Source organism: Carassius gibelio, chromosome A15 (assembly GCF_023724105.1).
Source record: "Carassius gibelio isolate Cgi1373 ecotype wild population from Czech Republic chromosome A15, carGib1.2-hapl.c, whole genome shotgun sequence".
In the NCBI taxonomy this organism is placed as follows: domain Eukaryota; kingdom Metazoa; phylum Chordata; class Actinopteri; order Cypriniformes; family Cyprinidae; genus Carassius; species Carassius gibelio.
In genome coordinates this window covers 20,391,080-20,535,258 of record NC_068385.1, presented here as the reverse complement: position 1 = coordinate 20,535,258, position 144,179 = coordinate 20,391,080, and the positions used below count along the sequence as shown (strand labels likewise).

Here is a 144,179-nt window from a genome sequence, read left to right as displayed (position 1 = left end):
TACCAAGTCTTGTATATTAACTTCTTTACTCAATGCATTTTACACTGAACTCAACACATGGTACATAATGCATGTTAAATAAATCCAGTGTTAATTATACCTTAATACGTTAGCAGTCTTGTGGCATGAAGTCACATTTATTTAACATTTTTCTTTGTTTTTAAAGGAACTATTACGTGAAAATTACTATATTGCATATTTTAACATCAACCTAATGCACTGGGCAAAGTTACATCCAGTGGATGTCTTTTTATGTCTTTGCAGACGTTGAAAAGACATCCACTGAGGAAACAGAATGTTTTTATGACGTCTTTTTAAAAATGTTTTTTATGTCTTCTGTATGTCCGATATAGACGTTCACAGATCCTCCTTACAAGGTTCTGTGACTCTATTTCTGTCAGACATCTAGAGAAGCTCTTATTGAGAATTAACAGACGTTTAAATGTTGATACTTGATTCATTTGAAGTCATCATTGTGGTGGAAAGTGTTTAGGTATAATTAACACTGGTTTTATTTAACATGCATTATGTACCATGTGTTGCGTTCAGTGTAAAATGACCGGCAATAACATGACTTAGGTGCCCTTGAGCAAGGCACCGAACCCCCAACTGATCCCCGGGCACCGCAGCATAAATGATGAACACTGCTCTGTGTGTGTGTGTGTGCACTTTGGATGGGCTAAATGTAGAGTATGAATTCTGAGTATAAATCACTATACTTGGCTGAATGTCACTTCACTTTTGTTCACTTTAAAATTGTGTATGCTTATAGATAATAGGCCTTGTGTTCAGTAAACAAAAAATATTTTGTTCTGATATTTTTTAGGTTAACATGACTATTTATGTTGTGACAACTTGTGATATTAAGTTATTTATTATTTTAAGTTGGATGGACTTTAGTCCCATTTGTTAAGTTTACTCAAAAAAGTGCTTGCAATAAGTTGCCTTATTTTTTTAAGTTGACGCAACTTTTTTTTTTTTTTTTTTACCTAAACAATATCTTTTCACTTTAAAATTGTTTATGCTTATAGATATTTTTTATATCTATAAGCATAAACAATTTTAAAGTGAAAAGTGATGTGACATTCAGCCAGAATTCAAGCCAGAATTCATGCTCTACATTTAACCCATCCAAAGTGTGCACAAACACACACACCTAGAGCAGTGTTCATCTCCTCAGTGCACGTCTTTTCAGTGTCTGCAAAGACATAGAAAGACGTCCACTGGACGTAACTTTGCCCAGTGGGTTAGGTTGATGTTAAAATATGCAATATAGTAATTTTCACTTAATAGTTCCTTTAAAAACAAACAAAAATGTAAAATACATGTGACTTCATGCCACAAGACTGCTAACATATTAAGGTATAATTAACACTGGATTTATTTAACATGCATTATGTGCCATGTGTTGAGTTCAGTCTAAAATCCATTGATTAAAGAAGTTGATATACAAGACTTGGTATGTTCTTGTGCTTTGGATACAAACTTTCAATAATAAAAAAAGTTATTTGACAGTGTTATGGTCTTTTATTTATTTAGACTATTTGAATAATATAAAGTTGTGGCCTAGTGGTTAGAGAGTTTGACTCTTGGAGTTTGAGTTTGGTGTTACAGTGTAAACATAACATTGTTGTAAGATTAATATATTTTACGCAAATTTACATTTTTATGGTACGTAAATTAATGATTATGACTGTCATTGTCAACAAATTAATACATTTCATAGCATGAGCTGTCACCCACCTCATAATAAAGAGCCAGTTTTTCTGGTACTAGATTCCTCGTATCCAACAACCCACAGCCTTTGGAATTTAAAACCATGTCTTCCTCATGGAGGTTCTCATAACGTTCTAGCCCAGTCTTCTGATGGATCTCAGATTCATCAAGTTTCTTTTGCAATACCTTGTCCTGGGTGAAAACCAGATGCTCCATAGCAATAAACTCCTCGATTCTTTTCTCCACTTTAGCCTCTTGTTTTGACTGAATCTCATCAATCTTTTTCTGAGGAGTACAACATAATACATAAAAGATAATAATAATAATAATAATAATAATAATAATAATAATAATAATAATAATAACAATAATAATAATAATAATGTAAAAGTTTTACTTACAAAGACATTGTGCTGCAGTAACGGGTACTGAACAAAACATAAATTGCATACTTCCCTGAATTTATTTTTAACAATCTCTGAAAATGGGAAGAGAGAAAAAGGACAAGATATATTTATCTGATCATTTACACTTAGAAGATGACAAATGGTTGTTTTTAGAATTAGGTAAAAAATATGTCATTGTTTTATGTGGGCTATATATTGTTTTGAAATGTAAAACAATATGCACCATACAAAAGAGTGGGCCTAAAGTACTTCTGAGTTACTCTGAAGTGTTTAAAAAATCTTTATCGCCAAAAAAGTTTAATTATACATTAAGAAAAATACAGACTTTACCTCGTACATCTTTCAGTGTTTTCATAGCTGGCTTTTGAAGGGCTGCCACATGGTCTTTGATGACATGTTCAAAGTTTATGTACTCACTAAATGTCAGCAATTCTCTCCCACGATGCATCTCATTATACTTTTCTATAATTTCTTTAATTTTTTCATTGACTAAATTTGTGATAAAGATAACAGAAAATCAGGTTTAGGGATTTGGGTCCAGTCATAAAAAGTAACCAGTGGTTCCCTTTCAAGGGAACTTTGAACTGCGTCCTCTAGGGGGCGCTATGGGGGAAACCTCGTCATGACCCGTGTCTGAAGCATACATTGAAAAAACACCCAACAAGTTGGTAATAAGTACAAGTTGGTGTTTTTTCAAGGTATGCTTCACACACAGATCACGACAAGGTGTTCCCCATAGCGCACCCTAGAGAACGCAGAGTCTCTTTCCCTACTCATGGGAAACATGGTTACATTCCTAACCTGTGACATTTTAACATATCTTGACTTACATAATTCTTCAGTTTCTCTCAAGTGGATGTCCCATTTCTTGAACACAGGATGTAGAAGTGCATAAATATTTCTGTCTTTTGAATGTCCTGTTCTACTCAGTTCATCAATTTGATCGTTGAACCTTATTATTATCTATATCAAGAAAACAATCTCAATGAATCAGTCAACCAATTAACCAATAAATAAAAAATTATAAATAAAATGCCATAACAGTAAAGATAGATAGTTGTAATTTGCTTTATTCTCAGGGCTCTTACCTCACTGAAAAAAGGTCCCATCTTTTCTTCTTCCGGAGGTGGACCCTGATCATACTTTTTAAGCTCTTCTCGCACACCAAGTATTCTAGTATTTATCTGCTCAGTTAAGTGTGGTAGTGATTTCTGTGTCAATAAGAAAATATATTTGGATAAATCTGCTGGCTATTTGCACCATATTATATATCTATATCTATATTTTTTTTTGTAGAATTTATAACTTTGTTAATTTCAACATAAGGTTTAAAAGAATCATAAAAGATTATTTTAAACGAGTCATAAAAGAGTCATAATTTAGTGCTTGCCTTGATATGATCAACCAGTTCTTTGGTCAATTTATTTGTTAGGCACAGAGTAGATGCTTTATTATCATCCAGTAGAGAACTGTCAAGAAAGAAAAATGCTAAAAATATTTTTTTTTTACTTAATTGAAACAAACCATTCATCAATATGAAAAGCAATTTAAGTCAATAATTGTTTACCTGAAATATCGGTGGTTTCTAAAGAATTCCATTTCTATGTCCATGGCTTCATCAAGAGGAATTTTGTTATTGATGTCACTCTGACCACGACATCGCACAATAATGTAACCCTTACTGAGAGGAACAACTCTGCCCTGGACAATGTTCAAAACATCAATCTCAGCTCCTTTGTCAATGAGATCTGGTTTTGTGAGAATTGCTAACCCACACATAAAAAAATAAAAATGATAATAATTGGTTAGAATAGCGAGATTCATAAAGATAAAGTGAGAAGTTTTTTTATAGAAATGCAACAGGTTATCAAACCAAGTGTTCTGTATCCCTCAGGGTCTGCATGTTGTGCCATTCTTAGTGCTTCTGTTGTTGCTATGTCAACATTGCAGGCCACCACAACTAAAATGATGGTTTCACTTTTGGAAATGTATTTCTGTATCAAGATTTTGATCTAAAAAAAAAAAAAACATGGTATATTCACTGATTAGGGAGGAGAGAATCGTGAGGTCAGTATGAAATAACATTGAACCCATTATACTTCCATAATATCCATGATAAAATTGATAATCAGGAAAAATATTAGGGAAAAGTGGGTATTACATCAGTATGGGGCCAGATAACCCAGAATTAAGACACTGAATAAATATACCCAATTCTGAGTTCATGTTGACTTTAAATTACACCAGTCAGCTACAAATAGATAACATAAAACATTACAATCAAATGTTAATTTCAGGTCTCCATTGATTTGAAATGGAGTGTGATGTGTCAAAAAGGAAATAAATAAAAAATATGTTTTTTTGTTTGTTTTAAAGTTTTAAGTTTAAAGGCACAATATGTATTTTCTCACCACAAGAGGGCGCGTATTCAAAACAAAAGCTTAGATGACACCATGTGTCTAGTGTGGAATCATGGGAGTTGTTGTCTTTATCCCCACAGCTGACGCAATCCGAAAGGACTAATGCAGAAATCATGTTCATGTATGAGCTAATGATTTATTGACCTTGTAGAATGAAGCAGGGTGAGGCTGAAAGACGCCAAAGCGAAATGAGGGCGCTGAACGATCGCGACACATAGTTTGAAAGCAGCAGACTTTTTACTATGCCACAGTCGACTGCTTCTGCTCCTTCCAGTCATGTGTATGTGAGAAAAACTTTGTTTAATCATACTAGATACATTTGAAAGTTCTGTTGCAATGCAACCATGTACAGTTGTCACCTCTCTAATAAAGTGCATTACATATTAAAGTGCCTTTGGTTTTTCCATGTTTTCTACAAAACAAAACGATTTTGACTGGTAGTGAGCGAAATTGAGGGGTCATGACATCATTTGCAGGTCACACAATAAAACTATGAAACTGTTTTTATGCCTAGATGTTCTTGTGGACAGATATCTAAAGCATCTGCCTGAGGGGAGAAGTGCAAAGAGCTTGTGGCCGGGGAGAGAAGGGTCTGTGATATTACCTGCCTGTTTCTTCACTCTGGAGTTGTACAAATCCTGAAGATTAGGAAGGTACACACCAATTATCCCTTCAGCTCTCCCTGACAGTCTGTTTCAGTCTTCTTATCTCTGATTTGCTGGCTGACCCAAACCAGAGACTTATAGAAGAGCACAGAATCGACTCAATAACAGCTGAGTAAAACTGTATCATTTGGGCTTGTGGAAGATTCAACTTTTTCAGCTGGTGAAGGCATTACAACCTCTGCTGGGCCTTTTTACAATGGAGTCAATGTGAGTGTCCCACTTCAAATCCTGAGATATGGTCTTGCCCAGGAACCTAAATGACTCTACTGCAGCCACAGTGCTATTCGTGGTGGTGAGTTGGGGGATGCAGTGGGGTTTCTCCTGCAGCCCACTATCACCCCCACATTTTTGAGCATGTTCAGCTCCAGGTTCACTGTAAAACCCGACAAGTTAACTTAACTCAAACCGTTTGAGTAAACCGATTGCCTTGACTGTAAAACCCGACAAGTACACTTAACTCAAACCGTTTGAGTAAACAGATATCCTTAAAAACCTGACAAGTTATGTTAACTCAAACCATTTGAGGAAACAGATTGCCTTAAACTGTTTAAGTTGAAAAAACTAACAGTTATGAGTATTTTTTTTTTAAATGTGTGGGTTTTCATTTCAAATAAAAATAAACTGGCTATTCTACTTGTTGCTCTTTACATATCTATAGTTCCACATTGTGATGTCCTGTTTGAGCACTGGTTATCCAGATTTGGTGATCCTGAAAAGTTCCTATCCGGATCAGATTGATCCAATCCGATGCTGCTTTAAAAAACTGGCTCCAAAAGTAAGATGGATTACGTGATCATGGATCGCAAAAAAAGGATTACTAAATCCGGATCAATTTTATCCGGATTAAACCTTTTGAAAAACTGGGCCCTGATGGGATCAGTTTAATCCAGATTTTTTGGATCAAAGTGATCCAAATCCTACAAAAAAATTCTAAAAAAACCCAAACTAAAGGTTTGATCCGGATCAAAACCAAGATTGGATTATGTGATCTAATCCGATTATGTAATCCGTTTTTTCTTTTGAAAAACACATTTTCAAGATTTGATCCAATCCGTTATCCAAAATCCTACTGGATTACTTTTGAAAAACCGGGCCCAGGGGCATGTTCAAGTTCAAAACGGAGCGCAACGTTTTGCTACGGTTTCCGTGTTGAACGTCATGTTTCCTGGACACGGCGTGCCCCGGGGTTTGAGATGCGTTTTCTCTTGTTTGGTGGGTGTGTCAGAACTACAGTCCAATCAGCAGCAACATGTATATAAAGCACGCGCTATTAAAGTGAACTCACACAATGGCTTCAAGGAAAATAATGTACAAATGTGTTCGTTGCAGCTCGGTATACGCAACAACTGAGGATATTAGAAGACATGTTTGTCGGAACGTTGAACACACTGTTCTGATGACGCAAGAGTTGCAACTATGGCAGCTGAGAAGGCCATTCTTTGTGAAGAATTTTCGGAGCCATCTATTTAACCTCACATACTGACTTTATTCGTAGTTCATACGGGTTAAATACCCTGTATTTTCTTTCTCATTTTTAGGATAAGCACTTAATTATCATTGTTTATTTCTATACCAAATGTCATACACTTGCAATGAAGTTAAAAATATAAACAACTACATCATGTTGATAACCTATATTTTTACAATAAAACTTACGACAAACATGTCTTCTAATATCCTCAGTTGTTGCGTATACGGAGCTGCAACGAACACATTTGTACATTATTTTCCTTGAAGCCATTGTGCGAGTTCAGTTTAATACCGCGTGCTTTATATACATGTTACTGCTGATTGGACTGCAGTTCTGACACACCCACCAAACAAGAGAAAACGCATCTCAAACCCTGTTGCACACCGGTGCACACCGTTTCCAGGAAACATGACGTTCCACCCGGAAACCATAGCAAAACGTTGTGCACCGTTTTGAACTTGAACATGCCCCAGGTCTCGTCAATAATGGTCAATCATCCCTCAATTAATCAGTTAATTATCTCATTAACTTTAACTCTGCTTCAGTGTTAATTTAACACTCCTATTTTAACACTTTCACACTCTTGAGTGTGGTCTCACGGGTACTCCCAGCATAGTTAATTTCACTCAGATTTTTTTTTGCTGTTTTTTTACGAAACTGACCTGCACTTGAAGTTCTGTACAGGTCAGTGATGTTGCTACATTTCCCTGCTTCTTTTCGCATTGGTTCTGTTTGGAATCATTTAACTGAAGTGCGGAACACACATGAGCTGATTCGTATAGTGCAGCACTGCCTGTCAAGATTTATGATTTATTATCGATTTATTTTTGAATTAACAACAACAAAAAAGATTACTTTGGTGCATTAAAAAGGCATAAATATAAAATATTAATAATAATAATAACAAAATAAAAAGAAATAAATAACAGGGCAGTGTTATCATGGTGCTCCCGATGGCCAGAACACAGCAAAATCCCCAGTGTTAATTTAACACTCTGAGTGTGGACTCATATAAACACTGAAGAAGTGTTAAAAGTAACACTGAAGCAGAGTTGAAGTTAATGAGATAATTAAGACGTTAATTGAGTTATGATTGACCATTATTGAAGGCACCTGATGTTAACAAGCAGAATCACCAACTGAGAAATATCACAATTTGTGTGTCACCATAATAGTGGTCAGTGTTTGCTTTAGTTGGGATCTTGGCTTGTAACTTTTTACTTTTAAAGTTTGTTTGTCAAACTAAGAGCATGTTTTAATGTAATCGTTGTTTGACATGAATCACTGAACTCATTTACAGTCTTTTCTCAAAGTAAAACTTCCATTATTGATTGTCACAGCTTTGATTCCACAATGAAAAAATCTGTATTTTCTATACATTTTGTAGGTACCTCTTGCAAGTGATTCAGATTTTTTTTTTTTTTTTTTTTTTTAAGAATTCTAATTTTAGGCACACACAGATAACAATAATCAACGTATGAATCTCAACAACGGTGACAAACAACATATTCAGATAAACAGACCAACTCTGAACATCACAAAACTAGATACAAAAAATGAACATAAAAACAGCAAAAATAAAATATAGTTAGAATAAAAAAGTTAAAAAGACAGTTCAGCTCATAATTTATTCATGCCGCAATGCATGATGGGAGCCATGGATGAGTTTTTATTGGCTACAACATGCTTTTTTGATGGTCACCGTTGTTGTGATGCTCACGCTGATGTCCTGATGTTTTACGTAGAATTAACTATTAAAAACATTTCATACTATGTCAGAAATGCTGGGTTGCTTACTTTTCTTTTTCACTTATGTATGCAGTAAAGAAACTTAAACTCAGGCATTCAGGTCACTCTATAACAAATAGCTCAAATCACAATCAATGGCACACATGATTGCCTTTGCTGTGGTCTGTCTGTATGATATAATTCAGTCACCACAGCCACATAAAATCTAAAGATAATAACTGAAGGGTCAAGATCCCAACTAAAGCAAACACTGACCACTATAATGGTGATACACAAATTGTGATTTTCTCGTTTGGTGATTCTGCTTGTTAACATCAGGTGTCTTCAATAATGGTCAATCATAACTCAATTAACTTCTTAGTTATCTCATTAACTTCAACTCTGCTTCAGTGTTACTTTTAACACTGCTTTAGTGTTTATATGAGTCCACACTCAAGAGTGTTAAATTAACACTGGGGATTTTGCTGTGTATATTGTGGCACCCTTAATAAACATAAGGATTTTTCATTATTTAGTTATATATCAAATTTTGCATATCACTAGGTGGGACATAAGGAGATAGCTACTGATAATGCAGAGAAGACGCTGTGTACACTATCTTTGCTTTGAGGAAACACCACATACACTCACCTGTTCTCCAATATCTTCAGGCTGATCTTGCACAGGTACACGGGTTATACCAGGTAGATCAATCAGAGTGAGGTCACAAACATCAGGAGATGAAATTTCCAAAGAAACAAGTTCATCACTGATTCCAACCGTATTTCCAGCAAGATCATTTTGAGCTGTTGAATACACATGCAAGCTTTTCAACAAACATACATGGGAGTATAGTTTTGGGATTGGTGAGTTCGAACCTTAAAAAATCCACCTCTGGGCTCAAGGGCTGTGTGCATTCACAGCTGAATAGAGAATATAATTTTAAAATTCAATTGTTGAAATTCTTTTCATTTAAATTCCATATATCCAATCCATTTCATATTCATTAATAAAAAGGGAATCAAGCCTTCAAATTTGTAATTTTGCTAAATCCTGTTGGACACAAGAGGAATATTTGCTTCCTCATTGACATTTTATGATGTTGTTGTTTAATTTGCCACCTTATAATATAATCAACATTTCTTCTTTTCTTATAAGGGTTTTTGTTTTTACTGACCTTTTCTAACTAGGTTATCCACCATTAATGGGTCATAAAAGGTCTCTTTGTGACCACAGTAAGAAATAGTCCCGGACCATGGTCCTTTTTTGACCTTCCGCAATTTCAGCTCAAGGGGACAGCGAGTGACGATACCTAGAAAAACATGAAAGCATGTGGTTTTTGCTCTGTTCAAATGTGCCGTATAACACACAACTTACACATTTAAAACTTACAAATTTAATAATTTAGCAGACTATTTTATCCAAAGCGACTTACAAATGAGAACAATAGAATCAATCACACCAACAAGAGAACAACAACAGTATTCAAGTCCCATGACAAGGCTCAGTTAGACTAGTGCAGTACACATAGCTTTTTTTAATTATTTTTAAAAAAAATTTAAGAATAGAAAAGAAAAAGTAACTTCTAGTATGAGTTGTTCAAGTGCTGGTGAAAAATATGTGTCTTTAGATGTTTTTTTTTTTGTTTTTTTTTTAATTACTAAACACTCCGCAGTTTGAATTGAGATTGGAAGGTCATTCCACCAGCTGGGCACAGTCGAGGAAAAGGTCTGTGAGAGTGATTTTGAACCTCTTTGGGATGGCACCACAAGATGACATTCACTTGCAGAACACAAGCTTCTGGAGGGCGCATAAGTTTGAACTAGTGGGTTTAGTTATATTGTTACAGTGCCAGTGGTCATCTTGTAGGCAAGCATCAATACCTTGAATCTGATGCGAGCGGCTATTGGTAGCCAGTGTAACCTGATGAGGAGAGGAGTAATGTGAGCTCACTGAAGACAACTTTCGCTGCTTCATTCTGGTTCAGTTGCAGTGGCTTGATAGAACATTCAGGGAGACCCGCCAAGAGAGCATTACAATAGTCTATCTGGAGAGAACAACAACAGACTAACAGCTCGTCGAATTAACACCATGACTCCCTATGTCATTAATATAAATCCTGGGGGCCCAAAGACAATGAAGCCTATCCCACTGCATAGGGGAGGGGAAAAGATGAATAAATGGATGACTGAGGATGGAACCTTTGAAACATAACCTGGCCAAGGGTATAGAATCACCTCTACATGTCTGGGATCTGAAAGGAGGACCTAATTGCAGTCGATTCAACGTTAGGTAACGCAACCAATTGCGTCGATTTTCTGTTAGTTTTGAATGGTGCGCCTGACGTCGGATTAACGTTAACCCGATGAGCAAAACGATGTTGGATCGATGTCGGAGATCAAGGTCGTTTCGACGCCACGAGAAACATCGATTCTACGTTGATTCTATGTCAGTTTGCTATCTGGGCGGATATCACAAACTGCTTTGATTTGAACTATCTCTCACAACAGACACGGAAGAGAAGACAATGCTGAATAAAGTCATCGTTTTTGCTATTTTTGGACCAAAATGTATTTTCGATGCTTCAAAAAATTCTAACTGACCCTCTGATGTCACATGGACTACGTTGATGATGTTTTTCTTACCTTTCTGGACATGGACAGTAGACAGTACACACAGCTTCAATGGAGGGACTGAGAGCTCTCGGACTAAATCTAAAATATCTTAAACTGTGTTCCGAAGATAAAAGGAGGTATTAAATGTTTGGAACAGCATAAGGGTGAGTTATTAACGACATAATTTTCATTTTTGGGTGAACTAACCCTTTAACGTTAGATAAAATTGCATAATTTTGAGCAAAAAAAACCATGAGAAAACAAAAAAAAGTTTTTTATCAAAAACTAGATCTGGATAATATTTAGTACAATTGAAAAGGCATAAATCCAGTAAATCGATACCTCCAAAGCTTGCACAGATATATAACACTTCCTGGATCAACATTTTACTCTGTAACATTATGCAGTTTTCATTTATATGCTGTCTTTTGCTGATGATCACATTATTTTTCATTTGCATCTGTTTACATAAGAGATCACTCGTTTCTCCATACTGTTCACGTGTGTTTTTGTTTGGGAGGTTTGTACTTGTTCAGTAGATGTGTAATAGTGCCCCCAATTATATAACAGTGAAAACACAAAAAGCTGTGAAAAGTCCTCTTTGGCAGAGAAGTGTTATCTTTTAAATTATGAGATAACTCGTCAATGGTGCGGAAAGAGTTAATAGATGATCAAATAACAGTGGTGGGCTCACTGTATATAAGTTATTTCACACTTGTTTCCATGTGAAATCAAATTTAATTCAGCATGGAGACAGCCATAAGGTTAGGGTAATGCAGAAGGTAATCGGAGCCATGGTGATGTAAAGCGATATCACACGTGTATGAGTTACTTTCTGTAAATCGAATTTGCAGTATTATACTGTGGTATATGCAGTAAGTAACTGTAGACATTAGAAATGTCTAACAGTGTACTGTGACACAAAACAGCATTATTTATAAAATTACAGAGGATTTGGTCATCCGCCATTACACTCACTGTAATGTTATGGATTGGCGGATACAAAAATATTAGGTGAATATCTCATGGGTGAGAAGACCTCTCAACCAATCATATTCAAGGAAAAGAAAGAAATGTTGTGCATATATAATTATCTCGATCTCTTTAGAACTGGGGGACCAAAAATGGTGCACCACTGCAATAAATAGCTTTTGTAATTCTCATTTTTTCACAAGATGCTAAAATAAGATAACATTTTCAAAGGCTTACCACTTCCTCGAGGTAAAGCCACCCCAGAGAGTGCCTCCAAAACAGAGCTCTTTCCAGAACTTTGATCTCCTACCACTGCAATTGATGGTAGATCCATATCCTTTTCAATGCCAATCAACCTCAGAGAGTCAATCAACTCAATCAAAGGCTGAACAGACTCAGTCAAATCATTGTGGAATGCTCCATGAGTCTGTGACTCTGAAAATGATCTTATAATTGAATAATCAAAAGAGAGAAACAAACAGGCATTATTAGATTTAGACGATTGATTACTGTAGATTTAAATACAGGTGCAACAGTGAATGTACAATAAACACAAGATAACTGTCATTTATTCTGAGCTATCATGTTACGAAACAACATATTTGACCACCACAGTACTGTATGGAAGAAATAACATGCAAAAAAATGTTCAAAAATGTATCTTGCTAATTTTAAGGCAGATATTTTATTTATCCCAGCTACAGACACTTGATATTTTAATGCTCAAATTGCCAAAACACACACACATGCACAAAACATAACTAAATACTATACCTCTCTTCATCCTGACTATTCATTGTTTGCCTGAAAATGATTTAAGAAATGCTCAACTGAGTTTACTTGGAATTTACTTTGTTAAATTAGTTAATTTGGAGGAAATGTTGCAATAAGCTGTGTTAAAGCAACATGTTCGATGCAGCACTTTCACTTACCTTAATTGGTAATATTTATGAAAAGAAAGAAACTGCTGTGTCCTTACTTTATGCCTGTGTTTTGTGAAGAACACTTCAACATTTTGAAGTGTATATATAGTGTGGGGTGTGTTTCATAATATGTTAATGGGTGTGCTCCAATAAAACCTAAGTAAATTTTTTGTAAGGAACATAAGATGACTCATCGTGATAGACTCGACATGGAGACTAGGACAAATTAGGCGGAGACATAGTCGATAAGGCAGGCAGGGTAAACAGAGATAAGTAATCAGCCCAACCAGGCCACCAGAGCAAAAACAGTAATCCAAAAGGCAGAAATCCAATAAGGAAAACACAATGATCATAACAATAAAACAATAAACAGGCGATGAAAAAAAAAGTTCTTCGCAAAGTAGCAATAGAAATTTATGGCTATAAATATTGATGCAATGCAGGAAGTAACACACAAAGCAACAGTCCATGTCAGCATTCGGCAAGGGCTTTCTCTGGCGGCTCAATAGCCTCATTCGTCACACTCATATAAATTGACGGAATTATAATTTATCTGGAGACATAATCAGAACTGATTCATAGATAAATTCTTTCACCTGACATGACTCTTATCAAGGCAGTTATGACTGTCAGTAAACCAATAAAGATAATTTTTATTTTGTTTTGCTTTCATTTTAATTCCTTGCAATTAATAATAATAATAATAATTTTGTACATACAATTATGACATTTTAGCCTTATTTTTCCCCTTTTGTCTAACATCTCTGTAATATTACATGGGCATCATAATCATATAATAATGAGCCATGATGTAACCCTTTGAAATATTTTAGCTGGGGTTATAGCTCAAAAAGGAAATAAATTAAAATAGCAGTGATGTAGCATCAATTCAATGTAAGTAGCTTTGGATAAAAGCGTCTGCTAAATGCATTTTTTTATTTTTTTATTTTTTTTATTCACTGTTAGCTTATAATTGTTCAGTGTGCAAAATTTTCTCATTAATATATACAGTATTGTTCAAAATAATAGCAGTACAATGTGACTAACCAGAATAATCAAGGTTTTTAGTATATTTTTTTATTGCTACGTGGCAAACAAGTTACCAGTAGGTTCAGTAGATTGTCAGAAAACAAACAAGACCCAGCATTCATGATATGCACGCTCTTAAGGCTGTGCAATTGGGCAATTAGTTGAAAGGGGTGTGTTCAAAAAAATAGCAGTGTCTACCTTTGACTGTACAAACTCAAAACTATTTTGTACAAACATTTTTTTTTTTCTGGGATTTAGCAATCCTGTGAATCACTAAACTAATATTTAGTTGTATGACCACAGTTTTTTAAAACTGCTTGACATCTGTGTGGCATGGAGTCAACCAACTTGTGGCACCTCTCAGCTGTTATTCCACTCCATGATTCTTTAACAACATTCCACAATGCATTCACATTTCTTGGTTTTGCTTCAGAAACAGCATTTTTGATATCACCCCACAAGTTCTCAATTGGATTAAGGTCTGGAGATTGGGCTGGCCACTCCATAACATTAATTTTGTTGGTTTGGAACCAAGACTTTGCCCGTTTACTAGTGTGTTTTGGGTCATTGTCTTGTTGAAACAACCATTTCAAGGGCATGTCCTCTTCAGCATAGGGCAACATGACCTCTTCAAGTATTTTAACATATGCAAACTGATCCATGATCCCTGGTATGCGATAAATAGGCCCAACACCATAGTAGGAGAAACATGCCCATATCATGATGCTTGCACCTCCATGCTTCACTGTCTTCACTGTGTACTGTGGCTTGAATTCAGAGTTTGGGGGTCGTCTCACAAACTGCCTGTTGCCCTTGGACCCAAAAAGAACAATTTTACTCTCATCAGTCCACAAAATGTTCCTCCATTTCTCTTTAGGCCAGTTGATGTGTTCTTTGGCAAATTGTAACCTCTTCTGCACATGCCTTTTTTTTAACAGAGGGACTTTGCGGGGGATTCTTGAAAATAGATTAGCTTCACACAGACGTCTTCTAACTGTCACAGTACTTACAGGTAACTCCAGACTGTCTTTGATCATCCTGGAGGTGATCATTGGCTGAGCCTTTGCCATTCTGGTTATTCTTCTATCCATTTTGATGGTTGTCTTCCGTTTTCTTCCACGTCTCTCTGGTTTTGCTCTCCATTTTAAGGCATTGGAGATCATTTTAGCTGAACAGCCTATCATTTTTTGCACCTCTTTATAGGTTTTCCCCTCTCTAATCAACTTTTTAATCAAAGTACGCTGTTCTTCTGAACAATGTCTTGAACGACCCATTTTCCTCAGCTTTCAAATGCATGTTCAACAAGTGTTGGCTTCATCCTTAAATAGGGGCCACCTGATTCACACCTGTTTCTTCACAAAATTGATGACCTCAGTGATTGAATGCCACACTGCTATTTTTTTGAACACACCCCTTTCAACTAATTCAACTAATTGCCCAATTGCACAGCCTTAAGAGCGTGCATATCATGAATGCTGGGTCTCATTTGTTTTCTGAGAATCTACTGAACCTACTGGTAACTTGTTTGCCACGTAGCAATAAAAAAATATACGAAAAACCTTGATTATTCTGGTTAGTCACATTGTACTGCTATTATTTTGAACAATACTGTGTATATATATATATATATATATATATATATATATATATTTCCTAAATTCTGATTTAGATCATCAAAAGCTGTTCAAACAAGCATTAATGATTACAAAATAAGTGAAAACTTAGTACAACATTCCACAGTTTCTTAAAGGCTCCCTCTTACATACTCAGTTAATTCCATTTGTTTGTAAACACCCCAAAAATAGATACAGTGGAGATAATTGGCAGTTTATATTTTATATAATGAATGTCTCATCTACCCCCAAATGCCTTTGTAGTCTTTGTTTTGTTGTTTTTTTACTCTTATTGTAGCTCAAACAGTAGAACAGATGAACTGTTGAAAATTTTTAAAGCAGTGTTGTTTTGGATAAGAGCATCTGTCAAATGCATAGATGTTCCTATTCCAAGTATATCACAAAATCAGTGTTAAAAATTGCAGTGGTATTAACTGAAACAAGGCTATTGTGGGGTTGGATGCATCATTTGTAAGTGCATTTTAACAAATTGTATTGTTCTAAATGTAATGAAATGTGCTGAAAAACGCTTTTCCAGACCATCCAGTTTGATCAAAGAAAGACTATGGTTTCGTACTGTGTAGTCTTATATTTTTACTGTGCTGTAAAAGTACTTTTGAAGTATCCATAATTTTTGTGTTTTCCTTAGAAAACTTTAATTCATAGCATAATATTGTGCTTTTTTACTGCACAATTAGTTATTAATTGTACACAAATTGTGTTAACCCTACAGAATACAAACATGGTTTATTGGTATTTAAAGTTTATTTCAACTGTAGTAAAGTAGAGGGACACCACTTGCCGCCACAATTGAAGAATGACCCGATTGTTAACAGCAGATGTTCATCACTAATATGTAATTATCATTTAATTAGTCACTTAATTGTCTCATTAACTTTAACTCTTTGAGGACTTGGGATTTAACTTGATACTTGGTTCTCTGTTGAATAAAAAGCTGTTTGAATTCATGGGTGGAATAAACATATGGCAGGACTTTTACTTTCTGATCCCTGGACTTTATACCTCTGCCAACTGCTGGGTCAAAACAACTCAACCGTTGTGCTTGTCCCTTTACAAGAAAGATTATGTTAAGTAAGTTATGTTATGTTAAGTAAGTTAAGTACAAAAAAAATTATGTTAAGTATTAAAGGTTAAAAAAAACCTACTTAAGTTTCTTAAGAGTAGTGTATTAAAAAGTATGACATTATGCTTTGGAATGTAGTGAAGTAAAGTTTTCCAAAGAAAAAATACTGATAAACTACAGATACTTTTTACATTTACTTGAGTAAAGTAAAAATACTTCACTAACGTCTACCTCTGCTGAGGACTCTAACGAAATAAAGCAGAAAATGTAGACTGACAGTACTATATGTACATGGGAAGACTTTTAAAATGGTAAAACTCACAAGCAATCATGTATACAACATATTTGACCATGTTTAATTTCCCTTGTAAAAGCAATACATTTAGGAGCTAGTCTTCCCAAGTCAACCTGAAGTGTTTAAATCTATGTAACTTTGAATAGAAAAATAATTATTTACGAAGTGTATTTTCAATTTTCTGATTAGTTTTATTTTTAAATAAATTAACAATATTGTTTTTCAATAATTTAATTATGGAATAAAGCACAAGGAACAACCAAACAAGGAATTAACAAAAGGGTAATGGGAAACAAAGAAGCAGGAAAATGGAGCACAATATAAGCTTATTGTTTCTTCAAGATAAAGACCTGTGTCATCTTATCAACCTTATCTGGCCTGTATGTCAGCTGAACTGACGAAACCCATGTTAAGAAATTCAATGAAATTCCCCTTTCTAATCTAATCAGTCTAGACATTATTATATGTCCTTTATTATTAACAGACATCTGCTTATGGTGCACACAAAGTTTGGATTAGTTAATTAAATCTGTGCTGTAAGTTCATTGTGCATTGAAAAGCACTTTATTTTCAAGTTCACATAATATCAATTACAGAAAATAACAGCATTTCAATAGGTTTGTAGTGAGACAAGTTTGGAAAAGTTTGTGCAAAAAAAAAAAACACTTTTCGTCAAAATACATAAAAGCGTTATATTGTGTAAATGAAGAATGTGCTTTGACGGATTATTTGGTACAGAGCTACAAACACAAATAAAACATATAAAATACAAACATGATGGATGTGCATGACCAACGTTTAAGTAGAGAGGTTTAAATAAAGTGAAAGTGAAAGTCACGTGACATACAGCCAAGTATGGTGACCCATATTCAGAATTTGTGCTCTGCATTTAACCCATCCAGTGCCCACACACACAGCAGTGAACACACACACACACTGTGAACACAGTAATACCAGAACTAATAATCAACATTTAACCTTGTAAGAATGTTTATTTAATGTTATCTATCTTACAATATTTAATCTAATATTTAACAACAACAATGTGAACTTTTATAAACATCCATTGGCCATTAACTTTTAAATGCATCATTATGCAAAAAATAATAATAAATAAATAAATAAAATTAGCAGAGTTCTCTGCATAAAGATCCACGCTGACAGATCAATTTGCTACTTAATTTCTTAGTTAAATGTAATGAAATGTGGAGGATGTTAACTGTGACAAGATTATTCATAGGCCAGTTTAAAGTGACAGGATCAGTGTTTGGAATAACGCTGTTTAAAAGAATTATTTTTTCAGTAATGGGGTAATCTAATGAACTACTTTTCCCGTTGTTACAACGCCGTTAACATTACTGGACATTAAATACGATGCGTTACTATGCATTGATTGAATAAACCGTCTTGTCGCGGGATTTCACTATACAATTGCCAGTAGCCACTGAGTTTACCACTGGTAGCCCGGCGGTGCATGCAGAAAGTGAGTCTCCGGCTGCGGAAAGTGAGTCGGCGGCTGCGTGAGAAAACTGATACGCTGGCGAAGGAGGAGAGTCAGTGGTCCGCTGCATAAGGAAAGTGAGTCGTTCGCTGCGTGAGGTTAGTGTGTATACTGATGCACCTCCGGCCTATCAGTGGTAAACTCAGTGGCTACTGGCAATTGTGTAGTGAATTACTGAAACAAGTCGGTAGCCTTATTTTTTAACCGGAAGGCATGCCATACATCTGGCGCGGCTATCTGTCAGAGGCAGAAAACTCCAAAGGTATTGTGCTACTAAATGGCAGAGTTGGTACTTAGTGCTCGCTATGATTCTGACCTGCACTCCCCTCAGCATGGTGGCGTGGGTATACTGTTCCCCGTAGCGCCCCCTAGAAGACGCAGTTCGAAGTTCCCTTGAAAGGGAACGTCCCAGGTTACCAATGTAACCATGGTTCCCTAAGTAGGTAATGAGACACTGTGTCCTCTAGCTCCCTGCCATGCTTCGGACGCAAGCTTCAGATGAAGAAGTGAATGACGTGTTCTCCTGGTGCCTGTTTATAGTCATGCTGGTATTGACGTCAGCGGCTGTAGCCGGCCAAAAAGTTGGTGTTTTTTCAATGTATGCTTCATACACGGGTCACAACGAGGACACAGTGTCTCGTTCCCTACTCAGGGAACCATGAGACATTTTTGTTTGGCAGCCATAGCTGACAGTCATTTACTGTGCTTGTTGTTGTTGTTGTTTTTTTTTGGCACTTTTTTTCTAGGGGAGTTGGAAAATTATCCTATTATCAAAAATAGTGGATTGTTTCTATAGCGAGTGAGTCATTTAGTCAGTAATTCATCTGTCTTTATGATTGGATCATTGAATCATTCACTCGATTTGTTTAAAAACACTGAATACATGCACAACTGTTCTTGTCACGGTGCAGGGTGCCGTCTCAGCTTCCAGGGACGCAGATGGGATTTTTTAACTGGGGGGGACCAAGCTGTCCAGCAGTCTAATTTTTTCAGTCCAGAAAAAATCATCAGCTCAGTCATAGACGAGGTCTTTATTTTTTGTAATAATTCAAAAAAGCAAACTTTCTTATATTTTAGATTAATTGCACACAATCTGAAATATTTCAAAAATAGTTTGTTTTAATATCTCATGGTTATGACTTACATCTTAAGAAAATAAAAAAAAAATCAGTATCTCAAAAATTGTAATATTCTAGTTTGAGGTTGATTATTTTGGTAGATTTTGAGTATAAATACAGTGTACCTCCTGGGCTAGTTTAGAACATGCAACCACGATTATGGGAAAGACTACTGACTTGACAGTTCTCCAGAAGACGTTCATCAACACCCTCCACAAGGAGGGTCAGCCTCAGAAGGTAATTGCTGAAAGGGCTGCTGTTCACAGAGTGCTGTATCAAAATATATTCATAGAAAGTTGACTGAAAGTAAAAGGTGTGGTAGGAAACGGTGCACAAGCAACAGGCATGACCACAGCCTTGGGAAGATTATCATGAAAAGCTATACTTGGGAGTGTCACAAGGGGTGCACTGAAGCTGGAGTCAGTGGATCAAGAGTCACCATACTCAGACATCTTCAGGAAAAGAGCTACAGTTGTCACATTCCTAGAACCAAGCCACTCCTGAACCAGAGAATAACTTCTGAAGCATCTCACCTGGGGTAAGGAGAAAAAGAACTGGACTGTTGCTCAATGGTCCACGGTCCTCTTTTCAGATGAAAGTAAATTTAGCATTTCATTTGTAAATCAAGGTCTAGAATCTGGAGGAAGACTGGAGAGGCACAGAATCCAAAGTCCAGTGTGAGGTTTCTGAAGTCAGAGATGATTTGGGTGTTGTGATGTCTGCTGGTGTTGCTCCATTATGTTTTATCAAGTCCAGAGTCAATGCAGCCATCTACCAGGAGATTGTGGGAGCACTTCCAACTTCCATCTGCTGACAAGCTTTATGGAGATGCTGATTTCCTCTTCTAATAGGACGTTAGCACCCACCCATAGTGAAAAAACACTTCCAAGTGGTTTGCTGACCATGATATTACTGTGCTTGATTGGCAGCCAACTCACCTGACCTGAACCTCACAGAGAATCTATGGGGTATTGTGAAGAGGAAGAGAAGTAACATCTGACAAACAATACAGAGGACCTGAAGGCCTCTATCAAAGCAACCTGGTCTTCAGTAACGCCTCAGCAGTGCCACAGACTGATCACCTTCATGCCACGCCACACTGAAGCCCCAACCAAGTACTGAGTGCATAATTAAACATACTTTGGATTTTAATTTTTTTTTTTCTTTAAAAAGTTTCCTACTTTTCATTTTCTAAGCTGTAAGTCATCATCAGAATTAAAACAAAAAAACTATTGAAATATTTCAGTAAGAATTCTGTGAATCTAGAATATAAGAAAGTTTGCTTATTTGAATTGAATGTAAAAAAATAAAGAACTTTTCCATGACATTCAAATTTTTTGAGATGCACCTGTATATGATCACTATGGTTACCACTACAGGCACAATTGAGGCAGCTACCAGCTCCTTGTAGGACCCCGGGGTCAGGAGTCATAGCAATACACACAGAATGTAAACGTCAGTGGAAGCACCATCATCATGTGTGTTTATTGACAACAGAACAGTGTGTAGTGAGAATGTGGGTAAAGTAATGGTTAGACTATTATTGTGCTTCAGCCTGCATCTGCTCTGACCCAATTCTTTAGCACCAAAACAAACACACCCATACCCCAACAGGACCTGCTACGGTGGCCGAGAGAAATAAACATGCTGCAAATGACAAAAATACCTGTAAATTATGAAAACATCAAAAACAGTTTGACAACACGTGGTTTTATTGGTAGGGACTAAATCAACTTTGGCTAAATCACTGGTTGTCAACTAAGGACATTAACTTCAGACTGCCCTCACGTAAACCGGGAATCAAATTTGTTGGACCGTTTAACATTGTCAAAGTGCTTAGTCCGGTGTCAGTACGGCTCAAATTGCCCCCTCATGTTTGGATGGAGCCACCCGGTTTTCCACGTTTTCGAAGATAAAACCCACCTTTTGCTCCCCCCTTCAGCCCCTGACCTCTGCCCCTCTGCCTCCTAGGCTCATCGAGGGGTCGCCTGCCTATACTGTACGGCGGCTCATTGATGTGAGGCATAGGGGTAAAGGTCATCAATATCTGGTAGACTGGGAGGGTTATGGTCCGGAGGAGAGATGTTGGATTCCGGCCTGCGATATTCTGGATCGCGCTCTCATTGATCAATTTCATCAGTGTCATGGTGAGTCCTCCAGGGACGCGAGGAGGTGTCCATGAGGTGGGGGGTACTGTCACGGTGCAGGGTGCCGTCTCAGCTTCCCCTGCGGTCTGTGTTGTCCTGTCTGTTCGGTAGCTCGTGGTCTGGGAAATCAGTGCTGATCGTGGCGGGGCTATGCAGATCACAAGCTGATTCTTCCCCACCTGTCACTCGCTCCCCCACTCCCTTATATGTCTCTGCTTTTCTGTTTGTCATCGTGAGTAGATTGTTTTGTCTTTTCCCATGTTTTGTATGGTTTCAAGTCTCAGTCTCACATCTCCAGGACACTTCGCTCCATGTGACTAGTAAGTCAATTCTCAAATAACCATTATGATGAGTTTTGTTCCACCCGCTTAAATGATAAAAGTACTTGCACTGTAAAAACTATTAAGACTGTGTCTGTTCCCCGAATAGTTAGGTCAAAATATAAATATAATGTAGGATCTAGAAAAAATCTTATCGCAATTAAACCAGAAAAATGTAAAGTAAATGAACAAAAACTATTTTTAAAGTTCGGGCTCACCAAAAGCAGTTATTGTAAATGAAATTATCACAGATAATAGTTTTGATGTACTCTGCTTGACTGAAACCTGGCTAAAACCAAATGATTATTTTGGTCTAAATGAGTCGACTCCACCAAACTACTGTTATAAGCATGAGCCCCGTCAGACTGGTCGTGGCGAAGGTGTTGCAACAATATATAGTGATATTCTCAATGTGACCCAGAAAACAGGATACAGGTTTAACTCTTTTGAAATACTTTTGCTAAAAGTTACACTGTCAGACATGCAAAAGAAATCTAATGTATCTCTTGCTCTGGCTACTGTGTATAGACCACCAGGGCCGTATACAGAATTCCTAAAAGAATTTGCAGATTTCCTCTCAGACCTTCTAGTTACAGTTGATAAGGCGCTAATCATGGGAGATTTTAATATTCACGTTGATAATGCAAAGGATGCATTAGGACTTGCGTTTACTGACCTAATAAACTCCTTTGGAGTCGAGCAAAATGTCACCGGGCCCACTCATCGTTTTAATCATACACTAGATTTAATTATATCGCATGGAATCGATCTTACTGCTATAGATATTGTACCTCAAAGTGATGATATTACAGACCATTTCCTTGTATCGTGCATGCTGCGTATAACTGATATTAACTATATGTCTCAGCGATACCGTCTGGGCAGAACTATTGTTCCAGCCACCAAAGAAAGATTCGCAAATAACCTGCCTGATCTATCTCAACTGCTATTTGTACCCAAAAATACATATGAATTAGACGAAATTACTGACAACATGGGCACTATTTTCTCTAATACATTAGAAGCTGTTCCCCCCATCAAATTGAAAAAGGTTAGAGAAAAACATACTGTTCTATGGTATAACAGTAATACTCACTCTCTCAAGAAAGTAAATCGTAGTCTTGAACGCAAATGGAGAAAAACTAACTTAGAAGTTTTTAGAATTGCATGGAAAAACAGTATGTCCAGCTATAGACAGGCTCTAAAAACTGCTAGGGCAGAGCATATACACAAACTCATTGAAAATAACCAAAACAATCCAAGGTTTTTATTTAGCACAGTGGCTAAGTTAACAAATTACCAGACACCACCTGATTCAAATATTCCACCAACATTAAATAGTAATGACTTTATGAATTTCTTCACTGATAAAATAGATAACATAAGAAATACAATAGCGAATGTAGATTCTACAGCGTCTAACACTTCAGTTTCATCCATCAAAGATAAACTGCAGTGCTTTACAAATATAGGACAGGAAGAGCTAAATAAACTTATCACTGTATCTAATCTAACAACATGTTTATTAGATCCTGTACCCACTAAATTACTGAAAGAGCTGTTACCTGTAGCCGAAGAACCGCTTCTCAGTATCATTAACTCGTCGTTATCTTTAGGTCACGTCCCAAAACCATTCAAGCTGGCAGTTATCAAGCCTCTTATTAAGAAACCAAAACTATATCCTAGTGTACTGGAAAATTATAGGCCTATTTCAAATCTTCCATTTATGTCTAAAATTTTAGAAAAAGTTGTGTCTGCTCAATTAAGCACCTTCCTGCATAAAAATGATCTGTATGAAGAATTTCAGTCAGGTTTTAGGCCCCACCATAGCACAGAAACTGCACTTGTTAAAATTACAAATGACCTGCTCCTTGCGTCAGATCAAGGCTGCATTTCATTTCTAGTCTTACTTGATTTTAGTGCTGCGTTCGACACCATAGATCATGACATACTCATAGATCGAATACAAAACTATACAGGTATTCAAGGGCAGGCTCTAAGATGGTTTAGATCCCACCTGTCCGATCGCTACCATTTTGTTTACTTAAATGGGGTGTCATCTCATTTACCATCAGTAAAATATGGACTACCACAAGGATCCGTCCTAGGTCCACTTCTATTTTCAATATACATGTTGCCCCTTGGTAATATTATTAGAAAATACGGAATTAGCTTCCACTGTTATGCTGATGATACTCAGCTATATATCTCAACAAGACCAGATGAAACTTCCCAATTATCTAAGCTAACAGAGTGTGTTAAAAATGTAAAAGATTGGATGACAAATAATTTTCTCCAATTAAATTCGGATAAGACAGAGATATTAATTGGACCAAAAAACACTACACAGAATCTTGTAGATTACAATCTGCAACTAGACGGATGTACTGTTACTTCCTCTACAGTCAGAAATCTGGGTGTTATATTAGACAGCAATTTGTCTTTTGAAAATCATATTTCCCATGTTACAAAAACTGCATTCTTCCATCTTAGAAACATTGCCAAGCTATGAAACATGTTATCTGTTTCTGATGCAGAAAAGCTAGTTCATGCATGCATTGACCTCTAGACTGGACTATTGTAATGCACTTCTAGGTGGTTGTCCTGCTTCGTCAATAAACAAGCTACAGGTAGTCCAAAATGCAGCAGTTAGAGTCCTTACGAGGTCAAGAAAATATGATCAAATTACCCCAATTGTACAGTCTCTGCACTGGCTACCTATTAAGTTCCGTATCAGTTTCAAATTATCATTACTTACCTATAAGGCCCTAAATGGTTTAGCTCCTGCGTACCTAACTAGCCTTCTATCACGCTACAACCCATCACGCACCCTAAGGTCACAAAACGCTGGACTTGGTAGTTCCTAGGATAGCAAAGTCCACTAAAGGAGGTAGAGCTTTCTCACATTTGGCTCCCAAACTCTGGAATAGCCTTCCTGATAATGTTCGGGGTTCAGACACACTCTCTCTGTTTAAATCTAGATTAAAAACACATCTCTGTGTTTTTTCATCATCATCATTTTTTCTTCTGTTTACTTTTTTTTCTTTTTTTCCCACTATAACAGGTTCCAAAAATCCATTGTTACAGCATGTAAAATAAAACATAGTTGTTTTAAAGTCACGTTTAAGGGCCCAACTAAAGTAAACACTGTTTTCCATCATGGTAGTGAAAAAAAAAACACCTAAACCTATTTAACTCTCAATAAGATCTTCTGTAGACATCTGACAGAAATAAAGTCAGTCTGGTTAGTAATGTGAATCTGGTGAAGCTGTTTTATGAGTTGTTTAATCAGATCTTGAGAGATTTTATGAATTATTTTATTTCAGTTGATTTCATCTAAGACAGTGGCTCAAGTCAGTTGTATTCCTTGTGTTTCTCTTTCCTTTAGTAATTTTGTTTGTTAATAGCAGGTGTTCATCACTCATGCTCAATCATCAATTAATCACATAATTATCTCATTAACTTCACTAATTCAGTGTTACTCAAACACTCTGTAGTGTGCATACATTATAAGTCTTCATTTAAAACTGAGGATTTTGTTGTGGGGTTTAAAGGGTTAGAAATTTAATATGAAGAAAAAACAGCATGAAACATAATTTAACAGTAATAAACTGTAATTAATTTACAGGAAACAAACTGTAGAAAAACAGTTTTTTACTGGCACCCCTGCTGCCAGTAAATAACTGTTTTTCTACAGTTTGTTGCCGTAAATTAATGGTTGCCAGCAAAAAAAGTGTTTTTCTACAGTTTGTTGCCGTTAAGTCAAGGAAAAACAGTAATATACTGTTAAATGTAAATGTCAGATTTACCAATTGAAAAAAAAAAAAAAATAACTAAAATGTTTGTGAACATCCATAGAAAAAAATGTATGCAAAGTCATACACTGATAATGAGAGTAAATACTGAACTCAACTGTATTAATGTGTTTTCACAAGAGAGATCTGTTAGTTTAATGTAGTTTTGTTGTTCACCATTGTTCTGGAGAGTAGAGCCTGTGCTTCAGTCAATGATGAGCCACAATTTCTGATTTTCTGCTGCTTTATATAAAGATGCTGATACAGTGGTGACCTCTGTGTTAAGTACTTCAGCACATACATGTGTGCTATAGCTGACAATTAACTGCGGTGATTTAAGTTAAAGTAATGCATTTAGTTTCTTTACTACTACACATTAAGTGTTTGCATTTTTATATTAAGAATTATTCCTTCTCAGTGGACTCAAATGGAATAAGTTCATAGTACTAACATCATAGGAATGCTAGCTTTTAAACTTGAACTGTTTGAAGCAGTGGGAGTGGAGTTAATTTCCATGGTATAATTTACGGTAAAATATTGTAAAAAAAAAATTAATGGTTGAAACTGTAAATTAACAGTACTTTACTGGCGCCCCTGCTGCCAGAAATTACTGTTATTTAACGGCACAATTTTTTACAGTGATAGTATAAAACGCATGGCTCCCAGCATGCATTGCTGCATGAAGCATGTCACCATTGTTGAGATTCATACGCTGATTGTTGATGTCTGTGCGTGTCAGCATAGGTTAAGTTTTTTAAAAAACTCATTTGTTAAAAGATTTTAACTGATTGTCATAATACCGATACCAAAAACACAGGGTTTGTAATATGAATGTACTAATGGAATAACATAATTGTTCGCTTGTTATGCTGTTATGGAAATTAAACACATTAGAGTTAAACCTCTGTTAATTTTCAATAAGAGCTTTTGTAGACGTCTGACAGAAATAAAGTCAGTCTGGTTAGTAATACGTGAAGCTGGTAATGCTTTTTGTGGAGTTGTTTAATCCTCCTCTGCTGAAATCTTGAGATATTTAATGTGCTGCCATGCATTTCACCCTTTGTTGCAGTGTGGTGCTTATTCCAACCAAAATTCAACGTCTGTCTGATGTCAGAGTTTGACGTCAAACAAATTTGGGTTTAGACGTCGACCCGACTTTAATTTTCAACCAAAATATGACGTCTGACTGACGTTGGATTAGTTGGAGTCCAACGTCTTCCTGATGTCACATTGATGTACTGTGCCTGGGTTTGTAATATGCATTTTTCTTCACTTGTGTATTTTTGAAAATTTTGTACAGAAGATGCATACTAGCACCCTCTACCATAAAACAATGAAAACACAGATTCTAGGAGTATAGCTCAAATATATTTAGACTTGTAAGTATAAGTCAAGTATAGTTAAACATAATTTTAAGTATATTTCTGAGAAGTACACAAAGAGCATTTCTGAGAAGTACATAAAAAGTAAACTAAAAGTATACTTTCCTATTTTAAGTTTAAAAGATGTATACTAATAGCACACTTGAATAAACTTCTTTTTCGTAAGGGTAAGCCCATGTTGGATACGTTTTAGCATTGATACGAGCAAAATTACAATCTGTACATGTAGTATTAAGCACTTGATCGTGTTTGAGCAACAGCAGATCACTGATTAAACCCAGTGTGTTGGAGTAGTCAGATAAGTTTGATGAAAGCATCCCCAATAGATGAGCCTGAAGCAGCAGCAGTTAATATCGACAGCCTTGACCACAGATTAACGAGGCTGTGGTGGTATATTTAGCATTGTAAAATATATAACATTGTATTGTGTTACAGGTGTGGTAATATGATAGCATGCCTCGCAACGTAACTGAACAATAGCTTTTACAATAAGCAATGTCTGAAACATGTTCGCCAAATAGCACTAGGCAGTAAAAATGAAATAATTTTGCTTAGCTTTGTGAAGACGTCCAGAGATTAATTAAACTGAAATGCCAGTTGTTCGTGGATGCTTTGATTTTGTTGAATATATAGCTTCTTCCAGCGGGGAGCAGATCTCGTGTAAAGTTGTGAGTCAGTCGTATTAGTACACTCTGACGATGAATCGCATGCGAAGTATCTATATCATGAGCTGGCTCATATCAATTCAGTCTGTTGCTTGACAAACAACACCTTGAATTCACTTAAGTTCACGACTGAAATCTGATGAGATACTCTGTGGGAATCCTGCCAAAACCTGATTTAACGCTTCCTATGGAGATAGATTTGCTGTCTGAAATTTCTCAGCGAGCAAGGCTCTCATGAGCAGTTAGAGCCTTGCGAGCCATTGAGCATACTTACCGAGCAGTAGTGATGTGTCGTTCGTGAACGAATCGTTCTTTTTGAACTAATCTTTTAGGTGAACAAATCGTTCTCATTCACGCAATCCACTGACTCATATTTCTCGTTCACTGAAATTCCTCACTCCACAGCAGCTCGGCGCTATTAGCAGCGCATGTGCAGCTCAGTGATCCGGGTAATGAAATGACTAAACTGGCACACATGTCGTTCGTGAATGAGTTGAATGAGCTGATAAATCTCGTTCGTGAATGATATGAACTGGTACATAACTTACCTCATTCGTGAACGAAATGAATGAGAGTAAACTGGGTTAGTCTGCCATGTAGCATGTCAGTCTCGCAAAATGCAAAGTGCAGTTACAGGAACTGTGCACATACGTTTGTTTTGATATTTAGCATACAGAACTCCACATTTAATCCCCGGTTTATGAATGTGAATATAATACAAACTGTCTGACCAAACAATTAAAATGCTAAATATGCAACAACACCTTGTGCTTTGTTCATCTGAACAACTTAATCATAATTTCCAACACTACCGAGCAGTAGTGATGTGTCGTTCTTGAACGATTCGTTCATTTTGTACAAATCTTTAATGTGACTCGGGAAGAATGAGTCGTCTCGGGGAGTGATTCGTTCAGTCGCGCATGCGCATTATTCCATAGGTTCTGTTCTAGTCGTAGTAATTCACCTGTCAGTCAATGCAGTCTTGAGCCGGAAAGAGAATTGATTAGTTCATAGTTCGGGTCTATCGGGTTTTTGACTCGTTCCTCAATCACGTGACAGCCCCATACGCTTACCCAATGCAGTCTGAGCCGGAAAGAGAATTGATTAGTTCATAGTTCGGGTCTATCGGGTTTTTGACTCGTTCCTCAATCACGTGACAGCCCAATACGCTAAACCCAATGCAGCATGAGCCGGAAAGAGAATTTATTAGTTCATAGTTCGGGTCTATCGGGTTTTTGACTCGTTCCTTAATCACGTGACAGCCCAATACGCTAAACCCAATGCAATATGAGCCGGAAAGAGAATTGATTAGTTAATCTCACGAGTCTTCGGGTCGAGTCATTCCTTAATCACGTGACAGACCCATACGCTTAAACCATAGACAGTAAAAGAATGCAGAGACTTGAATAGTTCATCTTTCGGTTTTTCGGGTTTTTCGTTCTTTTGTCCTGTGATGTGACAACATTGGCTAGAGTAATTAGTTAATTTACAACTTTCCTTACAAAATGGGTGTAGTACTTAGTTATTATTAGTATTATTTACTCTTACGGTAACGTGGTGCATTTCTGTTTTCAAATTGTTGCTTTTAATTTCTGTCATGGTGGTACTTTTCCATAACACTGAATGTGGAAATAAAGAGTTGGTTATGCTTAAAATGTTGATCTTTTTCTGTCTGTTTGTTTGTTTGTTTTTGTTTAGTTGTGCAGTTATTAAATCAGATTGTCTGTGTAAACCATACTTTTGTGACATATGACACTTTATAAACATTAAAAAACACTGTGTACATACTTTTGAATTGTTGTTTATTGTTTATTTTTGTGTCAGAAAAGCTTTGTAACAAAGAGGACAACTATTCCAAAATAAATTAAAATAATAAAAATGTAAATAATTAAAAATTAAATAAAAATTAAAAGATAACAAAGCCACAGGGTCTAATAACCTTAACAAATGAACTTTAAAAGTACAATATAAAAAAAAGAAAAACTAAATATTGCACAACAAGCTTTGCTTTTTTTACATAATAATTTTAAATGAATGCGTTTTAAAATAAATAACACTTTTGTGCCAAAATAAAAACTTTATATCAAAGAGGATAACTATTCCCAAAATAATTTTAAACCATTTGAATAAAAAATAAATGAAAATTAAGAGATACTAAAGCTACGGAGCCTTATAACAATAACAAATTACCTTGAACCTGTTAATTGTCACGCACGTTTTTGAAGATAGACTTGAATGTGCATGATACAAACCTACATTTTTATATTTCATGACTGAAAACATTTTGTAACATGATTTTGATGTGCCATTTACATGGTAATGCAATGTCTGATTTTAAAATGGGTTTTAAAGGATGAATTTTGAGATTTTATGTTTTCAAGTGATATATAACTTCTGATGATTTCTAAAATGTGATAGAGAAAAAGGCAACGAGGAAATCTTTTTTTTAAACAAAGGTCAAAGCTCCTTTTGTAATGTAGATTTCTGAGGGTGCACTCTTGTCATAAATTGATCTATTGCTTTTCCTACATAATTTTTAACAAAAAATATTGGTATAATATATATTTGGGAGTCTTAGACCTTTCCAACGATATATAGTTTGTCAAGATTAGATTAAATTTGATTGTAATATAGTATAGTCAACGTAGGCGTCCCGTATACGGGACGGGGTGACATTTAACAGGTTAAAATCACAAAAACAAAAATATTGCACAACAAGCTAGTCTTTTTCTAAATAAATAAAAATAAATAAGCTTTAAAATAAAAAACACACTGTGGTTATATTTTTAGGACTTGCTTTTTATTCATGTTTGTATTTTAATAAAAAAACAAGCTCCCTGAACTTGGATGGGCTGAGTCTGTGAGTTCTTCTACACAGCAAAATCCCCAGTGTTAATTTAACACTCTTGAGTGTGGACTCATATAAACACTAAAGCAGTGTTAAAAGTAACACTGAAGCAGAGTTGAAGTTAATGAGATAATTAAGAAGTTAATTGAGTTATGATTGACCATTATTGAAGACACCTGATGTTAACAAACAGAATCACCAAACGAGAAAATCACAATTTGTGTATCACCATTATAGTGATCAGTGTTTGCTTTAGTTGGGATCTTGACCCTTCAGTTATTATCTTTAGATTTTATGTGGCTGTGGTGACTGAATTATATCATACAGACAGACCACAGCAAAGGCAATCATGTGTGCCATTGATTGTGATTTGAGCTATTTGTTATAGAGAGACCTGAATGCCTGAGTTTAAGTTTCTTTACTACATACATAAATTAAGTGAAAAAGAAAAGTAAGCAACCCAGAATTTCTGACATAGTATGACATGTTTTTAATAGTTAGTTCTAAGTAAAAAAGTAATCTTTTGTTTAGACATAGACATCAGGAATCAGCGTGAGCATCACAATGGTGACTATCAAAAAAGCATGTTGTAGCCAATAAAAACTCATCCATGGCTCCCATCATGCATTGCGGCATGAATAAATTATGAGCTGAACTGTCTTTTTAACTTTTTATTCTAACTATATTTTATTTTTGCTGTTTTTATGTTCATTTTGTATCTAGTTTTGTGATGTTCAGAGTTGGTCTCTTTATTATGTTGGCTTGGCAACAAGCCAACATACTGTTATGCTATTTAAACTTCTTCTTTTTTTTCTTATTATTATTTTTCTGACAGAAATTCTGTACGCTACTCCTCCTAGGGCTTTAAAGCCACAAGCCCCAAACTCGGCAGACACCTGCGGGATAGAGCGGTGGTGTGTGCTATATCTTTTCAGAGTGATCAGACTTAAAGTTTTTTTTTTTTTTTTTTTTTTTTTTAAATGTCAAAATTCATTACCCATAGACTTACATTGTCTGAGAAAAATTGCGCCCCTACAGTTGCAATGAGATTTAGGGGAGGAGTCGGGTTTCGTTTCACTTTTAAACCGGTTAAAAATACAAGTAAATAATACAATCTCCTTCAAACTGACAAGCTAAACCAACATATCTGATTAGATCAGGGGTTAGGGCTCATTAATAATTGATTTCTGGGCAGAGAGCAGTCAGAAAGACGAGAGAAGAATCACGGCTGCTCATCTCAGGCTGTCTCCACGGAGCTCACAACGAGCGAATTCATTCTTATTTAAGACCTTTTAAAACGGCGATTGCACGCAATCCACACGTTAGAACACACCAAGAGCTAAATTCAGATGTTTCTGAACTGTTTAAAGTAATAACATGATATATTCGCGGCAGCCAAATGTCCGCGAGCTCGCGATGTATTTCTCTGAACACTTGAAGTCCACATGACAGCCGCGTTTCGGGGCGAGATCGGACAAATAAATAGGCTACACATTTCATTCACACTGACAAGCTAAACCAACATATGTTATTATTACCGGGTCAGATCTCATTTATAAATTATGTCTCTGGCCAAAGAACAGCGAGAAAGACGAGAGAGAAATGAGCCCTTCATCAGCATTTTTTAAGCGCTTCCAAAAATAATATCACAGCGAATTGCACTAATCCACCCATTAGAACACAACAAGAGCAGAATTCAGGTGTTTTTGAACTGTTTATGTGTGCAAAATGAAATATAATTTGACAGCGTGATACAGCTTATGAATAGGCTACTTGATGTCTGGGCAGAAAGCAGTCAGAAAGACGAGAGAAGAATCACGGCTGCTCAGCTCATGCTGTCTCCACGGAGCTCACAACGAGCGAATTTATTCTTATTTAAGACCTTTTATAATTAAATTATATCGGCGATTGCACGCAATCCACACGTTAGAACACACCAATAGCTGAATTCAGATGTTTCTGAACTGTTTAAAGTAATAACATGATATATTCGCGGCAGCCAAATGTCCGCGAGCTCGCGATGTATTTCTCTGAACAAGTCTAAATAGAGAATTCACAGCCTTTCACATTAAAACCCTGCAGCGAAACGGCACAAAACAATTAGAAGAATATATTATACACATGAAAATGAGTGTTTATATGTGCTTGTGAGATTTTATCTGTCAGGCTGAAGTTCTGAACGTCACATCAATTGCTATCCATCGTCACAACATGGTAAAGTCATTTATATATATTTTTAAGAGCTTCTTAAAATATTAATGCACACAATCCACTCATTAGAACAAAACAAGAGCAAAATCCAGGTGTTTGTTGAGCCGTGCAAAACGAAATATCATTTGACATCGAGGGGAAAAAAGTAACTGTAACTCCATGAATACTCAACGAAGAGACAGATATATATCTATAGAAAGCTTGACATGTCTACTTTTAAACCAAACAAGTGCTGCCGAACAAATATTCTGTGATAAAGTAATCCATATCAAAACAACGCAATGTCCTTTTTTCACGTCTAATGTGTGGAAGGCCAAGAGGGTCAAATACACGTGAATTTTAACGTGTCTCTGTAAAGGGTCTACTTTTTTTGGATACAAACATAATAACAACAAAACTTTGGGCACTTATAAAATAAAGATAACAAACAAGGTGTGCTGTCTGCAGCCTTGGTCTGCGCTGATCTTCATTTACAAACACGTCATTAAAATGAACTGTAACTCCATGAATACTCAATGAAGAGACATGAGAGATATATCTATAGAAAGCTTGACATGTCTACTTTTAAACCAAACAAGTGCTCCCGAACAAATATTCTGTGATAAAGTAATCCATATCAAAACAAAGCGATGTCCTTTTTTCACGTCTCCTTTCATTATATCTAATGTGTATGGAAGGCCAAGAGGGTCAAATACACGTGAATTTTAACGCATCAACAACACGTTAAATACGTGTATTTCATGCGTAGACAACACGTATTTAATATTATTTATTTATCGGCGCTGCACAACATGGTAAAGTCATTTATATATTTTTTTAAGAGCTTCTTAAAATACTATATTACTCCAATGTTATATCCAATACTATTTAACGTGTTAAATACATGTTGTTTACAAGTGAAAAATCAGCGGGTATTTAACATGTATTTCACGTGAAATACACTGAAGTACACCTTAAAAATCAGTTTGAAGAGGTCAATGTCATTGGCTGCTGAGGACTTGGGTCAAACCACTTCTGTGAGCTTAGTGGTTGGGGTGTACCATTCATAGACAGGCAACCACCATTTAACATGCTATAGATCAGCTTATTCAGCCTTATTATTTAGTCTTTTTTCTTTTCTGTTTTGTATAGCCTATAGAAATAATATATTTAAAAAGTTTCATATAGAAATAATATATTTAAAAAGTTTCAGTTTTATGAAATATTTATTTTATAATAAATAGTAATTACAATTTTGTGGTGATAGTATAAAGTTTATAAAAGTTACAGTATTTTGTAATGAAACAGGACTTTTTGTTTAGCTGTTGACTCGCCGAAGTATACTATATATAGTGTCCCTTCTTTAATTTTTCAGTAATGTGTGATAACTTAAAATATGTTGTCAGTACTATTAAAATAAGATTAAATTGAATGGTATTTAGGAGATTATGGTTTTTGCATGACTTATTTCGCATTCAACTAGACAACCCTGTTGTAGCTGTTATCATAGCCTAGGCTTTTTATTTAAAAAGAAAAAAGCAAGGGACCATGGAAAAAGAATGTTGCAGGTGTATTTTTTTATGGTATTATTATTTTATTTTTTTTGCAGCGGGGCAACTCAAGAATGTTGGGCACACAAGTACTGTGGCTCTTTTGCCCCATGGCCAAGATGGCCAAGCCAACATCAAAGTTAGTTCACTAACTTTAAATTCTAGTCTGAATATGTTGTCTGTCACCGTTGTTGAGATTCATACGTTGATTATTGTTATCTGTGTGTGCTTAAAATTAGAATTCTTTAATAAAAAAAATCAGAATCACTTGCAAGAGATATCTACAAAATGTATAGAAAATACAGATTTTTTCATTGTGGAATCAAAGCTGTGACAATCAATAATGGAAGTTTTACTTTGAGAAAAGACCGCAAATGAGTTCAGTGATTCATGTCAAACAATGATTACATTAAAACATAACCATCAACACGCGATGATTTTTGCTCTTGGTTTGACAAACAAACTTTAAAAGTAAAAAGTTACAAGCCAAGATCCCAGCTAAAGCAAACACTGACCACTATAATGGTGATACACAAATTGTGATTTTTCTTGTTTGTGATTCTGCTTGTTAACATCAGGTGTCTTCAATAATGCTTAATCACAACTCAATTAACTTCTTAATTATCTCATTAACTTCAACTCTGCTTCAGTGTTACTTTTAACACTGCTTCAGTGTTTATATGAGTCCACACTCAGAGTGTTAAATTAACACTGGGGATTTTGCTGTGTGTCTGAGATAATCTGCCCAGTTTTAGAAAAGAAAATTTCAGATGGCACGGATGTGGCCACAATGCAAAGTCTTGTCTTTGTGACTTCAGAAAGGCTTTTGTATACCGGTGAACATCTCCTCCACCAAGCAGAGTGGCTCTGCAAGGTTGGCCCGCATCTCCATCATAGCATCTGAGGTCTTAGAAGAGGTAGCAGAAGGCCTCAGACTTGCTACCCTTTCGTCAAAGTCTTCCCAAAACATGGCCCCTGCATTGGCAGCGCACCAGGATCTGAAACTCCTCACTCTGAGCTGGGTTAAAACTGTTAAAGCTGAAGTTTTCATAACCTTAATGTCTTAAACTAACATTAATAATTCAAATTCAAAATGTTATTTGCTTTTAATGTATGTCATTATGTCCTTTTTTGAGAAATCTTCTTATACATATATTACACCAATCTGTCAAGTCTGCCTAGGAAAAGCAATTATTATACCAGCAAACTCAAAATTGGAGTAAAAATGAACAAACTAGTCTATAAATACTTTTTATTGTAAACTAGGATTATTATATTATTATATAGCCTAATGTTTATTTACCGATAGACAGTCAAGAAGACAAATTAATCAATATGTTATTTGTAACAGGGTTTTATTTATTTATAAAATAATAACAAACCATAGATCCTCAACAAACAGTAACAAAAACACAGTGACAGAAATGTCAGAAATAGCGCATGGGTCTGTCACGTGATTAAGGAACGAGTCAAACTCGACCCGAAAGACTCATGAGATGAACTAATCAATTCTCTTTCCGACTCAAGACCGCGTTAGTTTGGCGTATGGGTCTGTCATGTGATTAAGGAACAAGTCAAACTCGACCCGAGACTCATGAGATTAACTAATCAATTCTCATTCCGGCTCAAGACCGCGTTGGTTTTGCGTATGGGTCTGTCATGTTATTAAGGAATGACTTAAACCCGAAGACTTCTTGTCAGATAAGAGGTGAGATGAGCTAATCACAGACTGAAGACCCAGGTAAAGAATGAATATTTTTTTCTGTAACTTATAGCATTTTATTTTTGTATTGTTTGTTGTGTGATCAACGTTTGCATAAGTACTAGATGTGTTGGGGAGGTAGCACTTAATATTTTAATAACATTTTGCTAAAATGAACGAAATGACTCGAAAAAAGATTCGTTCATTTTGCTGAACGAGACTCAAAAGTCAGAGTCGGTAAAATGATCCGAACTTCCCATCACTACCGAGCAGTAGTGCCACGTATATATATGTCCCTTGTCTAATAGGAGAGAGGTGGTGTTTGGAGCGATTTGACGCCTGTCCGCATCAGCTGTTCACAGCCTTGCCGCCATGGTCTGACTGAACTAACGCTGCGCTGGATTTATTCTATTAGAATTTCTAACAGGGTGGAAAATTTTGAGCTAAGTTAACCATAGCTCATCGAGTAATCAACATTTAGCTAGCTAACCTTATACAGATTAACAGAACTTTTATAACTAGTCAGATTTGTTTAAAATAAAATTTTGATAGGACAAAACATTATCCATAATATAGCCTAACAGGGTGGAAATTTAAGGGCTGGACAAGCAGGATAACATTTCAAAAACAAAGACACACACACACATACAAACACACACCTTCAGCCGTGACTTATTCTGAATACAGCATGACTTCTCATTCCTAATTGCTTGCTTAATGCAAGCCTGCCAACCAATCAGTATAGAAAATTCATAAACTTTGTCCATGTGCTTGAAATCCAGTTAATTGTAGAGCATTCAGATCCATAAAACAAAGCAGAACAAGTGCAAACAGATTGAAACCAATACATTTTAATTATTATATCTAATATGAATTTGTTTAACAGAATTAATTCAGAAATAACTTTTAAAACAGGGCTATTGAATGTCTACAGCAACCACTTTCATTTTGATTTTATATATATATCGGTACATTCTAAGAAAAAATACCAACAGAACAGAGGTAATATTTCAATCGAAGATGCTTCAAAATACAGATTGCATAATTTCCACATCAAAGTCCACAGCAAAGGTTTGGTATGCTTATAATTGTCATAACACTTGAGTTAAAGCTCAGCATTCACATTGTGCCTGCAATGTTTAGTGAATAAAGCTCTTGGAACCTACGTCTCAGAGGTCACTAAACATATGCAATATAGACATTGATACAAATAACACAGATAATAAATAACATTATTCTTCATTTTTGTCACATTTTCCCTTTTATATTGATTTTGCAATTACTTTTTTTTTATTGTACTATAACCAGAAAGCTTAAAATCTGTACCTAGATGTCAACAAAGAATAAAGCATAAATCAATGACCCTTAAATGTGAATAAAACCTGTTTGATTGATAAATGCCACACAGAGAAGTTTGAGATCCTCTTTGATTACTTAAATGACCTTCAAATCTATAAATATATCTGTAAATGTGAACTTTAAACCAAAAACAAATGTCAGAATGTTGGAAGAAAATTCTATGATTTGTTAACTTTATGTTTCTTTAAAGTGATGAAATCCAATAATCGACATTTTAATGAACAAATAAAAGCCATGCATTTGCAACTCAATTTGTATTTGCATATGAGGATGGTTTAGAAGATTTGCTGTGCGTAATGTGGCTCCGTAAACACCGGCAAAAGTCATTAAACTCTATTGACCAACTTTCCAGACATACTGTATACAGTATGTGCTTTTTAATGCTAAAATACATTTATTTCCCAGATAAACCAATTTAGTAAACACAGCTGAAGTAATCACCCGAACTGTCAGCTTTGTCAGTTAAACGTCACCACATGACATTATCCGGTAAGCTCAGTCGGGCTTTATACTTGTATGCCTTTACAACATCTGTGACTGGGGCCAGGACTATCTTTTTGCTTAACCAAAGGGGGAAGGGGTTCATGAAACCTTTTTGAAAACTGATATTATTTTTGCAGTCATGTATGGTTACACTAGTGGCACAGAAATTATACACTATTAGGATTTGATATATTTTCCCTTTTCCATTCTAATGACATCCAGTCATCTTGGTATTTTTAGCTCTCCTTCTTTCTGAGTGTTATATTAATGATCATAGTTTGTGCATACTACAGTATTATTGGTTCCTCTGATTGGCATGTGACCCAGTTACACCATACACACCATACCCACAAAGCAACATTGTTTCGGCCCAGATCCGGACCACATCTGGCACCCGTGGAAAGATGATCTGGCCCACATGCAGCGTGGAGTGATGGCACTTGTGCGGACCGCTCCTGTTTGCCAGATTTGAGCCACAAGCAGGCCATATCAATGCCACATGTCAGCCAAGAGTAAAAAAAAATAACCAGAACTGGACCTTATCTGAGCCACAAAATCTGTGTATATTAAATATGAAGTAATTTCAGCTTTAATAAACCTGTTAACAAGCAGAATCAATGAAGGAAAGACGAAACCAGAAAAAGAGAAGAGCAGAAACACAAGAACTACAACTGACTTCAGCCACAATCTTAGATGAAATCAATTGAATATAAAAGAATCTCTGGATATCTCACCAGAGGAGGATTAAACAACTCCACAAACAGCTTTACCAGCTTCACCTATTACTAACCAGACTTACTTTATTTATTTTACACATCTACAAAAGTTTTTATTTAAAATTAACAGAGGTTTAACTCTAATGTGTGTCACCATAACAGTGATTAGTGTTTTCGTTAGTTGGGCTCTTAACTCTTATTATATATTTTGTCTTTTTTGGCGGCTGTGACTTTGTGTTTGTTAAACACATTTGCAGCTTCAAAGAAAGCTAGACTGACATGATATCAAGTGACGGCTGTTTTCTGTTGATGGTTTTATAATCATCATGAAGTTCACTGATGTTTTTTTTTTCTTCTAACAATTATGTTGTTCCAATGATACATTCATATTACAAACCCTGTGTTTCTTCTGCATGAAATCCAGCAGTACTATAACAATCAGTTAAAATCTTATCAAACATGAGCTAAAAAAAAGCTTAAACTACGCTGCCGCACACATATATAAAAAATCAGCACATGAATCTCGATAATGGTGACAATCAAAAATATTAAGATAAACTGATCAATTCAGAACTTCACTGAAAAGCTACAGTCACAACAAAACAACAGCAAAAAATATAAGAAAATATTAAGAATTAAATGAAATAATAGGACAATTCAGCTGCATAATTTATTCATGTTGAAATGCATGCTGGGAGTTTTGTACTATGCTAGTACCAAGCATGCATTGCAGCAAGGTACATTTGATTGTCACCATTGTTGAGATTCATGTGCTGACTGTTGATGTCTGTGTGTCACCATTGTTGAGATTCATGTGCTGACTGTTGATGTCTGTGTGTGTCATCATAGATATAGTTTTTTTATGCTTGTTAAAATCTTCTAACTGATTGTTGTAATATTGCTGGTTCTCATGCTGCAGAAACACATGGTTTGTGATGTGAATATATTAATGAAACAACTGTTAGATAAAAAAGCAAATCAGCCTGTTTCACGATGATTATAAAACCATCAACAGATAACCGCCATCACCTAAATTCATTTTAGCTTTTTTTGATGCCGCAAATGTGTTTAACAAACACACTGTCACAGCAGCCAAAAAAAGACAAAAGATAAAATAAGAGTTAAGAGCGCAACTAATGGAAACACTAATCACTGTTATGGTGACACATATTAGAGTTAAACCTCTGTTAATTCTCAATAAAACTTTTGTAGATGTCTAACAGAAATAAAATCAGTCTGTTAGTAATAAGTGAAGTTGGTAAAGCTGTTTGTGGAGTTGTTTAATCCTCCTCTGGTGAGATATCCAGATATTTAATCTATTCCTTTATCTTCAATTGATTTCATCTAAGGTTGTGGCTGAAATCAGTTGTAGTTCTTGTGTTTCTGCATATCTCTCTTTATGTTCTCTTCTTTTCTTCATTGATTCTGCTTGTTAACAGGCTTATTAAGGCTGAAATTCATATTTAATATACACAGATTTTGTGGCTCAGATAAGGTCCAGCTCTGGTAATTTTTTTTACTCTTGGCTGACATGTGTTATTGCTATGGCCTGCTTGTGGCTCAAATTAGAGCCCTGCACGGGCCTCAAATCTAGGCCCGAGCCCGGCCCTGGCCCGAGACGCTCAGGCCCTAGCCCGACCCGTGTCCGACAGCTCATCAGAATTATCAGCCCGAGTCCGGCCCGAGCCCGTGTTTTTATTTATTTATTTATTTATTTTATTACACAGCGGAAGCCTGACCTATTTGCAGCAATTAAAAAAGGGGTCAGTTTTGTGTTATGTTTCTTTTCATTTCTTTATCAAGTTAGTTTAGAAAAATGTTTGAAGCATTTTTTAAAAAAAATGACGATTAACGTTAAACAGCTGAGCCGACAGCCTAAAACATATTTAATCAATTAAGTCTCTCAAATGAACGCTAATGCTTTACTTGGCTAAAATAAAATCCATAGATATTAAACACTTCAAGCATATCACACATACAGTTAGTTTAATAAATGTTTATTTATTAAACCACAGTGAGTAAAATAAAATAAAAAATAAATAAATACTGAGGCAGGCTCGCAACAGCGCTCGCAAACAAAATGAGAAAAAAGCCTACAATCTAAACAAATTCAATTAATTAAAAACAAACTTGCAGGTTATCTTAACTCAAAAATGCACCACAGAACATGTCCATTCTTTTTTCCATTAGTTTCCAACAGGTAAACGAAAATAAAGTCCAGTCAAATGAAAAGTTAGAACAGTCTCTTACAGAGCATCGTGGAGAAAAAGAATAGGCTCCAGAGTGGAAGGTTTTAACCCCGTCCTCCTCTCTTCCCGCTGCACTGAAGACATGTTCGCTGCTGCTGCTGGCGGGACACTAAACACAGAGCGAGCCAGCCTTGACATCTCATCTATCACCTTCCATGTTGTGATTGAGGCGCATATATTGCTGTACATCATCGTCGTCATCCTCGTCCTGCTCCACAATGTTTTCAAACTCGGCCAGCGCTCTCTTCTTTGCTGCGTGGCCCGCAGCAACAGGTGCAGACGCAGAAATGCATGCTCGCCGCTACATGACTCATCATTTTATAATTATTAGTTGGCCAACTAGGCTATTATTAATACATTAATTTAGAGGCATGTAATAGCTACTACTACAATAAGTGGATATGAGTGAAGTATAATCGTGGGTCGCGCTGATGGAAAAGCGAGCGCGTGCGTGAGACTGTCATGTCAGTATGTCAGTTTAATTATAACGGGTTGAATTATCAGATTATGAAAGTTATGAGGTTCCCTTTCAGTCGGTCACTCTCGACGCCACGTCGGATGACCGACGAATATGGGATATCGCTTCAATAGACCAATCTACTTAGAGTGTAAACTAAACGAGCCAATGCACATTGGCATGCAATTATTGCATCCAGCTGCCGCTGATCACTGCGTGAGTATAAGAGGGCAGCAGGTGCAATGCATACCAGCTTTTCGCTTCGGAGCCGAGCGTTAGTATCGCTCTGCTCAACTGTGTCTGCTGTGAACTACGGGTTCAGCACGCTCTCGGAAGCTTCGTGTGTTGGCGAGACGGCGCTTCAGCGGCGGTCGTTCCTGTGTCGAGTGGATTTGCACACTTCAGGTTGCACTACCCCTGTCGTGTTGCAAGCGGCCATCCCCCCTGTGCGCCTCAGCACTGAAAGAGCATTTCCTAAAAGAGCAAATTCTCTCTAAAAGAGCTTCACGGGTGCGTCTTTGTAAAGACGACGGATCGTCCTTATAAGGATGCCGTTTCACCCGTGCGTTTCTGGGTGCGGTCGTTACCTGGCACCGGGTGATGGTCACGATCGCTGCCTCACGTGTCTGGGCGTCGAGCACGCTGAGGTGGCTTTCGTGGATGAGTCATGTTCTCACTGCGGGAATATGACCATCTCGGAGCTGCAAACCAGGCTCCGCTACCTTCAGGGGGGCGGAGTCCCGTTGCCGCGGCCGCGATCTGGGGCTCGTTCTGGCGGCCGACAGACGAGAACCACTTCCGGCAGTAGCGCGAGTGGTTTGAGGATCACAGTGGTGGCAAACCCCGCAGGGAACCAACCCTCTGGGGACCATCACTCCTCTAGCACCTCCGATCCAGTGGAGCAACCCACGGCACTGAAAGACCTGCACGAGGGTGGTCACGATCCAGCGCTTCTGGAAGAGCTCCGAACCGCCACTGACCTTGCGCTTCGAGCGACGAAGGTCACCGCGAGTTCGCTGGGTCGTGCGATGTCCACATTAGTGGTCCAGGAGCGCCATCTGTGGCTGGGTCTGGCAGACATAAGGGACACCGACAAGGTCCGGTTTCTCAATGCCCCTGTGTCCCAGACCGGCCTCTTCGGCGACGCAGTCGAGATTTTGGCCCAGCAATTCTCGGCTGCCCAGAAGCAGACTGAGGCGATCCGACACATCCTGCCCCGGCGGGCAGCTGCTGCTATCTCCACCCACCCGCCGGCTGCAGTGCCCCAGCCTGCTCGTCGCCGAGGGCAGCCCCCTGCATCCGCCCCTGCTCACGCGTCGCATCTGCAGCAGCCTCCAAGTGGTGCCGTTGAGCTGGGCACAGGCAGGCTGCCCCTCCCGTCCTGGCCCCCGTCAAACCTGACGGTAAGCAGAAGAGCAAGAGGCCCTGGGACGGGTGACCCAGAGAGAGGTAGCTGCTTTCTGGGGGATGGTGTAGGCACCTCTCCCTCCCCTGGAGGAGGGCCAGGCGGAGAATTTGGAAATCTCGACAGGAGAGTAGTTTCCTCCCTCTCTGGGTCCCAGGAGGGCACGGAGAGTTGCGGACGGCCAAGCACCGGACCTCACTCATCCTCCTCCTTCGCCAGATGGCAGCTGCGGGCGGTTCGAGAGCGTCAACAAAGGCCCTACTCACGCACCCTCTGCCAACCCGTGGAACCAGGTGAGCCCTGCACCCCACACTCGCACCACACTCCGGCCTGCTCACAAGCCGCCCGAGTTGGGCCCCTGTGTTCCACCTCGCTGCCCCACTGCGGGTACGGCTGTGGTTCTGCTGGTCCCGCTTGTACGGTTCTTAGGCGCCTGGTCAGCGCTACCCAGCCCGTCTCGCTGGCTTCTGCGAACCATCAGCCTCGGCTATGCGATTCAGATCGCCCGGCTTCCCCCCAAGCTCTGCGGTGTCCGCTTCACTACAGTGGAAGCGTCCGATGCCCCTGTCTTGCGGAAAGAGATCGCAGTCCTACTGGCGAAGGCCGTGATAGAGCCGGTCCCTCCAGCCGATATGAGGAAGGGGCTTTACAGCCCGTACCTCATTGTACCCAAGAAAAGCGGTGGGTTACGACCGGTCTTGGATCTGCGAGTTTTGAATCGAGCCCTCTATCGGCTACAGTTCAAAATGTTGACACAGAAACGCATTTTCAGGTGCGTCCGTCCCCAAGATTGGTTTGCAGCGATCGACCTGAAGGACGTGTACTTTCATGTGTCCATACTTCCGTGTCACAGACCTTTTCTGCGGCTTGCGTTCGAAGGACTAGCATATCAGTACAAGGTCCTGCCCTTCCGGCTGTCCCAGTCTCCCTGTGTCTTCACGGAAGTCACGGAGGCAGCTCTCGTTCCTCTCAGAGAGCAGAGTGTTCGCATTCTCAATTGGCTGATACTAGCACAGTCTCGAGATCAGTTGTGCGAGCACAGGGATGTGGTGCTCCGGCACCTGAGCCTGTTGGGCCTTCAGGTCAGCTGGGAAAAGAGCAAACTCTCACCATTGCAGAGGATCTCTTTTCTCGGTATGGAGTTGGATTCGGTCGAACAGACAGCACGCCTCACAGAGGAACGTGCGCGGTCGGTGCTAGCCTGCTTGAATACGTCCAAGAGCAGGACGGCGGTCCCACTGAAACTCTTTCAGAGGCTCCTGGGGCATATGGTGGCCACAGCGGCACTTACACCGCTCGGCCTATCACATATGAGACCGCTCCGGCACTGGCTTTATGGCCGAGTCCCGAGGTGGGCTATGGGCAGGGGTGCCCCTAGAGCAGATCTCCAGGTATGCTGTGGTTTACACGCATGCCTCCACCACCGCCGGGGGGGCCACGTACAATGGGCATGCAGTCTCAGGGGTTTGGACGGGCCCGCAGCTGCAGTGGCACATCAATTGCCTAGAGTTGTTAGCAACGCACCTTGCCTTGAACCGTCTCAAAGGTCTCTTACGAGGCAAGCCTGTGCTGGTCCGATTGGACAACACTGCGACTGTTGCGTACATCAACCACCAAGGTGGTCTGCGCTCTCGTCGCATCTTGCAACTCGCCCGCCACCTCCTCCTTTGGAGTCAGAAGGTTCTGAGGTCACTTCGTGCTGTTCACATTCCAGGCCTGCTCAGTCGTACAGCCGACGAGCTGTCTTGAGCAATGCTCCCGGGAGAATGGCGACTCCATCCCCTGACGGTCCAGCTGATTTGGAGGCGGTTCAGAGCCGCTCAGGTAGACCTGTTTGCTGCTCCAGAGACCTCTCACTGCCAGGCTTTCTACTCCCTGACCGAGGGAACTCTCGGCACGGACGCACTGGCACACAGCTGGCCGCGGGACCTACGCAAGTATGCGTTTCCCCCAGTGAGCCTTCTCGCACAGACGTTGTGCAAAGTCCAGGAGGACGAGGAGCAAGTCTTACTAGTAGCGCCATATTGGCCTACTCGGACCTGGTTCCCCGAACTAGTGCTCCTCTCGACAGCCCCTCCTTGGCTGGTTCCTCTGAGGAGGGTTTTACTGACTCAGAGACGGGGCACCATTTGGCACCCACGTCCAGACCTTTGGAAACTCCATGTTTGGTCCCTGGACGGGACGTGGAGGTTCTAGGTGACCTACCCCAAGAGGTAGTTAACACCATCACTTCGGCAAGAGCACCGTCTACGAGACACGCCTATGCCTTGAAGTGGAACCTGTTCGTTGAGTGGTGGTGTTCTCGCCGAGAAGACCCCCGAAGATGCCCGATTCCGGCCGTGCTATCCTTTTTGCAGCAAGGGTTGGAGCGAAGGCTGTCTCCCTCCACCCTCAAAGTCCAGGTTGCCGCTATTGCTGCGTACCATGACCCTGTGAATGGGAAGTCTTTGGGTAAGCATGACCTCATCATCAGGTTCCTTAGAGGGGCCAGGAGGTTAAATCCATCCCGGCCCCCCTGTATACCCTCTTGGGACCTGTCTCTAGTGCTTAAATCACTACAGCAGGGCCCATTCGAGCCTTTGCATTCAGTTGAGCTAAAGTTTCTTTCATTGAAAACTGTGCTCCTGCTTGCACTGGCCTCCATCAAGAGGGTAGGGGACCTGCATGCATTTTCGGTCAACGATTCGTGCCTAGAGTTCGGGCCGGCTGACTCCCAGGTAATCCTGAGGCCCCGGCCTGGCTACGTGCCCAAGGTTCCCACTACACCCTTCAAAGACCAAGTGGTGAACCTGCAAGCGCTGCCCCTGGAGGAGGCAGACCCAGCCCTGGCTTTGCTTTGTCCTGTTTGAGCATTAAGGTGCTACGTGGACCGGACGCAAAGCTTCAGGACCTCAGACCAGCTCTTTGTCTGTTACGGAGGCCGGCAGAAGGGGAATGCCGTCTCTAAGCAGAGGATGGCCCACTGGATTGTGGATGCCATAACCCTGGCTTATCAGGCTCAGGATGTGCCCTGCCCGTTCAGGCTTCGAGCTCACTCAACTAGAAGTGTTGCATCCTCCTGGGCGCTGGCTCGTGGCGCCTCGCTGACAGATATTTGTAGAGCTGCGGGCTGGGCGACCCCTAACACGTTCGCTAGGTTCTATAGCCTTCGTGTAGAGCCGGTATCCTCCTGTGTTCTCACCTCAAACGGGTAGTGGCACTGAGAGGCCCCGGTTAGTGTCGGCTTGCTAAAACTGCTCCAGAGTGTCCGAACTGTAGACCCTGTTGAGTTCCTCCATCACCCTAGGCAGCTGGACGCGGCGGAACGTCCGGCGCCAGGCCTTCATGATGAATCCGTGAGAACCATGGAAGGCTGGGCTCCATATGGAGACCTAAGCGGTACTCGTATGTGTATAGTCCACGGTATAGCCTTAGAGCCCGTGTTTCCCCGGCAGACTTCTACCTTCCCAAGAGGGTTTTAATCACCTCAAATTTCTCCGTATACTCCTAAACGGATGCTATATGTGTATTTGCCTCCGAGACCTCCTTCGGGAAGGATGGGGCTTCCGCAGCGTCCCGGCTCCAAGCGGACCGAGTACGTTTTCCCAGTGTTATCCAATCTCACCCAGTGAGGTAGTGCTTTGACAATGGTGAGTGGAGCTACTTGTTCTGAGCCCCGGCCTACACCTAATAGGGGCGCAGGCGGCTTGCACAGGGCACTGGAAGGGGCAGCACCCATGGCGCTTTGATAGGGATCCCATATTCGTCAGTCATCCGACGTGGCGTCGAGAGTGACCGACTGAAAGGGAACGTCTCGGTTACGTATGGTAACCCTCGTTCCCTGAAGGAGGGAACGGAGACGCCACGTCCCGTCGCCATGGTTGCTGTACCGCCGCTGAGCTGCCGGGTTCCCGGCTCGGCTCCTCAGCGAAAAACTGGTATGCATTGCACCTGCTGCCCTCTTATACTCACGCAGTGATCAGCGGCAGCTGGATGCAATAATTGCATGCCAATGTGCATTGGCTCGTTTAGTTTACACTCGAAGTAGATTGGTCTATTGAAGCGATATCCCATATTCGTCGGTCATCCGACGTGGCGTCTCCGTTCCCTCCTTCAGGGAACGAGGGTTACCATACGTAACCGAGACGTTATGAAATGTCTTTCTATATTTGTTTTTCTATTGTTGACGTCAACTTCTATTTTTTTATTTTTATTAATGTCTAAAAATATAAATAGAAGGATAACCCAAAAAGGCCCGAGGCCCGGCCCGCATGTCAGCTATAACGTGAAAATTGTCCCGAAGCCCGGCCCGAGGGGCATAAATAAGTCAGGGCCCGTCGGGCTCGGGCTGAAATGCAGGGCTTTAGCTCAAATCTGGCAAACAGGAGCGGTCCGCCCAAGTGCCATCATTCCACGCTGCATGTGGGCCAGATCATCTTTCCACGGGTGCCAGATGTGGGCCAGATCTGGGCCGACAAAATGTTGCTATGTGGGAACAAACAAGTTTTTCAAGTTATCATTCCACTACAAGAGCAGCAGCCATTTCCAACAGAATGGGAGCTTTCCAGTTTTGTAGAAGGAATGACAGGTAGACCAGCAAATAATTGTCATTTACATCAGATCAATAGGATAGGAACAATCTACATCTATGCGCTCAACCTGGACACCCTTGTAAAAAAGAAGCACGATTTAGCTTACTTTTAAAAATAGAACTTGAGGAAATAATGCTCATCATAGCTCGCCTAGGGATATACTGCTAAAACAATTCCATGTTTTTTTTTTTTTTTTACTTAATCTCATATTAACTGCAGTTAAACTAAAAAGGTATTTGTGTACAATTCTATTAAATGTAATTAGCCAAGATTTAGAGTGCTTTAACTGAAGTACATTATATGACATTAACATAACATTATATGTAATTAATTTTGTTGTCAATGAAATATGATTAAAGTGTAATCCTGAATGTACTGTCAAGCATTTATGGAAAAACTAAATACGTTTTAATGTGGATTTGATTCAAACTTTCATGTCACGCATATTTAGTTTTACCATAAAAGCTATATATATATATATATATATATATATATATATATATATATATATATATATATATATACATATATACATATATATATACATATATATATATATATATATACATATACATATATATATACATATATACATATATATATATATATACATATATATATATATATATACATATGTATATATATATATATACATATATATATATATACATATATATATATATATATACATATATATACATATATATATATATATATATATATATATATATATACATATATATACATATATATATACATATATATATATATATACATATATATACATATATATATATATACATATATATATACATATATATATATATGTATATATATATATACATATATATATATATATATATATATATATATACGTATATATATATATATATACATATATACGTATATATATATATATATGTATATATATATATATATATATATATATATATACATATATACATATATATACATATATACATATATATACATATATACATATATATATATATATATATATATATATATATATATATATTCTTTATTTTCATGACTATGAAAATTGTAGAGTCACACTGAAGGCATCAAGGGCTATTTGACCAAGAAGGAGAGTGATGGGGTGCTGCGCCAGATGCCCTGGCCTCCACAGTCACCGGACCTGAACCCAATCGAGATGGTTTAGGGGTGAGCTGGACCGCAGACAGAAAGCAAAAGGGCCAACAGTGCTAAGCATCTCTCGGGGGAACTCCTTCAAGACTGTTGGAAGACCATTTCAGGTGACTACCTCTTGAAGCTCATCAAGAGAATGCCAAGAGTGTGCAAAGCAGTAATCAAAGCAAAAGGTGGCTCCTTTGAAGAACCTACAATATGACATATTTTCAGTTGTTTCACACTTTTTTGTGATGTATATAATTCCATATATATTTCCACATGTATTCATTCATAGTTTTGATGCCTTCAGTGTGAATCTACAATTTTCATAGTCATGAAAATAAAGAAAACTCTTTGAATGAGAAGGTGTGTCCAAACTTTTGGTCTGTACTATATATATATATATATATATATATATATATATATATATATATATATTAGCGGTGGGCATAGATTAATTTTTTTTTTCATCTAGATTAATCTATTAATTTGAATTAATTTGAACTCAATTGCTCATTTGAATTCTGACAAAGGCATTCAGAATATGTGTGCTACCCAAATAAAATAATTACTAAAAGTAACGTTAAGTCTTTGAGAACGGGTTTCTGAAAACAGGTGGTGCATTAGACCAGGGGCTCATCTCCTGGTTCCAAAATGCATCACAAACTGCTTGAGAAAGCTGTAAACTAATTCCACATTGCACAAGGTGCAAACAACCTTACGCCTGTTCCACACATAATCCGTCTGCAGTGCGTATGCGTTTCATATTTTTTTACACCCATGTTAACGGATTCCAGTGTTCACGTGGTTGCAGTCCCTCAGTGCATTCCAGGAGCGGTGCGTCTGCAGCAGTGCTGCGATCGTTTACGTACCGAGTAGCGGACTGCAAATGCATCCTGTTTGAAAGCACAGGATAAGAGTCTCACGATAACGCAGCACGTTAACACCGATAATGGGCCACCACTAATATTATATATATATATATATATTAAATGTAATATCAAGTGAGAAACTACACTTTCAATTATAATCAATATCTTTTAAAAGTGTACTTAAATATATTAAGAAAAAATCATGAAATAATATATTATCTGCATCTACAATTTTTATGTACTTTTTTAGATTTGAAGTGCAGTAAAAGTGCACATTTAGTACAATTAAACACACTTCTCTTTCATTCGGGCCAGATTCCAGTTCTCCAGTATGATCACGCAATACAGAATGACTTTTTCAGTCAAAATCAGAACTGCTCCTGTGAAAGACTTTCATCAGCTTCTACAAATGTTCTTCAGTGCACCCATGTTTCTCTGTCTATTTGTACAGACATTTGGTTGAGCCTCAAAACTGTTGTGTTCTAAGCTCTTTGCTTTCTTATAAAAGCACACAAAAGCTGAGCATCTACATACTGTGTCGTCAAGTTGAACTCAGGTTTCTGTCTAGTGTGGGAAAACTGGCGATGGTCCGTTTGGAGGGAACAAACCCTCTCTGCTTTGGCTTCCTCAGCCTAGCTCTCCTTTGCAGGAAAGTCTTGACAGTACTCTCTCCAGCACTTCTTCAACAGGTTTACCTCTCAGCACTGATCTTGTATCGCAGGACGAAGTAAGCAATCAGACGAAGTGATACAAAGAAGATGCCCAACACAATAAAGTCCATGTAGAGTTTTGCATCTTCAACACCCAGCTCCTTCAAAATGGCTTCTGATTTCTGGAAGTGGCACGTCTCATCTTTGTCACAGTGCAGGTCCTCACGGTCAAGACCATAGATGGACAGAATGACTCCTTCAAAACCATATCTGAAAGTCAGAGCACAACTGATTTAAAAGATTACCACTTAAGAAACACTGGCATACTTGTATTATACAAGTTTCTGCAATACTTGATTATGATTGGTAAAATGCAGCTAATGTGATTGGACAAATGTGCGGTCACATATTTTATATTTTAACCACTACATTGTTCCTACAATGTTAATTTCTTTCATATCACCCCAGAACCTCTTTCTGATGGCATAATCAAACTATTTAAATTCAGATCAATATAGCATTATCATTTATTTATTTATTTGTCAATTAATTATTATTATAAACCTTTTCATGGCAACTGTACATTGTACCTTACATATTTAAAGACAACAATAACCCCATTTATACAGGGCCACTGTTGGCCAAATGGGTGCTCTAAGCAAGACTGTATTGTTGTGCCTCCCTTCCTCAAATATGATGATGGAAAAAGAAAAAAACACCTACTATAGGGGTGAAAATAGAACTTTAATCAAATAAAAAAGTAAATGAATAAATTTTATTATTTACCAATTACAACTGTAGCTCTTGACATTTACCTATGGCTATAACTTTATTATGACTAATTTATTTCATAGTCTCAAGCATTAAGAAATCTTGAAAAAATCTTGGTTTATTTTCATAAGAGTTGTTTTTTGTTGAAGAAATTATAAAGGATGTGTCATTTATAGCAAAAAGGTGGCCAAAAATAAAAGATTAAGTGAATATTTGAATTAAATGTTTGGTCAGTAGCCTAAACAAGGATTGTATTGTCCTGTAAGTGTAACAGCAGCAATTACATGGCATTTGGCTCCCATTGCAGGCATTTGTATTAACATGTTATGTAAATACATTTTTATTTTGCATTTGCCTACATTATGTATTTTAACAGTGTTTTTATTAACCAATCATTATTGCATCGTTTTTTATATAATGCATTTTAAGTAATTTTAAAGACTATCGTTAAAACCATGGCTAATTTGAAAAACCTGAGGGAAAAAAGAAATAAACGGGCCTCGTTTTTACCTAAATCTTTATTTTATTTTTTAATTTTATATATATATATATATATATATATATATATATATATATATATATATATATATATTAAAAATTTATAAGGTGTGCATTGTAGTTGACACCTAAATTAACACATTACAGTTATTTTTATGACTGTAAGTTTTTCTCCTCAAATACTATTGAGCTTCAAAGTAGTATAATTTATATATTATTTACAGTTTATTTTAATAAATATCAAAAATATAAAATTGTGCATTATAGCAGACACCTAGATGAACAATTACAGCTGTTTTTATGACTAAGTCATTCTCCTCAAATGCTATTGACGTTAGAAAAGTGTATACCAATATCGCATGTAACTTTAGAGACGGTCCCTAAATTTGCAAATATCGAACGTCTAACGTCAAGTCAACTTTATGCATTTTTTTAAACAATTTTTACTTTCTTTCTTTTTGTTATGTCTGCGTTGGATTGCTGATGTCTTTTAACCGGGCATAGATGTCCACTATCAATTATGAATGTTCAGCCGCAAACATTAGGGGCCCTATTTTAACGATCTGAAACGCAAGTGTCAAAGCGCGAAGCGCAAGTAAGTTTGTGGGCGGGTCTCGGCGCTGTTGCTATTTTCCCGGCGGGATAAATGGCTCTTGCGCCCGGCGCAAATCAAAAATGGGTTGGTCTGAAGTAGCTTCATTATTCATAGGTGTGGTTTGGGCGTAACGTGAAATAAACCAATCAGAGCGTCATCCAACATTCCCTTTAAAAGCAGGTGCGCAAGTTCCATTATGGATTGCTATTATTATGGCGTATTTACCAGGCGCACGCCAGGAGCGGTTCACAGCCGAGGAGACTGATGTTCTTGTAAGAGCAGTGAAAGACAGAGAAGTTGTGTTGTATGGGGATGGGAGAAACCCACCCAAAATAGCGTCGGTTAAACAGGCGTGGGAGGAAATAGCCACAATTGTTTCATCGATTTTTTTCCTGGTTCTTGACGGACAAACATATTTGTCAGATGTCCTTACATAGCCTATATGTCTTGCCACTATTGGGCAAACAGGTCTGATCCTTAATTACTACAATTAGCCTGAATAATTTGTAAGCTAGATTTATGCCTATTTTTTCACATCTTCGTGGCACACCACAATGATTTCCGTCATCTCATGTGTTAATATATTTTTTAAGTGTAACAATTTATGATTTGCAAAAATAACTGTTGCATCTGTGTAGATTACATGAGCAAAGTGTATGCACGTTGTGCACGCTATACATTATGGTCAAGCATGCGCCCTTAAAATAGCACAATGAACAACGCGCAACGCGCCACTGACTTTAGACTAGGTTTTTTCTGGTCAGTGGCGCAATTGTTTAATGGAACAGCAAAATAGCACCAGGGATTGTTTGCGCCGGAACACGCCTCCTTTTTTGCGCTGAACCGCCCAGGGAGCGCAAGTTCATTCACTAGTTTAGCGACGTGCTTCTGTGGAGGGAAAAGCGCGCTTCGCGCGGGTGCAAAATAGGAATGACACATGCGTCGGTGTACAAAGTCAATTGCGCTGGGTGCAAGATAGGGCCCTAGGTGTGAGCGTTTATGAATATGGATGGAGGAATGGTGCATTATTGAAATTAAAAGCTACTGTACTTACATTAAGTCAATTCATGACTGTTTCTTAACACACTTAAGCACACATTTAAAAAGTCTGCTTGTAATAATGCCAATTTAAAAGTTTTACTTAAATACATTTTAAATAACTGTTTTAATAATATTTGGTCAAGTTTCAAAGATGTGCATTTGTTTTGTATTTCTAAGTATTTGATTAGAATTTCAACTGCAGTGTGTTTTGATATTACATTTAAAGTCATTATAAATGTTTTATTATAAATAGATTTAAATAGAAGACATGCACATTTTAATAGAGATTTCAATTTTAGTTTCCACAAATGGTTGACAGTACTTTCGGCTATACACTTTAAGCATAATTAAAAGATGATAGAAGAAATTATGAAATTAAATATAAAGTTGTACTGAAGTCTTAAGTGGGTCAAAAAAAAGCAATCTTAAACTATATAATACATTAATTCTTGTAAATAGCATGCAATAAAGTATCTAAAATCATTACATTCAGTTTACACTTTAAGTATATTTTTTAAAGTATATTATTCCCATAAAAAGTACTATTTTCTATGCAATATATATATATATATATATATATATATATATATATATATATATATATATATATATATATATAATATATATTTTTTTTTTCATAAGGGCACCTTAGATGCTGTGATATGATGCTGATCAGTAATTTTAATTTCCTTCAGGTAAAAATAACTGAAGTAAAAAAGTAAAAAATAATTTCAGATGACACATATTAAAGGTAACTGCTGTTCCTAATTTCAAATCCAGAATTTGGCCCATACAATATCTATCACAGCCTAAGTTTAAGCTACAATAAACATTTTCCTGTATTTGCTTTACCTGACATAGGAAATGTATGATATCCATTGGAGGTATTTAGGAATAGTGTCAAAACTGACAAAGAAGCCTGAAAACAGCAGCACAGGGATTGCCGTCACAGGACCAACAAAAGTTGCTACCTGTCGAAGAAACACAATACTGCATTATCATATCATTAGGCAAAAAGTGTTTTCTGTAAATGGCATTGAAGATTGATTGACAGAGGCAAATTCTTATATGTATGACAGAACAATACAGGACGAGACAAATGTTTTGAGGAATTTACTTGTAAGGATGTGGATGCCGCTCCTATTAGCAGTCCCAATGACTGTGCAACCAGTGACGTGAGGGTCCCTAAAGCCAGGAAAAGTATGAAACGAACTGCATCTGAAGGTTGAGATGTCATCCAGTACACTATACTGCAGTAGGCCACTGGGAACACGATCTGTGAGGAGGAAAAGACTGCTCAGATTTATCCATTTCTGAAAGTATTTTGAATATCTTTTAGAGAGTATACTGACAATCGTACTCTTTGTCCTTAACAGTCAGTGTTGCAGTCAGTTTGCTTATTTGATTAATGACATTGGAATTGGAAGTTCTCTTCAATCAATCAAATTTTTTTTTTTACCTAACTGGAGAATAATTCTTGAAGAGACACTAGAGGATATTACCGATTATGACCAAAGGCTTATGTAATGTTGCAGCAGGATTTTTCTAAATTGGGCGAACAGTAATTTGACCTGAAAAGCAAATCCACTTCGAGCTCCAATAACATGTTTATGTCATAACCATCTTAGTGTTCCCCATTTTCTGCTTTTTGTTCCATTTTTACCCTGTCATGTGTTTGTACTCTGAGGAAACCCCACTGTAAATCTGATTTTTATACACTTTGTGAATCAATCTTGTTGAGCACAACAACCAAGCAAGCTGCCTTTCAGGAGGAAACCACATTTCCTTTTGTTCCATGTTACCTGAAATGGGACATCCGCCATTGTTTTGGCCAAGTAGTATGCCTTTAGGCTGTACCAGTAATTTAGATGTTCTCTCAAAAAGACGCCCATCTCAAGAGGAACTGTATAATGACAATCAGAAAGAGCAGATGAGCAAGGATAGCATGTTATCATCAAGTTAGTGGAAGTGTGAGACTTACAGGTGAGGACGGTGGGCATCAAAGCGGCGAACATGAGGAACAACATTGAAAAGAACAGAAACCCGGAATTGCTAAGGACTTTCTTGGCATCGTTGCCAATGCCCAGGTATAAAAGACCGATCAGAATTCCAATCCCAAGATGAGACATGATGCGCAAGTGAGTCAGCACCTAAAAGAAGAAAAATCATTTTCAAATCAAACTTATGTTCCTTCTGTTTTTACCCTCTTTCATGTGACCATCAGTACTAAACTGAGAATGGCTTCTGAACTGCAGCTTAGTTACTGAATTTGAAAATAATAAGAATTTAAGGAGCAAACAGGATGCATTTCTTCTCATTCTAATTAGTATTTAAATTAAATTTAAAATATAATATTCTGCTGAAAAAAAAAAAAGCTATTTGTATTTTCTAATATATCATTTCAGTTAAAGTTTCAACATATCATGATCATTTAATATATATGACAAAATATTAAAGTTTTTTAATATTCATTCACATTGAGGAATTAAAAAAAAATAAAAAATCCTTCAATTTATGCATAATTCATTATATTTAATAATCATTTAACAATTTTACTGATCATGTTCGAAAACACTATACATTAAAAGAAAGAGAAAAATAAATATTAAATATCGTTGATAAACAATTCTGTAATTTTCAGTCAATTTAAATCCATGACCTCCCTACTAATATTAAAACGTAATTATCATTATATTACTATAGGATAAGGTAAACTCACAGGTTTTAATTTACAATTTTTTTTTTTTTTTTTTTTGCATAATGCCTGATGCTCCTTATGGCAATTGTGGCTCTGCTGTGTGTGTTACTAAACCTCCCCACCAGGTGACAGTGCTGCTTACCGAATCTCTCATGATGCTAAGAAAAGTTCTTTTGAAAAGGATGAAAAACTGTGTCAGGCAGCTGGCAGAAAAACTATGGCAACCCTCTGATGACGAAGAGTCCTAAAGAAAATAGGTTGATTTTAGTATAAATTTTATTATTCAATGTCAGAAAAAAAAGTGCAAAAGTGCAACCTTTTGGGGTACAACAATTTGTCACTGGGGCAGTACCTTCACAGGTATAGTTACAAGCTGTTGTACCCCTAAAGGTAGAATTAAATTATTTAATTATTTTTTCTAAAAGAGTGTTGTACAGAGATACTACAGCTCTCATACAAAACCCAATGCATCATGTTACATAAAGGCTTTATATTATTCTATATACTGTACATACTGTACCTCGTCGGATGGTCTGTGCCACAGGAAGGGATTATGGACCCCGTTACCATTCATTTCACTTTTGTAGTCTTTCTCACATTTGCACTCCTGAACAGCCTTCACCAGCCAAGCTGTCTGGTCACCGTATTCACCGGAGGCCACCTCCATTACTGGAGGAAAGAATAAAAACACTCTCAGACTGCCGAGTAGCCCAAAAAAAAAACAAATGCATTGAGACTTTGGAAATGAAATACCAGTAGTGTACTGAGAATTTAGATGTGTATTATTTTTACTCTCTCTATAATTCTCTGTAGATTATTTATCCATGTATAGATAGCATTCAAAAAGGCGAATTAATGTGAATTAATAATACACTAACAGGCATGAAATATATATTAGTGCCTGTAAACATTATGCAGCACAACTGTTTTCAACATTGATAATAATCGGAATATTAGAGTTATTTCTGAAGGATCATGTGACACTTAAGACTGGAGTAACTATGCTGAAAATTTGGCTTCAATCACAGGAATAAATTACATGTTAAAATATATTCATATAGAAAACAATTTTAAATTGTAGTATTTCACAATACGTCTGAATTTACTGTTACCTTTGGTCAAATAAATGCTGCCTTGGTGAACAAGAGACATTTTTAAAAAACATTAACAAATCTTACGACTCAAAACTTTTATGAAGTCTTTAATGATTTAATTGACTGCAAATATGCATTGAAGCAAGAGTAAACAATTAAATCATTTATTGAAATGATTCCTGATTTGTAATGAATGTAATCAAGGGTCCTGTTTTTTCCTAAAAGGTATTTTAAATTAGCATGTTTTGCTTTTGACATCAAATCAGATTAGATAGATTCAAAGACAATAAAGTAATCTAATTTGGTGCTTCGTGATTTGTTACATTTGGACCTCTGTGTACTGAGAGCGGTATTGTCTTACTGAAGTCTGCGGGGTTGTGATAGGTGGGACAGTTGAGTCCCAGTTCTCTGAGATACGGGATTAAGCTTGAAACTTTTCCTCTGTAAATACACTGGCCTTGACTGAGGACATACAGCTGGAAAAAAAAAAAAAACACCAAGAATGAGGTGTGAGAGGCAGCATCTCGCATAAAAGCATGTATTTAGAAATATTCAAGCATGAATATGAAACAGTGCTCACCTTATCAAAGAGTTCAAACACTTTAGCGCTGGGCTGGTGAATTGTGCAAATGACTGTTCGACCACCCTGAGCAAGAGCCTTCATCAGAGAGACCACCTGGAAGCAGGAAGAGCTGTCCAGTCCACTTCAGAGAGAAAAAACACAGCTTTTTTAACATGAATAAGCTGCTGTGCTCCAATGCAGACAAGGTTTAAGTATGACCTGCATTACATATTGATTCCTCTACCCAAAAAATCCTGTCTATCAGTGATTTCCATTATTATATTATATATTATGATATCAGTATGGTGGTCTTTGCAATAAATTATAATATAATCAAGATGCAATATTACTATGATGCTGCTCAAGTGTGCGTACCAGTGGGCCAGATGAGATGAGATTAGTTTATAATCTTGACCTCACTCTATCAGGGCCATATTAATATCACAGATGACAAAGACACCGCTGGATAAAGTGGAAGTGTCTTATCTTAAAGGACAGTTTTAGTTTTCAGTACAGCAGCACATTCAAAACACCATGACATCACTGCACGTGCTACACACATGTTTCTGATAGGATGCTCAATTTCTTTGAGCCTTGAATGTGCCCTGTTTAACCAAACACAACTCTGGGACATCATATTAATGCAACCTAGTATTAGAAGCGAGCTGAAGCCATGAAGGAGAATCTGTCTATCCTTGGATAAGCATGTTAAATGTATAAATCCGTTTTACGAAAATATCATTTTATGCCAGAAAGAATTTAGTTTGCCGCACTCCAGAGAATCAGAGAGTCGTTTTTGTTCTTAGCGGGTAACCCCGAGAGGAATGAAGAGCTTAATAGAGCCCACAGAGACCAGAAAGCAACTATAGTCACAAGTTCTGTTGACCATAGATAGCTAACAATTCTTTTGGGAAAGCAACCCCAACAGTATCTCATCTGGGCAAAATCTGTAAGTAAATATGCAATGAAACTGCATTTACACAGTATAAGGACTTAACAGAGAAACCCAATGGGTAACAGCTTTTCACAAGAGATATATTTGAATCAGGAATGTCGACCAAGTTGATGATACATGGGGGAACTTTTTTGAGCAGGGCACTTTTTGAAGATCTGGATACTTTAGATCTGTAGTGGGACATATGCCTCACCTGGTTGCCCAGCATCATTGCTCAAAAAGTTGCCCAGTGAATCATCATCTTTACAGCTATGCATTTCATAACGTTCACATGCACTGTAAAAAAAAAAAAAAACATAAATAAATGACTTGTAAATAAAACAAAGTTTACTGGAATATGTTTTATAAGAAACTACAATTTCAGTCTTTCTGCTTAAAAAAATTAATGTGAAATTCAATGTGTTATACGTTCCATTTCTGTGTAATCATTTGCGATAGTCACTAGCAGTTTCTGAGTGAAAATTGTTTCAAAGTAAATTCTATACCATTGTTGTTAAGTACGGAGGAGGCTCACCTTGTGGGTTCATCAAAAAACATGACTGGTGGGTTGTTGACAAGCTCCAAGGCGATGGCCAAACGCTTCCTCTGGCCCCCTGACAGGTTGCATGTGCGTGTTTTGGCACATTCTAACAAACCGAGAGCGGTCAGGATTTCCCGAACCTACAACAACAGCATGTGTGCATCATTAAGCAGTGGAATAAGGAAAGTACATGCCATATCTACAATACAGTTCAAACATTTGTGGTTGGAACAATTTTTTTGTATTTTGATTAAAAAAATAAAAAAAGAATAATGCATTTCAATGCATTTTAAATTATGTAATTTATTCCTGTAATGCAAAGCTGAATTTTACTCCAGTCCTCAGTGTCACATGATCCTTCAGAAATCATTCTAAAATGCTGATTTGCATGTGTGGAAAACAACTGTGCTGCTTAATATTTTTGTGATAACTTTGTATTAACTTACTGACTCCAAGTGTTTAAAATGCTTTGAAAAATTTACTGTGATTTCACTTATTAGGACATGTAGGATTAAGGACACTTAATTTCCAGTGATATCGTCGACTTTTTTGCACGGATACTATTTAAACTGAACTGAGCTTGATGATGACATCAATGAATTCAGTGATGAACTGCCTTTTTGCATTATTAACACTATTTTCCTATTTAATGCTGTTCAGTTGCTTTGTCATAATCTGTATTGTTAAAAGCACTATATAAAAAAGCTGACTTGACTAGACTTAAAGGTACAAATTGTAAGATTTTTGCAGTAAAATATCCAAAAACCACTAGGCTTGTGTTATTTATGTTGTTCAGCTGATTACTAACAATATCTCTAATGTTTTCAACTGCTTGTAAATCATGAGAGCATTCCCATTCTAAACAGTGACATGGGGCAGTGTAGTCGCATGTCAATGACTTTAGTTCCCCTTTGTTACCGCCTTTACTGATGTAGAAGCCACATGACAACAGTGTCACGGACAAATGCGGAAGTAGCTTCGCGACAAACTTCAACTAGAAAGAGATGCCGATCTCGCTTGTGTTTTACTCGACAGGTGAGTTGTTTTGATTGATCTTTACCAAAGGTCTCAAAGATTAGGCCATACATACATTACCTGTTGGGAAACTTACCATTTCACGTCTGCCTTCATCCTTTTCCTGGAGTTTGAGATTAGCTGATACCTGAGCAGGGAAGAGTGAGCAATTTAGATCATGAAGAGCATAAGCGTGAACAACTAAAGCTAACTGAGGGATTTGCATGAACTCACTAACAAAGCAACTGAAATTAGACTGCTTGAGACGTATCTAGTAAAACTAGCAGTCAGAGATGATTATATGTTTTCTGTTACCATGATGAAGTAGTGTGCTTGCTATCAGTAATTTGTTTTTATTGGTTAAATATCAAGTATATACGGAGGCTATATGCAACAAGGTCTGTAAATTAATAATTTTAACCACTTAGGGTAATTTCGAGGGTTGAGAAGAGCGTAGGTGACATTTTTGGTGAAATTGAGATATCTATAACAAACGAAAGCTCTTAATGAGCTTTTTCTACTGGCAAAAGTACTGTCATCCATTAGTGTAAAAAAGTTTCTTATAAACAGCTGAAATCAGTACACAAAGTCAGATCAAACTAGGATACATTTTTGTTTTGGCTATCCTGTAAAGTTGGTGAAAAGTCACTTATATACTTACATTATATCATATATTATATATATATATATATATATATATATATATATATATATATATATATATATATATATATATATATATAATTTTTTGTGATTTCCATGGTCCCTAAATTAATAACGTTGTAGTTGATTATTCAGTCTGTGTATTTAAGCACTTGGTTCTCTTTGTTCAGTGTCTGATCTCATCAGCGTTATATGTGGTTGTGGTTGCCTACTCTTGAGTTCTTTTCCTCTGTTCCTGTTGGCTTTATCTATTACAAGACTGTTTCCTGGATACTCTATTGTCGGGTGCTTCATTATAACAACACTAATGCAGCCCAATAATAACATTTCAGCAGGCACGTACCATCATGGCTTCCTGTATGGTGAGGTGTGGCAGTAACATGTCATCCTGCATGATGTAGCAGGACACTTTCCTGAAAGATCGCAGATCTCTGGACTGCCCGTTTATCAGGATCTCCCCCTTCATGCCTGTTTCCCTGCATAGCACATCTTCAGATATAATTTCTTTTTTTTTTTTTCTCACATTTATTACACTTAAATTAAATTAAAACAATTTAATTCAATTTATGCATTTAGCAGATGCTTTTATCCACAGCGACTTACTGTACAGTGCATTCAGGCTATCAATTTTTACCTATCATGTGTTCCCGGGGAATCGAACCCCCAACCTTGCGTTTCATTGCACAATGCTCCCTGATAAATTATTCCCTGATAAATGATCACAACATTTCATTGTTATGTTCATTCAAAGCTTAAAGCTACTGTACAGTGGATAAGTGAAGTAAAATACAGCCAAGTATGTTGACCCATACTCAAAATTTGTGCTCTGCATTTAACCCATCCAAAGTGCATACAGCAATGAACACACACTCAGAGCAGTGGGCAGCCATTTATGTTTAGGTTCAATGCCTTGCCTTAAGGGACCTCAGTTGTGGTATTGACGGCCCAAGACTCAAACCCACAACCTTAGGCTGTGTTCACACCAAACGCGAATAGAGCTTCAAATTTGCGTCTACCTCTTCTAGTTTGCCGCTTGACCATTTTGAGATCATTTGCTTCATTCGCGTGTGAAATTCGCTTCATTCACGCGTGAAATTAACTTCAAAACAGACGCGAATTCACGTCATGGGGGGCTTCTGCCAGCTGAGTTCACGCAGCATTTTCAACCGCCATCTTATTCGGATCATTTTCAAAATATTACTGTTATCGTGTCATGAAATGTAGTTTTAAAAGTATTTCGGGCGAGAATGTAGTTGCTTTAAACTCAAATATGCGGTTTATTTATAAAGACAGCTTCTATTTAAAAAAATGTGTTTCGCCGATTTCAGAGATGAGCTCCATGCGATCAGCGGGAGCTCAGTCCTCATGTATCCGCCGAGAGCAGCCTCACCTCGGCTAGACCTTCTGATATTTGCCGCTGGCTCTGATGTCTCTTTAGTGGTTCAAGATCAAATATAATCTGTTTGGGGTAAAACTAAATGTTTGTTATCTTTGGACTTTATTCAATTAATCTATATGTTTTATATATATATATATATATATAGGTCCTTTTTATTTCTGTCTCTATAGAAAAATGAACTTTTGTCATATAGCTCCGGTTGACTGCGGACAACATCAGTTGTTCCTCCATGTTGAATGAGTGACTCCTAGCAGGCTCCTGGTTGGTTAACGCAGTGCGAATTGACGTCAAAGTTCAAATTTGGTGTCTTCACATCAAACGCTTACATGCACAAAAGCGAGATATTCGCGTCTTCCGCGCTGTGCTAAACTCAGGTCCAACCATTCTTGTCTGTGACTCACATAATGGAGGTCTATGGTCACCACCTCAAAGAGCAGGCACAGAGGAGTCCAAATTAAACAATTAAAAACTGATCTGAGTGCGCGAGGGCTTCCTGATGTGACGTGCGTGCGCGCACGCTCTGGCTTAGTCTGCGAAAGCGCCGGAAGGGATCTCTCGCGTGTGAACGTCACTCATTGTTTACTGTTTACCACACGATACACCATCAATCTGCACTGTCTGAAATATAAAGCAGTAATTGTAATTAATTAATTTGTTTATAATGCACCCTATAATCGTTGGGATTATAATAAAAATACAACACATTACTCACTCTATTGACAGCGTGCCATTGGGTCCCTCTGGCATTGGACGTCTCCTCCAGTTTATATGTGGCATACTAAACACAACGTGCAAAACGCTGCGTCTCAACAGCGGAGAAAACTCAGGAACTTCAGTCAGGCAGGTGTGTGATGCGATACTGTCAATGTCCTCATCGTTGTCTTGTAGTTGTTCCATTCATGACAACATATGCTCTCAAATTCTGTTGGCATCTCACAACACTTGCTACTAAAACACCACCAATTATGAAGATATCTCTGTCTCTCTGGGGCTTGAAGACGTGTTGCTGCAGCGGATTGCTCCTGAGTACTTGGTCTGTGTATTCTGGTTCAAACTAATATGGTTGTGAAAAAAATTCAACGTTGTCTATGGATATATTGAAATCGTCTTCCATTGCAATTTCCTGTACGTCTAAATATGTTTAGATCTTCACAGTGAAAGGTGACACTTCCGAAATCTCTGTGTAAACCATAGACAGTAAGTGTAAATAATGAGTGATGTACACGTGCGAGAGATTACTTCCGACACGTTAGTAATTTAAAAACGATATAAATACTGTTCATTTTCTTACACAAACCGATCGTTTCGTGTCTTAGTTCATCAGTGTGCACTTATGATGGGGAATTGTTTTTAATTTGGACTCCTCTGTGCCTGATCTTTGAGGTGGTGACCATAGACCTCCATTATGTGAGTCACAGACAAAAACGGTTGGACCTAAAAATATAAAAATGGGAAATACTACGGAAACAAAGAAACCTACATCTTGGATGTCCTTGAGGTAAGCTAAAACATAACAAAATTTAATCTGAGAGTGAACTATCCCTTTAAGACTCAAACTCTCTAACCATTAGGCCACAACTTGACCATTGTGTTGTTCTGACAGATTGCTTCAGTCATTCTTCTTCTGTAAAATGTTTGCATATAAGTGTCCAAAAAAAAAAATGAACACAGACAAAAAGAAGCAAAATGTTTGATGGCTATGTCGTCAAACTACCATGATAATTTGTTACTAAACTACCTTTTGATGATCGGTGGCAAATTGGGTGCCCCACTGACAGTTCAGAGGTCATTTTTTACAAATGACCCACCAATTCACATAAAAATGTAAAATAATTGGCTGTGGCATGCTTCATGTTTGATGTAGTATTTTATGATCCTATTTTTATGGTCACACTAACCTGTAACCTGCTAGAATGTTCATTAAGGTAGACTTCCCAGCACCTGAGGGTCCCATGATGGCCACCAAAGCACCGCTGTTGAAGTTCCCAGAGATCCCTTTCAGAAGAGTCTTGTAACCTGACACAGGGTGGAACAGAAAAGAGGAGCCCCTGTGAGAAACCTTCCACAGTCTGGACAATAAACACAATGAACAACCTGAGCCGTCCAGAACAATTACATAATGTACCTGCCAAAGTCCCATTCAAATTCTCCTGCTTACATAATGGTCTGTCTGTGATTATAGATGAAAAGGAGTATTTATTTCTTCACCGTTGGGTTTCTGAAATTTTCCAGGTGAATGAATCTATTTGCTTGTGTGCGTATCTTTGGATAAACCCTGTTCTTACCTGTATCTGAGCTTTTTGTTTCTAACTTTCAGAGAATAAAGAGGTGATGTTATAACGCTTTCTCCAATATCCATCAATTATCTTTTGTCAAGATGTACAATGCATTCTTCACCATCTTATGACAGCTTTGTGTGCAGATTTGTGTGCAGCTTTTTTAGGTACATGGCTAAGGGGCAGCTGTGGCCTAATGGTAAGAGTATTGGACTAGTTACCCGAAGGTCATCGGTTCGAGTCTTGGTTCTAGCTGGAGTTGCAGTTAGGGGGGAGATAATGATAATGAACAGTGCTCTCTTCTACCCTCAATACTCGAGCACTAAACCCCCAGTTGTTCCCCGGGTGCTGGAAGTAGCTGCCAACTGCTCTGTGTGTGTTCACTGCTGTGTGTGTGCACTTGGATGGGTTAAATGCAGAGCACCAATTCCAAGTATGGAACAACTTTTTTTTTTTCACTTTCATGTACAGTAGCCTCAAAAGGCATTTACATATTCTATTTAAAATGTATGAACTTCATTTGGCCATTGGTTCAACAAATTGTTTTGTTGCATTAGACAACAAGATGGATTTATGCAACTAAGTTTGATGCCAAAAAAGTTTCCAAATGCATTTTTATACTGAATATCAGGTTATGTTGTCACATTACATGAATTGGGAATACAATGGGGATAAGGTAATGACCTTCTAAAGAAAATCAATCATGAAACTTATGTGTGCAAATTTATTCCAAACAAAATATATGAAATCCGAGATTCACATAAAATAAGTCAAGCAAGTACATTTTGTATTAAAATGGGGGGGGGGGGGGCTACTTGCAAAGCTCACATTTTATAATCTATTTTTTGCAATAAAATCTAATGGGTGTTGTGTCATAAACTTTTTTTGTATTTTGGTCCAGTCAATGCTCACGTACAGTGAACAGAAAATACATTTCCACAGCTGTTTCTATGGTATCTGAAACTTTTAACAGAAGATGCAGTACATTGAGAGCAAAAAAAATAAAAACTGACGTGAAGACAGTTGTAAAGGCATTGACTTTACCAACTGGTGACTGGCTGTTTAATTTGGAAGTGGAAAGCTACCTACTACAACTACTGGGTGCTCCATAACGGTAACACTATTAACTAAAATTTCCCCCCTTCAATAATCTTATTGATAGTAAACTAGTTGTTGTTTTAGTTGTTGTATTTTATTTTACAATATGGTCATGAAAGTAATGTGCATGTTAATAAGCAACTTAATAGTGAATAGTATTCCCTAATCTAAAGTGTTACCCTGATAACTTGTTCTTTTATGCAGCGAAAAGAGAACATCCACAGGATGACCAGTTATAACCTGTTATTTATTCAGTAGCTGAGGCTGAGATGCTAATCCAGTTGATTGCAGTGGCTGCCAGCTTAATTGGATTGTGTTTACAATCCGTCAGAGCAATACACAAATACATGTGTCCTTCTCCATCCTCTTTCAAATGGAAGATACCAGGGCTTCTCCCTGTGAGTGTGCACTATAGTAACCCCAAAACAACAAAAGGTTGGATCAAACTATTTCTGCTGTGGTACGGTTTCTAGGTGAAGCCAATTGGTTGAAGCCGATTTTGCTTAGTGCACCTGATGTGCTGCATGTGACAGAGGAGAGAGTTATTCCAGGCCATGAGGGACTCCAGGCTGACTTTGAGTCAATACAAAAATCAAAACAGAAATACTAAAAAACCACATCCCGTGGTACTAAATCATAGTTTCATTATTTATTTATATATATATATATATACAACAAAAACTCTAATACTCTTATACTGTATTCATTGTGCACTGGGTTTAATCAGATGAGGGATATGTATGTATAAATGCTCACAACAGTCACATTGCTTTGCAAACACAAATTCCTGTGACATGGGGTTAGATGTAGGTTTGACCACTAGTCAAATGAAGTGCCCAAACACATTCACATCCTACACAACAAATTAATTTAGAGCAATGTACTTAACATTGATGTTTATTTTACATATATCCTTCCACCAGTTTATGATTATGACTGCAAAGGTACCACAATGAACATAGCAGAGCTTCATTATGATTTAAGAGGACAAACTGAATTGTAGTGCAAATAGTTTTACCGTTTACTGCAATTATTTGAAAGCTGGAACCGGGCGCACAACATTATTTAACAGCAAATTATAAAATATATAAAAACACGTATACAACAGAACCATATCATAATGGCTACACAAACAAATAAGTACCACTGTATTTCTAGATTTGGCTATGGTTTACTTTAGACATATAAGTGTATACATTTTCCATAAAAAAAAATCCTATTGCAGTACTATGCTACGGTCATGCTATCAGATTTTAATTCTATAATGTTAAAAAAAATAATAATAAAATTCACATAGAGTAAATGGGATCATGATACTACCATTGTATTTTAACAAGTACCATGTAAAAAAAAAAAAAAAAAGAAAAAAGAATGCAATGATATTTTTTTGTGTTTACACAATTACCATTAAAAAAAATGTGCATCATGTTAACACCATAGCTAAATACAAGGTGCAGGAATATATTAATCATTCAGTACCATGGTATATATAGTACTACTGTATATATTAAAACTGTATATATATTTGAAGATTTTTTACGATTTTGACCACAATTTTGTCAGCTGACACAAATTTCTGGGATGTAAAGGATTTCTATTGTCATACAATTATGAGTCTATGATCGCCTAGTGTGATATGTTCACCAACAGCAAATGAATAGTCTTCGCAATAAATCTTAGCCTCAGATGAAGTTCTGACTGTGTCAAATTTGGTTTGACTTTTTTTTTTTCTGTGCCACTGACCTCCACTCACATTGTTTTCCACTAAATCACAACCATACCAATCATGTTAGCCCTTAAAGGTTGTTTCTGTACATCAAGTCTTCTAAAAGATTGAGAATTGCCAATTTTGCAGTAATACATTTATCTTTTTTTCCACTTGAAAATATGAGAACAGAATGATGTGTATGGTGTGTGGGCTGCTTCTCATGCAACCAGTTAGTCTGAATTATGCCTAGATGTCTTGGCTCCTATTTATCATATAATCATTTACAGTTACTCCTTATCTACTTGTTACAGCTCAGTGTAGAAAACCTTGGTAGGGGTGGGGTGGGAAAGAGCTTGGGTACCTCATTCACTGCTTCATTTCAAGACCGATCAAATGTGCAATTCAAAACAACATTGATTCCATGCCAATGTCATCAACAGGCAGATTTTTTGGTCTTTTTGACCTATAAAGGAAATCTCATTGGGTAATGGAGCCATCACGCTATTAATCCACTTTGCTTTGTCCCATGCAGCTCTTACAGCATGGCATATAGGGGATACTACTACAACACGATGTATCAGCCGGGGTAAAAATACCAGAAGAGGAGGAGGAGAAGGACCACAGAGTTCACTTTGGTCTTTTACATGCTTCAGAAGGCTGGGCATAGACTTTATTTTCTGTGACATTTTCACTCATACAGGGGGGTTTACTCAAGGATGAGTGAGGTTCTTCAAGGCCTTCGAAATAAAAAGCTTGACCCATACAAACATTATGAAAAATTTAGTTTTTAGGCATGGTAAAGTACAAAGCATAACATTTTAAACTTCAGCATATACTTTAAAAGAAAATGCTTAATTGTGAAATAAATGTAATGTTTTAGACACTAAATTGCATGTCAGTTGCAATTAAATGAAAAAGTATCATAACTTAAATTTGCATTAAATGCAATTAGCTGAACGCAGTAATGTTTTCGACCAAAGTCTTTTAATTATGGTTAGTGTACTGCCGAACGTACTGACAAGCATTCATGGTAAACTACATTATTCTTTAATGTAATTTGAATGAAAATTGTGTATCATTTAAAATTACAAATTTTTACACATTTGTAAAGATCAGTGTTGGGGAAAGTTACTTTTAAAGTAATGCATTACAGTACAGGTGCATCTCAATAAATTGGAATTCCGTGGAAAAGTTCATTTATTTCAGTAATTCAACTCAAATTGTAAACCTCGTGTATTAAGTAGTTTACTGGAGTAGTTTAAGTCTTTGGTTCTTTTAATTGTGATGATTTTGGCTCACATTTAACAAAAACCCAACAATTCACCAAACAAGTTAGAATATGGTGACATACCAATCAGATAAGAAACTCAAATCACCTGCAAAGGTTTCCTGAGCCTTCAAAATGGTCTCTCAGTTTGGTTCACTAGGCCACACAATCATGAGGAAGACTGCTGATCTGACAGTTGTTCAGAAGACAATCATTGACACCTTCACAAGGAGGGTAAGCCACAAACATTCATTTCCAAAGAAGCTGGTTGTTCACAGAGTGCTGTATCCAAGCATTGTAACAGAAAGTTTAGTGGAAGGAAAAAGTGTGGAAGAAAAAGATGCACAACCAATCGAGAGAACCACAGACTTATGAGGATTGTCAATCAAAATCGATTCAAGAATTTGAGTGAACTTCACAAGGAATGGACTGAGGCTGGGGTAAAGGCATCAAGAGCCTCCACACACAGACGTGTTAGGGAATTTGTTGAACCACAGACAACGTCAGAGGCATCTTACCTGGGCTCAGGAGAAGTACTGTTGCCCCGTGGTCCAAGGTCATCTTTTCAGTTGAGAGCATGTTTTGTATTTCATTTGGAAACCAAGGTCCTAGAGTCTGAAGGAAGGATGGAGAAGCTTGTAGACCAAGTTGTTTAAAGTCCTGTGTTAAGTTTCCACAGTCTATCATGATTTAGGGTGCAATGTCATCTGCTGATGTCAGTCCATTGTTTTTTGTGTGTTTTTTTATTTTATTTTATTTTTTATTTTTTTTACCAAAGTCAATTCACCCTTTTCCAATAAATTTTGAAGCACTTCACGTGTCCTTATGCTGATCAACTTTTTGAAGATGCTGATTTCACTTGCCCACACATTGCCAAAATCACCAAAAGTTGGTTAAATGACCATGGTGTTGGTGTGCTTGACTGGCCAGCAAACTCACCAGACCTGAACCCCATATGCCGCGTTTCCACCGAAATTACCCGGAACATTTTTACCAGGAACTTTTTTTCCCAGGAACTTTTTTCCCCCCAGACCTGTTGCTTTCTGCGTTTCCACCGCAGTGTAAAGTACCAGGAAGATTAGGAAAATGGACTGGTGATGTATGTCTGCGCGCGTTTCTCAATACAAAGTACCGCTGATAAAAACAAAAAACAAAAAGTAAGCTGATTTTGGACGTGCATCCTCGGTAGTTAGTTCAGACTTTGTGCATTCGTCTCGGGAGTGTGATGTCCGCGACGACGCAATTCCGGTAAATCTATAAACAGCAGCGTACTTGATAATATCAGTCAGCTCGTCTTGGCTACTGCAATTTTCCTTACTGTATATTTACAATAAAACGAGATAGGATATCAAATACCACTGCCTCCTTTGGTTTTCATTTAAGCATAATAACAGCTGCAGAAATACTTAGTTCAGGGATATGTGTATATGCAGCCATTACAATGAAACAAAATATTATATAAATTTGCCTTTTTTATTTTCATTTTAACCTATAGATAAATTGAATACAGACCAAAGAAAACCTGATAGATTTACCCCGCAGATGAATTTTATTTTATGTTTAACCACTGAAGAGACATCAGAGCCAGCGGCACATATCAGAAGGTCTATCCCAGGAGAGGCTGCTCTCTGTGGATACATGAGGACTGAGCTCCCGCTGATCGAGTGGAGCTCACCGTCTACAAGATCGGCGAAACACATTTTTAAATAGGCGCTGTCTTTATAAATAAACCACAGATTTGAGTTTTAAACAACTACATTCTCGCCTGAAATACTTTTAAAATTACATTTCATGACACAATAACAGTAATATTTTGAAAATGTTGATCCAAATAAATGGTGGTTGAACTCAACCAATGCTGCATGAAATCAACCAATCAGGATGTTTAGCGGCAAAGTCCCGCCCCCGAAAGTTCCGGAACTTTGAAAAAGTACCACCTCGCCAGCAGGGACTTTCTGAGGGGCATTTTTTTTACCCGGAACTTTTTATTTAGTTCCTGGTTCCTGCGGTGGAAACACACAGAGTACCAGGCCAAAGTCCCTAGTTCCTGGCTAAAGTTCCTGCGGTGGAAACACGGCTATAGAGAATATATGGGCTATTTTCAAGAGGAAAATGAGAAACAAGAGAACAAAAAATGCAAATGAGCTGAAGGCCACTGTCAAAGAAACCTGGGCTTCCATTCCATGGGGAAGTCGTGGCCTAATGGTTAGAGCGTCGGACTCGCAATAGGAGGGTTGTGAGTTTGAGCCTCGGGCCGGCCGGAATTGTAGGTTGGGGGAGTGCAGTGCTCTCTACACCCTCAATACCACAACTGAGGTGCCCTTGAGTAAGGCACCGAACCCCCAACTGCTCCCCCGGTCGCCGAAGCATAAATGGCTGCCCACTGCTCCAGGTGTGTGTGTGTGTGCGCGCGCACTTTGGATGGGTTAAAAGCAGAGCACGAATTCCGAGTATGGGTCACCATACTTGGCTGTATGTCACATCACTTTCACTTTCATACCACCAGAGCAGTGCCACAAACTGATCACCTACAGTAAATGGTAAAACCTGATACATGTACAGTAAATGGACATACTTTCCAGAAGGCCAACAATTCACAAAATTTGTATTTATTGGTCTTTTAAAGTATTCTAATTTGTTGAGAATTGGTGGGTTTTAGTTAAATGTGAGCTAAAATCATCACAATTAAAAGAACCAAAGACTTAAACTACTTCAGTAAACTACTTAATACACGAGTGTGCCTTGAAATTACTTAACAGATGAGTTTCACAATTTGAGTTGAATTACTTACTGTGATGCACCTGTATCGTGATATTCCTTAAAAAAAGTAACTAACTGCATTATTTACTTACTTTTTATGGAAAGCAATGCATTACATTACTTTTGATTTACTTTTTCTCATCTGGACAAGGCTAACTTGTTAAGTTTTTAATATAAAAAGTTATATTTTTGGTAAATGTAAAAGTGCTTTCACAGCAAAGTGATTTGAGTAAAGGGTGCAACTCAAACAAACCATTCAGCTGTGCTGCCATTCTGAATTGCAGAAGATAGGACGCAGGAAAAGAAAGTTCAACACTCTTACTTCAGCAATAAAATGCAAATGTGATTTTTAACTAAAGTCATTTTTGCTGTAACACTTTAAATTAGGGAACAAATATTAACTATTAACTAAGAGTTTCCTCTAAATAAAATCCTAATTCGCTGCTTATTAATAGTTAATGAGGTTATTGTTAAAACAAGGTATGGGGTCTCACATTTGGCTCCTAAACTCTGGAATAGCCTTCCTGATAATGTTCTGGGTTCAGACACACTTTCTCTGTTTAAATCTAGATTAAAAACGCATCTCTTTCGCCAAGCATTCGAATAATGTATCTTTTAAATTGTTAGTGTAGTGTCATCGGATCAAATGTGCATTCTAATTCATTAGCTTGGGTTAAACTAATTTTACTTTGTTGGATCTGCAGCTATGCTAATGATGTCTCTATTTTGTTTCTATGTTTTGCCACGGGATGTTACTAGGATTTACACAAGCTCCAGTCTGGATCCAGAACACCTGAGAAGAAATGATGCTGACCCCTCAGAGGACCTCAGATGTTGCTAACCCTGAATCAACAAACAGAACTAACAAATATTGCTACATGTGTGACTGCATCATATAATAATTATTATTTAATAATATTAATAATGTTCATCGTCTAGCTGACTACGTCTTGTATTAATTTTTTCTAAAAATCATGTCAAACGTGCACAAACTGACAGTCACCACCATAAGCTACTACTAAATATTGTAGAAACATAATTTTCTGTAAAGTTGCTTTGTAACTATTTGTATTGTAAAAAGCGCTATACAAATAAACTTGAATTGAATTAACTGAATTGAATAAGGGATATAAAATATAGTCATGCAGAATAAGGAATTAATGTGCCTAATAAGTACTAATTATCTGTTATGAATCCGGGTTCTGTCTGTTTGCTGCCTGCCCTGACCATCGCCTGTTCTTTGGATTAATCTATTGTTTGCCCTGGGATATTGTTGTTTTGTTGTTGTTTGACCCTGCTTAATTTGACAACCCCCTTGCATTTGGATCCCCTATTCCATTGTCATGCCATCCATAACAGAAAAAGCCAATATGTTAGTAACATGCATGCTAATAAGTAACTAGTTAATATTGCGAATTGGTCCTTAAAATAAAGTGTTACCATTTATGCTTATTATTTGGGTTGAATTGAATCATCGAAGGTCAGCAGCAAAGACATAAAAATAAAATGTGATTAAAAACGTAATGGGTTCAAATTTAACATAGCACAGTTAAAAAAATCAATCAAGGGTCTACACACTCTATCCTGGAGTGCCTGTGTCCTGCAGAGTTTAGCTCCAACTTGCCTTGACATACCTGCCTGGAAGTTTCAAGTATGCCTATTTAAGTCCTTGATTAGCTGGTTCAATTCAAGATTCAAGATTCAAGATTCAAGATTTTTATTTGTGACATACAGGGTTGGAGCTAAACAATAAATTGATTAACTTGAATATTTCTTGATAAAGTGTCAATTTTGTTCTTCACATTAGAAGTTGCTTATGAAGTGCATATAGAACCTGGGAATATGTGCTGTGTATAAACGATGAAGACAGGAAAATGTACTGTTTACCAATTTACATCCAAGATATTCTGATATTCATAAATTACCTAGTGAAAGAGCAACATGCCTCCTCCACAAGCATTGCTCATAATCAGCCTTATCTTTACAAGTGCCCAGCTGGAGGTTTCATCCTGTTCCAGCATACACCCTCAGCTCTCAGCAGAGGTTACTGGAGTTTACTGACCGATAATAACCTGCTGTGAGAGCAGAGCTGGGCTACTGGCAGTGCCTGTGCTCACTCTCTCTTTCAACTAAGTATGGATTACAAAGATTTGTTAGACTCAACTCAAAGGCCTGGTTTCTATTTCAGTCAAGTGATAATGCACAAGCTGAAGGTGCCCATCGCTCTCTTGATTTTGGTAAAACAAAGCAGTTGATAGCATGTCAGGCTTAAAATCAGCATGAAAACAACTTGGTCCTATGTACATTCCTAATACTTTTTATCCATGCCTGGCTGTTTGCCAGTTCGGAGCATTTGCTGCCTGTCTCTGATGTTGTATGCATGATATGAAGGTATTTCTGTTTGTTGAGCATGCTGTACTTTTTGGAAAAGGCCAAAAAAAAAAAAAGAATGCTGATGAGTGAGCCACCAGAACAATGAGTCTGTTGGCTATGGGACTTGGACTAATGTATATTTCATGACACGAAGCGATACTGGAGTGTGGCATTGAAGTTTAATTGAAATGTGCTTCTGTACTTCAGGCACTGTCTTTTAGACTGTAATTATTCACAATGCAGTACAATGTGAATGAACTCCAAACTGACTTCAAGAGGAATAATTTAAACAGATATGAAAATTCTATTTATTATTATTCTATTTTTTTTCTCATGCATACTTGAGAACTTACACTGTTAGGTAAGGATTTTGGAGGCCACCATAAATGTAATTTATGGAGGCCACCATAAAATTGCCATATTATAGTAATCCATATCATGTCAAAATAGCATAATTATTAATATTATTATTATTTTGGTGTCAAAGGGCCATAAAATTTCATAGAGAAATCAATAAATATATTGTTAAGAATTATATTAATTAAGTTTAAGAAACCAATCTCAATGTTATAATTATATTATATTATATTATATTATATTATATTATATTATATTATATTATATTATATTATATTATATTATATTATATTATATTATACAGGTGCATCTCAATTAATTAGAATGTCATGGAAAAGTTCATTTATTTCAGTAATTCAACTCAAATTGTGAAACTTGTGTATTAAGTAAATCAAATGCACACAGACTGAAGTAGTTTAAGACTTTGGTTCTTTTAATTGTGATGATGTCGGCTCACATTTACAAAAAATAAATAATTAAATAAATAATAACAATTCACTATTATCTCAACAAATTAGAATACTTTATAAGACCAATACAAAAAAAAAAACTTTTTAGTGAATTGTTGGCCTTCTGGAAAGGGAAAGTATGTTAATTTACAGTACATGTACTCAGTACTTGATAGGGGCTCCTTTTGCTTTTATTACTGTCTCAATTTGGCTTGGTATGGAGGTGATCAGTTTGTGGCACTGTTGAGGTGGAATGGAGCCCAGGTTTCTTTGACAGTGGCCTTCAGCTTATCTGCATTGTTTGGTCTGTTGTTTCTCATTTTCTTCTTGACAATATCCCATAGATTCTCTATGGGGTTCAAGTCTGCAGAGTTTGCTGTCCAGTCAAGCACACCAACGCCATGGTAATTTAAACAACTTTTGGTGCTTTTGCCAGTGTGGGCAGGTGTCAAATCCTTCTGTAAAATTAAATCAGAATCTTCTAAAAGCTGGTCAGCAGAAGAAAGCATGAAGTGCTCCAAAATTTATTGGTGAATGGGTGCAGTGACTTTGGTTTTCAGAAAACACAATGGACCAACACCAGCAGATGACATTGCACCCCAAATCATCACAAACTGTGGAAACTTAACACTGGACTTCAAGCAGCTTGGGCTATAAGCTTCACCACCCTTCCTCCAGACTCTAGGACCTTGGTTTCCAAATGAAATACAAATCTTGCTCTCATCTGAAAAGAGGACTTTGGACCACTTGGCAACAGTACAGTTCTTCTTCTCCTTAGCCCAGGTAAGACACCTCTGATGTTGTCTGTGGTTCAGCAAATTCCTTGACACGTCTGTGTGTGGAGGCTCTTGATGCCTTGACCCCAGCCTCAGTCCATTCCTTGTGAAGTTAACTCAAATTCTTGAATCGATTTTGCTTGACAATCCTCATAAGGCTGTGGTTCTCTCGGTTGGTTGTGCATTATTTTCTTCCACTTCTTCCTTCCACTCAACTCTCTCTTAACATGCTTGGATACAGCACTCTGTGAACAGCCAGTTTCTTTGGCAATGAATGTTTGTGGCTTACCCTCCTTGTGAAGGGTGTCAATGATTGTCTTCTAGACAACTGTCAGATCAGCAGTCTTACCAATGATTGTGTAGCCTAGTAAACCAAACTGAGAGACCATTTTGAAGGCTCAAGAAACCTTTGAGTTGATCAGCTGATTGGCATGTCACCATATTCTAATTTGTTGAGATGAATTGGTGTGTTTTTGTAAATGTGAGCCAAAATCATCACAATTAAAAGATCCAAAGACTTAAACTACTTCAGTCTGTGTGCACTGAATTAATTTAATACACAAGCTTCACAATTTGAGTTGAAGTACTGAAATAAATGAACTTTTCCATGACATTCTAATTTATTGAGATGCACTTATATGATTTTACATTATTCTGCACAGGACTGACAGTTCAGGATTTAAAGCCAGTGACAAAGCTTCAGCTGATTAAAATTTGTTGTGTCCATATTTAAAAATCAAATTATAATCCAGATGGTGAGCCTAATGAAGACATCACTGCCCATAAGTAAAGCCCTGTTCCCTAAGGTAAATGTAAGAAGAGACAGCTGGACTGTTATGTCATAGCATAGCACCTAATTAATGAATTCCCTTCTGAGATATGCATGGAGGCATTTCAGGAGAACATCCATTTGAAAGGACATATTTGAAGCCAAAGACTAAAGATGCTCTTTGAAAAATTCTATCACTAGACAATTCACTTGCATTCCCTTGCCAAGCTGTTTACAAAACAAAACTGAAATCAATCCAATTCCCAGAATATTTCCAATAGAAACCAACAAATACCCTAAAAGTAAATTAAATTAAAATATACAGCAAGATGTTTGATTAGTACAGACATGGACCTTCTAATAAGAATTAGTTTGTAGTATGCTATTTTCTAGACCAGTGGTTTTCAACCTGTGGTCCGCGGCCCCCTAGTGGGTTGCGGTGGTATGGCAGGTGGGACGCCAATTATTTTCTGTTCATTTCCAGTCCATTCTAGGGCGCGATTTCTAAATCGCTTTATAGCACGATTTTCCGCGGCCCGGACCTCCCGTAGTATGCTATCCGATCCAATCAGAATGCAGTGCGCCTAGCGCGAGAACAGAACAGACTATAAAAGAAATAAAAGACGTGCGAAAATAATTAATATCTAACACATGAGCAAATAGAGAATTGTAAGTGCACAGGACGCAGTTTAACTGAGAGGAGACACGTTTTAAGTGCGCACACTCAGAGCAGCGTGTATCTGAGTAAGTAGCTACGTCTGGTTTTGTGCATTATCTTAATGTGCTTTTGCATTATATTATGCGCTTTCGCTGCTGATCGCATACACATACTGTATACACACTGCAAACACCTGAGGCACCGCTACAATTAATGAGCTCTATGAACAATGCATGGCAACAAAAAAAAAAAGTCCCTTTTTTTTGCCATAAGTCTATACATTATAACACCTTTACTATAGTGATAATTTTGACTTATGTCTGATCTAGAGACGTTACAACTTTTTGATAAAGCTCTAATTGGTTTTCTTTTGGAAATATGTTTCAAATTAATCCTGAATGCATTTATGACTGTAAAAGCATATCGGTGTGTCACAATCGCAAAATTGATCAAAGAAATCGCGATAGTTTTTGTTTTGTTTTTTGTCCATATCGCACAGCCCTAGTTCATTCAATAAATACAGTTAACAATCTAGCGTCTGAGTACTAAATTATTAACCCAACAATAGCGGGGTCAGTTAATTTTTTTAAGTGGGCCGCGCAAACGTGTGTGGTTGTGTGGGCCGCGAGTTGAAAAAGGTTAGGAACCACTGTTCTAGACATATATTTGCTGTTTGCATTTTTGTTTAAAAAAGTGCATGTTCTTAAAAATATATTATTAACTTAGATGTGAACTGAATGTGATGTTTTTGGACACTCAACTGCATGTTAATTGCGAATAAATGACAATGTGTTATAGTTTCAGTTTAATTTAAATGCTATTAGCTGAACTTCAGAATACTATTTTTGAACATATTTATTTGTAATTTCATCACTACTTGTATTATTTTTTTAATATAATTAAATATAATTAAAAGTGTACTACTAAATATACTGAAAAAGCTATTATTTTAATTAACATTACTATAAAATGTAAGTGTACTTATGTGTTAAGAAACAGTAATGAAAGTGTGCTCTAGTAATGTACAGTTAAACTGTATTTTCATATTATGTGCAGTAGTTTTTTTTTTAAATTCATTTTAAGATTTGAAGTACACTACAAATGCACATTCAGCACTATTAATTGCACTTCTTATTCACAAGGGTCTCTCTGAACTAATTTGGATTCTGTAGTAAAACCTGAATAGTAATTCTTTAATGGTTCTAACTTTTATGATATTTAACTTCAGATGACATTTACAGTGCTTTGAGGCTTGGAGGTCACACATTACCTTTTTTTCTCCACCATGGTCCTTCAGGAACTGAGTACGAGAGATCTTTGAATTCAATATTGACTGCGGGTCTGCGGGGCAGATATGAAAAGCGCTGGGCTTCGGTCAGATTGTTCTCTACTTTCTTCAGGTGTCCGTGAAACAGCGGCGTCTGCTGACTGGCAACGTGACTGGACATCAGTTCATCAATGGACACGCACATGGTTCTAGGGTCTAGCATGAGGTCGGGAGGTCCATTTGTGTTCTGAGGGAGAAAAGACAGAGCACTTATGTAACACACTGCAGCCTTGAGGGAAAAGATCCCAGGAGTTTGTACTGAGGACAAAAATTAGATGTCCAGAAGTCATCAGGCATTTCTATCAGAGGTTAATAAAGACGTTGATTCAAATGACACACACAAACCATAAAAAGATGACTACTGAGATAAATAATTAGTAGTTTGTAGATATTATAAAATAGTATGCTATTACATATACTACTGTTCAAAAGTGGCTAATGTTCATCAAGGCTGCATTTATTTTTAATAAAATAACAAAAACAATAAAAACAGTAATATTTTGATTGATTGATTGATTGCAACCTGTGATACTTTTTTCAGGATTCTTTTATAAATGAAAAGTTAAAAAGCTTTGCAGCCCCAGGAATGCAGAGTATTTTAAAGTATATTATATATAATGTAGCCTTGATGAGCATAAGAGACTTGTTTATAAAAAGAAAAATCTCACTGACCCAAATTTAGCGTATATAATGGAATCCTATTTTATAATATTTATAAACTATGAATTATTCATCTCATTGTATCACTGTAAGCAAAGTGGTTTAACTATGATCGAATGCACCATCGAATGACCATGCTATCGCTCTGTAATAATATCACTGTAATATGGTACAAGACATTTTTTTTTTGTAACATTACTCCATGCAGCAGTTTTAAGCAGTAAATACACTTGATTGTTTAATGAAAACAAACTAGAGTTGTACATTTGAGGAATGTTGCTTTAGTAGCCTATATTAATAGTTCATCAGTGAAATGCAGCCTAAATATAAAGAGAGGCGACCTAATCCGTCTCCCTCTGGCTACAGAAGACAGATGAGGTTACTATCAGACAAAGCTTATTCTAAGCCCTGGGAAAACAGTAGGCTACTGCCCTAATGTCAGTTTAATGCAGTATAATGTGTTTTCATATTAAAACTGTGTTATGTAATATAAAAGGATAAAGAATACACATCATCATCATGAAATTTTAATAGTTAATTCCATTTGAAAGAATTTAGTAAAGCCATTAAATTTTGAAGAGAATATATACATACACACACACACACACACACACACACGCACACATATATATATATATGCATTTAATCTAAGTCAAGCAGTCTATGTCAACCGGAAAGTATATAAGTGCACAGCATTTTAGATGATTAAAGTCATGGAGTCAGTGAGGGTTACTCTGGTTCATCTGAAATACACACATCACTGATGCGTGTTTTAAACATACTTTTTTTATTGATTTATTTTTCTTTAATGCAGCTTATTAAGAATAAGTTTAAAAAATATTCAATCTGATAACGAAATGAAAAGTCATAAATTGTTTCAAATGTTTAAATCTTACCATTATGATGGAGTTGGTCACTGTAGTGTTGTTGACTGAAAAGGCTGCCATAAGACATGCCATTCCTGTGGAATGTGCTGCGACAGACTCCGCTTCTGGCCAGTGCAGTGAGATGTGGCATTTGTCTGGTCCTCCACGCTCTCCTCGCGTCTGTTATTGTTTACCTGCGCTCGGTATTTAGAGTGTGACGTCACTGGCCGTCCAGCAGCGGCGTCAGAGCAGGACGTTTTTTTTTCGATGAAATGGAACTCACGAAACAGAACGCCCCGGCTAAGTCTCGCGGCGCGTTTTAAAATGATGAGCTGCTTTCATAAAGCGCGACACATCTATAGTCACTAGAACGCAAATAAATCATAAATATATATGTTATAGTGTATAATTTATAGCTTATATGTGATACTGTAAATAACTGAGTGTATCAATTCATCACCCCGAGCCGAAGTTAAATATTGGTAATAGCAAATGCACTGCTTAAATGTTTATTCTACCAGTGCAGAATGCACTGAGAACATGTTTAATGCACACTCCCTCTGCTGGCTGATTACTGAAAAATGATATTTATTTGCAGATCATAATCATCATCCTATGTCCATTTTAGTATGTTCTAGGATTAATGAATACATGAATCGGTCAATAACAATGGAGAATGTTCCGTTAGGTAAGATTCTTACCCAACACTTCTGACTGTTTTGAAACAAGTCGTGTGTGTGTGTGTGTGTGTGCCCGCTTAACCATGTTTTGTGGATACATTTGTACCCAGAAATGAGCAAACCCTGACAAAATCGTCAAAAGCCTCCATTTGGGGATGTCCTCATTTGTAAAACTGGTGTAAAAACAAAGTTTTCTGAAATTGTAAAAATGCAGAAAGTTTTGGGTGGGTTTTAAGTCAAAAATTGTGTAACTATCTTTATATAAAAACAATATATAAAGTCTTTGTAATGTCCCCATTTAGATATAAACGTGTGTGTGTGTGTAGGGAAAGAGTCCTAGTCACAAGGCATTGCATGTGAGCTGCTGTTGCTGCTGCAGTGGGTCCTGAATAGTGCATTTTTGCTGACAACATTCCTGCCCAAACATAGTTGCACAACTACCTGTTTATCAATAATTTTCCACTGCAGAAACACACATACACACTCTCTCTCTCTGTCTCTCTCTCTATCACACACACACGCACACACAAACGCACACAAGTCTTAAAAGAGGTAATTCTAAACATAATGGTGCTGGAAGTAGCCTACTTTTTACATTAACAATGCAGTTATTCGAATCAGGTATTAGCATACAGTAAGGGGAAATTACCCATAACTTGTACAAAACAATACAAATAAAATAAATAATTAAAGTAAATATAGCTTACTGTGTTACAAATCAGAATAAAAAAAAAAATATAAATAAATAAAACCAATATATCCAATTAATCCAGATTCAACAAATACCTACAGTAAAACAAGCTTATAAATAAATAAAAAAACTCTAATAGCATGTATCTCTAAAAATACATCTGTACCTTCATGTAATATTGTGATTGAAGTAGATAAAGAATATTGGTTACACTTTATTTTAAGGTGTCCTTGTTCCAGTGTAATTATACATGTAAGTGCTGAGTAACATTAATAAACTTCATGTACTTACTACGTGGTCATGGTAATTATTTGGTTTAAGGTTACTTGCATGTTATTATGCATAATAGTAAGTACATGTAACAAGGACACCTTAAATAAAAGTGTTACCAAAATATTTCCTAAACAATTGCACTTACACAGGCAAAAATTTACAGCCAGATTAACAGCTCAACTGTACATATAAGTTAAAGAAAGACCTGCAACCACAATGCAGCGTTACATCATTACACATTATAACCAGGCTTTTCAAATTTCAGTTTTTAACAATATCACACTTAGGATCAGTTTTTTTATTATTATTATTATTTTATAAACCAATAAAAGCAGTTCTTGTATTTAATATTTAGGCTTATGGGCAAACCAAGTCCTTTTCAAAACATGCCGTGATTAGACAGAAAATACAGACAATCTCATCACTGGAATGAAAGCTATGTTATTTACAGTAGCATTGACAGGGCCCCCAGCCACCCTCCCTCCCTCCCCTCCACCAGAGCTTCTGAACGATATAAATGTGAGAGCTGGTCAGTCGTCCGGCAAGAGATGCTGAGCTACAACATGAGGGCACTGGGACTGATTCTTATAACTCTGCTGCTGCTGACAGCGGGTGAAGGTACAAGTGCACTTAAACAATAGAATATCACCTTGCAACTAGTCTTGATTGGTAGTACTATTCCAAGAAATGTTTGGCTGCTGACGTGCATTTGCTGGTTAAGAGCATTATTTACTACTCACTGACAAAGACAACAGTTGTGACTGCTGGACAAGCATGGAGTGTGTCTTTGCTTATGTTTTTAACTCAGTTTGAACTTTTCCTGAAAGCTGATGACACAGATGTACAGGGCTGGACTTGCGGATACCGAGGGCTGTGCAGGAAGCACTGCTACGCGCAGGAGTACATGATTGGCTACCATGGTTGCCCTCGAAGATACAGGTACTCATATGTTCTTCAGTGAATGTGTTTGCAAAGATTACATTTTATTTTATTGATTTATGGCGAATTGTATACAGATGTGAATTGCGTTATACTGTAAATAGAACAAAAGTATATCTGCAGAAATTCACTTGTTGGACCATAGACTTCAACTGTAAGTCTGTCAACTGACTAGATAGATAGATAGATAGATAGATAGATAGATAGATAGATAGATAGATAGATATGCTGTCAGTTGTGTTTAATTATCCCTGCCTAAGTTACACAAATAAATATTGCCAAAATATTTTTCTCAACTTTACATTTCTCAATATTTTTTATTCTTTTGTAGGTGCTGTGCTTTGCGATTTTAACCTTCATGAAGAAGCTCCTGCTTACCAAGACAGCGTGAAGAACCTCTTTCACCGAAAATTAGAAATGCTTCGCTGATTTACGAATGTTTGCATAATGGTGCGGTCACATCAGCCAAATGTGGCATGCAGGAAGGGCCGTAAATTGTCAATAATGTGGAGATGTATGGAGTCACTTTCAAACCAAGCAGCTTTCTATTGGTCAGCAAGGCACCGTGGTAAATGTGACCGCACCTCAAGAATGATTTATGCTGCAAAATGTCACCTTCTTAAACAATCACCTAAGACCAATATATTCACATTTTGATTGTCAAAAGTGTCCGCCAATATGCACTCAGAATTTATATTGACCCATTGTTAATTATTAGACCGGTTACTGTATGCAGTATATTTGTCTGGTATTTGCTCTTACTGGATTAATGGAGAAAGCAGCTCCACTTTGGTTTCCACAGTATGACCTGCATTGAGTAACAAGAGTTCGCTGACCCACATTTCTCGTAACAGGGCAACGATCCCATCCAATACATAAAGGGCAAATGGAAGTTGGACGTCTTTAAACAGTTCGGTCATGAAGCAGCTGGATTGCTGAATGCTTTGTCTTGTAATTTATGGTGTTTCAATTAAATAAAATACATGTTTTTGAAGGTTTAATAATTTTTTTTCTTCAGAATGTCAGTTATGTGTCCAAATAAAGATGCATTAACTAATTGTTTTGACTGCGTTACAGAACAAAGGTATAATATAATTGATTTATTCTACACGGGGAGGTCGACCTTCCACAGAATTAAAATACATTTATATATTAGTGATTTGTTTTTATCTCACCCCCCACCCTCCTTACAATTCTGCCCCTTTTTTTTTCTATAAACTCATAATTGCAAGTTGTAAAGTCCAGTTCTGAATGAAAAAGTGAGCTCACAATTCTTGTTTTCTTACAGTTGTGAGTTTCTATGTCATAATTCTGACTTTATAATGTGCAATTGTGTTATAAATTGTGAGGGGGGAAGAGTATCAGAATTGTGAGATGTAAACAATTTTGTGATAAAAAGTTGCAATTAATAATAATAATTATTATTATTACTATTATAAGGCTCTTACTAATAGTAGTAATTTTCTATTCAGTGGTGGAAACAGGCTTCCATAGACCAGCTGAAGGGGGGAAAAAGGAATGTGTAAGTTATGTAAATGTGTCAGACTTTGAATCGGTTATAAAATCTAAATATACAATACATTTCCACCTAGTTCAAGTAATTATTACGTTGTATTGTTTGCAGTGTTGTAGAGGAACGTGCGCGTGATCACACTCACAGATCCACTTTATTGAATGGGGCCAAATGGGAGTCAATCCATCTACGTGCATCAGCGTGTTAGAAGCACAATGGAACAAACCCCCACAGATCTGTTTACACAGGCTCTGCCGTCACAATAATGTCTAGGGCACAGACTGACTTTCAAAGGGTACAAGTGTTATAAGGCCTATGAGTCACTGCTGAAAATACAGTTTTTAAAATCTGCTAAAAATCTTATTCACAGTATTGTATTCGGTATTACATATGATCTAACATGCTGTCCTCACAGAGTTGATTTTAAAGTTGCAAAGTTTCTTTTTTTCCAAATTATTATCATTTGAGAGAAAAGCATTGTTGAAAAATATGGATGTGGATAGGGTTCTCTTCATTGCTGAGTGGATGGAGGCAGATCTGAATGTGTGCTTGCGGTCAATTGCAAGAAAGCAGAGTTCACTTCCACCATAATAACCACAGTCTATATTCCACCAGATGCTAATGCAAAGCTTGCTTTGAACAAACTTCACGTGGCCATTAGTAAACAACAGACTGCTCACCCAGAGGCTGCTTTTATTGTTGCGGGTGATTTGAATCACTGCAGTGCTCCCCAAATTCCATCACCATGTTTCCTGCCACACCAGAGGAGACAAAACTTTGGATCACGTTTACACAAACATTGATGGAGCTTACAATCGCAACCCCCCTCCCCAACTTGGACAGTCTGATCACCTTTCTTTGTTTCTCACCCCTAAGCAGGGCCGGCGCTCCACACACGCACATCACGCACTGCGCGTAGGGAACCAAGTGCTCTTGGGGGGACACCAAAAAATCTGGTTGAGTCTTTTATTTTAACGGGGTCCGGGAAAATTGTGAAACTTGGGCTGTTAAAGATGCAGTTTGTTTGAGAAGGAAAGGAAGGCCAATCGTTTGGGTCCTCATCGTCATATTTGAATGACAAATAAAGCTAATTTTCCCCGTACGTTACAGATGTGTCACGTGTGCATATAGCTATTAGTGCAGAACGTTCCCTATTGCAATTTCTTAGCTTCAATACAATGTCTATCTGCCTCAGTCAGAACTTTAGAAAAACCCTGCAACTGAACGTGATGTGATTTTGCCAAATTAGACCGCTTAGATAAAGATTTTTCGTTGTTGTACTATGGCATGCGGTCATTTTCAAGAGGTTCGGCCAAGGACGACATCTGTTGGTGAAACTGCAATTATAAAAAAAAAAAAACACAATCTCAGTGTTTGTATATTTTCATATTCACAGAGTTGTCAAATTATTAGGGCTGGGAAAAGATTAATCTCGATTAATCGCATCCAAAATAAAAGTTTGTGTCTACATGATATATGTGTGTGTACTGTGTATAATTATTTTGTATATATAAATTATATATACAAAATAATTATACAAATTATATAAATTATATATACAAAATAATTATACACAGTACACAAACATATATCATGTAGACAAACTGTTATTTTGGATGTGATTAATCGCGATTAATCTTTTCCCAGCCCTACAATGTACAGAATTTTATGTACAGAATTATTATATTGTGCCTCATCAGACCTCTTTTAAAGGTAAAATAGAGTTTTGAATTTTAATGTTTCAGTGACACAGAGGCCTATATAAAAGACTAATATGTGCAATATTTTTGTATGATGGTTGATGGTTAAATCACAAAATGCATTTCAGTAGAATCCCTGAATATTTTGTCTTGTATTTCTGAATGCAGGGTCAATGCTAAAATACATTCAAGGAGCAACTCAAGGCCAGGAGGAAGAACCATCAACCAGCAGTTGTAGCCAACAACACCAGCCACCAACCAGATCAGACTCTGCAACAGCACCTAGCCCAGATACAGATACAAGTTCTGAATGGTAGTTATTTCTTTGGTTAGTGGGTGGGTGGGTGGCTGGGTGGTTGGTTGGGGAGGAGCATTTGTGTGGCTAGCGCCGGCCCTGCCCCTAAGTATTCACCCCTCATCAACTGTGTGAAGCCATGAGGACCATCAAAGTGTGGCCAACTGGAGCAGACTCTTTACTTCAGGACAGGTTTCAATACTCTGACTGGAGTATGTTTGCTTCTCAGGCTGCCTGTGGCTCTCACACGGACATTGATATCTACACCTCCTCTGTACTGAATTACATCAACACCACCATTGACAGTGTTACAACAGAAAAACATAAAAACATACCCTAATTAGAAGCCATGGATGAACAAGCAGGTGCGACTTCTGCTGAAAGCCCACAACACTGCCTTCAGGTTAGATGAGGCTCGGGCCTACAACAAATCCAGGGCAAACCAGAAAAGGGGCATCAAAAAGGATAAGTACTGCTACAAGCTGAAGTTAGAGGAACACATTTCCAACTCTGACCCCACACGCATGTGGCAGGGCATCCAGATCATCACCAACTACAAGTTCAGAACTCCATTCCAACGGTCACAGACATTCCTTCCTTAACAAGCTAAATGGCTTTTATGCTTGCTTCAACAGCGACAGCAAGGAGACGGCCACCAAAATCACACCCTCAGCAGACCACCAAAACCTCAAACTCACCTCCACAGATGTCCACACTGCATTGAGCAGGATCGACGCAGGTAAAGCTGCTGACCAGGATGGCATTCCTGGTTGTTTGCTTAGGGCATGTGCAGAGCAGCTTGCAGGGGTCTTCACAGATATTTTCGACCTGTCCCTCACCCAAGTAACTGTGCCAGCAAGTCCACATCCATTGTGCCAGTACCGAAACACTCCCCACCAATGTGCTTAAATGACTACCACCCCGTAGCACTCACACTCATCACTATGAAGTGCTTCGAGCGACTGGTCCTAGCACACCTTAAAGACTGCCTCCCACCCACACTGGACCCACACCAATTTGCCTACCATAAAAATAGGAGCACAGATGATGCAGTATGCACAGTTCTGCACTCACACACCTGGACCATAACAACACGTATTGTTTGTTGACTTCAGTTCAGCATTTAACACTGTCATTCCCTCTAAGCTGACCACAAAATTTGGAGACCTGGACATTAACACCTCCTTCTGCAACTGGATTATGGACTTTCTGACTAACAGACCTCAGCATGTTAGGTCAGGCCACACCTGCTCCACTACCATCACACTCAACAGCGGCGTACCACAGGGCTCTGTGCTGAGCCCATTCCTTTAATCCCTTTACACCCATGGCTGCAAGCCTGTGCATGGATCCAACTCCATCATTCATTTTGCAGATGACACCACAGTGAATGGCCTCATGAGAGACAATGATGAGACTGCCGACAGGGATGAGGTACAGCACCTGCCCACATGGTGCGCTGAAAACCACCTGCTCCTTAACAGCAGCAAGACAAAGGAGCTTATTCTGGACTACAGGAATAAGAAAGGAAGCATGCACGACCCCATCCACATTAACGGGATGGTTGTTGAACGTGTCTCCAGCCTCAAGTTCCTGGGAACTACCATCTCGGAGGACCTGTCCTGGACTACTCAGGACACTGAAAAAGAACCAGCTGTCTTCAGCCATCCTGGTAAACTGGTGTGCAATCGAGAGCATCCTGACCAATTGCATCACAGTCTGGTATGGGAACTGCTCAGTTGCTTACTGCAAGGTACTGCAGTAAAAAAAACTGTAAACTTGTTATTACTTGCACTACTGTTTGTTCATCCAGAATACAGAGTAATCCATTTGCACACTGAAATATTTTCTATGCACTTTACTGTCTATTCCACAAGTGTAAATGATGTTCATAGTTTCTGCCTATAGTGTACATACACTTTTACATAATCCATCACAAACACCTTATTCTGAATGTTTATTTATATTATTTATTCTATATGTTTATCTGAAAGCATGTTTGGGTGATGATCGTTGTGTAACTTCAAGCAAATAAAGAAAACATCAAAAAATAAATAACAGTCATCTTTACTGAGCTAACAATTGCACTTTTGTGGCTTAATCTAAAGGTTGAAACCATTTACATGGTGCATTCCTATTTTTATAAGTGTGACTACTATAGCAATAATGTTGTTATGAAATATAAATGTAAAAAAAAGTAACATTAATTGGGAAATTAGTAAAGTTGGTCAAAAGAAGAAGAAAAAGAAATCGGTTCTTAAAATTAAAGATTGACATCTGAACAGATATGTAAAAATGCCTTATCACTTTATTTTTTTTTTTTTACTTTTGTTTGTTTGATAACAGGCACATACAATATGGGTAGCTAAAGCTGAATATCATTAGAAAAAATTCTTCAAGGAATTCAGCATGCCAAATATTTCACAATGTAGAGAAACAGACTGCATCCAGATGTACGGTTCTTTCAAAATAAATTATAGATAATCTACTTGAAAATATTTGTTGACAGAACACAGAAAGAAAACCAGGAAATTCAGCTCCATTCATTCCGGAGTGTGAAAAACAGGTCAAAACTGATCCAATGCTCCAAAAATAGAAACTAAATGGAACATAAAACGATTATCCCTGGTTTAAGCTTAAATGGCCAAACATAAAAGTAACAAAGCAAGATGGGAACAACACAACAGATTGACAGAGTCCCTTTTTTGATTCCCACGGTCCTTCAAAGCCTAAAAAACAAGTATAATTCAGAATAGAAAAAAAAGTGCAGATTGAAAAGATACATTTGATATACATGTGAAGGTGTGTGTATGTATGTATGTATGTGTGGGCATACTATTGTGGAGCACCTCCAAAAGTACTACCAAAGTAAGGAGGGACTTATTTTGCTTTTAAATATAAATATCCTCCCAACACCTAAAAACTTAATGGTAACTGCTCTTTATGAAAAAATACATTTATTACAAAAAATGTCATGCATGTTGTAACAATGTCTTCATTTTTATTAAGAGCATTAAAATGAGACACCAGAATAAACTGAACTTGCATTAAAAAAAAAAAAAAAAAAAACTGGACCATTTCTTTAACAGAAGCAATAGAACACTGTGCTGACCTTATGTAACGTAATAGCTGCGAGCTAAACTCTGATAACACTCACTAAAGCCACCGTTACTGCATGTGCGGAGTCACTGAAGGCCAGTTCTGCCCATTTCTACTAAACGTTACTTTGTCTTCTTGTCTGTGGCCAATGTATCATGAAGCTTTGAAACAGATTTCTCATAGTGGTCCATCACCAGCGTCCCGTTCTCGTCGAAGAATGCCCCGACTGACTTCGTAAACTCTGTCTCCCTGGACTGCTTGGTTTTCCCATCAGTGAAACACATTCTTAAAGTATACTGGTCATCAAACCTATTGGAAACAAGTCAGTTAGTTGCAATCAATTCAGATATTAATTTTTCTGAAGAATGGCACTGCTATACAGTGAACAGGTGTTTCGTACAGTACTGTCATTAAAGATTTATGGTGATGGATTTGTTCTACAACCTACGGGTGTGCAATATTAATCAAAAAGTCTTGAAATTTTTTGGATAATTTTTGGCAGTATTTTGTGCAAGTGTGTTTTATTGCCCTTCCTATGTATTAAGCCTGTCTAAATCCATCAGTAGGTGGCAGCCCAACCCTGTCTTCATGAGCGATTCATTTAATCATTCATTCAAATTTGTCCAAAATAATCGGTTCATTTAGAAACAAAACAAATAATGATCTTTATAAATGGGTCATTAGCTATGTTTCCATCTAAAGTTGTGAAAGTAAATGTAACTAATGCGCAAACTGGAATATCGCATAATACATTTGCGAATAAAACTAGGAGAACCAGTGAATATAATAATTTTCATATGTAATAAATTACTTTACAATAAACAATAACAATGAATGCGGCCATTGCTATTAGAGGTGGATGCTGCTGTTTGGGAAAGCAGTCGTGTAAGACAGTAAATATACAAAAATAGTTTGATGACAAAGTTTCCTCAGGCATTTCAGAACGACCAAAACAACATACAGATGCTGTGAAAGAGATCAGTCCGATAGTCAAGTTAACCTGTCTCATAGTGCAAAGACACATTACTTTTTTTACAATGCACATGGTGGAATTTATTTGGTAAATGTGTTTCCATCGTTAATGCAAATTTTTTCTTATTGGATACAAATTTCATCCTACTCGGTTGTGTGCATAAGTTTATGCGCATCTTGGCATTTCCATCCAGTGTTTTTTTATGCAATAATCCAAAACGCGCATAAAATAGGTGGACGGATTGAATCATTGACTCTGATGATTCGTTAAGAATTAAACGAAGATTCAAGCAAGAAACACAAGTGCTTCTCTGAGAGGCACATCAGTGAAACATAGCAAAAACAGAAAATACTGTATCCAAAATGTAACTCGATATTATTAACTTCTTTATTGATCTGTTGTATTTGTATAAAATCAAGATTACATGAATAAAGTATCAAATTGTGATGTGAAGTAGTGTCTATAAAAGTTGAAGCGCGGAAAGACTGCCATTTAAATGAGAAATCTACACGTTCTGCATGTCTCCAAAGTAAATGGGTGATAGTTTCATTTACTAAACATACATGCCAGTACACATGCTGATGCTCGTGGTGCATTCAGTGTCTGACTTCATGAGACACACACACACAAAAAACTATTGTTATATCATGTACACACAAATATACAAAGGTCTTCACTACAACACTTCAAATACTTAAAAAATTAGGTTAATCTTGAAATGGTGACAAAAATATATCACCGTACAATAGAATGTAATTCTCATTTATAATAATAACTTTAATAGTAGACTTAATTGATTACCTTTTAAAAGGCTGTTACAATTAGGCCGGTCACGATAACTTTTTGTTGTGCAATATGTTGCCCCAGAAATAATTGTGATAACCGATATTATTGTAATTTTAAAGACCGTTTTATGCCACTGAATACAAATTCATAATGTAACAGCATAAAGTGCAAGAAGGCCTACACCCTTCTAAATGACAACAAACGTTTAATTTTTGAGAAGATTTAGATTGTGGAAATTAAGTATCCAAATATTAGATACCTTAAAAACTTTAATAAATACTAAAATATATATAAAAAAAATTGGAACAGACCCGGAAGAGAAGACAATGCTGAATAAAGTTGTAGTTTTTGCTATTTTTGGACCAAAATGTATTTTCGATGCTTCAAAAAATTCTAACGGACCCTCTGATGTCACATGGACTACTTTGATGATATTTTTCCTCACCTTTCTGGACATGGACAGTATACCGTACACACAGCTTCAATGGAGGGACTGAGAGCTCTCGGACTAAATCTAAAATATCTTAAACTGTGTTCTGAAGATGAACAGAGGTCTCACGGGTTTGGAAAAGAAATATAAAATAAATAAAAGGAGAAAACAAAACATGCAAAATTCACCTTTTTAGGCTAGAGGACAGCTGCCAGGTGTGATCCGGGTCCATGCCAGCTGGGTCCTTCTGCATGGCCACGAGGAAGATGTTCTTCTCTTTGTAAGAGGTGTAGAGGGTCAAAATCCCCATCATGATGAAGTATGTGTGGATCTATTAAGGAGAAAAACGACCAATGCCCAGTTTACATTCATTTACACTCAAACCTCTGAATTGTTGATCTCCACTCTGTTGGGAGTTTGCTCGGTGAAGGATATGAAACGACGCAGCAGGCCAGTACAGGCTTGGACTCTGGGAACGGGTGCAGGTAGTCCCAAATTAAAGCTACAATGGCAAAAAGGCAGGAGACCGTGCAAATGACCAGACGTCCATCGACTAAGTTGAAGTTCTCAATGTAGCCGTATTTTTCTATCAGAACCTACGGTTGAAAAAGAAAAGTTATTTTGCACAAAATAATCTACAATTGTAATTATTATTCTACCTTAATTTCATTTATAAACAGGTGCACACCTTTTTAGCTGCATCATCTAGAGAGTTCTTCACCGCTGCACCGTCCCATTTGTCGATCTTCACAGGCTTTTCGTCAATCCTCCACTGAAATCAAGAAATTCATTGAGATTAGCTGATGCACACGATTTTAGCAGATCTCATTGTCAAACAGTTACTTTTAAAACTTTCACATTTGCAAGTAAATTATAGTCATTTGATTTGCCAGTTAATATCAAATGTGATGATATAAAAATACTTTTCTATTACAGTGTCTTCACTGGCTGGACTCCGAAACATATGGTTGCAACTAGTGCAGTATGACTTGAGTTACTAATCAAGTCATCAGCCCAAAGTATCCATCATTGAATGAGTCTGAGCAACTCAAGAAATAACATCTGGCACCAAACATCAGCAAGGCATTACTTTCATTATACGTCAGACTCTAAAAATAAATGGTTTAAGGTCCTTTAGAAACTAAAACCAGTATTATTACTGCCTGGATGTTAGAACATATTAACAACTATTTTAGTTAGAACACATTTGCTACAAGTGACAAAAAATATATATGCACAATGAATAAAATGAAGCCACTTAACGTTATACAAGTTTGGTACCAAACAAGAGCGATGGTCGCATCACATCCGATTAAGAGATGCGAAAGATGTAGCGTATAAACAATAATTAATTGTGTTGTGTTGTGTTATGGGTATGGTTGCACAAATATAATCGTATCTCCAAAAATGTGCAGCCAATAAAGATTTCTTACTTTTTCAAGCAGTCCATTCTTCCCGTTCCTCGCCGCCATCTTTTCTTCCTGTTGGTTTGCTGTGACCTGGGTGAGTGTGATTGGCTAAAATCGCACAAAAACCGACCAATCGAAATCGGTTTGAAACAGAGCGACTTAACGGTAGTGGCTACGACGAGTGGGCGGGTTACAGTGGCTAGGACGAGCTCTCTGATTGGCTAGATACGTTGACGTAATAATTAATTAACACAACGAAAATTTAATTTATGGCTGCAGAGAGATTTATCTCTTGGAATCTCCAGATTATGATATGCTGGCTCAGTCTCTCCATGTTGATAACCACGTTCTCAAAAGTATTGACAAAATATTATTTAATTATAAAAATAGCATACATTATATCAAGAAATGTGTTGTTTGTAATACTTATGGAAATTGTTGTTTCAGTGTTAGATTAATCGCACATTTAATAATACTCTTAAAATTATTTGGGCTAAACACTTTCTCAAAAATCCAACCTCAGTCTGGAACTTTATTCCACAATATATTTTCTCCAAATTTGGTGGTTTTTATTTTTTATTTTTTGTGTTGCTTTGTAATTATAATGTTGAAAAAATAAAAAATAAAATAAAAAATAACATTTTTGGGTCAACTATTTCTTTAAAGTGAGTGTTTAAATTTACCTAAAATCGTCTGATATAGAAGAACACAGTTTTTTTCTTATCTATGCATGTTGTAACAATTTCTTAATTTTTATTAAGTGCATTAAAATGAAACACCAGAATAAACTGAACTTGCATTAAAAAAAAAAAAAAAGCAAAACTGGACCATTTTTTTCTCTGAAGCAATAGAACACTGTGCTGACCTTATGTAACGTAATAGCTGCGAGCTAAACTCTGATAACACTCACTAAAGCCACCGTTACTGCATGTGCGGAGTCACTGAAGGCCAGTTCTGCCCATTTCTACTAAACGTTACTTTGTCTTCTTGTCTGTGGCCAATGTATCATGAAGCTTTGAAACAGATTTCTCATATTGGTCCAGCACCAGCTTCCCGTTCTATAATATATAGAATACTATAATATTTTAATATATTTTCTCCAAATTTGGTGGATTTATTTTTATGTTGCTTTGTAATTATAATGTTGAAAAAATACCAACTAAATTATCTAAATTTCATAAGAAGCTCCTTCTCGCCTGCTCTCTTCTATACAAACATAAATTTTCTCTTCATAAATACTTTATATGGAATAACAGAAATATTCTATATATAAACAGATCACTTTTCTTCCAGCGCTGGTTTGAGGCAGATATTTTGCCTGTAAATCAATTATTTAATGCAAATGGCCTTATATTAAACTATGAGGAATTTCTTAACTGTTTTAACATTCCCATTACCTCTAAAGAATTTACTATTGTATTCAATGCCATACCATCTGGAGTTATTAGACTATTTCAACATATCCCCTACCCCGCTATTTTACCTTCTGCAGACCCTACTGTTACAATGGTGGGGAAATATTGCTTTTTTTAATCCACTTCTTCTAATAGATCAATATGTTTATTATTTCTCAAGGAAAATGTTTCAATTCCAAAAGTCACAGTATATTGGAATACCTTTGTTTTTGATATTGCATGGAAGAAAATTTGGCTGATTCCAAATAGATCCTTAATTACTACTAAGAGAAGTTTCTTTTTTTATTATCCATCACGTATTTCTTAAAGAAAATTTTAAATACATAAATGTAAATCTTCAGGTCATTTAACTCGTTTAACAAGAAGGCTTTAAAAAATGAATTGAAATTTGTAAGTCTTTTTATCTTTTCATTTGATGTAATCTTCTGTGATTAGTTGTACCCCGTCTTGTAGTAGTTTTTTTTTTTTATTATTATTATATTTTTCCTCTTTACTTATACTTTTTGTTTATTTGTTATACATTGTAACTGTTTTTTCTTTGTCTATATAATGTTCTTAATAATAAAAAATAAATAAATAAAAAATACATAGACTGAATAAAAATGGCAGAGAGACTAAATAAATTATGTTCGGAAATAAAAACTGAGAATTATTTTAAGGGCGCACTCTTTAAAATAGCTACGAACCATAAACTAAACGTATTGATTTTCTGCGCCCAACATAAAAGCCTCAATTCTGGACGTTATCACATACAATATTTTATATTTCTAAAACATTTTATATGTCATCACCCCATCTGACATACGCCGCCCACTATAGGACCTAATGACTTATGTCTGTCCGTTTCCAGTCATGATTACAAACTTTTAAAGAAATATCTCACATTTTATTAGTTCATATAAATAACCTTCCTTCTTATCTGCTAAACAGACATTAAACCGGTTGCACTTTTTTTTGGGTCCCAACAGTCACCAATCCCACGCTGATCCAGGGTTTTCAAGATTACTAATTCCTGTAGGGAGTGATTTCATTCAGGTAGATTTAGCATCTTTATTTGCAGATGTATATTTTCCAAGTTATGAAATAAAGGCGAAGACCACTAGACCACATTTAACTTTTGTCTTCCTTTATTAATATTATATTTTTATTATTATTATTTTTATCTTGATTTTCTTCAATGAATCCTTCAAGGTAAACATGACAAAATATGAAAAGAACAATTACTAAATGCATCAAGTAAAAAAAAAGTAAAAAAAAAAAAAAAAAAGTTGATAATACTTTCAGAATAGACTAAATGTCTGTAATAAGGAAGCAAGGCATACTTAAAAACAAAAAGTATATAACCCTCCTGAGCACCTAATAAGATGAGTCAAAACAAAACAAAATATTTAAATATTTAAACAAAACAAAACAATTCTGAATGAATGCTACATAAACTCCTGTCAAGTTATAATCCTCATAGTGTTTTGTTGAGTGAAACAAAAAAAAATCCTGTTTTTTTTTTTTTTTTTAAATGCAATATTTAAAAAGACGACATTACTACAAAGTACTGTTCAAATAAATATAATGTGTGCTTTACATCTCCACAGAGTCCAAACATATGCAACATCCAAATCCAGCAATTCCTTTCAACAGTGGAAGACAATCCAAGTGCTTTGAAAGCCCATCAGAAACAGCTCATATTAACATCTTTGCATCTGTATCAATATAGGCAAGTCATGTTTCCAAAATAGTACAGTAACATTTAAAAAAAATGATAAAAAAAGGAAAGATTCCTTGATTTGCAGAAATCACACGTTGGCACATTACAAAGTATACAGTATAGAAATGTATCTATTTGCAATAAAGATTAAAGATTAAATGTCTGTGCATATGCATGTGGTCTCTCTACTAAACAAAGCTTAATACAATGAACAAAATTATAAATGCAACACTTTTGTTTTTGCCCCCATTTTTCATGAGCTGACGTCAAAGGTCTAAGACTTTTTTTTGTTTGTTTCTCTCAAATATTTTTCACAAATCTGCATTGTGCTGTGTGATAAAACTGCTCTTACGAGGCCGTGTCCACACTGATACGTTTTTGTTTGAAAACACATCTTGTTCTGTCCATTTTAGCCTGTCGTCCACACCAAGATGGCGTTTTTAGTCGAGGAAAACTGAGCTTTTTGAAAACGCTCTCCAAAGTGGATAAATTTGAAAACGTGGTTTTCGCATTGTATCGTGGACTGTGAAAACGGAGGCTATTGAAAACGATGATAAAAGTTTAGTCATCTGATGCACATATTATACAAATAGATATCTGTGTTTATACTGCAATCGTGCACACTATGCACTTTCACACTATTGCTATAGATGTGTTAATTTGTATACTCTTCATATCACAGTCCTGCAAAAGATGAAAGCAAATTTACTCACGATTTCTATTTGCGGCAAAACATGAGGGCAGACATACAACCGTGAGTTTGAGCAACCTGGACACGTCAGTGAATAGTGAATTCTTTTCGTAAACAAAATAAATCAAATTTCCTGGCAGAAAAACTGCATGAAAACGTCTCATGTCTGTTCCATGTGTATAATCTGTAGTGAGCCTTTTTGAGGCTTTACGAATGCGCAGAAAGTGAATTTAACATTTTCTGATGTTCCTCTGTGGATGAGACACTTTTGGAAAATGGTTGAAAATGCTATTGTGGACAGAGAGTGTTTTAAAATGAAAAGGCCATTTTCAAATGTGTTTGGATTAATGCAGACGTATATGGTTGCAGGTTTAGGTTGTCCTTTTATTGTGGCCAGCCTAAGGCACACCTGTGCAATAATCATGCTGTCTAATGAGCATTTTGATATGTCACACCTGTGAGGAGGATGGATTATTTCAGCAAAGGAGAAGTGCTCACTAACACAGATTTAGACAGATTTGTGAACAATATTTGAGAGAAATAGGCCTTTTGTGTACATAGAAAAAGTCTTAGATCTTGGAGTTCAGCTCATGAAAAATGGAGGAAAAACAAAAGTGTTGCGTTTATAATTTTGTTCAATGTAGATATGGTTCTGAAATGAAAGTAGCCCTTAAGATTAGTGTGAACATCAAGTGAAATATGGGTAAACTATAAAAAATTAAATGACAGAAAACTATTGTATTAAAGAAAATTCTCATACTACTTTGGCTGGTTGCCAAATCAAGTTTTTTATTTTTTATTTTATATTGTTGTGGTGTTTCATAATTTGAAAAGTCCAAATGCAGATTACAATTTGAAAAGGGTCAAAACACTTAAATACAGAAAAAAGTTAGGCTTTAAATAATAATAATAAAAGATTTTCTTTAGAAATCTTAATGTCAACACTTACACAATGCTTTTAGCGTTTTAAAATCCCAAACTATTTTATAACTATTTTACTTAATAGCGAAAAACAGTATAGTAATATTATTAACATAGTTAGGCCCCAAAATACTCTACACAAACATGTAAACACAAGCTCTTGATACTCAAGTTTGATTTCCGACAAATAAATGTTTAAATGTTACTTATAAAAAAAAAGTAACAACACCAGTATGTGTGTTAATAGAATTCTCATCACTGCCACAAGGGGTGCTATAACAGGGACAGGCATAAACCGTTATCAACGATCCTCTATGGATTGTCTATGGTGAACTATTTACGATCCGTTTCAGAGAGGCTAACAATAGAAAGCTAGTTTTCAAAGCATAAGATCCCACCCTCCTTGCAAATCACTCTGCAAAGCCACGCCTCCTGCAAACATGAATGCGCACTGGCAGACCAGACGCTAAGCAGTGACACAAAGAGAAACAGCATTGGAGGAGGACTGAATGCAACGGTGACAGATTACCTTATGTCTCATTCAGTGGTGAGATAACATTACAGTACGAAGTGCAGAGGTATGCAAATACATATGTTGACAGGCAGGTAGGACAGCCTATGGTAGCCCTCGGACATTTTATGGTCCAACGCCTTCCACAGATGATACAAATAATATAGAAACCGATATAGATATTTAGACCACTTAACTTAGTGATTGTTCAGTAATGTGAAGAGATTTTCAACCAACATAAAACATTTTTGAACTAAACTACCTACCCTGCCTTAAACTGCCAATACGCTCATAGCTAGCTAGCTAAAAAAATAATACAACATGGTTAATGGCACAAACATTTGAAGGCAATTATATCACTGCCTTGAGTACTGAGGTTTGTTTCCACCAAAGTACAACAAGAACAAAGTAAAGAGGTTACATACAACAATTGCAATTTGTTGAACAAGCATTTGCGTCTATGTACTTGTGTAGAGTAGTTTTCTGACCCAAGGCTGCAATTTTTTACTGTTTTCTACCTAAATTGTAAAAAACAAATCAACAACAATAACAATAACAATAATATATAAAAGCCAAAGGAAAAGGATTATGCTACAATTTTTGTACAAAACACCTGTTTCAACAAATGTTCTATGATAATTTCTTGAAGAGCGATTGTGATGATCACAATAAGATTGTAAGGAGTACTGTCATCTCTGGCTTGAAGTACTAAAAATCTTTTTAGAGTTTTTATAAATAGTTATGTACGTTTTTCTTCTCCCAAACAGCATACACCTAATTTCCTCTCTTTTTGAGTAGTAGAAGCCAGTTAAACAGTACGAGAGCTTGAAACAAAACATTGCAGCTTAAAATCTAGATCAGTGATCCTCAAATCTGGCTGACAAGATCCACTTTCCTGCAGAGTTTAGCTCTAACCTTAATCAAACACACCTGAGGTTGCTAATAAGTGTCTTCAGGGTCAATAGAAAAATCACAGGTAGGTTTGTTTGATTATGGTTGGAGCTATACTCTGCAGGAAAGTGGATCTCGTGAGCCAGATTTAAGGATCACTGATCTAGATCCTCATATTTGGGAAAGTTCCTGAGAGTCCACACTTGTCTTACCACAATTCTGCTGCAAGCAAAGCACTTGCTTGCTCTAGGTCATGGGCGCCCAAACTTGTTCCTGAAGATCTACCTGCAGAGTTCAGATCAACACACCAGGCTGTAATTACTAAATGCTCAAGATCTTAATTAGCTGGCTCTGTTGTATTTGATCAGGGTTGGAGCTAAACTTTGCAAGATCTCCAGGAACAGGATTGGCACCTCTGCTCTTGGTGGACTCGATTAACGCAAGTTGCTTTGGATAAAAAGTCAAAAAAGCAAAAAACCTTATCTTGCAATACTTATCCAGATGTTAGAACGCCTCTGTAGTGCCTCAAGAAAGAAAACGTTTGTGACGGTGACAAATCATTTCAATAAAACACTACCATAACTGGAGGATGCTTTAACAGCTGTAGCTAAAGTGCTCATTTTATTTGGAGATTCTTCCTGATCTGCGTGTACTGTGTCCTACCATCCCATCTTTTGTAGCCCAGGACCGGAGTTCGTAATTGTTACGACTTGTTTTGTGCCTGTCTACTTTTTTGAATTCTCTGTCAAACTTTCTTTGTAGCTTTAGTGCCAGTTCTCTGTCCTCCTTTTCCTGATTTATTTGCTGGACAATCAGATCATCAAACCTGTCACAGACATCTGTCCGGGATATTTTTGTCTGTAGGGTCTCTTCCAAATGTTTGGTTTTGTGGCTTCTCTTTTTGCTCCTTCTTGAGGTAGGTCTGTTAACACAGCTCCTTGTGGTAGGCTCATTTATGAAGTTCTCTGGGTCTACAGTACCCTGATTACAGTGTCCAATGTGTTTATCAAGCAACGGTTCACAAATTTCTGTGGGTTTACAGAGTGCTTCACATTTGCTTCGCCCTTTTGCGGATGAAGTATCTGCAACGGATTGAGTTATCGACCTGATGGGAGCGCTAGCTGGCTGTGTACCTTCCTCTTTGTTAACCTGATCAAATACAAGCCGTCGTTTATTACAGACTATAGGTTTATCCTTCCGATCCTTAGCACTTGATACAGAAATGCACTGATGATCTTGCAAGCTGTCCTTGGCTACATCACAGCTGCAGAGTTGGCTGTCCCATTCTTCAACCGGACTCAGTTTAAGGCTAAGATCCTCTGCGATCGGACTTGTGACTGTACCTTTTGAGTTCACCTTGATGAACTGACGATCAACTTCAATCTGCTTCCACTTCTGCAAGATGGTTGGGCTGGCCTCGTAGCTTGTGGACTTCTGCAGAGTGCGTGTCAAGTTCCTAGGGGTTGACTTCACAATCGTTGGTTCCAAAAGTCGCCCATCGGGCATCCTTTTGGGTGGAGTGCACGGTGAGCAGACAATAGGCTTGAAATGGTTGAGTTCTTCCGATATGCTGTCATTGCTCTCGGGGCTAATAGACCTCTCTGGTTTGGTATGAAGCGTGAGGGAAGCGGATGAGGTGTGGATGCCCCGCCAGTGGTGTCTCTTATCTAAGGTCAGTACTGGTGCTGAGAAAGAGCGACTGTTCTCCGAGGACAGAAGGATTCCAGCGTTGTAACTATGTGCGATGCTAGCCTAGAGCAGGGAAAGAGATGCAGAGTTGTATCACTGACAATAAAAATTCACTGGACAATTTGTCTATTGTCAAGCTTGCCACAACACATGCTCTTTCTTACTATAGGGGTGTCCATTCATGCTCCTGAAGGGCCAACATCCTGCAGAGTAGGGCTCTGCAGAATGCATGCTTCTAGAGGACACATAAGTCTGAAATAATTAAAGTAAAGGGTTGCAGAGCATGTGCTGGTTTTGTAGGCAAACATGCCTTGATCATATCAAAAAGTTTAACATCTGTAAAAATTGTAGCAAACTCATTTTTATATGGTAAAATGTAATCTTTCTGATTGTTTCGAGTTTTTGCACAGACCATCTCAAAGAATCTGAGTTGCTTATAACATTCATCTAGGAACAATATTCAATTCAAGTTTTGTGTAGCGCTTTTTACGATACAAATCACTGCAGAGCAACTTTACAGAAAATTAAGTTTCTACAATATTTAGTAGTAGCTTATCAGTGGTGACTGTCAGTTTGTACAAATAACAGAAATGAACACAAAAATCAATTAAAGATGTAATCAAACAGAGGATAAACAATTTATAACAATTATTATGAGCATGTGCATCATTCTATCAGATTTATAAGGTAAATAATTGATGAACACACCCCAACACAGGAGAATACATAATCTTTTCAATTGTGCAAACTGTTCATGCACAAGATCAAAATAAAAATTTTAAACCTTGCGCTGAGTTGATGTCCACATGTTCTTGTTCAAGAAATGACAGTGGCTGTTAGGCTTGGGCGGTAATACGGTAATATGGTATACCGCGGGATCTAAAAATAGCAACGGTATCAGTTCCAATACCGTCATACCGTTAATAATAATAATTTTTAAAAAAAACAGTGCAGTTATATAGGAGACAAGGATTAAATATAATTTAATTAATGCCTAAAAATGTGTATGCGTGGTTGTCATCGCGTGACAACGAGACGAGGAGAAAGAGAGAGGAGGGGAAAAGATGGCGAGTTGCGCAGTGACCTGGTTTCAAAAAAAAGAACATAAATTCTGCAGTTTGCCAGTATTTCGGGTTTCGACCGAACGAGAAGGGAGAGGTGGTAAATAAGGACGAGGCTATTTGCAAATTGTGCCCTCACAAAAAAAGATGACTCTGGGAATATGCTGCAAAAAAAAAAAAAAAAAAAGCCGATGCAATGGCAGGTCCTGTACAACGTAGAGGACCGAATCGGAGCTGAAATAACAGCCTACTGTTTAGAGCCAGTTTAGTCAAGGAGACGAGGACCCACTTCATTTATGGAAAAATGCTGACTAGTTTTTTCCCCAGATGTCGCGATTTGCACGAAAGTACCTTTGCGTCTGTGCCACAAGCACACCATCGAAGCAGGTTTTCAGCACCGCAGACAAAGTTGTCGGTCCACAACGTGCCCTAGCGAAAAATCTCGACTAGATTGTATGCCACCTGCCATTCGTTCCTATTGGCACTGATTATTTTTTATTTATTTAATGGATTCGGGTATTTTTATTTGGTTTTTATTAAAAAACTATTTTGGAAAGAAGACTGGAAAGAAGTTGTTTTTATTTAAACATTGCTTTTCAATAATTTTTTTATTTTATATATATATATATATATATATATTTAAATTCAACTCTGGTTGAGTGTTGTGGGTCTATTCGCTCTTTTTTATAAGCTGCTCTTTGTTATTAAAAGTTGTTCGTGCAGTGTGATTTTTTATGGATGGGCGTTTTTCCGCAAATATCACATTCGAATAATTTTGAGCTCACAAAAAACGAATATTCGAATATTCGTTTATTTAAATTAAGTTTAATGAGACAGACGTTATTTTTCAGCAACATTTATTGTTTCTGTCATTTTGGAACAAGCTTACACACAATAAGCTTGAACATTACACATCCTGTTTTGTAGCTGAAAAACTTTAACAACGCAAACAAACAAAAGTAGCCTACAGATTAAAAGCAAAAAAAAAAAAAAAAAAGCGTAAAGCAGCCTGCAGCAATTATGCCATTGTACAAAATGTAGCTTACACTTAACTTTTAAACTGTCTGCAAATCTTTTTTGCTTTTTTTTTCTATTGTTTTACATGTTCTTGTTAAGAAACACGGGCATGTAAACATGATCGGGGGAAAGTCGGCTCCTTAGTCTGTTAAAAATAAGGCCGGCCGCGGAGAAAACGCGCTCTGACGGCACAGACGTTGGCGGAACTCACAAATAACGGTGTGCTAAGCTAAGTTTTGTTGAATCGCTTCGTGTTTTCGTTTCACCACTGAATGGGATCCTCATCTGGTGGAATACATGGCTCCAGCAAGAACTGTTCCCACTCGTCTCGGCTGGATTCTCTGTAATCATCGCTGAAGAACTGGAGAAGAAGATCTTTTCCGACGAGTGGGCATTTCATCCTCTTCATCGTTGGTGACGCACCCCTCGCATCAAGGAAAATGTTCTGATAATGTTCCAAAAAGTTTTTTTTTTCTTACTTCTCTCATCGAGAAACCTGACATCTTTGGGCCGAGGGTCTAGGGCAGATGCGAGAAGAGGAGTTTTCACTGCATTCTCCAAGTTAGCGGTGTTAATTCGTTGCTTGAGAGACGCCGGAACAATTTTATTGTGGACTTTTCCTTTTTTCTTTTCTTTGTGGCAAGCAAAAATATGTTGAAATTCGAATATCATTTTTATTTATCGAATAATTAGAGCCGAACGAATATTATAATAATAATATCTGTGCACACCCCAAGTGATTTTATTGATTTGTGTGCGCATCTCTGCTCAAAAACTGTTCTGTATGTTTATGTTAATTTAATTATGTTTGACTATTGCTATTTGTTGCTAATAAAAGTTGTTAATATTGTTGTGCATGTCATTTTGTTATTGTTTCAGTATTAGTGTTTGGTATTCAGTTTCTGAATGGCTTAGGCACAAGCCAACAGTTTGGTGATGCTGTCTAAGCCTTACGTCAATTATTACGTTAATTATTCACGGTAATACCATATACCGAGGTAAAATAGGGAGGAGGTTTGACGGTATCAAAATTTGGATACCGCCCAAGCCTAGTGGCTGTAGTATTTCTATCATAAAGAAGTCTAATTTTCTATCATTTTTTGAACTAGTCCTAGGTTTTTTGCTCAATTTTGAAAACAAAACTACTGCAGTACAATTCTTTGTGAAATGATGATGTCGTCACCCAACTTCTCGACTTGAATCAAACACTGCTATGTCACGTAACAGCAACAACAACAACAATGGTGGACTACACAAAAGGTTTATGCACATGCTCTAGTCTATGAATTCTTCCCCATTTTTAGTGTATCTCTGTGGCAGAATTACAGCACCACAGACTGGTCTGGCATGTATACGTGTACATGTATACATGTATTTCATGTGTATGCAGATATTTCTTAAGATGATGCCGTGTTTATGGAATTTTTCTTTACATCGAGGTAAAAAAGATTGGATAGGGAAAGCTCTAGCTTTGTGTGGATGTGGCCCAATTTACCCATAAGCCTTTAAAGTCTAAACGGAAATTCAAAACTTCACAAAATTAGGTGAGCACATACAATATATTATTTTATTCAAATTACTAACGACTCGTCTAGACTATACAGTGTTGATTCTTCATTTTGGGAGACAGTAACTTTATTTATTGTGTACTTTCAGCGCTACAACTTTTGCAGATAATTTCATTCACATACAGCACAATACACAGTGCATGAAAGGCAATATTGGAAATGGCATAATAGGGGCCCTTTAAAAATATGCTCTCGATCTAGTGTACCCAAAAGCCTGTAAATCCTAAAATACAACTCAAAACTTCACAAAACCAAGTCAGTTCCTGTGCATTTTATGATTCTAAACAAGTATGCAACATTTAACGGATATTGAATAACAATTGGCACAATAAAGTGATAAAGCTTAAAAAGACACTATATTTATTTGGGAAGTTCCCTAAAATTGCAATTATAGCCAAGAGATGGCAGCAGAGGGCCAATAATGGGCTCATTCAACTCGCTAATACAGTACTTTTGGGTTTGCATTTAGACATTATAAAAACAATATTATAACATTTAAAATCACATTTACTCAAATTTTACCACTTTATTTATACAGAAATAATCAGTTTTTACAAGTATGCCAGATTATGATTTCAGTGAAACCTGAAAATTATGAACTGTACTAAATGTTGCAGATAAATAACGTATTTTTCGGACTATAAGTCGCACCTAAGTATAAGTCGCATCAGTCCAAAAATACATCATGACGAGTAAAAAAACATATATAAGTCGCATTTATTTAGAACCAAGTACCAAGAGAAAACATTACCGTCTCCAACCACGAGAGGGCGCTCTGTGCTGCTCAGTGTAGGCTACAGGAGCACTCAGCAGCATAGAGCGCCCTCTCGCGGCTGGAGACGGTAATGTTTTCTCTTAGTTCACATCTCTTGGTTCATTTCTCTCGGTTCATGTCAAATTAATTTTGATAAATAAGTCGCACCTGACTATAAGTCGCAGGACCAGCCAAACTATGAAAAAAAGTGCGACTTATAGTCCGGAAAATACATTATGTTCAATTCAATTCAATTCAAGTTTAGTTGTATAGCGCTTTTTACAAAATAAATCGTTACAAAGCAACTTTACAGAAAATTATGTTTATACAATATTTAGTAGTAGCTAGTAGTTTTTGCACATTTGACAGGATTTTAGAAAAAATAAAATCATTATGTCTTCTAAATAATTTGACTTACAACAACATACTCAGCAATTAAAGTTGAGAGCCAGTTACATTTCTCGGAACAACAGGACTGGTGTTTTATCCAACAACTCACCCTAAACAACCAATTAGTCTGAAGATTATTTCACATACTCATTCAGCCAAGAAGTGAAATCTTATACCTTGTCAGGACCGGCATGATGTGCGTGAACTCTATTTTTTCCTCTTCCATCCTCAGAATCTGTACAGCTCCTGCTCCTCTGGACAGCACTGCTATTAAGACAACTGTAATACAGCACAATGATAGAATGGATTTATATCTTTTTTTAACATCTTACAATCAGAAAACTATTTATTGAGGGATGAATAAAAATTAAACAGTGACGTAAAAAATTACTAATCTTCTAAAAGCGACTAATCATCTGACATTTGGCATCAGCTAATATTAATTAGCTGATTAATTATATTAATTAGGGGTATTAATAGTTTTGCTCGTTGGCAGATACAGATCAATAAATGTATTACATTTTAAAATACATTTTTGGTCTGAATATTATTTAGGGTTGCATGATACATAGCATGCAATATTTAATGCGCATCTTGTCAGTAAAGCCGGTTCTGTAATCAGCGGTAAATCTCCATCACCTGCACGCTTTCACATAGAGCAATATAACTACTCAGAGCCTTTGTTCACTGACAAGCTGCGCAAAAACACGATCATATTTTGCGCATGTTTTGTGCAGCTTATCAGTGAACAATGGCTCTGTGTAGTTAATGCTGCTCCATATGAAAGCCGCAGGTGATGAGGATTAACCACTGATTACAGAACCGGCTTTACTGACAAGATGCACATTAAATATCGCATGCGATTTATCATGCAACCCTAATATTGTTACATATTTGTTTAAAAAGTGTGTGGCTGCAATCTAGACAAAAGGAATCTCTGAATAACTTCTAACAAAGTATAATATTTATTTGCTTGACACATAATTTCTATACCTCTATTTGCGATTTCATAGTTTTTATGAATGTTGTCCTAAAATGTCATAATAAAGAATGAAGAGGTGTGTTTTTTGCATAAGTGCAATACCTTCTATTGAAAGCAGTTTTTCGCACAAATGCTGAAACATGTCGGGTCCTCTTTCCCACCGGCTCTTCATTCTCAGAGTCTGACACTCCACAGAACTGAAACATGGAAAGATCATACGTAATTGAGCAGGAACTAAACAGTTAATGAAATAAATATCCCAAATTATGAATGAACTGTTCATGTTTAGACCCAAGTAGGTAAAAACAATATTTAAAAAAAATAAAAGTTTTAAACATACAGGATATTGACAGTGTTTTAGCATCCCACAGTCTTCTTTTCTGTGGATTTTTTTCTTTCGCTCTTCAGTTTCTTCACTGCCTCCACCCTGAAGAAATAACACAGTTCTTTATATATGTACAGTATAAAGGTGAACATATAATAAAACAAGCTTATTAGAAACCAGAAGTGCTTTGCATTTTACCAAAATACCAAATTAAGTGCAGGCTATTATTTACTGGCCATACAAAAGACATTTGTGGATGTTTCCACTTTGTTGGAACAATAGTTCAGTCGTTTTATTAATAGTTAACACCACAGTATCCTAGATATCCAAAAACACTGTAAAACTATGCAAGTTATATGTCTGAGATATATAATGCAATAAAACCGCAATCAAGAGCATACTCACTTTAGTGTGTCATACCCCTCTGACTTACCTTCATCTTTTGTTTCTCGTACTCTTGACGCATTTCTCCAGACTTATGAATTGGTACAGGTGCACGGAAAATTTCTAAAAGATGAAAACATAAATATATTAGCAGAAAATGGCTAACTTGCTCACTAAAGTGACCAGACCATAATAAACATGAATCTCAGTTGTGTCACTGACTCCACCCACTGGACACACACATGCCTGGACAAATACCAATGGAGTTTACAAACAACCAGGATAAGTTACTATAACAGAAATAATACTGACTGTCTTGTAAGACTTCAAAAATAGCAAGTCAAAGATGGATAAGAAACATACATAAAATAATAGTCAAATAAGCTATATATAAACACATGATATTATGAAATATAAATACATGACATAAAATATCAACAAAATAAGCCATTCAAATTGTACTCGGTACAACAGTATTCAAGACGTGTTTTGTTGAAGTTGAAAACGTAAACTGGGCGTTTATACACAGACCAAACCAAAGTAAATTATATATATATATATATATATATATATATATATATATATATATATATATATATATATATATATATATATATTAAAAAATATTGGTAAAAGGGTCGACTGAACTGAATTCACTGAAGCTGGGAAACTGTCATACTGCGATTTTTCGAAGCGTAAATGATTATTTCAAACTCATGATTATGTAATATTTGAAGTCCTCCGCACCTCCGTCCGCGGTCTCTCGGTCTCTCTGCTCCAGCCTGCGCCTGCATCTCTCCGGGTGACTGAGCCGGACCAGCTCCCAGAGCTCGGTGTTGATCAGGCTCTTCTCCCGGGACTGTTTACGGGCCCAGCTGGACACTCGCAGCCGGCACAGAGGACAGCACAGACTGATTAACTTCACCGTCCGCTGGAAGCAATGCAGGCACACCGAGTGTCCGCATGGCATCGTTACCGGCTCCAGGAGAATCTCGGAGCACACCGGACACCGGGACTCCTCCAAACTCAGTGGAGCAGCGAGAGTGCCAGGCCTGCTTTTACCTCTTTGCCCCAGTCCAGCGGATTTGGCGGACCCCACCGCCGCCATCTTCATTGGTATGTGCCTGCGTCTGGGTTTGAAAACAAGCCCCGCCCAGCCATGGCGTCACATACAGCGGTGGTAGAACGACCAGTTCTCACACAAATTTTGCAATACCTAAATACAATATTGGGGCTGAAAAATAAGAAAACTGCAAAATGCGTTTCAATCTGTAAACATTTTCAAATCTTTGTTTAACTTTTCAATTTGTCACTAACTATCTATATGTATGTTTATGTCTGTTTATTTGCTTTACTTTTTGTACCGCTGACTGCAGTTTTTGACTAAAAAAAAAAAAAAGTTCTCATTTACAGAAAACATTTAATGCTCTGAAGGCATATATATATATATATATATATATATATATATATATATATATATATATATATATATACACACACACACACACACACACACACACACACACACACACACACACACACACACACACAATATTATGTAGTTTTAATTTTTCCTCTGGAAGATAATGTTAACATGATAATATGTTATACCTCGTGTTCTTGTGTCATTGATTAATAAAGCACTTTAAAAAGAATCTAAATTACAATAACTGCTTCCTTTATTATTATAATTATTAATTTATTTTATACAGTGGTCATAAATCATGCTCTTAAAAATGTAATTAACTATTACATTTGGTGGTGGTGTTTTTTGTTTTTTGTTTTAATACTATGAAAGTCAGTGGGGTTCATCAACCGTTTGGTTAACAACATTCTTCAAAATATGTTCTTTTGTGTTCAACAGAAGAAAGCAAATTAATAACCTTGATGAGTAAATTATGACATGTTTGTAAAGTACAAAAGTATGGGTTATCTCCCCAAACCAGCAGATGGCAGTAATGCAGCACGCGCTCCGCCTTCAGTCACAGTAGAGGAAGATCTGCACTGGCAGTATGGCGGCGTCCAGTAAGAGATGACTCCATGATTTTAACAGAAGGATCAAGCTTTCTGGGCTTCTAACATCAGTTTATGTTTATACTTGTTGTGGATCTGGTGTTAAAGCTGGTTTAAAATGTGGACATTACAGATTTTCCTTGCCAACTTTCTAGATCATTTGCACCAGGTATCAGTGAACTTTACAATTTCTATTTTATATATTGTAATTTTTTATAACATATGGATAGTTTTTTTTTTTCTTAAATAACACTCTACATAATATTATTCTATAAAAACATATCCCTATTTATGATCTAATAAAAAAGTAATAGGCCTAACATTTGAATTAGCCTTTTTTTTCTTTAACATGGCAAGTTTCTTATGTGCTTTTATCATTTTTATTCATTATTTTTGAAAAGGTATTAGAAAAAATATTCCACAATGGCTTTCCAATGTGTTTTATATCCACTGAATGATGTTTTATGGATTAATACAAATGAAATACAGGAAGTAGTTGTGACCTTGTTTTCTGTCTCTTTAGTTGATGCTTCAAAAACCCACCTGAAAACAATGTCAGTCGGTAAGGCAGCTGTGAAAGTGGTGCGTTTAGGGAGAATATCTTACCGCAGTGCCTTGGAGGTCCAGCAGCAGCACATAAAGCAGCATCTGGATTCATGCAGCACTAGCCCAAACACTTTATTACTGTGTGAACACGAGCCTGTGTACACCATCGGCATCAGACAGGCTCCTTACCCTCCTGAGGAGGAGCAGAGGCTCAAAGCTCTGGGCGCAGACTTCTTCCGTACCAACCGAGGAGGTCTAATAACGTTTCATGGTCCTGGTCAGCTGGTGTGTTATCCCATCCTCAACCTGGCCTGCTTTAAGAAGAGTGTGAGATGGTATGTGTGTGAACTGGAAAGGACGGTGATCAAGATGTGCAGTACATTTGGGATCGAAGCCTCCACGTCTCCAGATACAGGTGTCTGGGTGGGCAACCACAAAATCTGTGCAATTGGTAAGTAACTGTTTAGGTTTACTTTTTGTATTGTGTTGATTACTGGTCAAACATTTGGACATCTCTGTATGTAATTTATTATTATAAATTTGCCCATTTTAGAACAAAAGCATCAAAACTAAAAAAAAAAAAAATCTTACTTGATCCCAAACTTGTGAATGGTTGTGATCCCATGAGCATTTCATTTTCACAGTTTATTTTCGTTTCACTTGTCTCCTAGTGCAGAATATACATAATATAATTTCATTTTGGTATATAATTTATTTATTTAAAATTATAAAACCGGTTTCTACTATTTCCAGGTTTAAAAAAGTACCTTTTGACAGCAAAATAAAGGTAATAGTTGTGTTTTGCAGGTATCCATTGTGGAAGATACATCACCTCCCATGGACTGGCTCTTAACTGCAACACAGACATGAGTTGGTTTGACAACATTGTGCCATGTGGGATTGTGGGTAAAGGTGTGACGTCACTGAGCCGAGAGCTGGGGCGGGACGTCCCACCTGAGGAAGCCATACCAAAACTGCTGGAAGCCTTTACTGAACAATTCAACTGCACTTTAACATATAATTAATAAATGTATGAATGCTTTTAAGTGTTTGAATATGTGCTTGTATTGTCATAAAAATTATTTTATTTCTATTTGCTATTATTTTACCTTCCTGAAAAAAAATACTGTTTTGGTACCATGGTACAGAGCTGCTGTCAGATGGGAATGGTATGGTATGCTTGCAGTATTCATGAAACAAAGTTGCTTCAAAGAATGGCATGGACCAGAATTGTTGTTCATCGATGACCAAACAGATTTTCTTCAGGGGTTTTGTTGAGAAATGTAGCTTGAGTGAGTGAAACATATAAACAGTGAAGAACAGGAGTTAATGTTCTTCATATGTTCAAAGGCAGAAGTGATACAATCAAAGAGGTAACCTCCAACTAACATAAAATGTGAAAACACTAATAATAAATGGGTATGTGCTAAATTAATTGAGGTCACAATACTACGATCCTGATTAGCAAACACACGAGTTAGCAAACACACGAGTCTTGAGAAAGAAAAGAAAGATTTAATGAGATTACCAATTAATATGATATAATTATACAACGTAACAGTATAGTTATACTGTTGTACTGCTATTGTACTGTTCAGAGGTTTTAGTAAGTAATTTTTCTGTATACTTGTATTTTTATTATGAAATTAATACATTAATTTAGCAATAATTCATTACATTTATCAAGAGTAATATTAAAATCTCTTTTGTGTTACAGTATATTTCTATTTCAAATTAATGACTTTCCTGTAAAAATGTATATTCATTGAAGAATCCTGCAATAATAATGATTAGTTTTCACCAATAAATAAATAAACGGAGTAGCACAACTTTTTTAACCGAAAATCAGAAGTGTTTCTTGAGCAGTAAATCATGTTATATTGACATCTAAATGGTCCAAAGCGACTTACAAATGAGGACAATGGAAGCAATCATAGAAGTCATATGTTCATAGAATGATATAGAAGTGCTATAACAAGTCTCAGTTAGCTTAAATGCAGTACATGCAGCAAGGGCTTTTAAATAATACAATAAATACAAATAAAACATATAGAATTGGCACCCCGTCCTAAGGCTCCCGACAGGAGTGGGTGTGTCAGAGAAGAGGGTGTGTGGATGAGCCAGGGCTGACGGCTGTGATGGGGCACACACCTGACGGAAATGGAGCCTCATTACCGCCGCTGAGTCCAACGCGCCTCTCCCCGGGAGACCGGTCTCTTCCCCGTGCGTGCACACTGGTGTCCTCGTGGGTCCAGGAAGCAGGGGCGCTCCAGCAGTCCTTGTTTTAAAGCCCTATTGTTACATGAGTTAAAGGTAGTCCCAAAATAATGCTGCAATTCAGCAATCAAAACATAAATTATTTTATGACCTAAAAAATTACATTTATGTATATAAAATTTTGTCCAAATTATAAATATTGGAGAGGATTTTTTCACCCGGCCCCTCCTCAGACTTGATGCTCACGCAGGTTTCCAGATGACAACACAAACAGGAACGAGCTCAATTAACAATGAATGAAATTAAATATGCTGTGATTTCCGCCAACTGGCAACCCGACAATGCCGAAATACAATTGGGTAAAGTGGCGATTGGCGGGTTTCACAAACCAAAAAAAGTGAGTGGCTCAGGTGTCTCGTATCCTGTCTCACTCCGTTCCCTCGGCTCTTGGCCCCGTCCCTCTCGTCACAGTGGTGTTGACATGGAATAATTGTCATATCAGTTTAGCTTACGGTACAAACCTAGAGTTTCTGCTGCATTCCATCGGTAGGAAAGCAATAAACAGGCATCTTCCATCCAAAGACTTGTGGTTGCATTTCGGGACAAAGCAAAAAAACTGTTTTTTAGTGAATAATTAATTTCAGTCTGTTCCTCACACAAAGCTTTAGTGTGAATTCATGAGACTTGCATATATTGATTTTATGGTGCTTTTTGGAGGTTGGCAGATAGTTGGAATAGTTTAAGTTGTTGACAGTTGTTGAAATTATTATTATTATTATTATTTCTTCACAAAGATGCATTGAACTGTGAAGTGACAAAAAAGACATTTATAATTTTACAAAAGATTTCTGTTTCAAATAAATTATATTGCTTCTATTCTGTTCTTCAAAGAATCCCGAAGAGAGAGAGAGAGAGAGAGAGAGAGAGAGAGAGAGAGAGACTGTTTTCATTCTTTGTTAGGAACCATTGTTAATCATCACAAATATTTTCAGCTGTGACCATAAGTTTCTAGAGCAGTAAATCAGCATATTCAAATAATGTCTGAAGGATAATGTTACACTGAAGATTGGAGTAATGAATGCTGAAAATACAGCTTTGCATCATAAGACATATTAAAACAGAAATAGCAATTTTAAATTGTTATTGAAATATTTCACAATATTGTTGTTTTAATGTATTTTGATCAAATAAATGTAGCTTTGGTAACCACAGGAATCTTCTAAAAAAAATAAAGTTACAAGATGGTTGTAATGAGGCAAGCACTGTGATTGGATCAAACAGCAGCATCTTAAGTATGCCCTTTTTCTCCTGGTGAGAAGGCTATAGGAGTTCTGCGACCCCAGCTCTTAGACCCCATCTGGATGACAGTTTTTCATTGACTTTCCATAATTAAAGAAACACTTGATATATGTTACTATTTACCATTTTTTGAAGAATAGTTTTAAGATTAAGTACACCATATGGTGCATTTTATTTAAAGCACAACAAAATCTTTCAGAGCCCATTAATACTTTTACCAAAGCTGCTGATTGACTCAGAGTCGAAAGCATAATATTTCTACTTCATAAGGCGATCCACTGCCAGATGCTCTGAAGTTATGTGGAAACACAACGGCTGCTATTGGCAAGAAAGAAATGCATCCGTGATTAGCGTATTGATTATATAACAGTAGGGACATTCTGCCCTGAGCTGTTCATGTCCTTGTATTTAGAATTTAGTGTTTCTAAGTAAATGAACATAAATAATTATACATTAAAGAAATAATAACTATATACTTCACGAAAAAATTCACGAGGCCCACATTTTTTTTTTTAAATACCAGGAAAGCGTCAAGTGCTGAGTGCTTGCCCACCTAGAATTTTATAATGTTTTAGGAATGTTTTCAGGAGCTAGTTTTATTTTAGTTCCCAGAATTTTCTGCTAAAAGGTAGGATAACATTCTCTAAAAACATTCTAAAAATGTCCATTGATAAAATTGTTAAAACATTATTCTCTAACATTCTAATAAAGCTTCCCATCACAATAGATGTGGACTGACATTGCTCAGAAGTCAGATGTTGGTTGAAAGTGAAAACCCAACCTCTGCTTGGTGTCAAACTCGTAAATAATAGTATATAGTATATAGTAATAGTATTACCAACTGCACTTATTATAAACCAGATTTATCTCTGTCATAAATGTAAAAAAGTTCTTAATGAGATTAACAGAGATGTTGATGGTTTATTAGAAATTATATTTTAAATTGACGTCACCCTTATGGTGATCAGTACTTAAAATCCTGTATATTTACATTAGGGATGCACGATCATGATTTTTCATGGCCAATTCCGATATCGATTTTTAACAAACAAACTGGCCGATTCCAATACCAATTTCCGTTTTTTTTTTTTTTCTATCAAGCAAAAAAAAAAAAAAGAAAGAATGAAAGTATACATAAACAAGAATATTTTGGTATTTAACAGGCTGAACTGGGTTTTGAAATCGAAAAAAATAACTGTAACCATTTTAATTAACAGCAGAGCAGTAAGCATTCAATACAAACATAGTCGTACTGATAAAATATTTAGTTTTTGTTCTTAGATTGGATTGAAACCTTAAATGAAAACATTAACTGTAACCATGTAATTTTAAAGGCAACAACTGCATAGTTCCACAATCCAAGCAACAAAATCAAAACGCATTCAACACTCCAGACTAAAATTTTCATTTTTAAATTTAGTCAAAGTCAAAATCAAATTAAGTTTTATTGCAAAGTAAAACAAAGATGCTACAGCAGGTGCGTTTTAAATCAAATTAAGTCAATGTAATTTTAAGGTAAAATAAATAAATATTCATCCTATAGCCTAAAGAACTGGGGCCTGTTCTTCGTACGTCGCTTATTACATCCGAGATCAAATGACACATCCAAGATGATATCATGGTGCAAATCCTGATCCGGCTAATTGGGTTCTTCGAACACACCTGCTGTGTATGATTAGTATCGCTGGATTGAGTTATCTGAGATAATTGCGCATTCATGTGTTGGCTTAAAAGGGGATATGTATCGATACTCGAAACCATGATCAGCAGTGCAGCAATTGGCTGGTGGCAAGAAGGCAATGTAATGACGTCATATAATTTAAAATGACACCTGACGAACAACTTGACAAATTTCTGGACTTTTATAAGGAAACAGCCAAGCAAACAAAACTACATAAATGTTATATTAGTTACATGAAACATATAATAGATACATGTTTTTATTTTCTTATAATTTTTTTCATGATTCCCAATTATTTAGATTCACAATTTTTAATAGTTGTGCAGTCTTTATATTTTTATTTCAATGTAGAAATGATCTATTCATTTCATTTTATATTTGGACAGATTTGTTACGTGACAGCATTAATGTACGTTTCTTAAGGGTCAATATCATGTTATCTGCATCTCCTGCGCTCCATCAAGCCACTCTTATAATAGCAGTCATCACTCAAAATAATGCACGACTCTATTATCTGTATAGTATGTGTGTAAGACTCTAATACAATTATGAATAATAATTTTATGACAAATAAATATTTCAGTGAGTATAACTGGCTGTGTCTATAGTAGGCTGTTATGGACTACACAACATTTTTATATTATTTTTAAATATTTTTTAATGATTATTATTTTATATTATTGTCCCTGGATCAGTACGCTACTCTTGTAATAAAGTAGCGGTGTTAGCAGACACATTTTGAGTATCAGTTCTGGTTGAAAAGAAGCAATCTAATCCTGTTTACATGAAATAAGCTGCTCCCGAGCAGGTTTAAGCTTACAGACCTGTTGCTATGACAGCAGCTCCCGGATGAGGTTCGAAGAACCAAACGATCCAAGATCATGCCAAATCGTCAACAATCAAATCCAGCTAACTGAGTTAGCGACGTACGAAGAACGGGCCCCTGATGTTTATTTCTGGCTTTTCAAAAGTGCATGCGAGTTCTTCTTTACAAAAAGAAGCATTTCAGCTTTGCCACAAGTTAGTCTGTTTCGTTTCTCATCCAGCACATGTGAAGCTGAGCTGAACAAACGTTCACTGTCTACTCTTGTGCAGGGTGCGGACAGGTACGCTCGCGCAACTTCAGCGAGGACAGGAAAGCGGCTCTTATTTGTGCGCCAGTACACAAACGGTTGTTCGCTTCTTGGTATCTGTATCTCAGACAGGTAGCTCTGCATTTCCAGTGCTGTACGGCTGACCATATACTTAATCACTTCAGAATTTTCTTCCAATATCTCAGCGTGCATCGCCAACAGTGAGCTTGCTCTGTGTGGTATTTTTTCTGCTGGCGCCTCTGTGCACACTTCATTCCCCTCAGCGTATCTCGTCGCTTCTCTCAGTTCTCCTGTTTTGTTACCTTGGATCGAGTAGCGTAGCCAGACAATACAAGGGCTCCATTTTAACATTGCTGACTCTTTTCACAACCGCTTCTAAAAGAGTGGATTTGAGGGTTTTAATGCCATGATCCGTTTCAGCTGGGTTTTTTTGGAGATGTTTCAGTGCAACGATTGAGGGGATGACATCTGCTGCAGTCGCAGTGGAAAAGCTGATCTCCTTTGTAAGCTTCTCAAATGGTGCAAGAAGAGTCAATATGTTTTCGATTAAACCCCATTGGTACAAGCTGAGGCTTGCAGGTAATTCGTAGTTTGCAGCATATGCCCCCAAAGCATGCTTCTGTTCCATTATACTTGACAGCATATAATATGTGCTGTTCCATCGAGTTGGAACATCTTGTTGTAGCCTTTTCTTTGGCTGGCCCAGCTGTGGCTGCACATTCTGAAGTCGGGAGTATGTGATCGGCGAATGATTGAAATGGCCAACTTTTTTTCTTCCAGTCACTAAGATGTCAGTTACACTGTGCTGTGAGAGCAACCCTTCAATTACGGCCAGTTGAAGAGTGTGGGCCATACAAGGCAGGTTAGGTAGGTGAGCACATCAGCGCTCCATATATCAGTGGTAAAACTCATGTATCTGTCCTCAGCATTAAGTAGACTATGAACATGAGCTGACAACACATTCTAGATTTCGGGTAGAGCCACATCCGAAAAGTATTGTCTGCTGAGTAGTGTGTGTCGCAGATCCATGTGTGCCATAAGACGGTGGAAACCTTGGTATTCTACTACAGAAAATGGCTGGTCATCTAATACAATAAATTCCATTACTTTCTTTGTAATGGCTTGCGCTTTTGGACTTTCTCGGCTGTAACTGTAAATCCCATGAAAGAATTCTTGCAAGGCGGAAAGGCCTAAACCGTCTCAACCCCTGCAAGAAATGGGAGAACCAGAGGGTGCTGTCCTACATAAACACCTCCCAAGGGCACATGTTCAGCAGATATGGCTTCCACATCAACCTAAAGATTGGCAGGGGCCACCCCCTTTGAAAAATGACTCTGCAGAAACTCCCATTTTAAACATTCAGGGAAATTAACTGAATATAGGTTGCGTTGCTTACACCAAGAGGTAAAAATTTTCCACATAAGGTTATAAAGGTGCCTTGGGCCAAAATTGGACATAAAACCTCATCCTTCTTGGGCTCTACAAAATAATGGCTGTAGAAGCCTGACTCCATCTGAGTATTTCTTCTTAAGCCTCTTTATCTAGGATTGACCAAACCTTCTGATTAAAAACTGAGACCTCCCAAGGAAGCACTGTCGTGGGAAAATCCCACTGAAAGGCAGCAGCCCTTTTTGTAATTGGATGGTGTAATTGTGTTGAATGGTACATAGTACCCACTGCGAGATCTTGGGCAGGTGTTGCCATGTGGCCCAATAATCTACCAAGGGCTTTGAATGTTCTATGTTTGAAACTTGTTGAACCTATTTGTGTGGTTTGTTCAAACTCTCAAAAGAAAGCCTGACATCGATGATGACCGAAGCAATCAGGAACTACTAGTAGGGGCCTGAGAATGAAAGGCCTTGGCCGTTGAGCTCAGGTCTATTTGTCTACATTGCCGTGAGTGAACTGGCGGACAAGACCTTGTAGCCAGGTCCTCACGAGGGGGTTCCATAGGCTATGTTTCACTCTGTTGAGCCTCTCAAAAGCACTGTAGAGAAGACGAGCATGAACAAACTGCAGGTGGTTGCTGCTCGACCTCCCTAGACCTGCATGCGATGAGCTGGCAAAAAACAGCAGACTGTTGCTTTGCTGGCTGAAATGTCTAATGTAGTCTCCAATCCTTAGACATGGGGGCATCCAAAGGGAAAGTTTTGTCATTTTCTTTGATGTCAGTAAGCGTAAGCCAAAGATGGTGCTCAAATGCCACGATTTCTGACATGGATGCAAATCTGTTGCACACTTGAGCTCCTTAACAGCCTCTGGAGTTAGGCCTACACCCTCATCTTGCTCCTTAGGTACATCTGCTTGATAAGCTTGGAGAACAGCCATAGAATGAAGCATAACCGCTACCTGTCAAGTAGCCATGTAAGATTTCCTGAGAAAAAATCGGAGGTAGTACTACATGGCTTTGATGACAGTAGGCGGTGTGATTTCTGAGTCATAGCTGAATTGGGTATAATCACGTTGCATTTCTCCTGTTCACTTGGAGAGAGAGAACTCAGAGTCAGATGTCACAGTAAACAACCTTTTTGTCACGATATGATTCCTATTCAAAAGAAATCAAATTACAAACTTATGCCATGTTCTCCAGCTTGTAAATGTCACCGCAAGCATCCATCTCATGAGGTGCCTCAGCAACCACAGAAATGGAAAGGCGGGGGTTAGACATGAGTACGCCTTTCCTCTGAAAGAAGGTGAGCCTCTAGCACAAAACATTTAAACACAGGCTATCACAGTGTCAACAGTCAGATAGGTCATTAAATGCCGCTTGAGCATGCTGGAGGCCAAAAAATTGCATACACCTGTCTCACACCTGTGTCTCCTCCTGTGATGAATCTCTGGCACAGGTCAATGCATTTTCTGTAGCTCATTGTGTCTGCTTGAGAGGAATGAAACTGCTCTTAAAGGTAGCGAAGAACATGCAAAAAATGGTTTCCTACAGTCAAAAGTTAACTTGCTTCCTGAAGTAAAATAAATCAGATCCAAGGGGTGCCCCTCAGTTGAAATCACATTCGATTTAGATTGTTTTCTGCTTTTAGGGCTTTTCTAAAACTGCTTTAGTGGACATACCAGCTGGAAATGTTCATATTCTTGAAATGTTTTCAGCTGCTAGTTTTATTTTAGTTCCCAGAATATTATCCTAAAAGTTAGGATAACATTCTCTAAAAACATTTAAAAAATCACATTATCCTCTTATATTCTCATATACCTCCCCATCACACAAGAGGTGGACATTGCTCAGAAGTAAAATTTTTATTGAAAGTGAAAACCCAACAGGAAATAGCAAAAAAAAAAAAAAAAAGCAGTACTGATTTTATTTCTGATATATTTACAAAAGGTTTTTATTGAGATTAACAGAGGTTTAGATGTTGATGGTTTATTGAAAATAATAGTTTGGTCTGACATCACCATTATGGTGATCAGTAGTTAGGCAGTTTGACTTAAACTTTTTTTTTTTTTTTTTTTATGTTAGCTTTTATTTGGCTGCTGTAACTGTGTTTGTTATGGCAAAAACAGTGTGAAAAGGATATAATCAGGAGATTTTGGCTACTTGCTGATGTTGAAGACATCATCATGTATTGGTCTTTATTAATTGATATTTTTTGGAGTCCAACTTATGCTGTAAGTTTTGTTTTACATAAAATGAGCTTTATAAGATCCAGCAGTTTTAATCAGATAATCTGTATTTCTGTTTATAAACCCAACAAACTGGGATCTCGCTTCAAGAGGCCAATCTGCTTTGAATGAAACTAAATGAGCATACAGAGGCAGCAGGTACAACACACACCAGGTTTTTGCTGAGGAGCGGAGCTAGTGACCTGGCTACTCAGTGGGGGTATAGAAGTTGTTGGGACAGGACATGAAGTCCCCTCCCAGAGGGAACGAGGATTACATACGTAACAGAGACGTCCCCTTTCTGTTGGTCACTCTCGACATCACGTTGGTGACCGACGAATTGGGATCCCTGCCAAAGTGCCTTCCAGTGTCCTCTGTGAGCCACCTGCACCGCTTTTTGGTGTAGACTTGGGCTCACAACAAGAGGACCAATCACTGTTGTCATAGCAACACCCACTCAGTGAGATTGGATAACACTGGGAAAACGTACCCCTACCATTTGGAACATGAACTTTGTGGAAGCCCCATCCCTCCCGAAAGAGATTTCAGAAGCACTTACACATATGAACATCCGTTTAGGTGCATATGGAAGATTAGAAGTGATTGTAACCCTCTTGGAAATGAAAGAAGTCTGCTGAGGAAAGACTCTGTGCAGAGGTGGACACTCCAGGTGTCAGAAAGTAAAAGTCCTGCCCTATGTTTATTCCACCCATAAACTCAGCAGCTGATTTCACCGGAGGAGGAATCAAGTCCTCAAAGAGTTAAAGTTAATGAAATAATATATATATTTATATAAAAAAATTCTCCCACTGAAAAAAATTACTGATTTTAACTGTAAAAAAAGTTATTTGGTTAAATAATCTCTTAATTTATTTACATTTTATAGCAAAACTGTTAAATTTATGGGTTTCAGAAATGAAAAATAACACATTATAGTATAATTTATAATAATAATAAAAAAAATTAAACTGACATTCTTAGAATTCCCTGCTCGACTTCACTTGAATGTTCTTCACTTATGTTTTTTTTTTTTTCATCAGATGTGTACATTAGGGTTTTTACATTTAATGTTGTTAAATTAACAGTTAATAAATTATTTAATTATTATGCGCGTAACCATTATAGTGTTTCATATTGTGTGAATGACACTGTGCACCTGCTATTTATTAGTAAGCTATTCTCTTTCACTGCTTTTGAAAGAGCTGTTTGTGATCAACTTTTATGTTCACAGACAAACATCTGTCTGACATCAGAAATGGACATTCCAAGTTTGAAGTTTGTTGCATTTTCCCAAATAGGAATTCTTGATCTTTTTGTTTTTGCACTAATTATTTAATCAAAAAAGAAAAAGAAATGGCAATACTTAATCTGAATTTTTTCACTCCCAAAAACAAAACCCAAACAAATTCTGTTTACAAGTCGGAATTTTGAGATCTATGAGGATGTAAGAAAGTTGATATCATTTTATATTTTAAAGGGGTCATTTGATAAATGTTAAAAAGAACATTCTTTTGTGTAGTTTTGTGTAATGCCATGTGTTTATGAGGTTTAAAGGGGTCATAATATTTTGCTAAAAATAACATAATTTTGTATATTTGGTGTATTGAAATGTATTCATGTTTTTTACAAAGCTCATCATCCTGAAAAGTAATGTATACGCTGATTGGCCAGCTATCCAGTGCATTGTGATTCTGCGAATTCCTCAAGCATGTGACAGAAATGTTATGCCCCTTACCATACTTTGATGCAGTGTGTCCTGGCGCAACAAGAAAAAGACAATAAAACCCATTATAAATTAGTCATTTGTTGCATACAGTGGGAACATAATTTCTGACTATAATGACTTACACTGTCTTTTTATGCGTTGCGTATCTCGCTGCATAAGCATAAAACCTTATCTGTATTTGTTATCGGAGAAATGACGAACAACAAGCACTACTCTGCACTGCTCAAAACTTGTGTTTGAATCATCAGTGGCAAATTCTTTAAATATGAAAACGTACTTACAGACTTTGAGTCAGAAGCACCAGACTGTACTTGGAAAGTTGTAACTGCCAAACTTTATAGAAACAGACAACAGCACTGTAGGCTTCTTTCACAGGAAACAGTCCTCATCCTCTGCAAAATGTGCTGCACACATCTGAACATTTTGGGTTGAACTGTCCCAAAACAGTTTTGTAAATACAACTTAACCACTGATTTCTAGTTGAGTCCTCTTTTGGAAGGCCAAACAAAGTAGTTTAGCTTTCACAACAAAACACACAGTGTGTACACAACATGGCGGAGGCGGCAACAGCAAAAATAAAGGTAGCGCCTTCTTTCTTTGCGTGAACATTTGGTCGGCGTTATGCAAATCTTCGCACATCGTGATGTAGACACGTAGAGGTGTGTTAGAATGAGCTGTTTTAGGTAGGGTTTGTTGACTCAACTTTTATAAAGAATATCTCTTTGGATTTGAGACTTTAGTCTTTGGAACTTTACAGATCTTCTTTATGCCCCAGGAACTTGTAACACTCCAAAGAGAAAGGAAAACTCAAAATTGCATCATATGACCCCTTTAAGTTTTACTTAAAATGTAATTTTAATGTATTTTTTCCAAGTAGGAAGTTGGAAATTTCACATCCCATGAACAAAGAAACTATTCTGAGTTGAATGGAACACACCATAAGTTATCTTGTAATGATCACTCACTGTAATATAGGAGTAGCTGAGAGCCATATTGCTGGTGTATGTGTGAAAACCTTCCTCAAATCAGCTATCATGAGAAGAGTGAGGATGTGATATGTGGATGGGAAGTTGCTGCTGTCTATGCTGCAGGCATAAGCCATAGTGTGGAAACACTCAGTTATGGCTGTGCTGCTCTGTTATCTCGAGCAGCAGGGGTTGAGACAATGCCTGGGGAAAAGAAGTTAGTGTCAGGAGAGTTTAATGAAGAAGCTGGAAAGTGGCACTTGTCATCGATCTTTAAACATTGAGAACAATGAGTAGGCCAAAACAGACCTCAGCTAGTCCACACACAGTCAAAACCCCAGACTATGTTGCAGCAATCACAGCATAAATGTGATGTTGCAAAGAATGACTTGTTCCTGGATCAACATATTTTGCTAAAGATTCCTATAGTTGTTCCTTAACAACAGTTAAAAACAGCTTTAAATGGTTGGCTGGTTTTAGCTTGTCTTCCAGCCTGGTCATAACTGATTCAGAAGGCTGGTTTTAGAGAGGCTTGAAACACTTTTTTAACTAGTCAGTTTGGTCTTAGCTTGTCGGATTCGAGACAAGCTGACCAACCAGCCAAAACAGACTACAGCCAATGGCCAGTGTCCAGCTAGAGTGTATGCTCTATGCTTGCGTAAGAGAACATAACTCTCAAATACCAGCAAGTGGCAGTAGTCTATGTTTGGCATTCAAACAGGGAAAGTGGAGGAGCTAGAACTAAGGATATACAAAGCAAGCAGTGCTAGCTTTTACCACCGTTTACACCAGCCAGGCTCATTAATAACACATTTGTGTAGCTTTTTAAAACATGTCTGCTAAGTTGCAAATGATACTGGCAGTGCCAGCTTTTGGTCTGTTGACCCTGGAACACACTACTTGGTGAAATCACAGTTGACTAAGAGAACAATTAATTTCTAAAACCTCCCCCCTCCCCCCTTCTAAAGAAATTACTTTGGTTTTATATGATCATAATAAATGAGTGGGGAAAATTTAGACTAGTCTCAAACAGGGTTGACCGCTCTGTATGGCTTAGACACAAAAACAACTGCTGTGGTGATGCAGCAGTGTTTGCAACATGCTGTTAGAAAAGGAGTGCTACTATTTTGGGCTGTTGAGCTGTCGCTGGTCTAGTTTGACAGGAGAGCTGTAGGGGTGGATAGGATGAGGCAGTGAGGGCAAATGTGAAAGTGAGCACTGCTTTGAAAATTAGTCTTTCGAGGTGTCATATGTAGAGCTGACTATCATCAGCATAACAGTGAAAGCTAACACCATGTTTCCTGATGATATCTCCCAAGGATAACATGTATAGCGTGAATAGTAATGGCCCTAGTACTGAGCCTTGAGGTACTCCATACTGCACTTGTGATCGATATGATACCCCTTCATTCACTGTTACGAATTTATGGAGGTCATTTAAACCATGCTAATGCACTTCCATTAACAGCAACAAAGTGTTCTAGTCTATGCAAAATAATGTTATGGTCAATAGTATCGAACGCAGCACTAAGATCCAATAGCACTAATAGAGATACAACCATGATCAGATGATAAGAGCAGATCATTTGTAACTCTAAAGAGAGCAGTCTCAGTACTATGATACAGTCTAAATCCTGACTGGAAATCCTCACAGATACCAGTTGTCTGAGAAGAACATTTCTGAGGTAAATTATTTGACATAGTAAACCATTAATTATTTTATGTTTCACAATGAATCAAACACACTGTCCTTTACAGACAATGGAACCCTCATCTGCATTAAGGCATACTCAGGAAATTAATTGTATATGAGGAAATAATTATAAAACCTAAAGCCATTTGGAACAAGTTCACTAAGAGATGATAAGTATATGAAAGATAAACAGCCTTTCATTGATGTCTGGAATGCCATCTAAATGAAAGGTTAAATGTTTAATGTTAATGATTTCTCTTATTGCACTATATGACAAAAACTGAACCAAGGAGGTCAATAATACATGGAGAAAACTAATTGTTAGCATTTCCAGTTGTCTCATTGGCAGTTGCGCAAGGCTATCCTGAAGAATTTAATTTCAATTTAGTTATTTTTGCTCATGGGTAGCGGTCAGTTCTAGACATTTAAAAGTACCTGATTGTAAATGACATTTGACCAATCACTTTGAAGCCGCTCTTCTTTGTTGACCTTGTAAATTTGAGGCACATTTTAGGTTGATTCAAAGGAAACAGACATTGCAAGCTTTTCTGAATTTCATAGTAATCTCTGAGATTGCAGGTAATGCATCTTAATACTGATGATGATGATGTATTTTGTGATTTATTTGCAAGTTGCAAGCCCATTTGTAATATAACTGAGTTACTCTGCAGGTTGGTTTAACTTTTTTTTTTTCTTCTCTCTCTCTATCCTGCCTCTTGATGGTAATTTCACTGCCTGAAACCTTTTATTTGGCAGCCAAATGAATGAATTACACCTACATTAATGCTATGGTGATAGGTGCTCAATTTCTTATTTAAATAATTTAAATAATTATATATATATATATATATATATATATATATATATATATATATATATATATATATATATATATATATGTTTATGGGGTCAATGACATGATGCTCTTTTTTTATTCTTTTTTTTTATCCATTAATGATTTAAAAAATTTATAAAAATGCAGTTTATCTATTTGCACAGTGAATAAACAATAGACCCATTCTACGATGTTCATGTTTTTACTTTCTAATTTAAACTGAATTTAAATATTTTTAGGCAACATAAAATAAAACAGTTTGATACAACTTCATATTATAATGAAGAAAACGTTTTGTCTTGAAAGTAAATCTTGACATAAGCTTTTACTATTACTTATTTAATAAAAAAATAATGAAAGAAAAAAAAGAATGGAAGAAGCTATAATTATAATTATTATTATTATTATTAATGTTTTTTTTTCTTTCTCAAATTGAAGTCATATGCAACCATAATCCAGAAACCTGCAACAGTCAGTCAGTCAATCAATCAATCAATCAACCAGACCTTGACCTTCATGACTGCGTTTCAGGACTAATCAAATTTATATTGAAGTCTACCATTTAAGAAAAGAATGATATGAAAGATGTGATATGTGTCTCTCTCTTTACACACACACACAGACATACACGTGCGCCTATAAACCATTTGAAAATAATAAAGTCACCATGAAATCAAAAAGGAAATTTTTTTTTATGGAATACTGTAGTGTTTATTACATATAATTTATTTTTACAGGACAGTGTGCAGCAAGACTTTACCCATCATTCTAGTTTATCCGCAGTCTGTAGAGGCGTCCCTCCGGCCCGACACACCCACTCAAAGGAAGTGCTGTTTCTCTCTGTATTTCTCCATGTACTCAGGTGAAAGGAGTGCCATAAAGCAGAAGCCTTTCCTGCCATGGAGTTTTTCAGCATGTCAGGAAAAAGCACCCAACCATAGGATTGAGGGTTCTGGTCGGGCTGGATACTGTAATTGGACTGGTGCATACCAACCCATCACTGATGGTCAGGGTCGAACGGCCTGTCAATCAAAGTGGTCGGCCTGCTGCTTTAGTATTCAAGCGGAGTGCTTGTGGGTGAATGGAAAGGAGGAAAGAGGGCATGACTTGGACTGCAGTGGAAAAATGGGAGACACCTCAGCATGCAGTGTTATGCAATGCACTGCAATGTTCCCTAACCTGCAAAACAATTTCAGCCTTCATAAACAACACTACAATCATCCATATTGATTAGAGGTGCCATACTCATAAGTGTCACATGGAGAGAGACTCGTATAAAACCCCTCAGCCTGTCAAATTAAAGCGAGTTATGACTCTCCAGCAAGGGTGTAAAAGTGCACCAGAATGAACGGTTTTCTGCAGAGAGCTTCTTGACCCTGTTTTATGCCTGTGAGTCAGGAAGGTCTTATTCTCTCTTCAGGGCAATGGAGTACCAATCCGGTTTTAAACAGGCATTCATGGGATGTGAGAATGTTTAGGCTGGTGCTTTTGCTCCTTGAGATTTCAGGGTGTACAGGAGCTCCGGAAGAATAATTTCTACCATTAAGAGTTTCCTGTCAGAGCGGTTCTCATGCATGGTTGCAAAACCAGATTTTTGACTATCAACATGTCTGGTCCACTTTGCAACAGAATGATATGATAAGTGGCCACAAACTAATTGATTTAATTAATTTATTTGAATTAATAATTGTTTCATTTTAAATAATTAATTATCACATCTTCCTGCACTGAAAAAAGTAATAAGTAAATTTACTTAATTTTTATTTGGCAAGTTTTTGCACAAGCATTTTTCAAGTAAATTTAACACATTTGGAAATTAAGTAAATCTACTTAAGTACATTTTATTGAGTAAAATTTAATTAAATAATATTAAATCAATGCATTTAGCAGACACTTTTATCCAAGGCAACTTACAGTGCATTCAGGCTAACAATTTACACCTATCATGTGTTCCCGGGGAATCGAACCCCCCAACCTTGTGCTTGCTAATGCAATGTTCTACCACTGAGCTACAGGAACACTTCAAGATCTAGAAGTGTTCCGGTAGCTCAGTGGTAGAACATTGCATTAGCAAGTACAAGTTTGGGGGGTTCGATTCCCCGGGAACACATGATGGGTGAAAATTGTTAGCCTGAATGCACTGTAAGTTGCTTTGGATAAAAGTGTCTGCTAAATGCATTGATTTAATATTATTTAATTAAATTTTACTCAATAAAATGTACTTATTATTATTTTATTTTTTTTACTTAACTTAGTTAAGTAGATTTACTTAATTTCCAAATGTGTTAAATTTACTTGAAAAATGCTTGTGCAAAAACTTGCCAAATAAAAATTAAGTAAATTTACTTATTACTTTTTTCAGTGTGCAGGTCACTCAAGACTGTAATACAATTTTTTTTTTGCCTTTATTTAAAAAAAAAAAAAATTATTGCTGTGGGACATATAGAATTGCTTTACATTTAATTTACATTTAATCATTTGGCAGATGATTTTATCCAAATTCACATACAAATGAGGAATACAACAAGTTGTATTCATGTATAATAAAGAGGTGAATAAACAAACAAACAAACAAAAACATTATAATAAAAATACTAAACAAAGTAATAATACATTTTATTTTATTTATAAGTATTTTTTAAAAGCTATCTCACAATGTCCTTCAAATCCTTGTACCATTGTTTATTTTTATTTATTTAATATTTTTATTCCACTTTGATATTTTCTAATTTCAGTAATTTTATCAGAAGATGGAATGAGTGAGACTAAACCATCTACAGTAGTATCACAAAACGTCACATCACAATCAAATCCACTTTAAGTCAAATCATTAAGGTCAATATTGATATAAATGAAATGAAATATCAATCAAATATCAATATTATGTATAACCTATTATGTATAGACCTTGCCATTTTGAGAAAGCTTTAGGCTTCTTGGTGAGGCACATCAGACAGTCAGAATGGATTGTGGGCTGTGAGACAACCTTCTCCCTGCAGTTGTAAAGAGTCGGAAAAGACCCGTGAATTAACGAGGTGACCCCTATTCTTTTTATACCCTCTTTTTTTAATCTATCTTGGATGCTCAGTCCCACCTTTATGTGATTGCATTTAGCAGGATCTATTATTAGTATACAGTTTAGCTCCTGAGGCGCTTAGCTTTAGCACTTGTTCGGCCATCAAACAGTGTCAAGATCTGATTAAATGGGCAAAAGTGGAGAAAGGGGGTTGAAAATAAACACACTGAGACTAAATGGACTTGAAATGGCTGGCTATCTTTGTTTAAAGAGCGTGACACAGTGACACACAACACCATCATCCCTCCTTCAGCCAGCAGTTTTTCATTTCTCCTCTCCCAGACCAAACATACTTGACTGGGGTTTTGTGTCAAAGCTCCTTTCCATGCATTCTTTTTATATAATCCAAGCAAATAGATTTTACCTCCTCTTTGTCCCCTATTTATACCAGTAAAGGCCATTTAAGGCTGACTTTAAAGCTTTTGAGATGGCATGTTCCACCTCCCCTGTGGGCATTTCCATTTATTGTGCAAACCACTTTCTTATTATATTTAAATTCAACACTAAACAGCATTTAAACCCTTTTTTTCACTGTTCTGACACATTAATGAGCAAAACAGGAATCATGTAAATGTGTACTGTATATACAGTATTGTTCAAAATAATAGCAGTACAATGTGACTAACCAGAATAATCAAGGTTTTTCGTATATTTGTTTATTGCTACGTGGCAAACAAGTTACCAGTAGGTTCAGTAGATTCTCAGAAAACAAATGAGACCCAGCATTCATGATATGCACGCTCTTAAGGCTGTGCAATTGGGCAATTAGTTGAATTAGTTGAAAGGGGTGTGTTCAAAAAAATAGCAGTGTGGCATTCAATCACTGAGGTCATCAATTTTGTGAAGAAACAGGTGTGAATCAGGTGGCCCCTATTTAAGGGTGAAGCCAACACTTGTTGAACATGCATTTGAAAGCTGAGGAAAATGGGTCGTTCAAGACATTGTTCAGAAGAACAGCGTACTTTGATTAAAAAGTTGATTAGAGAGGGGAAAACCTATAAAGAGGTGCAAAAAATGATAGGCTGTTCAGCTAAAATGATCTCCAATGCCTTTAAATGGAGAGCAAAACCAGAGAGACGTGGAAGAAAACGGAAGACAACCATCAAAATGGATAGAAGAATAACCAGAATGGCAAAGGCTCAGCCAATGATCACCTCCAGGATGATCAAAGACAGTCTGGAGTTACCTGTAAGTACTGTGACAGTTAGAAGACGTCTGTGTGAAGCTAATCTATTTTCAAGAATCCCCCGCAAAGTCCCTCTGTTAAAAAAAAGGCATGTGCAGAAGAGGTTACAATTTGCCAAAGAACACATCAACTGGCCTAAAGAGAAATGGAGGAACATTTTGTGGACTGATGAGAGTAAAATTGTTCTTTTTGGGTCCAAGGGCCACAGGCAGTTTGTGAGACGACCCCCAAACTCTGAATTCAAGCCACAGTACACAGTGAAGACAGTGAAGCATGGAGGTGAAAGCATCATGATATGGGCATGTTTCTCCTACTATGGTGTTGGGCCTATTTATCGCATACCAGGGATCATGGATCAGTTTGCATATGTTAAAATACTTGAAGAGGTCATGTTGCCCTATGCTGAAGAGGACATGCCCTTGAAATGGTTGTTTCAACAAGACAATGACCCAAAACACACTAGTAAACGGGCAAAGTCTTGGTTCCAAACCAACAAAATTAATGTTATGGAGTGGCCAGCCCAATCTCCAGACCTTAATCCAATTGAGAACTTGTGGGGTGATATCAAAAATGCTGTTTCTGAAGCAAAACCAAGAAATGTGAATGAATTGTGGAATGTTGTTAAAGAATCATGGAGTGGAATAACAGCTGAGAGGTGCCACAAGTTGGTTGACTCCATGCCACACAGATGTCAAGCAGTTTTAAAAAACTGTGGTCATACAACTAAATATTAGTTTAGTGATTCACAGGATTGCTAAATCCCAGAAAAAAAAAATGTTTGTACAAAATAGTTTTGAGTTTGTACAGTCAAAGGTAGACACTGCTATTTTTTTGAACACACCCCTTTCAACTAATTGCCCAATTGCACAGCCTTAAGAGCGTGCATATCATGAATGCTGGGTCTTGTTTGTTTTCTGACAATCTACTGAACCTGTAACTTGTTTGCCACGTAGCAATAAAAAATATACTAAAAACCTTGATTATTCTGGTTAGTCACATTGTACTGCTATTATTTTGAACAATACTGTATGTATTTATACAGTGTGAATCTATTTTCCGACTATTTACTTGTATCCAAGCAGCCCAGCATTTTCTTCACCTATTATTTTAGTTGTTATGGATACCGGTACAAAAAAGTGAGCTGTGGACTGATATAAAGCTCACGGCTGAGCTGAGACACACTGCCTCATGTTGGTAGCGCTGAAGTGATGCATTTTCCTCATCAGTCTAATTAAGCTAAGTGGCAGTCCTTTGAATACGGCTGTCTAGTGACATTGTTATGAAGTTCTTTGTTTTCTGGTGGGGATTGATAGAGTGGATTCCTGTAAAGGGATGTGTAGAAGCCAGTCAAGAGAGTAACAGGGAGACATATCTGTGACATGGTGACCCTCTATATGCTGTGTGCTAAAAAATAAATAAAATAATAATAATAATAATTCACCCAGACTGTATCTGCTCTCTATTGAGTTATAAACTCTGCAGACCCGGTACCGGGTCCGAAAATAGCATGCCACATGTTTGTGTCTCATTTGCATATCCTTCCTTATATGGCATTTGCCCAAAAATGGGTTCATTTGAAAGCTTAGAGTGTTTTCTTTACAAAGAATACCATTAATTGGGGTTTTATGATACATAAAGTAGTCAAATTAAGCTAAGAAATATATTTTCCCCCCCCATAAATTTCCATCTAACGATTGCGAATACGTTTTCGTAAGAATGTGTATTTAAAATATTTTTCACAAAACAGTCAAGTCATATATCACAAGAAAGCTCTCATTCTCAGGAATCTGATGATGTAGATCATTTTATTGTGTGACAATCACAGATCGAATGATCTTCAACAGAATCGCGATGTAAAATTTCTCACCTTATTATTTATACATTTTGCACCGCTTCAGTCAGCCGCAAACAGCCACGCATACCTATATACTCGATATAATCTTTTAGATTAGAATCTCTTCTTTCAAACAAGACCATTTTTACGTTTCTGCGTGCTTCCATTGCTGAGATATAAAGCGTTTTGTACAAGTGCGCAAAAGCGCTCCAAGGGCTGTATTATTGAAAAGCTCTTCAAGTCATATAGACGGGTCTAAATGCCTTTCTTCTGCTATAGACGTCTGACCTCTTTTGTGAAGCGCTATTTGTCCTAATTGCTGTCATTCACAAGTCGTTCCCTCCAATCGAAGGTGTGAATTCAGCACCGCGGGGGTGCTGGAACTGGACAGCGACTGCCCACTCTTTTCCGCTTGTGGAGACGCAATGGTCTCTGGGAAACTGAGTCTTTGGCTGCTTCTAAACAAAGGACACGCGAGGAAAAAACTACTAATGGCCGAAGCTCCGGATTTATAATGCATAATATTCATAAAACAAGTCCTGGGTGGCCAACTTCGCCGTGGAGAGGTCAGGACGCGCATCTGGTAAGCCTATACGCGTGCTACTCGCTTTCATACATTTGATTCTTTATTCTGAGGCTTGGAAGCTTCGCTAGCAATAAGCTAATATGTTTATTTTCATAACTGTGCAGTGTTCGACCGCATCTCAGTGAATGTACAGTAATCCGTACAGTACTGGGGGAATAAACATAAATTAGTTTGTTGACGCTCCGAAGTTCGCGCAAAAGCTTCGGGGAGCTTGTTTACGCTGTATAGAAACCGAAACCAAAATACACGCTGATAAAAAATCAAAATATGAAATATGAAAGAGACAGGCGAGGTCTCTCAATCTCTACACGATGCAGAATAGACATAAATGAAACGATATGAAGCTGGAGATTGTGTATTCTATTTTAGATTGTGATAGACCAGATATTTTAATAATTCTATGCATGTCGCTATTGCGCAATATGATTTATTCTCTTTGAAAGACTGTTCAGAAAACCCACACACAAAAAAAGCACATTGTATTGAGATGGTTCATCATATGTGAAACAACATAAATAATACTATTTGTCACAAACAGCAGCTTTTTATGTAACTTCTGAGTGTTTTCTGTCAAATAATATACAGAGATCAAATTATTCCATACTGCAAGTGTGCAAAAGATGACTTCATACTTATTTAGACAAAAATTTTATACAAAAATGGTATTATTCCTTCCTTCAGTTGGAATAGAATAACTTTTGCATAGATTAGGATAGAAAGAAATTTCTGTTTTCCTCTAATAGCAGACAGTTGGAAGAATCACAAGACATTGGTCTGAAGTTGCCAGCCCCTTCAATGCCTGAGTTATACCATTTCAAACTTCAGTTTACACAAATAAAATAAAAAAGCGCCTTGTTTTTTTCCCTATTTATTATAACACAGACAGCATATATTGTCATTTTTATCAATTTCAACAGTGTTTTATGTAATTTCAAAGGGTTTCCTTTGAAATTATACCAAACTTTCTGAGCTTACACTGTAGCATTAGTATAGGCAGGCATTCAAAATTAGGTAGGAAAATGAAAAACGGAAATCCCCAAAATAGCATTTTTAAGGAAAGAAATAACATTTTAGATTTTCCTCATGGGAATAAAATAAAAGGGTTAACATGATATTTCCATGTTTCATTGGATATAATACCATATTTAATTTATCAAAGGCTGCAGTCAAGCCAGTACTGTATAACTCGTTGGAAGTAATGGTGCTTTATATAACATTATCCAGAGAAACAAATATTAAAGCTGCGGTAGGGAACTTTTGACGCTCTAGCGGTTAATAAACAGAACGTCTCGGTTACGTACGTAACCCTCGTTCCCTGATGGAGGGAACGGAGACGTTATGTCGACCGACAAATGGGGTCTCACTTGGGAGGCCAATCATCTCTGATTTTAAGAGAAAACGCCAATGAAATTGGCAAGTGGATTAACACACCTGAGCCACTCCCCGTGCCAGCGGGTATAAATAGGGCGACAGGTGCATCCACTCATTAGGTTTTACGCTGAGGAGCCGAGAACGTGTCCCGGCAACAGCGAATGGTTCAAGGTTGTGGCATGGGGACATAACGTATCCGTTCCCTCCATCAGGGAACGAGGGTTACGTACGTAACCGAGACGTTCCCTATCTGTCGGTCACTACGAGTTATGTCGACCGACAAATGGGGTCCTATGGAAAACGCCATAACCTGAACCTCGTCACAACCCTGAGGCGCTGCAATTGTTGACAAGCCTTGGCGTGCCACAAAAGCTACGCTTAAGGTCGTAACCTTCCCAAAGCCCCAGCGCAAATTCACTGACTTTGGTACCGAAGGGGCCAAAGGTGAGTACATCGCTGCTGGAGAAGGCCATGCTGCTGTTCCGCCCACATAAAGTAAATGGAAGGGATTTCAACCTTCAGTGAAAGATTGCTTCAAATCTTCCCTATTTGTTCTTTCAGCTGGCAAGACAATGGGGAAGCGAGCCTTTAGGAAAGGTCGCTACGGAGACCACATCCTACCCGTAGGGAGGTGACATGTGGATATACCGATATGGACTGACCCAGGGGGCAGTACTACATATGGAAAGGGTCTCTGAGGCAGGTCCTACCTTGGAGTAGGGATGGAACGGCTGCCAGAAGAGACTGACAGAGCGATCTGTCAAGGGAAGACACGGGTTTGCCAAGAGGGAAACCTTACCGTGGAAGAATACACATATGGGATTACCCGCAGGGAACCCAGCCATATGGACACCTAGCCCAGTACGGGGGCTGACCGGCTCCGGGCATGCTAACGCCAGTACTGGGCCTGGCGACAGACTGCTCCGCCAAGTCTGACGCCGAGGGTGCTGGAGGATGCTCGACCAGGGTACGCCAAACGGGGAACTCTACTGGGAGAAGAAGGCGCTCACATCCCCGTGTTAGGGGGAATGGCGCAGCAAGCGAGACACCCAGCCAGCCCTTCCCGACAATTACCTGTTACCCAACACACGGGAGGAAACTGGCTCTACACGGAGGTTGTAAAACCTCGCAAAGGTGTTAGGTGTCGCCCAGCCCGCAGCTCGACAAACGTCTGCCAGAGAGGCGCCGTGCGCCAAAGCATAGGAGGAGGCCACACTCCGTGTGGAGTGGGCCCTCACCCCCAGGGGGCACGGCTCGCCTTGGGAATGGTAAGCCAAGGCGATGGCGTCCACTATCCAGTGGGCCAACCTCTGCTTAGAGACAGCCTTCCCCTTCCGCTGACCTCCAAAGCAGACCAGGAGCTGCTCAGAGCTTCTGAAGCTCTGGGTGCGGTCCACGTATATGCGGAGCGCTCTTACGGGACACAGCAACGACAAGGCTGGATCTGCCTCCTCCAGGGGCAGCGCTTGCAGGTTCACCACCTGGTCTCGGAAGGGAGTGGTGGGAACCTTGGGCACGTATCCAGGCCGGGGTCTCAGGACAACGTGAGAGTAGGCCGGCCCGAACACAAGGCACTCTTCACTTACCGAAAATGCTTGGAGGTCCCCGACCCTCTTGATGGAAGTGAGCGCGATCAGGAGCGCTGTCTTGAGAGACAGGAACTTCAGCTCAACCGAATCCAGCGGCTCAAAGGGACCCCTCTGAAGTCCCGCCAGGACAATAGAGAGGTCCCAGGAGGGAATCAGGGGTGTCCTAGGAGGATGTAACCTTCTGGCACCCCTCAGGAACCTAACGATCAGGTCATGCCTCCCCAGGGACCGGCCGTCCACTGCATCGTGATGTGCTGCAATGGCAGCCACATACACCTTCAGGGTGGAGGGTGACAGCCCACGCTCCAGCCTACCTTGCAGGAAAGAAAGCACGACTCTGACCGGGCATCTCCGGGGGTCTTCTCGGTGAGAAGAACACCAATTCGTGAACAGACTCCACTTCAGAGCATAGGCCTGCCTCGTAGAAGGGGCTCTAGCCTGAGTGATAGTGTCTACCACTGCTGGGGGCAGATCACTTAGGTCTGCCGCGTCCCATCTAGAAGCCACACGTGGAGGTTCCAGAGATCTGGACGCGGGTGCCAAATGGTGCCGAGCCCCTGAGAGAGAAGGTCTCTCCTCAGGGGGATGCGCCAGGGAGGGGCTGTCACGAGGAGCATGAGTTCCGAAAACCAGGTCCGGGTGGGCCAGTAAGGCGCAACCAACAGGACCTGTTCCTCGTCCTCCCTGACCTTGCACAGTGTCTGTGCGAGCAGGCTCACTGGGGGAAACGCATACTTGCGTAAAGCCCGAGGCCAGCTGTGTGCCAGTGCATCTGTGCCCAGGGGGGCCTGGGACAGGGAATAGTACAGCTGGCAGTGGGAGGACTCGTGGGAAGCAAACAGGTCTACCTGGGCTTCCCCGAATCGACTCCAAATCAGCTGGACCGTCTGGGGATGGAGTCGCCATTCCCCGGGGAAAGTGAGCTGTCGTGAGAGCACGTCGGCTGCACGATTGAGCTCCCCCGGGATGTGGACAGCGCGCAGCGACTTGAGCCACGTCTGACTCCAGAGGAGGAGATGACGGGCGAGTTGAGACATGCGGCGTGATCGTAACCCGCCTTGTCGGTTGATGTACGAAACAGCCGCAGTGTTGTCCGTGCGGACCAACACGTGCTTGTCCAGCACTAGCGGACGAAACCGTCGCAAAGCTAGATGCACTGCCAGCAACTCCAGGCAGTTGATGTGCCAAAGCAGTCGAGGTCCTGTCCAGGACCCTGAGGCTGCCTGCCCGTTGCATGTCGCGCCCCAGCCCGAGTTGGAGGCACCTGTTGTGACAACAACGTGCCGGGACACTTGTTCCAAGGGCACACCGGCCCGTAGAAAGGCAAGGTCCGACCAAGGACTGAATAGGCGGCGACACATCAGTGTGATGGTGACACGATGTGTACCGCGGCGCCATGCCCATCTCGGGACTCGGGAGTGTAACCAGTGCTGAAGTGGTCTCATATGAAGCAATCCGAGCGGCGTGACTGCGGCTGCGGATGCCATATGCCCCAGGAGCCTCTGAAAGTGTTTCAGTGGTACCACTGTCCTGCCTCTGAAGGAACTCAGGCAGTTCAGCACTGAGTGGGCACGTTCGCTGGTGAGACGTGCCGTCATACTCACCGAGTCTAACTCCATACCGAGATAAGAGATTCTCTGCACAGGGGAGAGCTTGCTCTTCTCTCGGTTGACCTGAAGCCCCAACTGACTGAGGTGCCGAAGCACGAAGTCCCTGTGATCGCACAACTCTTCTCGGGACCGGGCCATAATGAGCCAGTCGTCGAGATAGTTGAGGATCCTGATGCCCACTTCCCAAAGTGGAGCAAGGGCGCCCTCCGCGACCTTCGTGAAGACACGGGGGGACAGGGAGAGCCCGAAGGGGAGGACCTTGTACTGCCATGCCTGACCCTCGAAAGCAAAGCGCAGGAACGGTCTGTGACGAGGGAGGATAGAGACATGAAAGTACGCGTCTTTCAGGTCGATCGCTGCAAACCAGTCCTGGGGCTGGACGCATTTGATAATGCGTTTCTGCGTCAACATCCTGAACGGGAGCTTGTGTAGGGCCCGATTCAAGACTCGCAGATCCAGGATAGGTCGAAGGCCACCGCTCTTCTTGGGCACGATGAAGTAAGGGCTGTAAAACCCCGTCCTCATCTCGGCTGGAGGGACCGGCTCGATTGCATCCTTCGCCAGGAGGACAGCAATCTCCTCGCGCAAGACAGGGGCGTCCTGGACTGCCACCGAAGTCTCGAGCACGCCATTGAACTTGGGGGGTCGCCGGGCGAATTGAATCGCATAGCCGAGTCGAACCGTCCGGATGAGCCAGCGTGACGGGTTGGGCAGCGCAAGCCACGCTCCCAGATACCGTACAAGTGGCACCAAAGGGACAGTCGACATACCCGCAGTGGTGCAGCGATGGGGAGTCGTGCCGGAAGGCCCAGAAGGCACAGCGTCCTGGGTCATCGCAACCACACTCCTCGTGTTCCCGGAGGAACTGGCCAGAGACGCGTGGAGAGGCGTTGCGTCTCCGAACCGCGACCTCTTGGCCGCTGGCGAAAGGGGGCGTCGTGGGTGAGAGTGAGGAAGCTGTGCGTCGCTCATTGTCAAGCCACGAGCCTTGCAACTCGGAGGAAGGAGAATTTGCTCTTTTATTGAAAATGTGGGTACCACTGGCCGTCCGGCCAGTGGCGGAACAGAACAAAACAGAAACTGAAGATTCTCCGCCCGGCCCTCCTCCGGGGGAAGGAGTGGCGCTGTCTTCGCCATCTCCTGAAGAGCAGTTCTCCGCATCTCCGAGTTGCCCGTGTCAGGGCCGCTTGGTCGACTTCCTGGAGGACTTCGCAGCCGGGAGTGACACGGGGGGCGCCGCTCTCCTGCGCGGGGCTCGACGCGCCGGCCTCGAAGAACTCTCAGCACGGGGCGGAGCTGGCGTAGAGGACGCAGGGGGGCGCCCACGGCGACGAGCAGGCTGAGGCGCTACCCGCGACGGAACGGTGGCAGCCGGAGAGACACGTCGGGGCAGGATGTGCTGGATGGCCTCAGTCTGCTTCTGTACCGCCGAGAACTGCTGGGCAAAGTCCTCGACAGTGTCGCCGAACAGGCCTGCCTGGGAGATGGGGGCGTCGAGAAAGCGCGCTTTGTCCATGTCCCTCATCTCAGCCAGGTTCAGCCAGAGATGCCGCTCCTGGACCACCAGCGTGGACATCGCCTTCCCGAGGGACCGCGCCGTGACCTTCGTTGCCCGTAAGGCGAAGTCGGTCGCCGTGCGCAGCTCCTGCATCAACCCCGGGTCGGTACCACCCTCGTGCATGGTTTTGAGTGCCTTGGCTTGGTGTACCTGCAGGATAGCCATGGCATGCAGGGCAGAGGCAGCTTGGCCCGCAGCACTGTAAGCCTTGGCAGCGAGTGCGGCCGTCAGCTTACAGGCCTTGGACGGGAGGCGCGGACGATTCCTCCAAGTGGCGGCGTTTTGTGGGCACAAGTGCACCGCAACCGCCCTCTCCACCTGGGGAACCTCTACGTACCCCCTGGCTGCCCCGCCATCGAGGGTGGTGAGGATGGAAGAGGGAGAAGAGCGGCTTCTGGCCGTGAAAGGGGCCGTCCACGACTTCGTCACCTCTTCATGCACCTCCGGGAAGAAAGGCACCGGAGCAGAACGAGGTTGTGAGCCGCGTCCCGCGCCGAGAAACCAATCATCCAGCCGTGAGGGCTCGGGACTGGGCGGTGTAGTCACCTCCAGTCCGATACTCACGGCTGCCCGGGCAAGCATGGCCGACAACTCCAAGTCCGATTCGGCAGTAGCGACAACACCCGAGGGGGGCAGCCCCGCCGAACCTTCATCCTCAGAGGTCGATAACCCATCCCCCGATGCAGCAATCGACATCTGGTCCTCGGGCGGCGCACCGAAAGACACGCTGGGACCGCTGTGAGACGGCCCAGCAGAATCAATCGGCAGCTGCACGGGACAGTCGCTGCGTGAGGAGTGAGAGGTCCGTGGGGCGTGGCCCGGCGGAGAAGCTCTCACTGTGATCCTCAGATCTCCCAGAGCGCCAGCCGGCGGCCCTCTGCTCGAGCCAGAGAGACCGGGACGGGTGGCGACAGAGGGGTCTGCTGCACTCCCCTTGAGGAGTGAGAGACGCGATCGCAGCGCTGCCATGTTCATACGCCCACAGTAGACGCATGAATCATCCACGAGCGCAGCCTCAGCGTGTTGGACGCCCAGACACTGCAGACAACGCTCGTGACCGTCAACCGAAGACAGGAAACGACCGCATCCAGAAGGACACGGACGAAACGGCATCTTGAAAAAGACGCGAATCGTCCGTGATTTGCTCTTTTAGAGAACTGTCTCTTTTAGCCGAAGCGCCCAGGGGAATCGCCGCTCGCAGGGACACCACTGTAACGCGCCGTCACACCGACCAGGAACAGCTCTACCAAAAACAAAGATGAATGGCTTTGTAGTGATCTTCTTCATCGACTACTCGGCTCCGAAGCAAAAATCTAATGAGTGGATGCACCTGTCGCCCTATTTATACCCGCTGGCACGGGGAGTGGCTCAGGTGTGTTAATCCACTTGCCAATTTCATTGGCGTTTTCTCTTAAAATCAGAGATGATTGGCCTCCCAAGTGAGACCCCATTTGTCGGTCGACATAACTCGTAGTGACCGACAGATAGGGAACTGCTTGCGTCTTGCGGAAGAACATGCGGCATCTCCGAAGCAATCTAAAATAGTCCCAATATAAACACTTATTATAGGTGCACCCTAGTGATTCAGGACAAGCCAAAAACACGGTTTGGAAAATGGATTCATGATGTACTCGCTTATTATATAAATTTTTCTACATTTTGAACACAAACAAAGTTACTGATTGGTTGTTTTTTACTGGGAGTGATGGAGTTTCTGCAAATGGCAATAGGACCACAGGGAGGAGCCAGAGGAGCTTGATTTTTTTCACAGATTATCTGTCTCATATTCTACTGTCAGGACATAATGACAGGTTTAATAAATATGTAAATTTTTTTTACAAAAGTTCCCTACAGCACCTTTAATGATAAATCCCCTGTGATTGTGCTGTTTGTACTGGCTACTGTATACAGGTGTAACAATGGCAGACGGGAAACGAGAGATCCAATTGCAGTGTATTTAATGGGGTAATACAAAATCAAAATCCAAAACAGGCTCGAGGTCAATAACAAGAAAAAAAGTCCAAAAAACAAGAAACATTAAAAAAACACAAGGGAACACGAGAAAGCCGGGTGACGGAAAACAAGGACTCCATGAAACAGATAGAGACAGGCTGGTTTATATGGACAGGTGCAAACGATGAAAGTGGAGACAGCTGAGTGCAATTAACAGGTGTGCAATTAACAGTGATGAATGGGACAAAGTGTCATGGTTGGTAAACCGTGACCTCGGGTTTTGCACTATGTGGGTGGAGTATGTGTGTTTTGCATCAGCACTGATTGTTTCATGTTGGTGTCTCTGCTAATAGTTCATCAGCACCAGCTTCCACTCATTACCCTTCCCTATATATTACCCTGTCTAGCGTCTTGTGTTTGTTAGAGCGTTGGATTGTCCTGTCTTCCCGGAACCCCGTCCACTACACCTCATTACTTGATTACACCACTTACCTACACGGCTCTTCCCACGCTGTTCCTGTGTCACACTCTCCTGCTGCCAACTCACCATCACACCCAGGATCATCTGTGAGCTCTGCCTCTTCCTGGACTTTGCATTCCCGTCAAGACTACCAGCATCACCTGTCTTCGTGTTCATTGTTTGTTTTCTATTATAAAATCAATTAACTTGCACTTGCTTCCTCCAAATCATTTGACAAATCGTTACAGAACGCTCTGACCTATATGGAAGCAGCAAGCACCACTTCTCTCATGACTTCATGAGTGGAATACCGCCTTTAACACCCCTAGAGGGCACTTTGAATATTTGGTGATGCCATTCGGGATCTCCAACTTGCCAGGGGTTTTCCAAGCACTCATGAATGACGTGTTGAGAGATATGGTAGATCAGTTTATATATGTTTACCTGGATGACATACAGATTTTTTCTTCATCTCTCCAGGAACATGTGCAACACGTCAGACGAGAGCTCTGACGATTACTTGAGAATGGTCTTTTTGTCAAGGCGGAGAAATGCGTATTCCATGCACAGTCGGTTCCCTTCCTAGGATATATCGTCTCGTTTGAGGGAATACGTATGGATCCTGACAAGGTTAAGGCTGTGATAGATTGGCCAAGTCCAGATTCCCGTAAGGCCCTACATCGGTTTCTGGGGTTAGCCAGTTTTTATCGACGTTTCATTTGTAATTTCAGCCAACTAGTCTCACCTCTGACCGCCTTGACCTCCCCAAATACTCTGTTAAGATGGTCTAATACAGCAGAAACTGTATTTTCCAACCTCAAGAGCCGCTTCATTTCGGCTCCCATCTTAATAGCCACTGATCCCACATGTCAGTTCATGGTGGAGGTCGACGAATAAGAGGTGGGAGTAGGTGCAGTTCTTTCCCAACGTGCTGCCTCAAACGACAAGATGCATCCCTGCACATTTTTTCACATCGTTTATCTCCTGCTGAAAATAATTATGACATTGGTAACAGAGAATTGTTGGCCGTCAAATTAGCATTAGAGGAGTGCCGTCACTGGTTGAAGAGGTCAGGGGTACCTTTCATCGTTTTGACCGATCATAAGAACTTAGAATACATTAGAACTGCTAAAAGACTCAACTCCAGGCAGGCTCGGTGGGCACTTTTTTCTGTAGTTTTGATTTTGATTTGTTGTTTGATTTTGGGTTCCAAAAACGTCAAACCCGATTCTTTGTCATGTCTTTTTGATCCTTATGAACGCCCAGTGACTCCCGAGAGTATAACTTTGGTTACATTCGTAACCTGAGACAGTTCCCTTTAGAGGGTACTTCGAACTGCTTCCTATAGGGGTCGTTTTGGGGAACAGTAAAACCCACGCCGCCCTGCTGAGGGGACTGCAGGCCAGAATCATGGCGAGCACTATGTTTTCCATGGGAGTTTTCCCTGGGATGTTTAGACGGCTGTCTGTGACAGTACCCCTTACGGCCAAAAAGCCTAAGCTACATACCCAACTTAATTGTTAGGGCCTCAGCCCAGGTTAGAGCTGAAGGCTTGGAATCAGGAAATATTCCTTTAAAGGGATACGGCTTAGAACCTAGCATTTCTACCAAGTCTTGCCTGTCACACAGGGGCTACCGCTAGCTTACGCATAAGCTTGCTGAAAGAGCTGTCTCGACAGTTTTCTAGTAGCAAAACCCTGTTTAGATAGGTGTCCGAGGATACATAGGTGGAGTGGCACCCAAGATGAACGGAGCTTTTACCAAATCAAGAAAGGACACGAAGCAACCGCGTGAAGCCCTCATCATATAGGATTTTAGAAAGAACGCAGAATACTAGCGTGTAAACTTACCACAGTGTGGATTTCAGAAAGTGTGCAAAGACTTCACGTGCACACTTACCATAGCATGGATTTTCAAATACTGTTCTAAGGAGGGGCTCTCGTGGCACTCTGATAGAGCAGCTCATAGATGGAATAGTGTATCTAAAAACAGTATGATTGAGAATCATCAACTCGATCTATGGAAACAATACTGGAGTGCTCTGGGGAAAAAACAGAGAACTCAGTATCATATGAGAGGAGAACTCCAAACTCAGAGTAGCGTGCATATAGGCGACCCTTTTTTGGAAAAAGGGGAGCGCTGCTAAATTACCACGAGAATCACCCAAATATCCCCTCATGTTGAGGGAAGGGATGCTTGAGGTGTATAAACAAATACACATTGGCTGAATGGAGCCCAAGGAACCAAGGTCTATTCATCTCAAGAAAGGGAACAAAGCAGAGCGCGTAACCCTTATCGTACAGGATTTCAGAAAGTCTTGCGTGCAAACTTACCACTTGTGGATTTTAGAAAGGGCGCAAAGTGTTCATGTGCACACTGACCACCATGTGGTTTTGAGAAAGTACACAAAGCTTAGCGTGTGTACTTAAAGGTTCCTAAGCGTCGCAGAGGTGCTGAATCGCACGGGAGAGGCAAGCTCAATTTTACAAACCTGGGGGCGAGGGGAGCATCACCTGAGGCAGCATATACAATAAGACTTCTATAACTGCCACCTCCACTTCCCGCTAGATGCGACAGCACCACCAAGCGGCCAGGAGACCCCTCGGGGTGACCTGGCTGGACATCCATGAAATTCCCTGCAGTGCTGTGCCAGGCCTGATGATCAAGGAGGCTCCCTCGGAAACCTGTGATCTCAGCTGCCTAATACTGGAACATGACGCTGGATGGCTGGTGCTCACGAGTGTTTAGTAAACACTGTAACTGAGCACTGCAAAGGAAACTCACAGAATCTATTAGTAGACAAGTAACCACCAGCAATTTAATACACATAAGTATATACAGAGAGGGTTATATTTACTCACCCACCCTCCTGCACTAGAGCCCCGCTCAAGGAGTGCCTCCTTTTAGTCTGGACCATCAGTCAGGTGGTTGCTATGAACATTCACCTTTATTTATATAGCGCTTTAAACAAAATACATTGCGTCAAAGCAACTGAACAACACTCATTAGGAAAACAGTGTATCAATAATGCAAAATGATAGTTAAAGGCAGTTCATCATTGAATTCCGTGATGTCATCTCTGTTAAGTTTAAGTAGTGCATTTATTTGCAATCAAGTCAACGATATCGCTGTAGATGAAGTGACCCCAACTAAGCAAGCCATAGGCAACAGCGGCAAGAAAACGAAACTCCATCGATGACAGAATGGAGTAAAAAACCTTGAGATGAAACCAGGCTCAGTTGGGGAGCCAGTTCTCCTCTGACCAGACGAAACCAGTAGTTCAATTCCAGGTTTCAGCAAAGTCAGATTGTGCAGAAGAATCATATGTTTCCTGGGGTCTTGTCCTAGTGGTCATCTGGTGGTCTTTACAGGGGATCCTTATCTGGGGCTCTAGTTGTCCTGGTCTCCGCTGTCTTTCAGGGATGTAGGGGTCCTTTCTAGGTGCTGATCCACCATCTTGTCTGGATACGTACTGGATCCGGGTGACTGCAGTGACCCTCTGATCTGGATACAGACTGGATCTGGTGGCTACAGTGACCTCAGAAGAAGAGAGAAACAGACTAATATTAGCGTTGATGCCATTCTTCTAATGATGTAGCAAGTACATCGGGTGTTATGGGAAGTGTTCCCGGGTTCCGGTTTACCTAATTAATGCAGCCTAAAAATCTTTTAACCGATTTGGATATTAAAAGCATATTAGTATGTAATAAGTAGGCCAGATTAAAGAGATGGGTCTTTAATCTAGATTTAAACTGCAAGAGTGTGTCTGCCTCCCGAACAATGTTAGGTAGGTTATTCCAGAATTTAGGTGCCAAATAGGAAAAGGATCTGCCGCCCACAGTTTCAAATTGCCTGAGTTTTGAGAACGTAGCGGACCTAGAGGATTATAATGTAAAAGGAGCTCATTCTGACATCGCCATTTATCGTCCCACAGGTCAACTGGGAAACTTCTTGGAGGAGTTGGATGTGCTGCTATCAAACTTTCCTGAAGATGGTACTCCTCTGGTACTGCTTGGTGACTTCAACATCCACCTAGATAAACCCCAGGCTGCTGACTTCAAAACTCTGCTCACCTCATTTGATCTCAAGCTAGTGTCTACTACAGCGACTCACAAATCAGGCAACCAACTGGACCTCATCTACACGCGCTGTTGCTCTGTGAACACCTCTTCAGTTGCTCCACTGCACACCTCTGACCACTTCCTCATTACTGCTAACCTAGCACTTACTCCTGAAGTGCCTCACACTCCAACGCAGGTCACCTTTCGACGGAACCTACGCTCACACTCTCCATCTCGCCTATCTGCTGTGGTTTCATCCTCACTTCCTCCACTCTCTCAGTTTTCTGCTCTGGACACGAACAGTGCTACGGACAATCTTTGCTCCACTTTAACATCTTGCTTGGATGACTTTTGCCCACTGTTGTCTAGACCAGCACGCACTGTCCCATCTGCCCCCTGGCTGTCCGAGGTTCTCTGTGAACATCGCTCTAAACTCAGGGCTGCAGAGAGGAAATAAAAAAACTCTACTGACCTCAGTGTGTATCGAACTCTCCTCTCTTCCTTCTCTGCACGGCTAAAACATCCTACTACCACAACCAAATTAACAGCTGCTGTGATGCTCGGACACTCTTCAAGACTTTCTCTTATCTTCTTGATCCGCCGCCTCGACTTTGCAATTTTCTTCACAAATAAGACAAGATCCATCAGTGACCAATTTTCCACAATGCAGACTGAGGACAACTTCACAAAGACCATTGCAAACTCTTTATCCTCCTTCTCCCCACTCTCAGAGATGGACGTTTCCAAAATTCTCCTGTCCAATCATCCTACTACTTGTCCACTTGATCCGATCCCAACTCACCTCCTTCAAGCGATCTCTTCTTCAGTCATACATTCGCTTACTCACATTATCAACTCCTCTCTTCACTCTGGAACATTTCGCTTAGCATTCAAGCAGG

The 144,179-nt window shown here is 38.4% G+C and overlaps 5 protein-coding genes and 1 long non-coding RNA gene across 6 annotated transcripts in view; 2 read left to right on the top strand and 4 right to left on the bottom strand.

The window, feature by feature from the left end:
• Positions 1-12,778, bottom strand: part of mxf (myxovirus (influenza virus) resistance F) — a 20,310-nt gene extending 7,532 nt beyond the window's left edge. Inside the window, exons 1-12 of the mRNA XM_052616201.1 lie at positions 12,769-12,778; positions 12,232-12,429; positions 9,585-9,719; positions 9,059-9,213; positions 3,997-4,135; positions 3,691-3,889; positions 3,514-3,592; positions 3,212-3,334; positions 2,954-3,086; positions 2,454-2,612; positions 2,118-2,194; positions 1,744-2,001 (exon numbers count right to left, since the gene is read on the bottom strand). Of these exons, the coding sequence (XP_052472161.1) occupies positions 1,744-2,001; positions 2,118-2,194; positions 2,454-2,612; positions 2,954-3,086; positions 3,212-3,334; positions 3,514-3,592; positions 3,691-3,889; positions 3,997-4,135; positions 9,059-9,213; positions 9,585-9,719; positions 12,232-12,429; positions 12,769-12,778 (1,665 nt within the window). The remainder of the gene's footprint in view (positions 1-1,743; positions 2,002-2,117; positions 2,195-2,453; positions 2,613-2,953; positions 3,087-3,211; positions 3,335-3,513; positions 3,593-3,690; positions 3,890-3,996; positions 4,136-9,058; positions 9,214-9,584; positions 9,720-12,231; positions 12,430-12,768) is intronic.
• Positions 12,779-49,018: 36,240 nt separating this feature from the next.
• LOC128028696 (ATP-binding cassette sub-family G member 1) lies at positions 49,019-79,418 on the bottom strand. Its single transcript, XM_052615989.1, has 15 exons — positions 79,254-79,418; positions 77,641-77,884; positions 63,778-63,895; positions 60,824-60,956; positions 59,915-59,965; positions 58,798-58,943; positions 57,347-57,470; positions 57,128-57,242; positions 56,193-56,341; positions 55,815-55,916; positions 54,956-55,124; positions 54,777-54,877; positions 54,092-54,250; positions 53,827-53,945; positions 49,019-50,339 (listed from the first exon to the last, which is right to left on the bottom strand). The coding sequence occupies exons 1-15, from the start codon at positions 79,314-79,316 to the stop codon at positions 50,111-50,113; spliced, it is 2,022 nt and encodes a 673-aa protein (XP_052471949.1). The 5' UTR covers positions 79,317-79,418; the 3' UTR covers positions 49,019-50,110.
• Positions 79,419-81,423: 2,005 nt separating this feature from the next.
• Positions 81,424-82,151, top strand: LOC128028749 (uncharacterized). Its single transcript, XR_008187249.1, has 3 exons — positions 81,424-81,485; positions 81,676-81,806; positions 82,138-82,151. It is a non-coding gene; the product is annotated as an uncharacterized LOC128028749 (long non-coding RNA).
• Positions 82,152-87,602: 5,451 nt separating this feature from the next.
• Positions 87,603-92,172, bottom strand: LOC128028733 (signal peptidase complex subunit 2). Its single transcript, XM_052616061.1, has 5 exons — positions 92,036-92,172; positions 91,291-91,374; positions 91,039-91,198; positions 90,791-90,926; positions 87,603-88,722 (listed from the first exon to the last, which is right to left on the bottom strand). Exons 1-5 carry the CDS (start codon positions 92,072-92,074, stop codon positions 88,536-88,538), a joined length of 606 nt encoding a protein of 201 aa, XP_052472021.1. The 5' UTR covers positions 92,075-92,172; the 3' UTR covers positions 87,603-88,535.
• Positions 92,173-94,973: 2,801 nt separating this feature from the next.
• LOC128028698 (E3 ubiquitin-protein ligase RNF169) lies at positions 94,974-107,465 on the bottom strand. Its single transcript, XM_052615992.1, has 6 exons — positions 107,060-107,465; positions 106,362-106,435; positions 105,944-106,030; positions 105,706-105,800; positions 104,798-104,900; positions 94,974-99,894 (listed from the first exon to the last, which is right to left on the bottom strand). Exons 1-6 carry the CDS (start codon positions 107,424-107,426, stop codon positions 98,764-98,766), a joined length of 1,857 nt encoding a protein of 618 aa, XP_052471952.1. The 5' UTR covers positions 107,427-107,465; the 3' UTR covers positions 94,974-98,763.
• Positions 107,466-108,261: 796 nt separating this feature from the next.
• On the top strand, positions 108,262-109,964 carry LOC128028730 (putative lipoyltransferase 2, mitochondrial). The gene is made up of 3 exons (XM_052616058.1): positions 108,262-108,494; positions 108,849-109,322; positions 109,679-109,964. The coding sequence occupies exons 2-3, from the start codon at positions 108,878-108,880 to the stop codon at positions 109,894-109,896; spliced, it is 663 nt and encodes a 220-aa protein (XP_052472018.1). The 5' UTR covers positions 108,262-108,494; positions 108,849-108,877; the 3' UTR covers positions 109,897-109,964.
• The last annotated feature ends 34,215 nt before the right edge of the window (positions 109,965-144,179 follow it).

Excerpts from the sequence above, each read along its gene's own strand:
- LOC128028698 (XM_052615992.1), bottom strand. The coding sequence starts at position 107,426 with ATGAAGATGGCGGCGGTGGGGTCCGCCAAATCCGCTGGACTGGGGCAA. Across the intron at positions 104,901-105,705 it reads AAAACTGCTTTCAATAGAAG|TTGTCTTAATAGCAGTGCTG; the intron begins GTATTGCACTTA and ends GCTGTATTACAG. Across the intron at positions 99,895-104,797 it reads ATCATGCCGGTCCTGACAAG|GCTAGCATCGCACATAGTTA; the intron begins GTATAAGATTTC and ends TCCCTGCTCTAG.
- LOC128028696 (XM_052615989.1), bottom strand. The coding sequence starts at position 79,316 with ATGGCATGTCTTATGGCAGCCTTTTCAGTCAACAACACTACAGTGACC. Across the intron at positions 60,957-63,777 it reads AACATTCTAGCAGGTTACAG|GGAAACAGGCATGAAGGGGG; the intron begins GTTAGTGTGACC and ends TGTGCTATGCAG. Across the intron at positions 57,243-57,346 it reads TGTTTGAACTCTTTGATAAG|CTGTATGTCCTCAGTCAAGG; the intron begins GTGAGCACTGTT and ends TTTTTTTTCCAG.
- LOC128028730 (XM_052616058.1), top strand. The coding sequence starts at position 108,878 with ATGTCAGTCGGTAAGGCAGCTGTGAAAGTGGTGCGTTTAGGGAGAATA. Across the intron at positions 109,323-109,678 it reads CCACAAAATCTGTGCAATTG|GTATCCATTGTGGAAGATAC; the intron begins GTAAGTAACTGT and ends TGTGTTTTGCAG.
- LOC128028733 (XM_052616061.1), bottom strand. The coding sequence starts at position 92,074 with ATGGCGGCGAGGAACGGGAAGAATGGACTGCTTGAAAAA. Across the intron at positions 91,375-92,035 it reads AGAATGGACTGCTTGAAAAA|TGGAGGATTGACGAAAAGCC; the intron begins GTAAGAAATCTT and ends TCTTGATTTCAG. Across the intron at positions 91,199-91,290 it reads TAGATGATGCAGCTAAAAAG|GTTCTGATAGAAAAATACGG; the intron begins GTGTGCACCTGT and ends TTTCAACCGTAG.